Source organism: Pinus tabuliformis, chromosome 7 (assembly GCF_031772625.1).
Source record: "Pinus tabuliformis cultivar Carrire ecotype Pingquan chromosome 7, CPIR1, whole genome shotgun sequence".
NCBI lineage: Eukaryota > Viridiplantae > Streptophyta > Pinopsida > Pinales > Pinaceae > Pinus > Pinus tabuliformis.
Genome location: NC_142293.1, coordinates 526,669,617 through 526,813,795, shown reverse-complemented (window position 1 = coordinate 526,813,795; position 144,179 = coordinate 526,669,617).

Genomic DNA, 144,179 nt, shown 5'->3' with positions numbered 1-144,179 from the left:
TGCATGTCTTTGGATGTGCAATTGTTTTTATGCCCCTAGCCATATTCCTGATATTTTCCAGCATAAAGTAGGGAAAGTTTATCAGTTGTCGATGCTGAAGGTGGTTTAGAAATGACAAGTAGTAATTGAATATGATTGTTGCCCTTCCCTCACAGGTGATATACTTATTGAGGTAAAGGGTGACATCGGCCCATGGCTGGGGAAGTGACAACCTGTCACTCCCCCTTCCTTTCTTCACCAACTGTTCCTCCCCTTGGAGAAAATCCTCCTTCAAGGAGGGGTCATTAACTTTCTTGTTAAACCACCTTTTTCCCTCTATTGGTAATTCCACCACTTGGGAAATTACCCATTTTGTAACCTCCAACTTTAATCACTTGTCCTCCATTTGATTCCTCTCTAAACTCTTCACGAACTCCATAGAAATTACCCCGTTTGATCCTTCGGGGTAGTTTTCCAAAGCCTCTATTGACCTTTGTTCATGTCGAATTGCTGCTCCACCCATTGCTACACAAATTGGATGTTGTTCTCCTCTCTCTTCTCCCCTTGAGAAGTTCCGAAGTGGTCGGCACAATACTCAGCTGTTTCAACCCTGCAACTGTTCTCCTCCACTTCTCTCTGAGAACTCTGAATGGGGATGCAATGCTCCAGCAGTGGGTAAATGGTAGGGTGACGTAGGCAAGAATTTAAAATTAGGATTTGCAATCATGATTCGTACTGCGCAATAATGTTTCCTTATTAATGCTAAGTTATGGGAGGTCTAGTTGGAGGTACAATTCCCTTTTTTGGCATGATCGATCATTAAATGACAATGCTTACAAGATCATCATGCTTTGGTTGCGGTTTTTAAATACTCACAAGTCATGTCATCATCTAATTCATCTCCCCCTAGCTTAAATGTGACAACCAACCTCAGCCGTCAAAATGGATATCGTGTTAGATTTCCATAATTACCGAATAAAGGAGAATAATTATATTACCATTTTATGACATACCTAGTGTGACGTGGGGAGAAGATGTTGGTGGCGAGGTGCACGAATTTAATTCTGACGGTTAAGGAAACTGCTTACTGAATCATGGTGATTCACGTTGTGTGTCACAATAAATAATTTACTTGGATTATTTCTAGAATTCATCGGATCTTACAGATGTAACAACCAAGACGACTGTTATGTATTATCGATTTCCACAAAAAGATAAAAGCAAAGAAAAAAAGTCGCATAACAACATTATTGTAGAATATGCTTGAAATAACAAATTTTGTTCCGAAGTGTGTAACAACTGCCATAGAGTGGTTTTCAATTGCTATAGAAATTGTCTATTTGCACTCGAAAAAGGTTTTCACAGCTAGATTGTTTTATTTCCTTATTTACTATGTTTTTTTTTTTTTGGAAGGTGTAACAACCACCAACAAAGGTTGGTTTTCAGCTATTACACTTATTGAAAAAATATAATTTTGGTGGCAGAGGGGGTTTTCCCCTACTCCTATAATCTGAAGATCCAAATTCATGACAATGTTGAAAAATGAATCCCCTGAAGCAGGTTTATGATATAACCGAAGACGGTGCCCATTTGTAAGAAATGGTGTCCTCGCACTATCAATGGTAACTAAATTCACAGTCCCATTGTCAAATACTTCATCTACCTCATAGGGACCTAGCCATCTAGTGTAGAGCTTACCCTTGAAGTCCTTGAATCTTGAATCATATAAGAGAGCGCAGTCTCCTTTTTGGAACTTCTTCTTCTTGATGAACCTTTCATGCCACTTAGTTCTCTGCTACTGGATAATCTTTGTTTGCTGGATAATAGCTAGTCGTTTCTCCTCCAATTCATTGAGCTGGTTCAACCTTTGCTTTTGTGCTGTAGCCAGATCCAAATTTACCTGCAATGTTGTTCTCAATGTCTTGATTTCGAACTCAATAGGGAATAAGGGATTTTTACCATACACAAGTTTGTATGGTGAGAATCCCGTGGTATTCCTCCATGTAGTCCTGTATGCCCACAACACTTTTGGAAGTTTATCGGCCCAATTCCTTCGGTGATTGGCCATGGTCTTGGTAAGAATCCCCTCAATGACTTTGTTGGTGCTTTCCACTTGGCCATTCACTTGTGGATGATAAGGTGTTGTGATTCTATGATGGATTTTATATTTTTCAACCAACTTTTGGATCATATGGGATGTAAACTGGGGCCCTCCATCTATGACTATCTCCCTGGGTATACCAAAATGGACAAAGATGTCTTCAAACAAGAAGTCTAAAACAGCCTACTCCGTGGCTCTGGTTAGTGCTTTTGCCTCAACCCATTTTGTGACATAGTCAGTGCAGACCAAAATGTAGGATTTCTGTCTAGATGAAGGATTAATTGGTCCCACAAAATCCAAGGCCCATTTCTCAAAAGGTTCTAAGACAATTTGAGGCTGTAACGACATCTCATCTGATTGCAGTGGTTGGCCCATTCTTTGGCAACTATCACATCCTTTCATGAACTTCTTAGCATCCTGAAATATTGTTGGCCAATAATACCATGTCCAAAGGAATTTGTATCTTGTCTACTTTTCTGCGAAGTTCCCTCCACAAGGTTCCTCGTAACAAGAGTTAAGGATGTCAAAGATCTCATCTTCCCTAACACAACGTCTGATCTAGAAATCTGGTGCATTGTGATAGAGATTTCCATCTATCTAGGTATATGTAGCACTCTGCTGTATGATCTTTCTCTTCTCCTTGGAGGACAAATATTGTGGGAACTTCCTTGCAACAAGATAATTGGCTATATCTGCATACCATGGTGAGTAAGTAGAAATAGAAAAGAGATATTCATCAAGGAAAGAATCGTCAGTAGGAATGAAATTGTCATCAATGGTTAACCTAGAAAGGAAATCAACTTCTACATTGTCTTTTCCAGGTTTATTGACAATTGTGATATCAAATCCCTGTAACAACTATAACCAGTGTGTAATTTTACCATTGGTAATTGGCTTATTCATTTGGCAGAGTGGTCAATGTGTACAAATACTTGATACCCAATGATATAATGTCGAAATTTATTGATGGCGTGCACTACTGCTAAGAATTCCTTCTTGGTCACTGTGTAATTGAGCTCAGCCGGAGTCAAATTCTTGCTTATGTAGTAAATAGCATAAGGTTTCTTGTCCTCCATTTGGCCCAAACAACACCTACAACAATATCAGATGCATCTATAGCTATGTGAAATGGCAGTTCCCAATTAGGTCCACGTAAAACTGAAGCTACTGATACACAACATTTCAACTTCAAAAAGGCCTGCTCACACTTTCCTGTCCACAAAAATTTGACATCTTTCATGAGCAAAGAAAATAATGGCGATGCAATTTTTGAAATTTTTTCTATAAACCTTCTGTAATACCCTGCATGTCCCAAGAAACTACGTACCTCTTTTTTCGTCTTGGGAGGTGGAAATTTTTAGAATTACCTCTATTTTAGCAGGGTCTACCTTGATCCCATCAGTAGAAATGTAGTGTCCTAGCACGATCCCTTCAGTCATCATCATGTGACATTTTTTGGTGCTCAAAGAAACATTAGTCTGTACACAATGTTCCAACACTTTTTCTAAATTAGCTAATGCTATTTCAAAAGCATCACCATAAGGTGTAAAATTGTCCATGAATATTTCAAGGCAGTCATTCAACAAATCAGAAAAAATTCCTAGTATTTCCCTCTGAAAAGTTGTTGGCGCATTGCAGAGTCCAAAAGGGAGTACTTTGTATGCAAAAATTCCCTAAGGGCAAGTAAAGGTTGTTTTATCCTGATCCTCTAGGGAAATCTGTATCTGGTTGTAGCCACTAAACCCATCTAGAAATGATTTTTTTTTTTTTCCTAGAAAGGGTGTCAAGGACATGATCTATAAATGGTGAAGGAAAATGGTCCTTATGAGTGGCCTTATTGAGTTCTCAGTAATCCACAGACTCTCTACCTTCCATTCTTAGGAACAATGACAAGCAGGGACCCCACTGATTGTCAGATATCGAATAAATAAAGTTAGCACTCAGGAGTTTTTGTAATTCTTCCTTCACTGCCTCCTTCAACGCAGGGTTCATGCGGCACTACGGTTGCCTAATTGGTTTGCAACCATGTTTCAAATAAATGCGGTGAGTGCACAGGTTGGGATGAATCCCTTTAATATTCGTATAGTCTCATGAAAATGCCTTTTCGTATTTCTGTAACAGCTGCAACAATAGTTGGTTTTGGTCAATAGTCAAGTTGTGGTTATTGTTAAGAAAATTTCCTAGTTCTATTTCAATTAGACTGTTGTTAGTATTCAGAGTGGTTCTCATTTGTTCAAAATTTATATCTTCTACCTCCTCTTTCTCATTTGAATTTTCAATGGAAGTGACAAAAAGCAAGTTACTAATAAATCCATTAATGATATCATCTTTTGTCTGATCCTTCAAATACCGGGCTTTCCTCAGAGTGAGGAGTGGTAGGGAAAGATTCGATTCGGGCTCAAATTCATCCCACCAGGGATTATACAAATCCATATTTGGTTTTGGGGGGTAAAGATTAAGATTCTTTGTAGCCTGGCCATCTGAGATCACCATAGATCCAGATCTGCATCCTATAAATGCATCTACAGTGGCCAACCAAGGTCTCCCTAGGATCAAAGGATGTCCCCCCAAGTTGGATTTGGGCTGTAAGATAAGAAAGTCAGCTGGATACCTCTAGGAAGCTATTGTGATTACTATGTCTTCTAACACCCCCTCGGGTTTAACATGGGACCTGTCTGCTAATTCAAGTATAGTAGGAGTATGTCTAAGCCCATGTAGCCCTAGGGTGGTAAAGAGGTCCTTTGTCATCACATTAATGGTAGCCCCAAGATCGATCAATGTGTTAGTTATGGGCTGGTCATTAATGTAGACAGTAACCGTAGGGTTTCTTGGATCATTATACTTGGTTAGAAGAGGTTGAGAAGACATTAATTTGGACAATTTCCCCATCATGTGTATAGTAGCAGGGTCCTTAGGCTTCCTTCTAGGTTTCTTAATGCACAAATATCATACTGTTTTAGCATAAATAGGTACTTCTTTAAGAGCTTGTAGCAGAGGAATTCGTACGTGCAAATTTTGCAACTCCCTAAGAAAATCGGATTCGGGTTGTGAGGTCATTCCAGGCTCAGTTAATCTCTGAGGATATGGAGGATTCTGAGTTATAACAGTCGAGTCAGCTGCTACATGTGTATCAACCTTACCCAAGTTGGTTTTTACAGGAGTAACAATTCTTCTCGGGTTGGCTGTTACAGATGTAACAATTTTCTTTGTATCGACTATTACAGGTGTGACAACCGCCTCAGGATCTACTATACGTCCTCTGGAAGGTTCACATTACTCCTCGATAATGATAGGGGAGTTATTTGGTTTGATTACCTTACTCGACTGCAATTTAATTTCATTAAGTCCCACAAGAGTAATAAAGTAAGTCTGGAAGGTAGTCAGAGCCTCTATGCTCTTGGCTGCTTTATTATTCGGGTTAGGGTTAGGTTTCACAGGTAGTTGGGGTCACACAGGCGATGTAGGAATAGGAGTTTGGAAAGGGGGTAGTTGCAGTTATTGCTGCATTGGTAATCCAGGTGGAGTTGTATTCTGGGCATCCCCCCACCAGTTCTGATTCCAAGGGTATGGATGAGATGGAGGATATTGAACAGAAGGGGAGGGGGACCACTGGTTCCAAGGCGAATGAAACTTTTCTAGAGAAGGAGCAGAATATTGCCATGGATATTGTTGAGTGTCATATGCATTGTTCGACGAGTTAAAAGAAGAAAAATATTGGGACATACCTGGAGGTCGTGGCTGCCATGGTCTCTTAGGTGCGATGAAATAAGAGGACTGAACTTCTTCACTCGATTCTCTATGTACTGCTTTCAGTCTGGGAAGCTTCAGACATTGACCTATAGAATGTTCTAGCTCAAAATTATTGCACAAGCTGATGCTGTTAATTTCACTCTCCCTCAAGGGATGTTTCCTCCAGCAATTCAGACAGAACACAGTTGGAGGTGTATCAACTTCTCCTTATGTTTTCTTGATCTATGTTGTTGTTATTTGGGCAGATAGAGTACTGAGGATGTTGGTTTTGAAATTTTCGAATAAATTCCCAATCTCTACTATGGTTACTCCTCCACCTACAGATTTTTGTATTCGGGCAGAGGCATCTCAGATTGTGCTTCTTCCCTTAGAAGATCCTCTAGAGCATCTTAGACAGAGCTTTACAATCTCGGCAAATGGTTCTTGAGATATGTCCCCTTTTCCTAGTAGATTCAGGGTATCAAGTAAGTCATCCCTAGTTCCTCTTCTAAATATGGTCTTCAATATCTCATGATATAAATTACTGTGTTTAGACCTCTGCAAATTACAGTGGAACCACTCTACATAGTCCTCCAGGCTATCATCCTCCTTCTGTGTCATCCTGAATACTTCCTCTCTTAAGTCCCTGGTTCTGAAATAGTCTTAATACTTTGATAAGAATGTCTCCTTCATATCACTCCATGTTCGAATGGAAGCATAGCCTAACCACATGAACCATCTCAAGGCTGCTCCTTTTAAAGTAGCAGGAAATAATTTCAGTTTTTGAGCATCTGAGACATAGTCATAACTCCTGCATAAGACATCAAATTCAAATAAGAAGGTGTCTGGGTCTTCCATAGTCATCCCTTGAAAGGATGGTGAGGATGATAAAGGAATATTTTTCATGGGAGCCTCGCCTCTGATATCCCCAATTGGGAACTCAAAGGTGGTGATAGTAGTATATGTTTTAGCATTGTTGTCATTTTTGTCCCCCATTGTGAACTCTTCTAATCCTTGTTGTAACAAACGTTGTTCAAACTGTTCTTGTGATTATCTTGCAGGTGAATATGATGGCTTGGGTGACTTCAGGGCTAGCTATTTCACTGCACTACCTAAATCTGTATATTGATAAACCAATAGGTGCTCTCTTGTTTAAGGTTTTTGATGTCCTCCTTTAGCTTCCCCTTGTCCCTTGGTCCTAAAGTTCTAGCTACTAGCTTCCCCCTATTGTTCCTCAATTGGATGCTTAATCTTGGGAGTACTTTCACTAGCTTTAGAATGGTGTGGCCCCAAGATAGAGGAATCAAAGGTTTTATGTCCTTGTTATGGGAGTAACATCTTTTTGTGGCCCTGTTTTCCTTGCGTCCCTTTGAGAACTTGATTGTTCTTTTTCTACCTTTGAGATCATTTCTTGGAATAATGTTTTCCTTCCCAAATCTACACTCTTCCTTTCCTTTTTACGACCTGTTTTTCTTGTGACTAATTAGAGTGGGGGGTGATTTTGGTATTTCTATAATTCCTATAGTTTCACACATGGACCCTATGTGTATTGATTCACACCCTAAGTATCTCAATCTTCGACAGTAGTGAGCCCTCCTAGGGATGTTAGAGTGATGCGCAAGTCCTTACCTCTCGTCTTACCACCCAGCAATTGAAGAGCTAAAGACATGCTTAAAAAAGACACCAAAATGACAGAACCTAAGTGCTCTAGTATTCACAACGGTGAGCCCACCCAGGTATGTTAGAGCGATGCGTAGGTTCTTACCTCTCGTCTTACCTCCCAATGATTGTGGACTAGGAACACTCTATCATCAAACAAACAACTTGGCTAACTGTATCATCCACTGCCATCCCCGACAACAACGCACAAATGTAGTGTTGTTTTAATCAATCCTAATTGACCAAGACTGCAACCATTAATTGTCAACCCAGGGTAGGTCTTGCTGTTTCAATGGAGTTTGCACTATCTGTGCCAATACACTACAACCAAGAATGAAAAATAGAAAGAAACAGTAAAGAATTCCACTGAATCAATTACAAAAATTAAATCATTCATGCAGAAATTAAAACACTCCACATAAATGAAATCACACTTCACAATTACCAGAGCAAGGGCGCGCCACACATTAAACTAATGACTACACCAGCTGGTCAACTACCATTCTATTTAATCAAACCAGTGTAACAACATAATATAATCTGGAACTGAAGCAGATGTATTCTACAATTTATACAACAATAGTAGAAAACCATATAACAATAAAAGAAACAATAATATACAACTACTTCTACCGCTACAATCCCTGCTAAAGAGGAGGGCCCTTCCTCCCTAGTAGGGGCACATGAATAAACATGAGATTAGTTAAAGAATCAGATGAGGAACAGTAACAACATCACCGTAGTGCCTTCAATATTAAAAATAATTAAAAGTTACAAGATCAGAGTAACAATGATTTCTCTATGTCATCCCCGTACATGATAAATTGAGTTTCTTTTATAATTATTACATACCCAAAATCAGGAATATATCAGTCATGAGAATCTCACGATTCTCATGCCGATCATAAAAATAGAAATTGTTATAACCTGTTTCTAAATAAAAATTCTATTCAGATACATTGGTTAAGATCAAAAGCGTTTTGATCTGTTACTTCTAAATAAACAATCTATAACATCCAACAACGGTTGTGTGGAATAGTACCCATGACTTTGCCACCTATGGTACAACAACGTCCTATGGTCAAATGACAGTTTGGGATGTAACAACAATCACTAGGTAACAACATCCTTGGTGTGACAACAATAATATTTAACATCACGTGGTGTAACAACAACACCTGTAACAACATATAGGGTGTAACAACAATTTGCTCTACCCTGCTTTGAAACAGATCAGTGCAGCTTGTTCACTCCATAACCTCATCCCCACAAGAAACACCTGAAAAAGAAAAGAGGATCTAAAAGACTTCTCTAATTCTTGCCCCAGTTAGCCACAAAAAGGAATATTTATCATTATATTCAGCAAAACATGGCAAAATAACATGACAACGAAATAGGTTGTATAAATGAGAAAAAGGGTGATTAACATGTGAAGTTTCATTGGCCTAGAGGGAAAAATGATCAAAACTGAGGAAAGAAAGTGTAGGAAACAAGTATCAAAACCACACCCAACACAAATTTTAATTGGGATTGAATATTAGTAAGGGATACCTACAATTTGGAAGCAGTCATTACAATACTTGTCAATGTAGAATAGATCATCTATCTAATTTTCCTGTGCATGTCCATTTGATCTATAGGATGGACATCATTTGTATCAAACTCAAATGTAGTTTGCATGTAGTTTGCCTTAGATTTTGGGTGGAGTATCTGTGCCTGCAAGAATGCCATCTACATTCGTCCTTTCTTAGTGTCGAAGGCTGGCAAGAGCCTATGTTGTGTAGAGGAAGTTTGTTTATGAAATTGATCATAAGTGCTGACTTTGAGAAGCTCATTTCTACATTTTATTTCCTTAAAGTTGTCAAAGATACTTGTTTCCCTTTTCCCTTGGATTAATTATTATGTCTGAGTTGTATCTGGATTCTCTTGTGAGACTGAAGAGAATGGAGATCTTGTAAAGATGCTATCCCTTGCTAGAAACTGTGGAGTCTTGAGTACTATGGGAGCTTGCCCTACTCCTTCTTTTGAAATTTTCATTTTAGGATTTGTCCTTTCCTTCTTAGGGTACATTTTGAATTCTTTGGCTGAAACCTCTGTGAATGAAGCAGAGTCTTCTTCCCATGGCCTTTTCTCTGCTTTTTCCTGAGGTGTGGGAGTTTGTGAAGTAGCAGTAGACAACAACTGCTCCTCTTCCTCCTGTAGAGTATTTTGTTCACACTCATCTTGGTTCATGTATTTCTCAATTTCAGGCCTCTTAGTGTGAACATATGGAGTGGTTTTTTGTTCCACTCTTAGTTTAGAGATCATACCAAATGGGTCATATGACCAAGTGAATCTCAATGGAAAATTCATTTGTTTTGGAGGATATTTGCCTCCTCTCCTGTTGTTACAAATAAATGGTCCAATCTGAGCCTTTATCCTGAATTGTGATTTCTTATTAGTTGACACAAAATGGACCTCATCTGAGTATATCATTTTCTTGATGTATTCTAAAGCAAAAATCATCATTGGGAGATACCTGGGCAATTTATAAGGTGGCAACTTGCACCCATACACTCTTATTTCGGTGTAATTCTGGTATAAATACTAGCCACCTGTTCTGGCCTGCTCACTTAGGTATACAATCTTCTTAATTTCTGCATTGACCTTGGGTATTGTCTCACTGCTCAACAAACCTTTAGCTAGATGAATAAATTGATCAATAAAATATTTAAAGATGTGTTCTTATGAATTATTTATTGGTATGGAAGTCCAAAAAATGATTTAGTGTGGCTCTCCCTATTCATTTAGCTTTTGTACTACAAATGGGAACTTGTTTGCTTGAAAAAATAAAAACATATAAACAAGAATAGAGGCATATCTGAACATTCCTTCAGTTTGAATCTTAAGGAATTGTTCATGAATGTTGTCAGCAAGGAACTGGCTAAAATTGAAAATTACTGAGGGTTTTTCTTCAGTGGAGAAAATGGACAAAAAGCCTAAAGTAGGTTCATCTACCTGTTCATCCAAATAATACCCTAGCAAACATGAGAGTATAGAAATGATTTTTTTTAGCTTTGTCTGGAAAAATGGAGGAGGGATATGGTGGATTCTTTTTTGGGAGCTGGGCAACTTCAGGTAGGAAGATTTTAAAAATCTTGGATCTCTGAGAAAAGGTCAATTTTTGATACAATTCATTCGGGGCTTCCACTGAGAAAGGAATGGTGGAATCATTTTGAGGGATCTGCAATATTTGGTTAATTGACTGAGGGGTGATTATGAATATAATTTCACCATTGTGGGCCACAATGGCTCTCTGGTCTAGTTGGTAACAAGCTTGGAATTTGAGGACAAATTCAGGGAAGTGATGGGTTTGGGGAAACATGTATAGGGGTAAATTGGATTCCCAGAGGCCAATTTCATCACTCTGGTCAAGGAATATGTCTTTGAGCCAGCTGTGTAATTCAAATAAATCGAATTCACACTTCATCTCTGAGATTTTATATTCTATTTCAGCTAGGGGGATGTGATCAAGGTCAACTGGTGAGGGAACCATAATATTTTCACTATTGACATTTGTTTTTCTCTTGGGAGCCATACTGGGAATTCGAAGGAATTTGGAAAGGGTTGAAAGGTTATGCAATTTACCTAGGAAAAGGTTGTAAATAGAGGTTGGTGATGATAGGGAAGGTAGTGCTACGATGTCCTGGTTTCCTTCTCAGTATCGAGACAATTTGCCTGTATGAACTGAAATCGAGAATAAGCCAGAGAACATTCGCGGGATCAAATTGAGAAAAGGTGTAACAAGAATGGATGACAAGATATTTATGCTTAAGGAATACTCTGTTGAGGGTACAAGACCATTTGCGGGTTTAACAATAATTTAGCAAAGGGTTAAATGCATAATGGGTAGGGGAAACGATCAGACAGGTGTCGTGGATGGATTAACGGGGTAGGCACAGGGAACCATTTGCAGGAAGGAGCAGATTAAGCTATTTTCGGAGGGCAGGTGCGAAATAAAGCGGGAATGACATGTAAGGTGGGGTCAGGGAAGTGAAACCACCTTTTCGGACCCCCCTCTGATGATAAAGTTAGGAAGGGTGGGGGGGCCGAAATGCATTATGAACCGTCGATCACAATCATGATTTGACACATAGCATGGCTTGAGCTCGCCCTTTATCCGCTACACGACAAAACATATTGTTGTTTCTAACTTTTGTTTATAAGCGCCAAACTTAGGACAAAACTATATGGCTTTAAAACATTCACAATACCATTTTAATGCTTTTTCTAACTTTTGAAAGCAAGGCCTATCTTCTACCAACCAAGGGTGCATTTAAATGTGCAGACCCTTCTTATTTTCCTTTGAAGGAGAGATTAATCCTAATCTAAGTTCTAACCTACAACTTAAATTATTAATCCATCTTAAACAATTGGATCAATTTCTTCACCTATCTATCTAATTTTAACCAAGTTTAAACAGTTTGGTTAAATTATTCTCTATTCTAACAACAAAAATTGAAATGTGTTTGACCATGATTATATTGTATGATTCAAACAAAGATCTGTGATTGTGGAATTTGAATTTGCATCACTTTCACTCTTTTTTCTTTTCATGGGGTTCTTTTCATTTTTTTTCTTTTATTCTATTTTTCTTTTATATACCCTCTTTTCCTTTTTTATTTTTATTTTTTCTTTTTGGAAATCATTTGCAACATGCAATATTATTTACAATTTGATATATTGGAAGAAAATATCCAATCATAATTTTATCCTATGAATCATAGGACCCTAACACCTTCATCCCTATGTCAGAGGAAATGATTCGTTCAAAATTCCAAAAAAATTCATTTATTGATTTTGATTATGGGATCGACACGATTCTCCTTTCACTACCCTGGAGCAAAATTATACCTTGTTAGAGACAGGAGCCTTGATTGGACAAAGTGTCCACCTCCACGTTAAGGGTTCTAAGGACATGGAGGAAGGATATTTTTTCAAATTGAGGTGCCAACAGAGCTATTCTTCGAACAATTGGAGGGAAAGTATGAAGCATTCCTGAGATTACCTTTTTTACCTAACAGATTACCATCAACAAGTCCCCTAGGATCATCAAATTTTTTATTCCTTTATCCTTGGCGAGTTTTAGGTCTTTCCAAGCTTGGTTGTTTGTTTCCCATCCTAGGCCATAAGTAATAGTATATTCATTTTGTTCATCAAAACTATGTATTTCCCCTCCAACTCTTGCCACCCCTTATATATTAATTTAAAATATTAATAAATTATAATTTAAAATTAATTTATTAAAAATACAACACTATACAATAATAAAAAATAAACATTTATGATTCTTCCATTTAAATTATTCACAATCCATTCATACTCATAAAAGTGTAAAATTTTAGTTGTTATGGAACAAAAATAAATATTTTTTTATAATTTAAATTCTTATATATTTTTAAATATTTTTAATATTTTTAAATATAATAATTTAGATATATTCTATTAAATGGATTAAGAACTGATTCTTACATTTTAATTATTCACAATTCATGCTCATAAAAGTGTAAAATTAATTTTGGTTATAACGAAAGAAGTATAGATTTTTTTTGTTTAATTTATATATATTTTTAAAATATATCTAATATTTTTAAATATAATAATATGGATATATTATATTAAATTTATTAACAGAAAAATATTAAATTTATGAATGAAAGATTAAAAAATATTGTTTTTAAGAAGAATCTCAATCACCCACACAAATTTTTAATCAAGTAAATTTTATATATATTATCAAACAAATGACAAATTTTTTAATCAAATAAACTTTATATATATTATAAAACAAAAATGATAGTAAAACTATTAACTTTTCTATTTCACTGGTAAAATTTGGAGTGGTTTTATATATATTATAAAACAAAAATTATAGTAAAACTATTAACTTTTCTATTTCACTGGTAAAATTTGGAGTGGTTTTATATTATCTTTTTCAATTCAATAATGCAAGTTATAGAATTATAAAATTTAATTTGGAATTAGTTACAAAATTATAAATTTAATATGGAATTAGTTGTAGAATTATAAAATTTAATATGGAATTAGTTAGTAATAGCGTTATTTTATTTTATTTTGAATTAATTTTTTTATTATAAAGGGTTTTAAATTTGTTAAAAATAAAATAATATGTTATAAGTGATGAGGAGAGAGGATGTGAAGCATTGAGAGTTTATATATATTATAAGTATAAAAAAATTATAAAATAGAAAAGCATTTTTTTGTTGAAAAAATGTATTGGATTGGAGATTTAATAAAAGTATTTATGAATATCTAGTGAAATAGAAAGTATTTATTAGCATTTAATAAGGACATACTATTTCATATATTTCCAAACTATATAGTTAATATTATATAATGGAATGGTCTAATTAATAGAGGAAATGTCTTTTTCTAACCTAATTCTAGCAATACAATTTCTAGTATGATTGTGATTTCTTCTTGTTTAAAATGCACTTTTGAATGCATACATGGATTCAAAAACCACTAAGGCACTAGAACTTTACAGATTGAACAACTTAAATTTATGATTCTTTAGAACTTTACAGATTGAACAACTTAAATTTATGATTCTTAATTTCTTTTAAGGAAACAATGACATTTCCTTTTACAATGAACGAAACATTCTTTGTGATAATTTGTCGTGTGTCTATTTGAAATAAAACATCAAGAATTTTAATTTATTTATAAATGATTATTAAATGGATGGTGAGAATTTAATTTCCATAGAATATTCTAAAACATTCTTATTAATAATCACCAATACAAATTTGAGATTTATCTAAAAAATAATTGTCGACTTAGATATGTGATATTAATAATCTATAATATTAACTCATAATATTATAATAAAATCTATTTATAAATTAAAATTTTCGATACTAAAAATATATATATATCTATATATATATATTTTCAAATATTTTAACAATATTTAAAAAACAATTGTGATAATATTATAATATTATGATTTTTATTATAAAAAAAATGTATTCATTTTCATAAAAATTACTTTCTTTTAAGTATTACCACTCTTGTTTAAATCATTAAACATGCTGCACCCCTCATCGTCAACAACCACTAAAATGGATTATTATTATTGATATCTATATGTGAATATACTACAATTTAAAACCATAATTTAAGCATCTACACCCTTTGTAATTTGAGGATATGATTATTTTTTTTAAATTAAAAATTATTTATAATAAAATCTTTTAATAAAAATATAAAATTCAAATTCCCCCCGGCATTAAAGCATATACTTAAGCATAAACTGAATTGGATTCGTAACTTTCTAATTATTAAGAAAAATCCGCAAAGATTTAGGGAATAGAACATTTGATTTATATGGTTTTTGTGTTGTTCCTTTCGGTCCGAAATTATGTTCGGTATCATTTGTTTTATTAGGTTTTGTTTGCTTTTTAGAATTTTAGAATTTTATGTTTGCTTTTTATCTTGTTTTATGTTTTATATTTTCTTTAAAGTTCAAGTTTAGTTTTATTTTATTTTATTTTATTAATGTTTTAATAAAAGAATTCAAGATTAAGAATTATTATTTAAAAAAAAATACAATATCAAAATCATGAGACTAAAATCATTTTCTAACCCATAAAAGTTTAATTAATTAAAATGAGAACCCAAGTTTATAACTTTCATTAAAAGTGCAATAAATTATTTATCGCAGGTCAAATCAATCAAAGGGAGAAGAACTATTGAAAAGTAACATAGCTAGAGTTCAGCTCCAATTCGGAAACCTCAACAAACAAATATGTGATTTTAAATTTTTGTGGAAACATAATTTTTTATATACTCTTTTAATAAATAATTAATTCGATCATTTTTAAATATTATATTAAATTAAATTAAAATATTTTATTTTACTTATTTCACATTTTAAATGGAAACAATTGTTTTTATGATGTTAGGAGTATTACATATGACATATGTGTAGAGAGCGGAGGGAAGGGTTAAATAAGATGTGATTTTGAGTAAGATTTTAAACTATTTTTAAATGGTTAAAAATTTAATATTTTAGATGTAAGAGAATAGGTTAATAATTGAATACAATTTCAGGTAAATTAAGGTATTTAGAAAGATTAAATTTTTTTATCACATTTAAATTTTGGAGCTTATTAAGGATATTATAGTCTGTCGTCTTATGGTTACTCCATGGTCGTTATATTTTTTGTAAGGCATTTAAGTCTTTTTCTTAATTTCCAAACTGTTAAGTCACTTGCACACACATGCTTAGTCTCTGATGAGTTCATGAGCACACTTTCTTCATGCAAGCTTGAACATGCATAGAATAACTCATCTAGACAATACTTTTTCAATGATTAAATCATGTTGATAGTCAATCCACACTTTCATTGACAATCTCCCTCACTTTGATTGCAATTGTACTTTTATTACTATGAGTTTCCTCAACTATCGCTTTTGTGCACTTTCGCTTTCACAAGTGTCGCTTTCATATTCACAATTATCGCTTTTGCGTTTTTTTAACTTTAGGAAGTGTCATTTTCATGTTATCTTCACTCTGACATGCGTCTCTTTCAAGGTCATTCACATTTTGCAAGTGTTGTCTTATGTTTTCCTCATGTCGCGGGTGTCACTTTTATGATTTTCACTCCTGCATGTGTCACACCTTTGCACATCACCAAAGCTAGTTCTAGAACTCTCTTTTGCATTATATGGTCTTACACATCATTATAATATGTGCTAGACAAATTACTACAACTTAGCGCACCTTTTGGTCATAGTTGTCGTAACTTGTGTTCTAAGTGTCATAATGTGTCGTTTTAGTTGTCACACTTAGAAATAAGTGTCGCTTTGCTATAGTTTCAAGGTGTGATTTTTATTCATGAGTCCTATGTATTCTTCTAGCTTGTATTGATTGTTTTATGTGTGTGATGCAAGATTGAGTCATATCCAGACGCATTTTCCTCTTTTATTCTGTTGATCCCACACTTAGCCATTTCGTAGACCATCTTGGTCCTTTAGCCCAGTGCAAGTCGTGAAGCCTTTCTCCCTCTTACCGAGTGTGGATATAAACTTATCCATAGCCTTCAATGATGTAATCCTACTCCCAAATATTGGTGCAATAAGTTCCTCTCAAGGTTACCCTGAATCTGTTACACATTATGATCCTCCCAAGGGCAATCAATTGATCCTTGTTCTCATATTGATTCACTACACTATTTTTTGGTTACCTATGCCTTGCATGGAACATAGAGCATTACTAGCTAACAACATGGAAATCTTTCACCCTTTTGCAAAGACAGAACATGTAATGCAAAGATCCTCCTATCCACCGAGTGCAGTAAAAACCCTTCTAGGAAAAGTGGCTTTATCCCTATGGGCTCCCTCAATGAAAAACACACTCCAAATGGTCAAGCAACAACTATTGGTTCAAAACGTGCTGGCCTAGAATGAAAAGTGCATTAAAAAGAAAGAGTGATGCCTTGTTGAAGAAAATTATGCTTTCTTTCAAGCCTTCTCTTCCTTTAAGCACATGGCGCACTCTTAAAGGATGAAGCCTCACCCTTCCCCCTTCCCCAATGCGCTTTGCACCCAAGCCTTTCTTAAAATATTCCTCTAGAAAAAATGGTGTAGTTTGGAAGGATGAAGGAAGTGTCCTCTCTGCCTTTGACTAGTCAAACTGTGCTCTCCTAGGATTCTCCTTTCCCTTTGAGCGCGTAACGCAGTCTTGAAGTTTGAAAATTTCACCTTCCCTTTTTCCCAATGTGCTCATGCACCCTAAACCTTCCTTTGAGTGCATGGCATAGTAGGAAAGGCTGAATGATGTATCCCCTCACCCTTGACTGGTCAAACTATGATTTTAAGCCTTCCTCTCTTTTCTTTAAAGCGCATGGCATAACCTTGAAACATGAAGCCTTCCATCGTGTCCCTTCAGCTTCCCCCATTGCGTTGGACCAAGGAGAGCTCCTCTTCATAGTGCATGGTGCAGTAAAAAGGAACAGTGGAGCCTTCCTAAGCCAACGATGATTTTTATTGCACCCTCTTAATCAAGCCTTCTTATTTTAACCCTCTCACAAGCCTATCATGAAAAAATAATTCCATGAGCTAGGTAGTGATAGAATAGATGTTTTTAAGATGAATATTTCCTTGTTATGAATGGTTTTCATTAGCAAGAGTACTCTCCAAGAATGACAAGGTGATGATCAAGAGTGGATAGCAATGAGAAATCATGAAGAAACTCTTGGATGAAGAAGCACTAAGAGAGATATCATGAGGACATGAAGTAGATCATGGACCGAGACATGAAGAAGATATTTGATGATGAGTCAAAGGACTCTGATATTTATCAAAGACCCTTTGGAGGGTGAAAATGAGCAACAAATTGGATCATTCATAAATATGAAGCTTAGACGAGATCTACCATCAACAATGCAAGATGAAGCATTAAGGAAGACAACTTGGCATTTCCACATCATCATGAAGTCCATGTCATCATTTCCAATTTGTACCTTGTACAAGTGTCATCATAGTTGTCAATGTGTGTCCATGTGTCATGCCACATCATCATGTGGAATGTAATGATGTATGTTCAAAGAAAAGGAAAAATTGTAATGTGTGGATTTCCAAGAGTCATATGTGGAACATGAAAAGTTAATTAGTTATATATGGACAAAGTGTCTTTAGGAGAACTCCAAAAGTCACATAGGGAAGTCCAAAAGTCATTTATAAGTCCAAGAGTTTTTTAGAAGTCCAAAGGACTTAGTGGAAGTCCAAGAGTTATCAGGATATGAAAGATCATTCCTCTTATTATAAAAGCAACCTCATAACTCAAGGAGGAGGATTTTGGAGGCTTAAGCTTTGGAGAGCTAGTCTTGGCTTCTCTACTTGGCATAGGAGATAAAATTGTTCTTTAGAGAAGTAAGAAGTGACTTAATGTTCCACTACTAGAACTAGTGCCTCATCATTGTAACTGTGTACTTGGAACTTTCACCTTATAATTGAAATTCAATGAGCCAACACATTTTCATGCATGTATTGCAATTGTTTTAGGACTATTCTTGGGATGTTTATGATATATGTTGTGTTCATATGCACGAAGGAAATTAAACTATTTCAGTGGCCTCGATACTTATCTTGTTGAAGGTGTGTTGTATGTGGTTTAATGATCATTGTGTCAATGTGAACTATTTCAACTAAAGAATATTTCTTTGCTCGTGTGTCTCTCTTAGGTTAGTACTATTAATTCCTTCTAGAGGTTCACTTTTTTTCTCCCCCTCATGAAAGTTTCCTTTTATAATTGCAATTGGTTTTCACAATTTCAACTTGCTTTATTGTTCAAGGTTTATGTATATAATCTCTTATGTTACGAACCTTTTATTATGGTGGTCGAGCAGATACTCTGGCTTTGGCTTCTACTCCAAATGATGTGAGGTCTAATTGAGAATTCATAGTGGGGATACCGTCAAAACTTACATAGCGCCGGATCACATTGTCTAGCCAAGTGAAAAAGTGATAATCATCTACCCAAGAGTATCAAGCACTCTGCTAAATAATATTTCACTTTTCTCTAGGTGGAAGGTTATGCGAGAGTCTTCCAACAATAATATAATTAACAATATTTGCATACCATAACAAGTGAGTGGATATTGCAAAAAGATGCTCATCTAGAAAATAGTCCTCAATAGGTGAATTATCGATGTTGTTTGTAAGACTAAAAAGGAAGTCTGAAACAACATTATCCTTCGCACGTTTATCCACAATATTGATATCAAACTCTTGTAACAAAATAAACCACTTAGTAACTCTACCATTAATAATTATTTTATTCATAAGAAATTTGATGGAAGAGTGGTCAGTATGTATAAAAACCTGATATCTTGTAATATAACGCCATATTTTATTGATAGCATGTATAACAACAAGAGATTTTTTTTTCAGTTACCATATAATTTAGCTTTATGGGAGTCAAATTCCTTCTAATGTAAGAGAAGGCATATGGTTTCCATTCCTCTTGTTGTCCCAATACATCCCCAATAGCAATATTTGAGGCATTTGTAGAAATATGTAATGTTAAGGTCGAATCATTTCCTTGTAAGAGAGGAGCTTCAAACACACACTTTTTTAGACTTACAAAGGAATATTCACACTTATTAGATAATATAAACTCCTTATCTTTTGAAAGTAGCAGAAACAAAGGAGATGCAAGTTTAGAAATGTTTTCAATAAAATGATGGTAATAAACTACATGCCGTAGGAAGTTACATAACTCTTTTTAAGATTTTGGAGGGATAACTTTTAATATTACCTCAATTTTCGTTGGATCAAATTATATCCCTATATATGAAAGATAATATCCAAGTAAAACTCATTCATTTGTCATCATATGAAAATTTTCCATGCTTACGGCTAAATGAGCTTACCTATAATGTTCCAACAATTTCTTAATATTATCTAAAGATTTATCAAAGATATCACCATATGGTGTAATATCATCAATATAAATCTCAATGCATTCATTGAGAAAATATTGAGAAAATATGAGAAAATATTTTGATTGGGATAGATTTAGATTGATATTTAATGTTTTTCCAGGATCAATTTCAATTGGTATGCTCCTGTCATTTGGGACAATGTGTATTAATTCATTAACAAGATTATCTTGATAAGATTTTTTCATTATAGAGCTCAAGAGTTTGAATGTTGGGGGAGTCATAGTTGAGGGATCACTGATGGAACTACTAATAATATCATCCTCTACCTTATTCTTGAAGTACAGATCCATACCAATGGTGAGGAGTGGCTGAGTGCCATCCTCTTCTACGTCAAATTCAACCCATAAAGGGTTTTCATACTCCATACTTTATTTGGTAGGAGGATACAAGACAAGGTTCTTTGTGGTATTTCAATTAGAAATTGTCATATATCCTAACATACAACTGAAGAATGCATTAGCAATGACTAACCACAATCTACCTAGAATTAAGATGTGTCTTCCTAAGCAATTTTTGGGATGCAACACCAAGAATTCAATCAGATACTCCCAGGAGTCTACGAAAATAACAACATCCTCTAAGATTCTCTTTAGTTTTATTTTTGATCGATAAGCTAGTTAAAGAACGATGGGCATTGGCCTTCAATTGGTAAATCCAAGAAACTCAATTGTTTCTCTAGTCATCACATTTATTACAGTGCGTAGATCAATGAGTGAGTTCGGGATAGTTGTTTTTCCAATATAGAAAATCACTTTTGGGTTACTAGGGTCATCATATTTGGTAGGCAGGGTTTTTCTCTACACATGAATAGTGGGAGGGTCTTGGGGTTTCCCACCAAGCCGTTTAACACAAAGTTCCCAAGCTATCTTCACCTAAATCAGAACATTTCTAATTTCTTGTAACAATGGGATTTTGAGATATATATATTTTTAGCTCTTTCAAGAAATCAAACTTAGGTTTTGGAGTGGTCTTGGCTATGGCCAATTGCTCTGGATAAGGTAGATTTGGAGTAGTTTTAGGAGTAACAAAAACATCGAATGTTACAATAATTTCAATGCAAGTTTTATCAGTAACAATAACATCAACTAACAACAATTTCACTGTGTTGTTCCTCTAGTGTTTTCAAAATTACAAATTCTTCTCGAGGCGAGTTTCCTTATTTATGTTCTATAATGATAGGGGAAGTTCTTGAATTTACTACTTTTCCTGATCTCAAGAGTATATTATTACATTTAACGTGGGAGATGCAGTAAGTGGGGAAGACAAGAGCTTGAACTTGATGCACCACCTTATTTTTTGGGCTTGGTTTAGGTTGCATAGGTAGTTGGGATTATAGGGGAGGATTACTTGGTGGTGTATTCGATGGGAGTTGTAATTGTTGTTTCTATATAAGAAGTTGCATTAGTACATGGAACTATCTTAGAAAAGAGGTTCCACCATCCTTGGGGCAATGTGAATGTTTGACTCTAAGAAGAAGGTTGTTGTGGCCATGGTATAGGGTATTGGATTGGAGGAGGGATAAGAAACTACCATGGAATTATGGGATATTGTATTTGTTGCAGAACCTATTGAGAGTTATACATATTAGTCAGAGTATTAACAGAGGATAATGGGTCTATATTCATACCTATTGGTCAAGTTTTCCATGGATTTTTGGAGCCAATAAAATAGGTCGACTTAGTCTCCTCACCTGATTCCTTGAATATTTATTTCAACCCAGGCAATGATGGAAAATCGTTTGTTGAATGGACCTGCTCACAAATACAATAAACTTCCACATTATTAAGTGGCCACTCATAGAGGGGATGTTTCTTCCTACAATTGGAGCACAATATTACCAATACCTTTTCAAATTCATCTTGATTATGTTTAGCCTACAAAACATGCAATTGAGAATGCAAAGAGATAATACTATCAATTTTAAAATTTTCAAATAAATTACCGATCTCTACCCTCATCAGTTTTCCATTGGCTGATTTCTGTACTCTAGCAAAAGCATCTTGTGCTAAAGTTCTACTCCTTGATGACCCTCTCAAGTTCCTTAAGCAGAGGGTGACTATGCTATCATAGGGATCCTTTGATATGTATCACAAGTTCTCGTGATGTTAAACATATCCACAAAATCATCCCTCATTCCTCAGATCATAATTGTCTTTAAAATTCCTTTATCCAAATCATTATGCCCAGACCTCTGTAAATTGTATTGGAGGCATTTGATATAATATTCTCGGCTCTCATTCTCCTTTTAGGGCATTCTAAAAAGTTCCTCCCTTTGATATTTGGTCCTACAGTAATCTCGATATTTCTCTAGAAAAGGATTCTTCATGCCATCCCAGGAAGAAATAGTTTATTTTTTTTGGGAATTTGAGGTGTAATCATAATTCTAACACAAAATGTTGAATTCAAAGAGAAACATATCTAGATATTCATTGTTCATGCCATGAAAATTTAGGAGGGATGATAGAGGAATGTTCTCAATTGGAGCTTGTCCCAAAAGGTTCCCAATCAGGAATTAGAAAGTGGAAACAATATCATCTTCCATATAGTATTTCCACAAAATATAGGGTTTTTACAGAGCTTCTTCAAGAACTTTATGTCCACCAACATTTTTTCCTAGTTGCGAAGGGCCTTTTGATGGCTACTCAAGCTGCCTTACAACACTCCCTAAGTTTAGAATAAAGTTATCAAGGGGCTTATCTTTTTCTAGACTTAAGTATCGATGTTCCAAATTTTGTATGCTTGTATCCCCTTTCCTTTCTGACAAGTCATGGTATTCACCTTCTACTAATGTATACAATTCAAATATCCTTGGACTTGCTTATGAGAAAGTGGGTTCACGATATTCTTTCTCCAAAATGATTTCTCCCAAGAAAAATGACCCTTGAGATTCCGTCCTCTAAGAAATTATTCCAAAAGTGGATGATTTATGAGATCCTATTTTCTAAGAATTTACTCTTGGGGTGGGTGATTTTGCTTCTTCTTTCAAAATTATTTCCTAGATGAATGCCACATGTCATAAGTCTGGATTTCTCCTTCATCCTCGTGTCATTCTTCCTTCATATTTTTTATTCTTAGGGGCAACAAGTTTCTCTTTTTCTTTATTCATGCATCCTACATATCTTAATTTGCATTATAAGAAAATAATGTCAGTTGTGTCTTTTTGCATTTAGTAACCTCCTTGGAAATGGTGCCAAAATTCTAGGTAATTTTAGTGTATTGTTAAGAACAATACATCCACTTAACATAAATTATCAACAAAGGCAAGTTATTTTATTTCAAGACTATTGTGCATAGTATGTGCAGGAAATAATCATTAACTAACATTAACTACTTTCTAATATAGTTTTTCTTTGATACTTCCTCAACAAGAACAACACCCTCAATCAAATCCCAATGATGCTATGGATTATTCCACACTTGCAGAGATCAAAATCACACTTAACTCAATTCTAGAATCAAAACCTCACTGTTGAAAACCATACTTGCATGAAAAAAAACGCTTTTCACTTTTCTATAAATGTAAATCACTCTTTGCAGGAAATAAACAACACTCAGTCACTCTTGGAAAAAGGGAATAACACTTAGTTTCTCTTGCTGAAAGGAAATAACACTTGACACAACCAAATCATCACTTGAATAAATGAAGTAATTCAACACCAAAACCAATAAAAAATCATTCTCCAATTCCAACATAACTAATAGAGAAAATGATATGTTAGTATTATAACTGCATCAATAATGTCGGTCTAGAAACAATAAAGGATAACATTATTAAACTATATCAGTTATCTATAGTAACAATGCATAATATTAACCTATAACCATAATCAATATTAGGAATCGAGTAACAACAAATAATAATCATCAATATATAACAACAACTTACTCAACACTTTGTAACCATAACAAACCACAACAATTCATAGTAGCATCGCATAATAATAATAAAAATACAATTTGGTAAATATATATGATGACTATGATTGAGTAATAAGGACCTGTGTTCAAGACCTCCTACAAAATCTCATAAGTAACAACATAATTTACACTAATCACACAAAAAATAAGTAACAACATAATTTACACTAATCACACAGAAAATAAGTAACAACATAATTTACACTAATCACATAGAAAATAAGTAACAACAATTAACTTCAATTCCAAAAATATAATTCACAACCCACAAGCTAATGAAATAAACAAGTATGCTACTTTGTATAGTCACAACAATCCCTGCTAAAGAGGAGGGCCCTTCTTCCTTAGCAGAGAGTTGGAGGAAAATTTATAGCCTACAGGTTACACAAAAAGTCATAAAATGAGCCATGAACTTCTTAAGTCTTAAATCAGTGGTAAAAGAAAAAAATAGATGCATAGTCTGAGAGAAAATAATGCCAACCCCCTTATTGAGGTAGGTGATCCACTTTTATGGGGTTTCCCTTACATCGAATCTTGGAAATAAATCAAAATAGGAAGATTCTTGAAAATATTTCAATTCAATTTTTCTAAATAAAGATAACTGAGAGTTATTTAATAATTAATTACAACAAATTAAATAGAAATAAGGTTATTTCCGAAATGACTGTCTTAATTAGAAAATGACTAAAATGCTAGGGATCATAATCACCACGGAAAAATTGGCCATATCGTTTAAGAGAAACAGATCCCCTCTATCATAACAAACCATGTTGGACAGGTTAGATAACAATTTACATAATAGGAACCCAAAAAAACATTGTGAATTTAGAAATAATGACATGGAAAAATAATGAGATTTTGGTATGTAGGAATAACAACAAATTTGAATTCCAAAGTAACGACATAATAAGGTTCTAGAGTAACAACATCATGTCAGTATAGGGTAAAAACATCCTTAAAAACGATGGTGTAACAACATCCTGAAAATGGTGGAGTAACAACATCCTAAAAATGGTGGAGTAACAACATCCTAGACCAATTGGGTCATCTTGCAGACATTTTTCTTAGCATATTGTTAGTAGTAACACCCAAAATAACTATTCTCCTTTCAAATGAAAGAAAAACTTAGTGGATTAGAGTGACATAAATATTTGGAATACTTGAGTCAAAATATAGGACATTAGATAGAAAGGATATGGCTATTGAAGATAAAACAAACAAAAAGGTAAGGAAAAAGGTTGTAAAGATAAGCCAATTCTTGAACCCAACACAATGTTTGGAACTTGCACCCACACCATTAACAACGATCTACACACTAAGACCTTTCTAACTATGTGAAAATTAAAACGTTTGTTTGAAAGTTATGCCTCTTGCAAGTTGTTCAAATTTGTTGACCATAGTAGTATGAGTGGCCACATCAACCCCATTACTCACACGTTTTCAACTAGTCACTTGTGAACTTTCAAGAATATTCTAGAAATTCCAAAACTTTATCACTAATTAAGGGTTGAGGAATTCAAACCCTAGGCTTAGATGGTTATAAGGCTATGTTAATTATTGGGTTACTAAGATGAGAAGGGGTTCCATTGTTTAGCATTTTACTTATTCCAAGGTTGAGAAAAACATCTAGGATTGGTAGTTTTAGAGCATAACATAGGAGGAGGAGGATTCTACCACAACGTTTCAAGCCATAAAGTCAAAGGAAACTCCATAGTGAATCCCATTCCTTTGTATATGCATTTTGATAATTGAAGCAAAGAGAGAAGAGCATAGGCACCAACTTTTACCTAGATTTTCTCCCATATTGGGTTTCCCATGATAAACCTTTTGTTCATTTGTGTGGATGGCATGTACTTGTGCTCATTATTTCATTCACATATCTCAATTATTTCATAAAATTCAATCAAATCTAGCAATCAATTAATGTAGGTTCTAAGGAAAAATAGTTTGCATGGACCATTCTATTGGGATATTTGTGGTACTTTACAGATCACTTATGGGTGTCCAACCATCATTACATTAAAGAACATAAATGTTATCTCATTCCAATTGTGAGTATTCATTTATAATCATCCTACTCATGTTTTATTTCTTGAATAAAAATTCAAAGGAAAAGGACATAGGAGCATAATAGTAAAGTTATGCATGTGTTACATCTAGCATGGAGATGCAAGTGAGGCCTATCATCACTATATCCTAAAGTAGTTTTCCTAAAGCATCAATTTTAAAGCTAGTTGGTAAATGCATTAGAGATAGTTAGAAATCCATTTGAAAAGATAATTTTTTGAAGGTCCATTTCAATGCTAGTGGCATAAAAAGTAACATAACTAGGTAATGTGTGGTGGCATTTTGGGTCATGCAAACAAAAGCACTTTTGCCAGAGTTCGTATGGTTGGTGAACAATCATTATTGCAATAAGTTTTCCTATACTAAGCCACTATTATTATATAATCATACACATTAAGAATCCTTACATCTAGCTTGGAGATGTAGGAGATGCCTATATCCATGGTAATATATGGATGTTGTATGTCGTGCATCCCTGTCATAGATAGTATGCCTATCTATTCCTACCTAAAGCATGCTAGTATGCCCCTAGTATGCTACTAGCAAGTGACATAGTTCCACCAACTCTAAGGAAACTAACTCAACTATGAGGAAATTTAATTGGAAGTTTAGAAGGAGCTATCATCTAATATTCAATGAATTGAGATGTCTCAAAGCATATGAAGCAAAATTAATTTTTCCTTATAACAATTAATAGTCTTTATGGAATTTTCCTATCACTCTATCATCTTTGCTTTCTCTAGTCTAACGACCATTGCCTTCATGAGTCAATACATGGATTTAGTCAAGTATCTTTGTTCTTGTTTTTGTCTTTATTTCTAAGCCTATTAATGGATAAGGATAATGCCCTACTTAAGTTTTTTTCTTTTTAGTCGATTTAGGAGTTACACTATAATATGTAATTAAAAATATAACATGATGAATCATATCAATCAAAACACAACAACACAACAATATAAATTGACATGGTAACAAAAGTTCAGTCTGGAGTCAGATCAACATTAATTTGATTAAACGGAAAGGGTGTTGAAACTAAACTATCCACTGGTGGTAAGAAGATAAGCATAGGGGGGAGACAACGTTCTATAGTGTGAGAACTTAATTGTAAGATATTACAATTAGTGAACCAACGAAAATTTAAGTGCATCTTAATATATGCTACATTCATCTTACCAATTACAATCTTCTTTAAGTGCATCTTCATATATGCTATATGCTAGATTCATCTTACCAGTTATAACGAAACAATTTTCTTCCCCTTTGAACCTTTCTAGTTTACTCACATGATTTTTTTCGAGATGATCTTGTTAAAGAACTCGAAATGGTCTAACAAATGGCATTAATCATAGTTTAGGTGGAGAATTTTTTTTGGCAAAGACAAGGGTAAAGAGGAGTCATCATTGCACAAATTTAATAGAAAAAAATGTCAATTGCACTATGACTTAATGAGGGATTCGAAATCCCCCCACTTAGTCACTAGAGGTTCTCCCTCCAACCTAAGGGTTTCTATATGTCTCTCCCACCAATTCAATGCATGGCTCTCTAATTTCAGTCACGTGAATGAGATATTTTTCCATTCCTCAATTTGATGGATGATGAAATAAAATTCCAGTTGCTGCAACTAGTGCTTTAGATTTAGAGCGTCGATATCGCCATGGTACGACTTGATATCGATTTTTTCTTCCATTTTTAACATGGATTGATTCACGACACTCGAACTGTGTTGATCTTTTCTGGGTTCTTTCTTCGGTTGGTTCTCTGTGTCTTTCCAATCTCTTGATCCCCATTCTGATTTGTCCTCTACATTCAAACCCCCATCTTCTCCAAATATCCCCAGCTTATTTCTTAGGGCTGCCATGAGGAGGTTTACATTTTGGTTTATATCCGTGACATGTTGTTTGAGCCGCCAAAACCTCACCTCTACAGGATCACGAGGTTCATTTACAGATTCATCGACCATGATTAGGGTTTTATGATTTTCGACCCCGCCGAACTAGATCCCCTGCAAATATCCACAAATACCCAAAGAAACCTACTCTGATACCAAATGATCTGTAAACTGTCGTGCATATTCCAATGGGCAGTTCGTCACAACAGATTTGATAATAATATATTAAAATACTAAAATTTTACACTATTACAGTTTATTAAACTTTAAGATCTGTGTATTTAACTGTAATTAGTCCATGCATACGAATATAAATTATTCAAAAAAGTAGAGAACGAAAAAATAAGATCATACACACATAAGACACAAGATATGCTCTCTGGGAAACCCTTTCTAGAGAAAACCTAGACATTTAATAGAAAAAAAATGTCAATTTTTCCCGAGCTGTGATATCCATCTTTGTCTTTGTACGAGCATAGTCTACTAATTTCATTCTAAGTTTGTATTTTTAATAAATTTAAAAAATAGATTCCATCGGTTAGTAATTAATACTTTGGGTTTCTTTCATGATCCAAATTCGTGTCTTAACAATAATTTAAGTAATGCGTTCAAAATATTTATTTATAATTTTTTTCACATTCATTTTAATTTACAAAGTGTCAATAAGTTTTTAATAGGATTGTAACTTGTACGAAGAAGTTGTATGAAGAAGTATTTTGACATATAGATATACAAGGATTGTAATTTGTATGAAGAAGTATTTTGAAATATAGATATACACATCAATAATGAGATAGAAAGATAAAGAATATGATTATTGCTAGGGTTTTTATATCTCTAAATTTATAATTGTCAATCTAGAGTTCATAATATTTGAGTTACAAGGCATTATGGTTAAGATCTAAATTGATTATTTTATACTTTTTTAGTACGAAATTAAGTATCGAAAGACCAAACCCTGCTTCTAATTCAAAATCATTACACTAAAGTTTCTTGAAGTGAAGAAACCTATTATACTCTTTAATGTCACACATAATTCAAATTGCTAATTTATCTTTGATAACCACACAACTAATTAAAGATTCTTTTGGAAATAAACTTAACAACCATCATAAACTAAACTTTGTTCTATTCAAAAAGTGCCACACGGAACTAACCCCACAATCAAGCTAGAAATTGAAAAGTAAATTCAGCAATGCTATTAAACTCAAAATCATTTGCATAACTTAATAAATCTATTCAAAAATGAAATAAATGGCACACTGCTTCCTAATTCGCTACTCGAAATTGTTTGAGAAATAAAACAAATGGCACACTACCACTGTTTAAGCTCACGAAAATTTAAACATGTTGAACACAAACTACACAGACTTCTTATTAAAATTATAGATCCACAGATAATTGAGTTTTTTCGTTTAGATAAGAGAATTCATTCTAAAGACTATGAAAACTCATTCCTAAGAAATACGATCTAAGCTAAAGCTTGCTCTTCCAAACTTATCAATATTTGAGATCAACAGAGAAATCTATGAATTCAAACAATCCCTATGGAAATGATTTTCAAGCTCACACAATTCAAAATAAACATCTAACTAGTTATCTCTTGAACATAGCACTCAAATCTATGAAAGCTTTCAGATGTCATTCAATTACAATCCTAAGTAGAAAAATTCTAGAAATTGCAAAAAGAAATAGAGATTTTAAGTACAATTTCACTAAAGCTAACAAGAACACTTCCTATCTAACTAAAATTAATACATAACTTGGCTGAGGTCTATGGTGGGCCCTTGCCATGACCTGAGACAAGCTAATTTACTTCAATAAATCACATATTATAAGCACATGAATCCATGAATAAAAGCTCAGATCAATTATATATTAGAGCCCTCAATAAAACATAAGTCCAAGTGTTCCAAACTTAAAATAAAAACAAATTCATATGATGTTTTATAGTCACAATCTCCTTGCTACAATTTCATTCTGTGTAACCTCTCACAGTAATGTTGGGCCTTCTTAAAAAATTTATGGCTTGAAGATGGTTATAACGAAGTAACTCAAAAAAGTAAATACGGATGTGATCTAGGCTTATTGAGCTAGGCCAAATTCAAAAGATCACTTATCCATATAGTTTTTGCACTGAGTTAACTGTAACAGCCTCTTTAGGTTTGAATAAATTAACACCATGACCACGAACAAAAGAAGCCACCTTCGAGATGCCCGTCGGTTGATTGGTACCAAATCTGGACTAGAGTACTGACTAGAGTACGAAACTAAGTATTGAATGGTTGCTCGATATGTTCTTGAGATAGATGCTGGGTCACTGGTGATTTGTTAATGTATTCAAGTTTCCATCCTTATATTTAGGAACCCTATCGATAAATCAGTCAATAGTGAGTTAAGAAGTATAAACTCGTTTAACATCTACTTAGATTAACGAAAGGTATGTAAAAACAATATTTATTGTGATTCTTACCTCCATTTATAAACTAATGCAATTTAGCCAATATAGTGTGGTTTTTTGCTAGAATTCACTCTTCTTTCCATCTATCCCGCATTTACAAGTGAAAGATTTAGTTTCTTTCTATGGAATCTTACAATGTATTCTACTCCATCTTTGAACAAATGGTATTTTTTCTGATGTCTACGGAAGATAGATTTTATGTCATAGAGATGTGGGCTACCCAAAACTATACCACATATATTTAATGGCACAACATCAAGTTCCACTTCATATATGAAATTTGTAGTAATGGCGAATTTTAGTTTACACTTTCTAGTTACTTGAAATTGTGCATTGTAACACACCCATCCTAATGGATATGGTTTATGATGTGGAGTGGTTTCCAAGTTTAAACTTTTGAGAATGTTTTCAGAGATGAGATTGTCTTAAGAATCATTATAAAAAAGAGTATCAATTTTTCTATGTTTTGAGATTACCCTTGTGTGAAAAAGTTCTATCCTCTTCTTTCCATTTGGAGTTTCATTGTGTAAATTTGAAGTACTAGTGCTAGCAATGGATTCATTTCCTTTCATACCCATGGTTGTAATTTTAGTTTCATTACCTGAATCGGATCACAAATTCTGTTGAGTTGTTGCAACTGTATTTTTCTTTCCCTTGTTGTTGAATTTCTTTGGTTTCATCTCAGGATGAAAGTTCCAACAATGAGCTTCATTGTGAACCTCTTTGGAATAATGCTTGCATGTTATTTTCCCTTCTTCCTTCTTAATGGATGCATTTTTCTTTCCTTTCCATTTGAAACCCTTTTCTTTTACTTTGCCCTTAAATGGATTTTTACTACCCTCTTTTGGAGTATTCTTCCCTCTTGCCTCAAGATGAGTGGCTTGCACATATACCTAATCTAGATTATTTGGATTAAACATAAGGATAGTATGCCTAAGGATTATTGGGATTAAACCCCCTATATACTTCAACAACGTGTCTCGTGATTGCAAATCTACACCTAACATTAGAGACCTTTTTCTAAATTCTTGGGTGTAATCTTGCACATTTTGACCTTTAAGTTGTTTAAAGTTTTGCCAATTCATGATGCCTTTCTGCATATATGCTAGAGGGAAAAACTGTCTTTTAATTGTAGCAATGAAATTAGATCAAGAAATTGAGATCTTACCATGTTTTTTTTTATCTCTTCTTGTGTCTTGGCTTCCCACCATACTAGTGTTGCACCCTCCAGCATCAAGGAAGCTAGTTGAATCTTTATGTCATCATCTTGAAGGTTTTGAATTTTGCAATAGACCTCCAACTCACGAACTCAATTGTCAAGCTTCTCTACATTCACTTCACCATTATACATGGGCAATTCAAATTTAACATCAAGTTCTAATAGGGGTGTTTTACCAATTCCTTTTGAGGTATGTTGACGAGTATGTGTAAGGGTTGTATTAGTGGAAGAGGGTGATGGTTCCTATGAAGATGAAGATGAAGATGATGGTGGAGAGGGTGGAGGTTTACCTCCATTTCCATTACCTCCTCCTCCTAAAGAACCTTCTCATTTTTTAGGCTTGGATATTTCACCTTGCGGTCTTGTATTCCTCTCTTCATAAAGGACTTTCACCATCTCTTTCATGTCAAATAAATCCTTCCTAAAAATTTTCTCATCCACTATCATATTTGCAGGCTCTCCTTCATGTGACATGCTTACTGAAGCTTCAACTGCAATTTGAGGTAGAATGGGTGGTGGAGATTGTGGGAACCTTGCACTCCTTCTCCTTGACCCAACTTCAGGATCTTAAACGAGCTTTCCTTCTCCTCTCTTGAGCTTCAACCTTGTAAGAATTACATTTACTTGTAAATAGTTAAATCCTCCTTGTAGAAAGAAAACCAAGATCTCTGATACCAAACTTGATCTAAATGGGAAAATGAGTTTTTCGGTGCTAAATTCCTCTTCGGGATATGTTAAAGTGCTTATGGATTCATGAGTTTAATTGTAAGTTTAAACATGAGTTTTTGAATGTTTTATGTAAATTTCATGTATAAATTAACATAAACAAATGATTGAACAACAACTTATAATAGATATTAACATCACCAAAAAAGTATCACAGCAACACATGATGAAGGATTTCACCCCACTTGGGCTACGTCTCCTTGGTCCCGCTTCCAATGGGTTGGCCATATCTATTATGATCAAAAGTGGGAATACACTAGTTTACAATGCTCAAATAGCTTTGAAACCTATTCAAATGGCTCTAGAATGCCCAAAAATGCTTGTCTAGCCTCTTTCTGCTCCTGATTTGGTCAAAGACTAAAGAAGTTATGGCTTCCCCCAAGTCTTTATGCTAATTGCACCTTAATTTCCCCAAAATCCAGCACCATCCTAGAAATTTTCCTCCAATTCCGTTAACTGAGCATCAATTTTTCCTAATTCCAGATAAAATTGTCGGATGCATTAAATGTCTTATATAACCTAAAATCTGAAAATTTTGGACATGTGGGGGGCCATGTGCTCATGGCTAAGGCCAACAGCCTACCCCTGCCATACAGGTCCCCACTCTACTTTGTCATGGTCCCGTGGGCTGGTATGCGCCCAAGGGTTGGCCCTCGTGGCTGGCCCTTTCCCCGGAATGCGCCAAACTTAAACATTACATATGTGCCTACAATCATATATAATAACAACTAATGTATGGTGTGTTGGTAGGAGACTTGGAATTGTTGCTTGGAGGTTGCGGGTTCAACCCCCACCCGCTACTTCTCTGACCTTAACTTGATTTTTGATGGCGCTCGGGCTTCCATGTGGCATTCCCTAGCTGGGCCATGTGGTAGTTTGTGGTTGGCCACCAACCAACGAATGAAAATCATCTAAACTACACTAATAACATCATGCCACTTTGCACCACACCATTCGCCGGAGGTCAACAGTCACTTGCACAGTCACCCTGCCACATAGGCATGCCCAGGCAATGCCACATCAACAATATGGACTGCTCATTGGGATGTTTGCATTTGTTTTTTAAAAATTTGTCTGTTTAGGAAAAAGAACAGAACATGTTTCTAGGAGCATACAGAGTCCATTTCGTGTGAAACAAGTTTCACGGGATTCATGATGATGAGAACTATGCGGTCGTTCAGGTTCCACACCGATCCGATAACTTTTAATTTTGATAATTTTTTTTAGCATTTTATCATTCCTCCCCACTGGAAGCTTTTGGACCCCAAAATATCACTTTTAGTTGTTCAGCAGGTAAGGGTACAGTTCCCTCACCTTTACAATCTCGATCCATTTGGCCTTGGAAGGATTTGTTCCTTTGAGCCCCACACGAAGGTAATCCCCATTCCCTCATTTTGAAGACCTTGTTCTTCTGTCAAAAATGGTGTCTTGTTGTAGTTCATCAAGGTATTCAAGAGAAAAATCTTCAATGGAAGGAATTTGAACATTCTCTCCTTGATCTTCAATCATGGGAGGCTCATAGAACCTTAAATATTCCACATTAACAACAACATAAATTTTCATATATGAAGGCAAATCCAACCTGAAGGCATTGTCACCATTTTTTTGCAGAATCCTGAATGGACCATATCTAATTGGTTTCAGCTTTTTACATTCTCCTTGGAGCTTCTCTTTGCTAATGTGAAGCCAAACTTCATCACCAACTTGGGACTTTTGATCTACACAATGCTTGCCGTGCCTTGCTTTGTACTTTCCTTGGCTCTTTTCCAACTGTTATTGAACTCTTTGGTGTACCAATTGGATTTTTTCATTGAACCTTCTTGCTTTATCTATGTCACTATGACCATCAATAGAAACATCCTTTCCAAAAATAAAATCCAAAGGAGACTTAGGTAAGTATCCCAGACATGCTTCAAAAGGCAATGCTTGAATTGAAGAGTGCTTGGCCCAATTGTAAGCATGTTGAATGTAGTGAAAATGTTCATCCCACAACTTAGGATGCTTGTTGCAATAACCACGAAGAAGATGTATCACTGTTCTGTTCACCACCTCGGTTTGACCATCTATTTGTATATAAAATGTTGTACTCTTTTTCAATTTGGTGTCCATGAATCCCCACAATCTTGACCAAAATTTCCCAACAAATTGAGAATCTTTATCACTAATAATGGATGTGGGCAATCCAAAATGCACCCATACATTCTGAAAGAATAACTGAGCAGTTTGTTCAGCTGTAATTTTCTTTTTACATGGCATCAAAATACACATTTTTCTGAACCTATCCACAACTACATACAAATAATCATGACCTCTTTTTGACAATGGAAGACCTCCTACAAAATCCATAGAAACACTCTCCCATGGTTGTGAAGGTACCAGAAGTGGTGTGTACAATCCTAACTTCCTATTGCTAGTCTTATTGACTACACATAATGAACATCCTTTGGTAAAACATGACACACTTTCAAGCATATGAGGCCAATAACAATACCTCTGTAGATGTGCAACTATCTTACTCACGCCAAAATAGCTAGCAATAAGAGAAGTATGTGCTTCTCTTGTGATGTTGAATCTTTCTCCTTATGGAATACAAAGATTACCAAGATGGTTCAACAAGTTATCATGCAAATGATAATCCAATTCCTCTACTTGGTTACCTTGACTAAAGCTTGCATAAACATCCTGAAAGTCATTGTCTAATGCATACTGCTCAATATAACTTTCATTGATCAGGTGCTCAATATTTAGCTCCAAAATCAAAGTTCTCAGAATAAATTGAAACCTAAACGAATGTGTCCTTCTTGGTGAAATGATCCCAATGCAACTTGTTTCACTGAAAAACAATTTCATATGAGGAAGATACCATGTTCTGTTAGTTTTGCCAAACAATGGAATTAAAAAAAAAAAAATGTGCAGTCATTACATAATCAGCAATCCGTACTACTAATGTGGCAGGTGACTGGGCAAGGTCAAAGGTTAGTCAACACTCAATCAGAGTTTGACAAGTGTCATCATGTGGTTGGTTATCAGATGTGGTGATGTGGCATGTTTTTATTGGTTTAGAATGGACCAATGAGGAGGGGACGAGTGGCAAGCCTGAAGGCTGCCACATGTCCCTCCCCGAAGGTCGGACTGGTTTATCAGCGTGCAGTAAAATTTATGGCAGGTTGGTGGAGTCGAACATGTGACTTGCACCGAACAAACACAACGTATTGCCACTACATCATAGCACTGGATCTTAACCTACTACAGTTATCGCATGTATTTGTTGTGTAACAGTTTGAGGTTTGGGGGTTAGGAGTGAGCCAGCCCATGGGCCAACACCCTCCATGTGACCAGTTTCCATAACTGCAATCCAATAGTTAGCGGAACCAGTGGCCAACATAACTGTTCACACTTAATGCCATGACATGTGTCCACTTTGTGTAAACCGCATGCTAATGTTTTGCATTAACCACAAGGTGTATGAGTTAATCCATGTTTAAATGCTAATTAATCGTGCTTGAATGTTAATTAAACTGGAGTTTAATTCAATGGAATTTTGGCAGTCCCTCCAAATCTAGAGATTCCTCCAAAATTAGCAGGGCTAGCTAGACTTCCTCCAATTTTTAGTGGAGGTTTACTGGAAAAGACAATTTGACCATAACTAGAGCAAAATTCGACCAAATTGAGATCAAGAAAAGGTGTTCCTAGCTGATTTGGGAATTCTGAGCACATTGAAGCATGTTTTAGGAGTAGTAGAGCATTATAAACATCACTTTTTCCATTATTGAGCTAATACAAAGGCCCAAGCCATGGAAGCTGGACCAAGGAGATGTAGCCTAAGAGGGGTGAACTCCTTCATCAAAACACTATGTTAAGTGTTCAAATTGATGGTTTGTTGTACATTTTATTGTTGTTGTTCAACACTTGTTTTTCATGCTATTTTGATCATGAATTTAACATAAAACTTGAAAAATTTACTTGTTTTCAATCACAAACACCATAAGGGAACCTATGCACATGAAGCAATTGACAAGCATTTGTTTTTAAATCTGAAGTTGAAATTAGCACAACAAAACTAACATTCAATAACATATCAAGTTAGTATTAGAGCAAAGTTTATTTGCTTGATTGTTTGAGTTTTGTGCAAGTAGGGTTTTAATGGTTGCAAATTTGTGATGCTTACAAGGTTAAAGTTGCAGAGAGGAGAAGGGAAACTATTAGTTGCAACTCCTGAGGAGGTAATGCCCAAAAGAAGGAGAGCCACAAGGCCACAATCTCCACCCAAAGTTTCAATTCCAGCTGAACTTGAAACACCTCAAGTTTTTCCTTCAATTGATATTGAGGAGGTACAAGCAATACCAGAAGCTGAGCTTGAATCCAAAGCCTTCATGTCTGGAGCAAGAGAGACTGAAGGTCTTTCAAAAGGGGAAATATTCAAGAAATATTTCTATGACGTAACTGATATGGTTAGAGTCCTCTATGAAGAGAGGAATACTAGAATGGTTGGAGAGAGTTCTAAGCCTCCACATGGAGAGGGAATCTCAGGAGATAAAAGAATATGAAAAGAAGGATTCAAAGGGTAATGGAGAAAAGCCTCTTCCATCTCCACCATATTCATCATCTTCCTCGTCATATTCATCATCCTCAACATATCAAACAACATCATCTTCCACTTCCACCAAAAAAACTGTTCATACTCATTCCTAAACCCCAAAAGGAAAAACTCCCTTACTCAAATTGGACATTAAGTTTGAACTTCCCATGTACAATGGTGAGGTGAATGCAGAAAAGTTAGACAATTGGATTCGACAATTGGAGGTTTATTTCAGAATTCGAAACCTTCAAGAAGATGAAATAAAAATGTTGTTGGCTTCACTAAGGCTAGAAGGAGTAGCATTAGTCTTGTGGGAAGCAAAGACTCAAGAGGAAATGTGAATTCATGGTAAGATATCCATTTCTTGGGTTGAATTTGTTTCTGAAATTAAAAGACATTTTTATCCCTTAGCCTATATGCAAAAAGACATTATGATTTGGCAAAATTTTAGGCAACCGAAGGGCCAAACAGTTCAAGACTATACCCAAGAGTTTAGGAAGAAGGCTTTGTTGTTAGGAGTAAACTTGAATTCCCAAGATACATTGTTTAAATATATTGGAGGTTTACATTCCTACTTAAAACATACTATCCTTATGTTCAATCCAAGCAACTTGGATGAGGCATGTGTGCAAGCCACACACCTTGAGGCAAGAGGAAAGAACATTCAGGAAGAGGGTAGTAAGAAGAAGCCATTCAAGGATAAGGAGAAAGAGAAGGGAGGAAAATGGAAGGGAAAGAAGAATGCAAGTGTGAAGAAAGAAGGGGAGAAAACTATATGCTGACATTGTTCCAAAGTTGGGCATGATGAAACCCATTGTTGGAAATTACATCCCAAATTAATTCCTAAGAAACTAAACAATAAGGGAAAACAAAAGATGACCACTACCACACAACATGATCTTGGATCAGATTCTAGTGATGAGACCAAGATTTCAGCCATGGTTACAAAAGGAAAAGAAGCTATTGCAAGCACTAGTGGCTCACATAGTCATAACAACACTCCAAATGAAGAATCAAGAATAGAGTTGTTCCATGTAAGGGTAATTTCAAATCATACAAAGATTGATGCATTATTTGATAATGGGTCATAATCAAACTTAATTTCAGAAGACTTGGCAAAAAAGCATAACCTTGAAACTGTACCTCATCATAAGCCATATCCATTGTGTTGGATAGTCACTAATGCAAATTTATAGGCTACAAGGAAATGCTTATTCAAGTTTGCCATTACTCAAAAGTTCATTGATGAAGTTGAGTTAGATGTAGTTCCACTTGAAATATCAGGAATTATTTTGGGAAGTGCTTATTTGTATGATAGGAAATCAGTATTTTATGGCCATGAGAACAAATATTTGTTGCTCAAGAGTGGGGTGGAGTATGAGATCGCATCGCAAAAAGTTAAACATTTCTTTGGTTAATGCAGGGCAGATGAAGAGACTATTAAATGCAAGTAAAAATTTTGTGCTTCTCATGATCAAGAAAAAGAATGATATTGATTACGAATCTTTTGAAGGTTGTGATGAAAAATTAAAATTTGATTTGTTTGATGTGGTAAGCAAGCATGGCAATATGTTTCAGGAACCAAAGGGGTTACCTCCCAAGAGGAGAATTTAGCATGAGATATAGCTGTAGCAGGATGTTCCACTTCCAAACATTGGCATGTATCACATGTTGGTTATAGAGAGCATGGAAATCAAGAAGAAAATTCAAGAATTGTTGAACAAAGGTATTATATGCCCATCTACTTCGCCATGTGGTTGGCCCATTGTCTTGGTGCCAAAGAAGGACGAGACTTGGCACATGTGTGTCGATTTCCGGGCACTGAACAAAATAACGACAAAGAATCATTATCCACTCCCAATAATAGATGATTTTCTTCATCAGTTGAGGTGTGCAAAGTATTTCACTAAGTTATACTTACAAAGTGGTTATCATCAAGTTAGAATAGCTGAGGAGGACATTTGGAAAACCACATTTAAAACTAAACAAGAATTGTTTGAGAGGCTTGTTATGCCTTTCAGTGTTACAAATGCTCCAAATACTTTCATGAGAGTTATGAATGATGTATTGAGGCCATTTCTAGATGAATTTGTCATTTTTTACTGAGATGATATTCTCATATTCAGAAAATCCAGAGATGAACATGTCATGCATGTGAACAAAGTACTTGATATATTGAGAAAAGAACAATTGTTTTTAAGATGTCGAAGTGTGAATTTGGCAAGACTTCTTTAGTGTATTTGGGACACATTGTTGGAGGAGGTGAGCTGAAGACAGACCCCTCTAATGTTGAGGTCATTTTGAATTGGCCCAAGTCCAATATAGTTACAAAGGTAAGAAGCTTTCTAGGGGTAACACAATATTGGAGGAAATTTATTGCTAATTTTTCTTCCATTGCAGCTCCATTACATGCATTGACTAGTGTCAAGAAAGTATTTCACTAGGGAGATGTACAACATAAAGCATTTGATGCTTTAAAGAAAAAGATCAGTTCAACACCGGTATTGGCTCTTCTGGATCTTATACATCCATTTGAGATTCAAATAGATGCTAGTGATTATGCCATGGGAGCAGTTCTTATGCAGCATGGTAAGCCCATTTCATTTCATTCTGAAATTTTTAATGGAACTGTGACTAACTATCCCACTTATGACAAAGAACTTTATGCACTGGTACAAAGTGTCAAAAATTGAAAAAACTACTTGATGGGGAAAGAGACCATTATCCATACTGACCATCAACCATTGTAGTACTTACACTCACAGTCAAAGTTGTAGCAATCACGAAACTTCAGATGGATGGGTTTTTTGCAACATTTACATTTGGCTATCAAGAACAAAAAGGGAATCTACAATAAGGTAGTTGATATGCTTTCTAGGCCTATTTTAAATTCATCTATTTTACTCAAGAACAATTTTGTTTTACATGAAAGTTACATTGAGAAATATGCATATGATAATGACCTTCAAGATGTGTATGCAAGCTTGAGACAATGAAACAAAATTGAAGAGTTAGATTACCATGTACATAACAGTTTGTTGTATCACTTGGGCAAGTTATGTATTCCACAGGGAGAAAGAAACAATATCATAAGGGAGGTGCACACTTCATTGATTGCTAGACACTTTGGTGTAGGCAAGATAGCAGTGAATCTCCAAATGTATTGTTATTAGCCATGCATGTTTGATAATGTATCTCGTTTCATTAGAGCATGTTCTTTGTTTGCAACAAGTAAGCCTAGCAATAGGAAATAGGATTTTACACTCCACTTCAGTACCTTCATGTCCATGGGAGAGAATCTCAATGGATTTTGTAGGAGGTCTTGCATTGTGAAGGAAAGGTCATGATTACTTGTATATAGTTGTAGATAGGTTCAACAAGAAGTGTAATCTAACGCCATGTAAAAAGGAAATTACAGCTAAACAAACATCTCATCTTTTCTTTCATAACATTTGGGTTCATTTTGGTCTTCTTACTTCCATTGTAAGTGATCGAGATTCTCGATTTGTTGGGAATTTTTGGTCAAATTTGTGGGACATGATGGACACTAAGTTGAAGAAGAGTACAACCTTTCATCCACAAATAGATGGACAAACTGAGGTGGTCAACAGGACAATCTTTCATCTTCTTAAAGGATATTGCAGCAAACATCCCAAGTTGTGGGATGAACAGTTTCATTACATACAACATGCATACAACAGGGCAAAGCATTCTTCCACAAACACATCGCCATTTGAGGCGTGTTTTGGGTACCTGCCAAGATTGCCATTGGACTTCATATTTGAGAAATATGTTTCCATCGATGGTTATAACAACATTGATAAGGAAAGGAAGTTCATAGAGAAAATTTAGTTGATACATCACAAAATGTAGGAAGAGCTTGAAAGAAGTCAAAGCAACTACAAGGAAAGGCATGACAAACATCGTGTTGATCATAAATTTCAAGTTGGCGATGAAGTTTGGTTATATATTAGCAAAGAGAGAATTCAAGGGAAAGGTTAAAAACTTAAGCCAATCTGTTATGGTCCTTTTAAAATTCTAGAAAAGATTGGTAACAATGCATTTACGCTAGATTTGCCTCCTTATATGCAAATATACTATGTTGTTAATGTTGAGAATTTAAGATTGTTTGAGCCTCCTTTGATTGATGATCAAGGAGAGCATGTTCAACTACCATAAATAGATGATTTCTCACTAGAATATCTTGATGAGCTCCAGTAAGATCTCATACTTAACAAAAGAACCAGAAATTCAAAGAGAGGGAATGTCGAATACCTTATAGTGGGACTCAAGGGGCAAAAGACTTCTACGGCCAAATGGTTGTAGATCGAGAAGGTGAGGGAGTTGTACCATCACCTATTGAATAATTGATAGTATCTTTTGGGGTCCAAAAGGAATTCAGTAGGGAGGAATGATCAGGTGCTTAATATTTAGCTCAAAAATCAAAATTATAAAAAATGCTTGAAACCTAAATGACCGCTTCCGTCTCGACGAAATGATCCCAATGCAACTCTTTTCATTGAAAACTGAGTTCATATGAAGAAGATATCACATTCTATCCACCTTTCAAAACAATGGAATTTTTGAAAAAACATGTACAATCACTGCACAGTTAGCAGTCCGTACTACTGACATGGCAAGTGACTGGACAGGGTTAAAGGTGGGTCAATGCTCAATCAGAATTTGACAAGTGGCGTCTTGTGGCTGGTTATCAGATGTGGTGATGTGGCATGTTTTGATTAGTTTAGAATGGACCAATGAGTAAGGGACAAGTGGCAAGCTCGGAGGTCGCCATATGTCCCTCCCCATAGGTCAGACTAGGCTATTGGTGCACATTAAAATTTATGGCAGGTCGGTGGAGTCGAACCCGCGACTTGCACTGAACAAACACAACGTGTTGCCACTACACCACAACATTGGATCTTAACCTATTATGATTATCACATCTATTTTTTGTGTAACAGTTTGAGGTTTGCGGGTTAGGAGGGAGCCCGCCCATGGGCCAGCCCCCTCCATGTGACCAGTTTCCATAATCGCAAGCCAATAGTTAGTGGAAGTGGCGACCAACATAACCACTCAGATTTAATGCCCATGACATGTGTCCACTCCGCGTAAACTGCATGCTAACGGTTTGCATTAACCGCATTGTATTTGCACTAATCCATGGTTAACTGCTAATTATTTGCACTTAACAATTAATTAAACTAGAGTTTAATTCGGTGGACTTTTGGTGGTCCCTCCAAATCTGGGGATTCATAAAAAATTAGCAGGGCTAACTGGGGTTCCTCCAGTTTTAGTGGAGGTTTACTAGGAGAAAATAGTTTTGACCATAACTAGAGAAAAATTCAACCAAATTGAGATCAGGAAAAGGTGTTCCTCACTGATTTGGGCATTATGAGCACATTGAAGTAGGTTTCAGGATCAATAGATCATCACAAATATCAATTTTTCCATTATTGAGCTAATACAGAGGCCCAAGCCATGGAAGTTGGACCAAGGAGATGTAGCCCAGGAGGGGTGAAATCCTTCATCAAAACACTATGTTAAGTGTTCAAATTGATGGTTTGGTGTACAATTGATTGTTTTTGTTAAGAACTTGTTTTTCATGCTATTTTTATCATGAATTCAACATAAAACTTGGTAAATATACATGTTTTCAATCACAAATACCATAATGGAACCTATGCACATGAAGCAATTGACAAGCATTTGTTTTTAAATCTGAAGTTGAAATTAGCATAACAAAACTAACATTCAATAATAGATCATTCATGAAAAATAGAATTATGCTTGAGTAAAGTAGCTACACTAATAATAGGCCTAGAAAGCATATCGACAACTTTATTGTAGATATCTTTCTTATACCTTATCACCAAGTGGAATTGTTGAAGAAAACCCATCCATCAGAAGTGTCGTGATTGATGCAACTTAGACTGAGATTGCAAGTATTGCAATGAATGATGATCAGTGTGAATGATTGTTTCCTTACACATCAAGTAGTGTTTCCACTTTTTCACACTTTGCACCAATGCATACAATTCCTTGTCATATGTAGGATAATTAATCACTGCACCATTGAAAATTTCTTAATGAAAACAGACAGGCTTACCATGTTGCATGAGGACCGCACCCATGGTGTAGTCACTAGCATCAGTCTAGATCTCAAATGACTGTCTCAAGTCTGGAAGTGCAAGTACTGGGGTCAAACTGATCTTTTCCTTCAATGCATCAAAGGAATTTTGTTGTTTACCTCCCCACTTAAAAACCTTTTTCACACTAGTCAATGCATGCAAAGGAGCTGCTATAGAAGAAAAGTTAGCAATGAATTTCATCCAATATTGGGTTGCTCCCAAAAAACTTCTTACCTCAGTAACTATCTTGGGCCTTGGCCAATTCAAAATGACATCAACCTTGGAGGGATATATTTTCAACTCACCTCCTCCAACAATATGACCCAAGTAAACTAAAGAAGTTTTTCCAAACTCACACTTTGACATCTTTAAATACGACTATTCTTTCTTTAAGACATCAAGTAATTTTGTCACATGCATGACATGTTCATCACGAGATTTATTGAAAATTAAGATGTCATCTAAGTATACTATAACAAACTCATCAAGAAATGGCCTCAACAAATCATTCATCACATGCATGAAGGTAGCAGGATCATTACATAAACCAAAAGGCATAACTAGCCAGTCAAGAAAACCTTGTTTGTCTTGAATGTTTTCTTCCAAATGTCTTCTTTAGTAATTCTAATTTGATGGTAGCCACTCCTTAAGTCAAACTTAGTAAAATACTTTTCATCTTTCAATTGATCAAGTAAATCATCTATTCTAGGTAGTGGGTAATGGTTCTTTATTGTAATCTTTTTCAATGCACAAAAGTCCACGCACATGTGCCATGTTCCATCCTTCTTTGGCACCAAAACAATAGGTGACCCACATGGTGAAGAACTTGGCCTAATGATCCCTTTATCTGACAACTTGAATTTTATTTTTAATTTCTGCACTTTCCATAACTAACATCCTGTACATGCCAATGTTAGGAAGAGGACTATCTTGTTGCAATTGTATATCATGTCAGATTACTCTCTTTGGGGGCAATCCTTTTGGTTCCTAAAACATCTCATCATATTGGTTAACAACATCAACCATTTTAGATTTCAATCTTGAGTCACAACCTTGAAAATATTCATTATCAATATCATTCTTGGGTTTGATCATTAGAAGCACACAATTCTTGTTAGAATTCACTAGTCTTTTCATTTGTCTCACATTTACAAGTGAAAGATTTAGTTTCTTACCATGGGCTCTTACAATGTATTCTACTCCATCTTTGAACAAATGGTATTTGTTTTCATGTCTACAGAAGATAGCTTTTCTATCATAGAGATACGAGATTCCCAAAACTATACCTCATATGTCTAATGGCACAACATCAAGTTCCACTTCATCTATGAATTTTGCAGTAATGGCGAATTTTAGTCTACACTTTCTAGTTACTTGCAATTGTGCATTGTCACACACTCATCCTAACAGATATGGTTTATGATGTGGAATGGTTTCCAAGTTTAAAATTTTGACGATGTTTTCTGAGATAATATTGGCTTGAGAGCCACTATTAAAAAGAGTATCAATTTTGCTATGTTTTGATATTACCCTTATGTGAAAAAGTTTTATCCTCTTCTTTTCATTTGGAGTTTCATTGTGTAAATTTGAAGTACGAGTGCTAGCAATGGATTCTTTTCCTTTCATACCCATGGCTGTAATTTTAGTTTCAGCACCCGAATCGGATCCCAAATCCTATTGAGTGGTTGCAGTTGTCGTTTGTTTTCCCTTGTTGTTGAATTTCTTTGGTTTCATCTCAAGATGAAGCTTCCAACAATGAGCTTCATTCTGATCCTCTTTGGAACAATGCTTGCATTCTATTTTCTCTCCTTCCTTCTTAATGGATGCAATTTTCTTTCCGTTCCCTTTGAAACCCTTTTCTTTTCCTTTACCCTTAAATGGCTTTTTACTACCCTCTTCCGAAATGTTCTTCCCTCTTGCCTCAAGATGAGTGGCTTGCACACAAAGCTCATCTAGATTATTGGGATTAAACATAAGGATAGTATGCCTAAGGTAACTATGTAAACCCCTTATATACTTCAGCAATGTGTCTTGTGATTGCAAATCTACACCTAACATTAGAGACCTTTTTCTAAATTCTTGGGTGTAATCTTGCACATTTTGACCTTTAAATTGTCTAAAGTTCTGCCAATTCATGATGGATTTCTACATATATGCTAAAGGGTAAAACTGTCTTTTAATTGTAGCAATGAAATTAGACCAAGAAATTGAGATTGTACTGTGTTTTTTAATCTCTTCTTGTGTCTTGGATTCCCACCATACTAGTGCTGCACCCTCCAGCCTCAAGGAAGATAGATGAGTCTTTATGTCATCATCTTGAAGGTTTTGAATTTTGCAATAGACCTCCAACTAACGAACCCAATTGTCAAGCTTCTCTGCATTCACTTCACCATTATACATGGGCAGTTCAAATTTAACATCAAGTTTTAACAGGGTTGCTTTATCATTTCCTTTTGAGGTATGTTGATGAGTATGAGTAAGGGTTGTATTCATGGAAGAGGGTGAAGATAAAGATGAAGATGATGGTGGAGAGGGTGGAGGTTTACCTCCATTTCCATTACCTCCTCCTCCTAAAGAACCTTCTCCTTTTGGAGGCTTGGAGATTTCACCCATTATTCTTGTATTCCTCTCTTCATAGAGGACTGTAACCATCTCTGTCATGTCAATGAAATCCTTCCTAAAAAAATTCTCATCCTCTGTCATATTTGCAGGCTCTCCTTCATGTGACATGCTTATTGAAGCTTCAAATGAAATTAGAGGTATAACTAGTGGTGGAGATTGTGGCAACCTGGCACTCCTTCTTCTTGACCCAGCTTCAGGACCTTCAACAAGCTTTCCTTCTCCTATCTTGAGCTTCAACCTTGTAAGCATCACATTCACTTGCAAATGGTTAAATCCTCCTTGCACAAAGAAAACCAATATCTCTAATACCAAACATGATCTGAATGGAAAAATTAGTTTTGTTGTGCTAAATTCCTCTTCTAGATATGTTAATGTGCTTAAGGATTCATGAGGTTAATTGCAAGTTTAAACATGAGTTTTTGAATGTTTTAATGTAAATTTCATGTACAAATTAACATAAATAAATGACAGAACAAGAGCATCTAACACACATGAACATCACCAAAACAGTATCACAATAGCACATGATGAAGGAGTTCACCTTGCCTAGGCTACATCTCCTTCGTCCATCTTCCAATGGCTTAGCCCTCTCTATTATGCTCAAAAGTGTGAATACATTAGTTTACAATGCTTAGATAGGTCTAAAACCTATTCCAATGACTCCAGAATGTTTGTCTAACCTCTTTATGCTCCTGATTTGGTCAAAAACTGAAGAAGTTATGGCTTTCGCCAAGTCTTTCTGCTAATCGCACCTCAATTTCACCAAAATCCGGCACCATCCTACAAATTCTCCTCCAATTCCGCTAACTGAGCTCTGATTTTGCCTAATTCTGGGTGAAGTTTTTAGACACATTAAATGTCCTTTAAGGCCTAAAATCTAAAAATTTTGGAAATGTGGGGGGCCACGTGCCCGAGGCTAAGGCCAATGGTCATCCCTCGCCGGTCGGACCCCCACTCTGCTCCACTGTGGTCCCGTGGGGTGGCACATGCCCAAGGGCTAGCCCCCATGGCTGGCCCTTTCCCCAAAATCTTCCAAACTTAAACATTAAATATGTGCCAACAACCATATACAATAAGAACTAATGTATGATGTGTTGGTAGGAGGCATGGACTTGTTGCTTGGAGGTCATGGGTTCGACCCTTGCCCGCTATTGCTTGGACCTTAACTCGATTTCTGGTGGCCCTTGGGCTGCCACATGGTGGCCCCTCGCTGGGCCATATGGCAGCCTATAGCTGGCCACCAACCAACCAATGAAACTCGTCCAAATTGCACCAATAACATCGTGCCACTTGGCACCATACCCTTTGTTGGGTGCTAAAAGGTGTCTTTTAAAACTCCTAATTGCCTCACATTAATTATCAACCTGGGTAAGTCTTTTTATTCCAAGAGTGTATACAATATGTGCAAGCTATAAATCTAGAGAGTAATGTGTTAAAATAAGTATTTAAATTCAATACAAGCGTAAACGGATGCAATCATAAATCTCAAGCTTGTAACTTTAAAGGAAATAATTCATCTAAGCATCATGACTCTATCTCAAACAAAACTGTAATTCAATCTTAATCAACCAAATTCAAATGACAATCAACCGAGAGCAGCGTAGCATTAATTGAGCTCTTTCAGTTGGGCTTAAACTACTGGATAAAAGAAAAGCATTTAATCAATCACGCTCTATTAACCAGAAATGATTCACTGATAACTAATTAAATCCATGATATGAATTAAATAAAACCAACTAAGATTGCACATTAATGAAATGAATACCAGAAATCCAAATTAACGAAAATAAATCAACTTCGAAACTGTAAAGCATAAAAACTTGCAGGAAACGGAAAATGCATAAAACAAGGAACAATAGTAAGTTCCACCAGAGACCGGGCCCTAGCTACCAGCGAACACTGCTTAGCTATTTCAGAATATCCGAATGAACAACAACGCAAGTTGTATATTAATCATCAAAGTCATTGGTCATTACAACACGATATTGTTCTTCAGAATCACCCTTCTATAAATTAAAATTACAATCCAAGTAAAAGATGAGAGATCCCTCTTCAATCTTCCCTTTTATAGTCAAAAGGAAAATGATAAATGTGATCCCTCGAGATCAGGTGATCCTGAGGGATTCACAACTAAATGCTATCTTCAGATAATTCTTCTATCTCGCACTGATCTTCTTGAATCGTTCCTTGGTTTGACCGCACACGATGCGTCTCATTTTCCTTGATTAGCTTTTGCTGTTCCGACTTTGGAATAGCAGTTGTTCCTTCTGTTGTTTTTTCTACATAAAAAGTAATGAGAGTTAGTTTGGTTGGTCAAATCATATCAAGAGTAGTTTTATTTATTCCTTATCAAAATCCAATCAATATGTTATTATATCATGGAACTAAATGGATAAGAATGGAGGAAAAAGACAATAATCATGAGTAAATACTTACCTATTGCAAGGCTCAACATACTCCCCTGCTTACCTTTTTTCATGTTTTCATGACAAATAAATAGCTCCTATGCAATGTAGTTAAGGAGTAGGATGGAGAAAAGGTTTCTTTATTAGGCCTGAAACTGTTATTTTGTGCCGAATTTGCAAAGGTTGTCTGTTCGTGTCCTTCAGGTAACTCATAGTCAAACCGATACCCTTCAGGAGGATACCAAATAATGGGACATCTAAATCGACATCCCAACCAATAAGGCCCTTCCCTTAGAATAAGATTGTTGTATGTGATTAACCATCTTGCAGCAGCTTTGAAGTTCCCATAATTAAATGGTTCTCTTTCCTTAACACTGTTAGTTGAGACCGTCCATCTCATTTTGGATGCAGTCAGGGATATTTCCTGGATGGAGAGGAAATATGTTGTTCCTTTCTATACAATTTCCTTATGTATGGGCCCTAAAATTTGAATCACGCCTTCTTGTGTCATCAGCCTTTTATGTTTAGCAAACAGTTGCAAAGGGTGAGTAGGCTCACTCCTTACCTAGAGATCTAACCCGTGTTCCTGTCTTTGGAATGAATTATACGCTTTAAACCACTTAAGTTGATTAACTACAAAAGAGATAAATCCTAGAATTGAATATCTCCAACAAAATGGCTAGGGTTCTTATCCACTTCTTCTTCTAATATGAAATTATGCAGATAGAATTCACAAAGAAGCCTTTGGAATTTTGCCCCATGTTCCTTGCAACAACTTATAAAATCTTTAGTTGTCTTTAATTCAATTGGCTTGCCAGCTCTTACAGCTTTAATTTTTAACAATAAGTACCGTTCTAATAAGAATAGGGCATAATTTATGGCCGGAGACGTACATCTCAAGACATCTGAATATAGCGAGCAAATGGTGTCTATCTGATTCTTGGCTCTATCTAGCTTGGTCTTCACCTTCTTTAGTTTTTATTCTTCCTGTCTAAATCTGTCAAAAGTCCCATTCTCAGTTATGGTTAATTCCCTAATCTGTTTCTACAACTCTTGCTATTTTTGCAGAGGGACTATCTCTTGTTCACATCGTTCTAGAGCGAGCTGGGCTTGCATCAGTTATTCCTATAGCTTTAGGAGAATAGGGTCTTTGCTTGACAAGATATCCTTGGCTTGTTCTTCTTTCTGAGTGCCTGTGCTATGAGAGGATATTTCCTTGGTCTGTACTTCCTTATTGTGGGAGGGCCAACCCTCCATCTGAATGGCTACATCCACTAAGTCTGCATGTAAATTTGCATGGGTGGCTATTGTTTGAGTAGGAATGAGTTCGGTTTGGGTCTCTATTGACCTACCCTTGCATATTTCCATTTGTGTAGCCACAGAGATTACCTCAGGAGTAGTGTTTCTGGCTTTGCCGTTTGCAATTTCTTTAATATTTCGACGTAGCCTTTTAACTATCTTTTGAAGCTTTTGATATTTTTGTCTCAGCTTCTTTAGTTTTGCTCGGGCTACTCACCTCTTTCGAGGAGCATCTTTTACACTAATAGGCTTGTCAATAGCTTCTATATCTAAAGATTCCTGTTGTTTATCATGGTTGTGTTCCAGTAGAAATGTGTCACCAGACTAGTTGTTTGATTCATGAGTAACTTCTGTGTCTGCTTCCTTTTCCTGGTCTGTAGCTTCTGAAGAAGGTAGACTTTTTGTATGCCCAGAATCTTCTAGGGATTGAGCTTCCATTAGGTTAGGATCAAGTGATCCTCCAGGCTACATGTATGAATTTATATTTTCTAGGACCTGAGCCATCCCTATCTCAGAATCCTATAGAATATCATTTTGGGGGCTCATGGTTGATGTTTGAGGAGGTTCTTCTTCATTTTCCAGTTCATCAACAAAGTTTTGTGCCCTTTCTTACTCTAAGTCTGGTCTATCCTCTTCGTCATGTTCTTGTTTTGAATTGGCCTCTTCCCTTAGTTCTGATTCTGAATTGGCCTCTTCCCCGGGTTTTGATTCTAAATGACATCCTTCCCCTTGTTCAAGTTCTTCCTCTGGTTCTGACTCAGAGTCCTGTATACTAATTGGTCTGGATGGTTCCGCAGGTTGTTCGGCGCTATCTTGTGGATTCACAGACATTATCTGGGCTAGATATAACCTTTCAGACTGCCTGCACTTATGGGGTTCAATGTTTGAGCGGGTAGTCCTTTTCTTTTTCGGAACAGGGCTCTGTTGGCTTATCTCCAAAATTGCAAGATTTTGGATTACAAGGTTTTGAGTAATCTCCAGGGGTGCTATGAGACTATCCCAAGTTAAATTTTATTGAACAAGGTTATGGGTAACAATTCGTCTAATCAATCCATGGTGGCTAACTATGGTTTTCGGGTGCGTAGCCCGTCTTATTCTATCGTCGGTATCATGCAACAATGAAATCAAGAAAGATGGTAGATTAATAGTGATCTTTAGTTTTAAAACAACTAAAAGTTTGAGTTGTCATGGTCTTACCACATCTCATCATCCATCGTAGGTAATGTACCTCTGAACAACACTTGCCAACTCACACCATGGTTCTTCTAGAGAAGATGGTTGTATGCCCTTGCCTTTCTTGGTTAATTCCTCATCTGCATCTCTGAAAATGTCCATCGTGTCTTGCAACATTACGTGTTTTTTTGGCCATGTATTTCCTTCCTCTAGCAGCCCAGATACTTCAGCTATTACAGCGTCTGATACGATGATTCTTCTACCTCTCACTAGGGATTGCCCATTTTGCAGATGTTGTAGGAATTCAATAGCGATCTCCTCACTAAGGGGCTGAAATCTTGTGAAGTATGATATCCACCCTGCACGGACCAGAATTTCCTTGGCTCTATCGTAGACTTCCAACACTAAAGGTTCTGAGGTCACTATCTTACAATCCATAATGCTTGAGTTCTTCCTACTATTGCAAAGGATTAGTGCAGTGGAGAAAACACAGCAACAGACATCAACAGAGAGATAGAACAACAAGTAAATTGTAACAGCTAAGTTTTCCAATATTAAACAGTATTTCTATGAGAATTCATTAATTTGAGGACTATTATTTTTCCACATACCGCGTGATCATAGAGTACCATATCAACCTATGAAATCCAATAAAACAGTTATAACACATGCATGAGTGTAATGAAGGTCCCCTCCCTCCTTCAAGATGAGAGGTCACCTACGACTGAATGGATGGGGGAATGTTGTTTTGATGGCAACGTACAAGGGTGAAAGATACAACATTAATATGGGACAAAGTACGTATATTAATGAGAGGACTGTAAAAGGTATGGATATAATGAAAGTGAGGTTTGTAATGATGGTTATTTATAAGAGACAAGATGCTTTGGTTGATGATAGGTTATGCGGTAAGGAAAAAGGACAACAATATGCAAGAAAAGATGCTTTGTTGATGATATTCTGGCTGAAAATGATATGATTGATTAAAAACATTAACTCATGCATAAAGGTTCAAGGTAGGGAGAAATTAAGGAAATAATTCTTCTGATAAAAAGAAAAGTTAGAAGAGGGTATTATAATAATTATTGATGAAAATAGAACTTCAATACCATAAGCAGAGCTTCTGTTGTCATCAGGCGTTCAAAGCCTCGACAGAGTTGCTTTTTAACCCATATGAGCCAGGATCCTCAATTTATAGTTTGGAGAATTCCATTGTTGTTTCTACATAAGAGATTAGCGTGCTGGCATGGTAACCAGATGACCACACTGCCATTCACTGGGAAGTAGCAAAAGTGATCAGGCTGGCTCGTGATGAGACCTCCTATTCCAAGGACATTTTAGCCATCCATTAGATCATAACCCTGGTGTGGTGGCCATAGTGGGAATGTCACATTGCTATATCCTTATGAACATGCTAGGTTGGCTCTTAATGAGACCTCCTATCCTTTATTCGTAGGCAAAATTTGTTGTTATTACACATTTTTATAATAAATATAGGGAGGCTCAGTAGTCCTTAAGAGCAGGGATGGTGGAAGAAGTTGAACATATCAAAAGAAAAAAATATACCCATAATCTCACTTATAATAGACAGAGAGGATTATAATTAGGAGGGGTGGAACCAACATGGTAAAGATGATCAATCAGTATCATATACAACAGAAATCAATACAGTAAAGTAATATATAAATAATTGTGTCCCTCCCCTTTTTTAAAAAAAGAAAAGAAATCTATCATCAAGACGTTGTCTTGTTAAAGATCATAACGTTAAGGGAATTCACCTACTTTAATAGAATCCATAATTCTTGTCCTCATAAAAGTATTGTACTTCATGCCATGAAAGGGAATTAGAAAAATGGGGCTGAGATGAGCTAGGAATAATCCTACAAGTGTTGTTCAACATCACAATAATGCAAGGAAAAAGGGTGTTGTTTAAAAAAACACATGACTTCAAGAAGCAAAAATATTGTTCCAAAGAAGGAACAACAAGAAATAGTTCTGCTAGAGAAGATGCTTGTATGCCCTTGCCTTTCTTGGTTAATTCCTTGTTTGCATCTCTGAAAATGTCCACTGCGTCTTGCAACATTACGTGTTTTTTTGGTCATTTAGTTTCTTCCACCGGCAACTCAGATACTTCAGCTATTACAACGTCTGATACTGTGATTCTTCTACATCTCACCAGGGATTGCCATTCTGCAGATGTTATAGAAATTCAATAGCGATTTCCTCACTGGGGGGCTAAAATATTGTGAAGTAATAATGATATCCCCCCTGCACAGACCAGAAATTCCCTAGCTCTGTCGGAGACTTCCAGCACTAAAGGTTCTCAACGCAATGTATTACCACCCATAATGCTTGAGTTCTTCCTACTATTGCAAAGGATTAGTGCAGTGGAGAAAACACAACAACAGACATCAACAAAGAGATAGAACAACAAGTAAGTTGTAACAACTAAGTTTTCTAATATTAAACGATATTTCTATGAGAATTAATTAATTTGAGGACTATTATTTTGCCACATGCCGCGTGATCATAGAGTACCATATCAACCTATGAAATCCAATAAAACAGTTATAATGCATGCATGAGTGTAATGAAGGTCCCCTCCCTCCTTCAAGATGAGAGTTCTCCTACAACCGAATGGACGGGGGAACGCTGTTCTGACAGCAACGACACCAAAATGTTGGGTGCTAAAAGGTGTCTTTTAAAACTCCTAATTGCCTCACATTAATTATCAACCTGGGTAAGTATTTTTATTCCAAGAGTGTACACAATATGTGCAAGCTATAAATCTAGAGAGTAATGCTTTAAAATAAGTATTTAAATTCAATACAAGAGTAAATGGATGTAATCATAAATCTCAAGCTTGTAACTTTAAAGGAAATAATTCATCTAAGCATCATGACTCTATCTCAAACAAAACCGTAATTCAATCTTAATCAACCAAATTCAAATGACAATCAACCGAGAGCACTGTAGCATTAACTGAGCTCTTTCAGCTGGGCTTAAACTACTGGATAAAAGAAAAGCATTTAATCAATCACGCTTTATTAACCAGAAATGATTTTTTCATTGATAACTAATTCAATCCACGATATGAATTAAATAAAACCAACTAAGATTGCGCATTAATGAAATGAATACCAGAAATCCGAATTAACAAAAATAAATCAACTTTGAAACTGTAAAGCAGAATAAACTTGCAGGAAACGAAAAATACATAAAACAAGGAACAATAGTAAGTTCCACCAGAGACTGGGCCCTAGCCACCAACAAACACTGCTTAGCTATTTCAGAGTATCTGAATGAACAACAACGCGAGTTGTATATTAATCATCAAAGTCATTGATCATTACAATACGATCTTGTTCTTCGGAATCACCCTTCTATAAATTAAAATTACAATCCAAGTAAAAGACTAGAGATCCCTCTTTAGTCTTCCCTTTTATAGTCAAAAGGAAAAAGATAAATGTGATCCCTCGGGATTAGGAGATCCTAAGGGATTCACAACTAAATGCTATCTTCATACAATTCTTCTATCTCGTGCTGATCTTCTTGACTCATTCCTTGGTTCAACCACACATGACACATCTCATTTTCCTCGATTAGCTTTTGCTGTTCCGACTTTGGAACAACAGTTGTTCCTTCTGCTGTTTTTCCATAAAAAGTAATGAGAGTTAGTTTGGTCGGTCAAATCATATCAAGAGCAGTTTTATTCATTCCTGATCAAAATCCTATCAATATGTTATTATATCATGGCACAAACTAGATAAGAAAGGAGGAAAAAGACAATAATCATGAGTAAATACATACCTATTGCAAGGCTCAACACCCTTCACCGAAGGTCAACAGTCACTTGCACAATTATCCCGCCATGTAGGCATGTTGAGTCAATGCCATGTCAGCAGTACGGATTGCTGACCGGGCTCTCTGCATTTTTTTTTTTAAATTCGCCTATTCAGGAAAACAAACATAACATGTTTCTTGGAGCATACAGAGTCCATTTCATGTGAAAAATGTTGTGTTGGATTCAGGATGACGAGCACTACACGGTCATTCATGTTCCACACCGATTTGACAACTTTGAATTTTGAGAAAATTTTTGAGCACCTGATCACATCTTGTCTAATTTCATCATGTTCATTCAGCTGAAGCACTCTCTATTTCTGAGCTTGATTTGAATCCATCCCATGTTGAGCAATAGTTTGAAATGTCTTCACTTGAAATTCGATGGGGAGCAACACCTACTTCCCATATACCAACTCATAGGGAGTATATCTTGTCACATTTCACCATGTTATTCAGTAAGCCCATAGTGCTTCTGGAAACTTATTGGCCCAGTATCCATGGTGCAACTGAATTGTTTTGGTAAGAATGGACTCCAAGACTTTGTTAGTAGATTCTACCTATCCATTTGCCTAAGGGTGGTATGGGGTAGACTTTCGATGCTTAATTTGGTATTGTTTAGTAATAGCCTTTACTAGTTTGGAAGTAAATTGAGTCCCCTAATCGGTGACAATTTCTCTAGGTACCCCAAACTGAGTAAATATATCTTCAAAAAGGAAATCTACAACAGACTTCTTAGTGATAGAATATAAAGCCTTAGCTTCCACCCACTTTGTCACATAATCAATACAGACTAATATATACCTCTTCTTTATGGCCCTACAAAATCTAATGACCAATTTTTAAAAGGTTCTATTGATACCTGAGTTTGAAGAGGCATCTCATCACTTGGAATAGGTCTTCCCATCCTTTGACAAGCATCACAACTAGAGACAAACTTCTTGGAATCATTGAAAAGAGTGGGCCAATAATAACATGCATGTAGGATCTTATAAGCTATCATTTTATCTAAAAAATTCCCACCACAGGGTTCACTATGGAAAGCTCTCAATACATCATACATTTCATCTTCTCGTACACACCTCCTCATAATTAGATTTGGTCCAATGTGGTACAGGTCCTTCTATCTAACAATAGTTGGCACTTAGCTACACAATATTACGTTTCCCCGCGGTGGATAGATTTTGTGGCAACTTGGCATCAACAAAACAAGGAGTATGAGTAGAAACAGAAAATAGATTCTCGTAAGGAAAGTCATCTGGAACTGGAGCAATGTCATGTGAAACATTCATTCTGGAAAAGAAATCTACAACTGAATTGTCTCATTCGAGCCTATCAATCACAGTAATATTAAATTCCTCAAGTAGAAGTAACCATGTAGTAATTCTTGCATTTGTAATTGGTTTATTCATAAGGAATCTAATGGTTGAATGATCAATATGGATAAAATTTTTGTAGCTAGTAATATAGTGCGTAAATTTGTTGATATCATAGATTACTGCTATTAATTCTTTTTCAGTAACAATGTAATTTAATTATGTATGTGAGAGATTTTTTTCTCACAAAATAAATAACATATGGAATATGATTCTCCCTTCGTCCTATCACAACCCCAAGGGTCGTATCTGATGCATTCATGCAAATATGAAAAGTGAGAGATCAATTCGGCCCTCTCAACACTGGAGCAATTGACAATCTGTCCTTTACCACCTAAAAAGAATTTTTAGAATCAGTATCCCATAAAAAATAACATCTTTAGCTAGCGACTTAAACATAGGTGCACCAATTTTAGTAAAATTTTCAATAAATGTCCTATAGTACCTTGCATGTTCCAAAAAAGTTCTTACCTCTTTTTGCAATGTGGGGACTGAAATTTGTGAAATTATCTCAATTTTTGCAGAGTCCACTTTTATCCCTGTTTGTGGCACTTTGTGTCCCATAACAATCCCCTCAATTTGCATCATTTGGCATTTCTCATTACTGAGAGCTAAATGAGTTTCTTGACAAAGAATAAGTAATTCTCCAAGTTTTCTAAAGCGTGATGGAAATAATTTCCATATATTGTGAAGTCATCCATATAGACTTCCACACAGTCATGTATAAGGTCAGCAAAAATAGCTAGAACAACCCTCTGAAAAGTAGTTGGAGCATTACACAAGCCAAATGGGAGAACTCTGTAAGCATAGGTACCCCAAGGGTAGGTAAAAGTAGTCTTCTCTTGGTCTTATGGGGCTATTTGGATATGATTGTAACCACTATACCCATCTAAGAAGGAGAAATACTTTCTCCCTGATAAAGTATCAAGCACCTGGTCAATAAAAGGAAGAGGGAAATAGTCCCTCAAAGTGGCTTTGTTTAGCTCCCTATAATCAATACAAATTCTCCATTTCCCATTTTTCTTAGGAACCACCACTAAAGGAGATATCCATTTACTGTCAGAGATGGGATATATAAAATTTGCACTCAAAAGTTTTTGCAGTTCATCTTTGACAATTTCTTTGAGGGTTGGATTCATTCGTCTTTATGGTTGTCTTACAAGCCTGATTTCTTCATTAGTATAAATGTGATGTATGCAGGTGTTGGGATGAATTCCTTTCATATCTAAATAATCCCAAGCAAATGCCCCAAACTGTTTTTGATCATTTATACTACTTGATGTCTTTGTTCTATACTTAAATCTATACCAATATATACTGTTTTTCCATAGATGATTTCAATATGTTGGACACTTGGTTATCAGTTTTCCTCTGGGGCCACAATGGTGAATTATGCAAACATAACATGATAACAAGTTTCATGAAATTTATTGCTAAAAACATGATGGTAACCACTAAAAGAAATAAGATATTCAATACAACTTATATCAGATAAAAATTGTTGCGAAACATGTTCCTCGGATTGTTCTTGAAGTCCTCTTGATTGTTATAAAGTTAGCAAAGGAATCATGCATTCTTCTTCCCCATAAATATTTTCCAACCAAAGAAGCACTTCACTAGCTAATTGGGCAGGTGGAAAGATAATCAATCTTTGAATTTGAGACCCATTAGAGATAGTCATTTCCCCAGTTTTGCACCCAATGAAAACATCAACAGTAGCTAGCCAAGGTCAGCCTAGGACTATTGGGTGTCTTGGTTTGGTAGTTTTTGGAGAAATTACTATGAAATCAATCAGATATTCCCAAGAATCTACTATTACCACCACATCTTCTAGGACTCCAATAGGTTTGACGATGGAATTATCTGCTAATTCCAACACAATAGGTGTGGGTTTTATCTCTTTTAGTTGCAACAACATCATAGTATCAACAATCATTGCATTGATGGCTTCCCCCAGATCTACAAGAGTATTAGGAAGAAAATTTTCATTAATCCCTATGGTTACCACTGGGTTCCCTAGATCATCATATTTTGGTGGTAATCTAGATATCATTTCTGACATTTGGTTGATTACTTTGATAGTCTGATTATTGTTTTTATTCCTTCCTGGTTTCTTAATGCAAAGATCCCTAATAATCTTAGTGTAAATAGGAATGTCTTTAATATCTTGTAGTAAATGGATCTTTATAGAAACATTTCTTAGCGCATATTCCAAATCATATTCTATGGGTGTCTCAATTTTCTTTACAAGTAATATTTAAGGAAAAGTAGGTGATGAGTCTCAGTATTGCAACAAGAATGCCGCAACTCTCGAGGCTACCGAATTTAATTATCAACCCAGGGTTCGTACAAACTTAAGAGGTATCAGCACTATATGTGCAGCATACAATGTGTCATTCCTTCGTTGTCATGATTCAATGGAGTGCATGTACTGAAATCAAATCCTAAACTAATTGCATAAAATGAACTGCTCAAAATGGAAACGCTAACCTCTTGCAAGAAATAAATAAGGAAATAAACATATTCTAATTGCATTAATATCGTGAACTAAATGTAAAAGAAATCTAACTAAACCCTATTTATTGCATGTGATGATTTAAACTAACTGAGCATGGAATCTGATCTAGGGAGTATTAATTGTTGTATGCATGTGCTAATTAAGAAATAAAAAGAACTATTTTTCTTTATCTTTTCATTTTATAAATGTAAATGCTAATCTTTCCTTGTTCTTTGGTAGGGGAGACTGGTGTGGAGGAAGAGTGGTAAAATGGTTTTGATGGCTTGGAGGTTAAGTAGAGACATAATCCTAGCTAAAATGATGATTTTTCTCAATTCGGGTTCAAAACAGGCCACTACATGATTACCTACAGGATGTCTATAGGATGTACTACTTCCTATAGGATCCCCTGTTTTATTAGAAGAACAGGGTGAAAGCTTGGGAAGTGGTCTCGAAGGTGGAATGGAGATTGGGAAAGGTATATAATGGAAGAATAAGGTATGGAGGTGGTGGAAAATAACCAGAACTCAAGCAAGGGCTTCAAGATGGGTGAATTTGCTCAATGGAGATGGTAATTTTTGGTTATAAAACAAGAATTCGGATTGAGATTTTAGTGGATTTTTGCGACATGGGTGGATGAGGCTTAGATGAGGCGAACGAGATGAGGTTTCCCTATAATGTAGAATCTCCCGCAACAACACACATTATTTCCTGCATCTATCCACAAATTCATCTATACATGGGAAAGATTTATTAAATAACGGAAAATTACTAGTCTAAAATCCAGAAATTCGAGAACTAGTGAGCTAGTAAATCTATCAAATGCCTAAACTAATAAAGTGAAAATCTAATGGGGTAATTTTTTTTATTAAATAGAATGTTTTTGTGATATAATGCAAGTGGAACCAACTCAATTGAAGCTCGTTATTATTCTCTAAAAAATAACAGAAATTTACTGTTCTTTGCCACAAAGGAGTTCCAAAAATCTAGATTTGGGAATAAGAAAACTAATCCAAGTAGCTCAATGATCACTATGACCTTCCAAAGCTTTTCCAAGGATGAAATTATGCTTTTGATCCTGCAAAAGAACTTACATCAACCATTTAACCCAATCCTACAACAAGAAATCATTAATACTAAATGCAGAAATAGAAAGAAACAAGAACAAGAGATGCATGTGAATAAGAAATGAAAATAATAAAAACAAATGATACAAAAGGGCTCTGAGGCTCCTTGTATGGCCAAACCCAAGGAAACTCAGAGACCTATGGAGGAGAAAAATATTTAGAAGCTGAACATGAAACCAAACTTCATTATTTTCATCAATACAATTACATCCTTGCAAGAAAATACAATGGAGCTGCAAAAATACGAGTTATCTCCATAAGAAGCCTAATCAAAATCGCCCCGAGACGAAAATTTGACTTGGTACTTATCCAAAATGATTAGGAATCATTCGCCATGTAAAGAGGAAGATTTTCCCACCAAAATCCCTTGATTAGTGGATCTGGTTCCTAATACTAGGAATCTGCATTAAGTGACAGGGAACACATTCCTAGATTTTCTCAACCATTGGAGTTCAACAATATGTGCCATAATTCCATAATATCTTGTTGATTTATTATTTAATATTGATTCTCCTGTAGTAGGGAGAAAGTTCCTAAATTATCTCCTCCTCCAAATCTTCATAATTTGCCCAATATTCTCACAATATTCCACAAAAATAAATAATATTATGCACAAATATGCAATTATTCATAATCCTTCCTAATGAACATATTAAAGTTAAAAATACATTATCTAATGCAAAGAGAGAGGATTAATGTGCTGAAGGATGGTCAGATGGGCCTTAATTTATGTTTAATTTAGAGGCATGGGCCTTAATTTATGTCTAATTTAGAGGCCCATCATACCCCCTGTTGAAAGTGTTGCTCATCCTTTGAGCAAATTAGTGACCTCATTGTGCCTCATTCATGGCCTTGGTGGCCTCTCTCTTGTGCACTCCTCAATCCTTTCTTTTAAGAATATTGGATGTAAGTTCTGCAAGGACAAGCCCAAAAATATATTTATGCATAAAAAAATCATTGTTTCTTGACACCGTTATCTTGCCTCTTCCCCTTATTCAAGATGGGTTCTTGAATATTTTTTATTTTAGCAAGGTATTCCACATCCTTATCAACCTTATGCTACCTTGTTCCACCATTTGGACACCTTTGAAACCTTCAAAACATCTTTTAGGGCTTGGACAAAAGCTAGAAAGAGATTAGAGACCTCTTGGAAGACTCTTTTCATCACTGTAGTTTGACTTTTGTTTTGATGGTGAATGCCTAATTTCCTTTTGTTGCCTTCTTCTTCTCTCTTGTGTCTTAGATGATTGCCTAATGGCCTTGGAGTTCTATGTTTTGATTAGGTATCTCTTAGTCCCTGCCATTTTGGGGTTTAGCATAATTTGTTCATTTCTTCCTTCTTGTAGTAGCATTCTGCTTTCCTGTAGCAGTCATTCCTCCTCTTTGAGGGTCTTCTTACTGTATGAGAGTGATGAAAAATGATGAAGAGGGCTTGGATGATGATGCTAGGGATTAGAGGGAGTAGTGTAGGTTTGTGAAAACGGAGAGGATTCAATGTTTGTTTTTTCAAGAAATTTTAGGGTGAGACAGAGTGTAGGGTTTGTTCTTGAAATTATGAAATGGGATGCATGAATCATGGATAGATAGTGGATATGAAGTACATGGAGGGTTTAGAGTGTTGTGGTGACTTGACCTTTGCAAAAATTGCTTCTTTTAACTGTTGTCCCCATTCCTTGAAATCATCACCCTTCATAATTTGACTTTTCCACATTGCATGAGTGAATGAGTGAGCTGAAATTAACTAGTTGAAGGTGGCTAAGACTGCTGACCCATCCTTAGCTTATAAAACCTCATCTCTCATGCATTGATAACCAATCTATAACTAGAATATTCTCAAGAGAAGATGTCAAGAATATTGCATACTTGTACCTACCTGATGGTTGTTGGAGAGACATCCATGTCGCTACTGAGTTGATGTTGTTGTGCTACTAATGACTCAGGTACATCTTCTTGACTGCTTTTTTCATTTTTTTATCTCATTTTGTTGCTGGGTTGTCTTCTTGTTGATGTGAAGGTGTTGGGGGACCTATATCAGCCTTCTCTAAATAATACCTGCCATTTTGACCTATTTATCCTGTTGGGTTGTGTTATATTCTTTCCATGACTGGCCCACGTAGTTAACTGGGGGTTATAGGGCGGGAGGTCTCAAGGGATTTGAGGGGTACCTGTAACCTCACTCTATGGGGTCCGAGGCAACGCCCCGGAAAATTTTGGTTTTGGACCCTATGTTAGGTTGGGTGGACCCACCTATGGTTTTATGCATGATTTTCACACATGGTTTTGGAAGCGATGGTTTTTGGTCCATGGTTTTGGATGCGATGGTTTTTCAGTCCATGGTATTGGATGCTTCGGCATGTATAAATATGTATTTTCACATTGAAAGGAATATAATGAAAAATCAAGCTGGTAGTCCCGGTTTTGGGATCCAAGGGAAATCTCTATGTATATGTGTTTTATGTGTTATGCTCTCACATTGTTTATTTTATGTGTTTTAGAATTCGTATGCAGGTAATTTATGTACGAGGTTAAAACTTACATTTGGTATCAAAGCTAGGCTTGGCTTCAAGGGGACACCTTTGTTGCTGAGGGGTTTCGCTTGGGCTTATGGTAGACCCTGTTCAATGGGAGATCTGCGAGATCAATTCTATTGGTGAAAGAAGATGGTGAGCAGTGGAAAGATAGAGATCAAGAAATTTAATGGTCAGAGTTTTGAGTTGTGGAAACTCAAGATAGAGGATCTGTTGGTGGATAAAGATCAGTGGATTGCGGTAGATTCGGGTACTAAACCAAAAGGAGTGTTCGATGAAGAATGGAAAAAGTTGGATCGGAAGGCAAAGAGCACAATACGATTGTGTGTCTCAGATTTAGTATTGCTGAATGTATCAGGGGAAGCTATGACGAATGATTTGTGGGACAAGTTAGGGACTTTGTACCAATCTAAGTCTCTGGTGAAAAAATCGTTCCTGCGGAAAAAGCTATATGACCTGAGGATGAAAGATGGAGACTCGGTGATGGAGCATCTAAATGCATTTAATACTGTGGTAAGTCAGTTAGCATCTGTTGATATTAAAATTTCAGATGAAGATAAGTGCATCAGTTTACTGTGTTATCTACCACATTTATGGGATAGTTTGGTTATTGCAATAGGTAGCAATGCAATTGCCTTGCATTTTGATGAAATAGTCTCATCCTTGTTGATGGAGGAGATGAGACAGAAAAATATGGAGAGCCAGAATGGTGATGCCTTGTTTGTACGAGGATAGTCCTAGAACAGAAACAAAAATAAGTCATCGAGTGGGAGATTTAAATCTAGAGGGAGATCTAAATCTCTAGGAAAACCTATAAAGGTGGTGTGCTGGAAATGTGGAAAGGAAGGCCACTACAAAAGGGACTGTAAATCTAAAGCTCCCGACAAAGGAAAGGTATCTGATGAGGCTCCTTCTGTACAGGCAAAAACGACCTCAGATGAAGGTGGGGATGTGTACTTGGCTTCTTCAAGTACACATGTAGATCATGAGGCATGGTTGATTGACTCAGGTGCATCCTTTCACTTTACTCCCCATAGATAGTGGTTCTGCGAGTATGAGAAATATGATGGTGGTGATGTCTTCTTGGGGGATGATAGGAAGGCTAGAATCATTGGTTGCAGAAAATTAAAGTTGAAGCTACAAGGTGGAAGGGTTAGAACACTTTCGAGTGTTCTGTATATTCCTGCATTAGCTAGAAATCTAATTTCTGTAAGAAAGCTGGATGATGCGGGTGTACAAACAGTGTTCAAGAAGGATACCTGCAAAATGATTCGGGGAGAACTAGTATTGATGTGGGGAGTTTGGATTGGAACTTTGTACAAGCTGCAAGGTAACACTATTATTGATGGGTGCAACACTTCTGTGGTTCCTGAAAATGGAGCAGAAAATCCAGTGGTCTCTAGAGAGAAGACTATGTTGTGGCATCAAAGGCTTGGACATATTGGACAGAAGGGCTTTCGAATACTTCATGGTAAAGGTATGAGTAATAACTCTTTGTATTTTGATTTCTGTGAGAATTGTGTATATGGTAAGTAGAATCGGGTGAGTTTCCCCTCTGGTGGTAAGAAGGTGAAACATATATTAGAGCTTGTGCACAGTGATGTGTTTGGACCTGCTAAGTCTATGTACTATGTATCATTTATAGATGACTTCTCAAGGAATACATGGATATATTTCCTTAAGAAGAGATCTGAAGTCTTTGACAGGTTTAAAGAATTTAAGGCTCTAGTGGAAAACCAGACAGAGAAGAAAATAAAGGTGCTAAGGACAGATAACGATGGAGAGTTTTGCAGTAAGGAATTTGAAGAATTCTGTAAAAAGCGTGGTATAGCACAACAGAAGACTACTCCATATACACCTCAGCAAAATGGAGTTGCAGAAAGAATGAACAAGACATTGATGGAAAGGGCAAGAAGCATGCTCAGTGGTGCCGGGTTAGGACAGGAATTCTGGGCAGAGGCAGTGGAGACAGCATGTTACCTAGTCAACAAATCACCTTCATCAGCATTGGAGGATAAAACTCCACAAGAGGTATGGATTGGTAAGAAACCCTCTCTTTCACACTTGAGGGTATTTGGATGTGATGCATATGTACATGTTCCAAAGGAGAAATGAACCAAGTTGGATAGTAAATCTAAAAAGTGCATCTTTATTGGGTATAAGGATGATTTAAAGGGTTATAAGCTTTGGAACCTAGTAACAAGGAAGGTTGTGTACAGCCGAGATGTGGTGTTCAGATAGTTGAAATATGTTATTAAACATGAAGTCCAACCAAAGGAACCTGAGAAGATAGAGTTTGAGGTAAAGGAGGAAGAATCAGACTCTATAGCAGAGGAGGAATCAGAAGATGAAGAGCCACAAACTCTGGGTGTGAGAAGATCAGTTAGAGAAAGAAGACAACCAGAAACTTATAGTCCATCTGATTTCTATTCAAATTTTGCTTTATCTATTACTGATGATGATCCCAGAATTGTGAAGGAAGCAGTAGATTCAGAGGATGGAAAACTCTGGAAAGAGGCCATGGTTGATGAAATGGAATCTTTGCACAAATATGAGGCTTGGGATTTGGTGGAGTTGCCAGCTGGAAGGAAACCCATTGGCATCAAATGGGTGTTCAAGAAGAAGACAAATGTAGAAGGAAAGGTGGAGAAATATAAAACTCGATTGGTAGCAAAAGGTTATTCTCAGGTGCCAGGAATTGATTTTGGTGATATTTTTTCTCCTGTTCCCAAGGTAACTTCTATTAGATTAATTTTATCTGTTGCTGCTGCTTTTGATTTTGAGGTAGAATAGATGGATGTGAAAACAACATTTCTTCACAGGGATCTAGAAGAGGAAATCTACGTGAAGCAACCTTAAGGCTTTGCGATGAAGGGTAAGAAAGAACTGGTATGCAAGTTAAAGAAGTCTCTGTATGGGTTAAAACAGTCACCAAGGATGTGGTATCAAAAATTTGTTACATTTATACGGGGACTTGGCTTCCCCAGAAGCAAAGCAGATCACTGTGTGTATTTTAAATTAATTAATGATCGTGTAATTTATTTGGTCTTGTATGTGGATGATATGTTGCTAGTTGGAAATGATAAAGAAATTATCCAGGATTTGAAGATCCAATTGTCCTCCAAATTCGACATGAAAAATATTGGTGCTGCAAACTATATTTTGGGCATGGAAATTAAAAGAGATCGGGTAAAGAGGAAGCTCTGGTTAAACCAGAGGAAGTATGTCGAGACAATATTGCAGAGATTTAATATGTAGGATAGTAAATTGGTGAAGGTTCCTATTCTTGTAGGTGTAAAGTTATCTGTTGAACTGTGTCCCAAGACATAAGAAGAGGAAGAGGACATGTCCCGTGTTCCATATGCAAGTGCAGTCGGTAGCTTTATGTATGCAATGGTCTGTACTGGACCAAATATTGCACATGCAGTGGCAGTATTGAGCAGGTTTATGTCAAAACCGAGAAAGGAGCATTGGACAGCAGTGAAGAGGGTTTTTAGGTATTTGCGTGGCACTAGTGATTATGGTTTGTGCTACCAAGGAAGACTAGGATTGGACAGAGTGTTGGATATTCATGGCTTTGTTGATGCAGACTGGGCTGGAGATCTAGATCAAAGAAGATCTACAAGTGGGTATGTGTTTAACCTATTTGGAGGTGCAGGCAGTTGGATGAGTAAGAAACAATCTGTAGTGGCACTATCAACTATAGAGGCACTATACATGACAGCCACTCATGCAAGCAAGGAAGTAGTTTGGTTGCAGAGATTGTGTTCAAGTATGGGGTTAGTACAGGGAGCTATAAGGATAGACTGTGATAGCCAAAGTGTAATTTTCTTGGCAAAGAACCCTGCATATCATTCAAAGACAAAGCACATTGATGTTCAATATCAATTTTTGAGAGATATGATAGAAGACAAAAAGGTGTTGCTGGTAAAGGTGGACACTTTGAAGAATACTACAGATGCATTGACAAATCTGTGAGCTCTGAGAATTTCTTGGTGTAGAGAAACAATGGGTGTTGCAAGGCTGGATAAATAACTAAGCTCTCTTGTGGCCCCCTGTGGAAAGAAAAAAACAAGTGGGAGAATGTTGGGTTGTGTTATATTCTTTCCATGACTAGCCCACGTAGTTAACTAGGGGTTAGAGGGGGAGAGGTCTTAGGGGGTTTGAAGAGTGGGGTTCCAGGGCAGCGCCCCAGAAAATTTTGGTTTGGACCTTATGTTAGGTTGGGCAGACCCACCTATGGTTTTGTGCATGATTTTCACACATGCTTTTGGATGCGATGATTTTTGGTCCATGGTTTTGGATGCGATGGTTTTTCGGTCCATGGTATTGGATGCTTCGGCATGTATAGATATGTATTTTAACATTGAAAGGAATATAATGAAAAATCAAGCTGGTAGTCTCGGTTTTGGGATCCAGGGGAAAATCTCAGTATATATGTGTTTTATGTGTTATGCTCTCGCATTGTTTATTTTATGTGTTTTAGAATTCGTATGCAGGTAATTTTTGTACGGGGTTAAAACCCACATATCCATCATATTGCCTATTTTAGCTTCTTCTCGGCCTTCCTGTAGAGATCATGTAGTAATTTAGGACAACCTCTTGTAACAGACTTGTTTTGTCCATATCTCCGAAATGGTAGAATAGATTGACCTGAAATTTTCTCAGCATGTTGTCATCATCATTATGCACATCCCCACAAAAAATATTGGCCAATGGATGCATGAATCTCGAGAAAAAATAAAAATGGTTGAAGGTGATGGAGGCCAATTTCTTGGAAATTGTGCACTGTAATTTTCTATTGGGCATATTACCATCATGCATATGCATCTCCCCATGGAACATCTTTTTAAATGAATGCACAGACATTGAGAAAATTAAAAAATGGTTGTAGGTGATGGAGGATGATTTCTCGAAAACTGTGCACTGTAATTTGCTAAAATTTCTTGAGCATGTTACTATCATATATATGCATCTCCCCCTGAAATAGCTTGGCAAATGGATGCATGGTTTTCCAGATATGGCAAAAATAGTTTTCTGATCTATGTATTTCTATTTCCTGTAATAAAACAGAGCATTCCTGTAGTTTTTTAGGACAACAAGGAAAATGAGTGGTAGAAGCTTGGAAATGATACGTGGATGGTGGAAATAGATGAGGGTGATGGATTGGCATGGCCTTGGTCATATTGTAGTATTTGAGAAAAGGAGGAGAAAGTCAAATTTGACTTCTTTTGAATAGGTTTGGCCTAATTTTTTCTTTTGTTTGGTGCTAACTTGTTTTTGTTGTTTGCAGATGTTGGAGAGCAACTACATTCATCAGAGAGATACATGGAGCAAAGATTTCTTAATTTTCTTTTCTTTTTTATAGGCTTACTAGCCGCCTCAATGAGGTTTTCAACTAGTAGGTTTGCCTAGGCACCTCAAAGGCAGTTTTCACCTAGTATCTTTTCTTTTTTCTCTTTTTTTTTTCTAACCTATTGACTACCTCATGGAGGTTTTCAATCAATGAACCAATCTTAGGCACTTGAAAGGAGGTTTTCATCTGAGATTTAACTTTTTTTCTCTTATTTTCATTTTTTTTTTACCCTACTCTACTTGAAAAACAAAATCACTTTCAAGTATAATAATACTGCCAATGGAGCCATGTGCACATCAAGATGATAGACAAAAGGATGTGTAGGATTGCAATATATGATTTGACATGTACTTGGATTTCAGAGACCAAATGATTTGACTTTGAAATGATCAAGCATAGTTGAAGAAGAGAGTGGTGCTCCATCTTGTTGATTTTCTAGAACCAAACCTCAATATAACTTTGATGCCCTTGGTTTTCTTGCTTATTTGGATCATCTTGGATGTCTTCTTCTTCCATGACCTTCAAATCATCCTCTTTTTGCTGATTGTTGTCTTGAACACATGGAGGATTTGATGGTAACCATGAGGGAGATTTCTCAATCTCTGATTTTGATGTATCCTCTTCATTAGGTGTAGCCCATGATTCTTTGATCTTCTCCTTTAAATCTTCTTTCTCTGCATGTTGTCCTTCAATTGCATCAAGAGAATATTTTTTTTTTAATATTCTTCCTGAGATGAGATGCATACCATTGAGATTAAAAGGAGATATGTTAGGCCCCTATACTACTAGTGTAACCCATTATTGTTATTAGTGCAACCCCCTTATTGTATTATTGTGCCCATATAGTCCCCATGTTCTTATTATTATGCCCCATAGAAGCCCAATATTGTTATTGTTGTGCCCATACAATAGTATTGTTATGTAGGCTCTGATTGTATATGGACCCCTTAGACTCCTATATATAGAAAGGCGGTCTTGTCATTTGGATCATCAAAGAATTATTCATTTGTGTAATGTAAAGAAGTTTTCTCCCTCGAAGAGGCTAATTTTGAATTCGTTGATCTATCTTTTCTATCTTTTTGTGAGCTTGTTTCATAACATTTGGTATCATAGCTTTTGATTCTAGGGTTTCGCTGCTCTAAATAGATCATTGTGGAATTTTCTCTATAACTTTTTTGCTACGAAGTTTTAGAAGCTAAAAAAAAAACCCATTTTAACCAAAGTCATTCTGAAGATTGGGTCTAAATTTCAGATCTTATATCGCTATATTTTCAGATATATGATTTGAGAAAGTTAGGGTTTGTGCAAGCCCCGGAATTCCATCGCAAACAAGGCATCATGGAATTTTCGCTATAATGTCTTTTATACAAAGATTCAGTCTCTGAAATTAAAACCCATTTGAGAAACAATCTTACTCAATCTCAGGCCTGAATTTCAAATCTTTTCTTGCTATATTTTCGTATATATGATCCAAGGAAGTTAGGGTTTTTGCAGGCTCCCGACTTACATCCCAAACAGATGACCTTCGGAAAATCACCATAACCTTCTCTCTAAGTATCAGATTAAAATTTTGTAAGAAGTTAAAGAAATAGAACAGACTGTAGTTTTATGTGCATCATTTTCAGGTTTGAGGGTTGAAATAGTGACACATGGAACTTCGTACAAGTTCGCTCTACTGAAAAACTGTATACTTAGGTCATGCTTGGAGATTGGGCATAAGGCTTTCTTGGAGAATCCAATTTCGATCAGACTAGTGGCGTTGGAAAGAGGTCTCAGAGGGTTACCACAGTTTTTAATTTCAAAACTTGGAGATCCTAAATTACAGAGTCACAGTCGTTTCAAGATCGAGCTCCTAAAATCAAGAAAATGTGATATGAGGAAGTTTGATGGCAAGGATCCAATAAATTGGATACTATAGATGGAGCAATATTTTGACCTACATGATGTACAACTGCTACAAAAGATACGTATTGCATCTTTGTATTTATAATCAAATCAATTTTTTTGGTATAAAGGGCTTTGTTCTTGTAAAACACTTGTCACTTGGTCAATTTTCATAGAGGAAATGATAGCACATTATGAGGATAAAAAGAGCAACGACTTCTTTAGCCAATTGATAGATCTCAAACAAAATGGTTCAATGGAAGAGCATAATGAAGACTTCCAAAAATTGAATATAAGGGTAAATGATATTCCAGAGAAGCAAATGATTGATGTTTTCATAGAGACTTTAAAGGATAACATTCAACATGAGGTTCGTCTTTGGGAACTTGATTCATTGGAGAATGCATTCAGGTTGGCAAGAAAAATGGAAAGTGGAATTATGGAAACAAGGAATCCTACCACTCACAACTATAAATATGGGAGTGTTTTTTCTTCTATCCTTCCACAACCTACAAGGTTTACACCACAAAAATTGGAAGAAAAAATAGGAAAAGGGCTTTGTTACATTTGTGATAGAAAATACACTAAAGGTCATAAGTGTGTTGAGAAAAATTATTTACATAGATTATGAATAGGAGGAAGAAAATGATCAAGAAACATCAAAAGAAGATAATATACACCAGGAACCAACCCCATAGAAATAAGAAATGAATCTGATCATATCTTGTAAAGCATTAAAAAGAATTACCACTCCTTAAATTCTCAAGATAGAAGGACATATTAAAAAGAAAAAGTTTCAAGAAGTGAAAGATCACATCGAGCATCAAGAAATGAATCTGACCATATCTTGTAATGCATTGGCAGGAATTACCACTCCTTAAACTCTCAAGATAGCAGGACATATCAAGAAGGAAAAGGTTCAAGTAGTGAAAGATCACATCGAGCACCAACAACAAGTTCTCCAACTTTTAAAGGATAACCCCACTTTAGCGAAGAATAGAATGAAACAACAAACAGATCAACATTGCAATGAAAGAAGTTTTGATGTAGGTGACTAGGTATTTCTATGACTACAACGATACAAAAAAATGTCCCTCAAGCAAGCTAAGAAGGATAACAAATTATCACCAAAGTATTATGGTCTGTACAAGGTGTTACAAAGGATTGGTACTATGGCATACAAATTGGAGCTTCTTGCATCTTCCCGAGTGCACCCATTTTTCCATGTTTCATGATTAAAGAAGGTTATAGGTGAGAAGATCCCATTTCAAACAATATTGCCAGAACTTGACGAGGAAGGAAAATTCATATTGGAACTAGAAATAGTCACAAAAACAAGAAATCAACAGCTAGGGAATCAATCAATTTTAGAGTATCTCATCAAGTGGAAGAAATTACCCGCTGAAGATTCCACATGGGAGGATGAGAATTTTATACAGAAGCATCCAAAACTACTCAAGCCTTGAGGAAAACACTTTTTGAAGGAGAGGGGCATGCTAGGCCCCTATACTACTAGTGTAACCCATTATTGTTTTTAGTGCAACCCCCTTATTGTATTATTGTGCCCATATAGTCCCCACGTTGTTATTATTATGCCCCATAGAATACCACTATTGGTATTGTTGTGCCCCTAAAATATTATTTTTATGTAGGCTTTGATTGTATTGGGACCTTTTAGACTCCTATATATAGAAATGAGGTCTTGTCATTTGGATCATCCAAGAATTATTCATTTGTGTAATGTAAAGGAGGTTGGCCCCTTGAAGAGGTTGATTTCTAAGTCATTGATCTATCTTTTCTATCTTTTTGTGAGTTAGTTTCATAACAAGATATTTGGAATTGTTGTACCTCAACATTGTAAGTGGGCTGAGCTACTTCATTGTGTGGGTTTGGAAATGGTGGTATAGGTAGTTGAGTGGGAGTGGATATTTGAGATGGATGTGGTTGGGGTTGTGGTTGTGGTGGAGGTGAATGGTAGGGATAACATGGAGTTGGGTATGGAGGATATTGAGGAAACTATTGAGGATATTGTGGATGGCTCCCATAAGTTCCTTGCAAACCTTGTTTCCAATATTGGTTTTGTGGTTGAGATGGCCAATGTTGCCAAGGAAAGGGTGTGTTCCAATTACTTTCAAGTGGATATGCATAACCTTGAAATTGTGAACTAGGATCTTGCATCATACTAGGTTGACTAGGCTGCCATGGTCCTCTTGGAGTTACATAACATAGCTACTTTGGTGATTGACTTGCTCCATTATCCTCTTGGTAAACTTCCTTCAACCTTGGTAATGATGGACAATATTTAACATTATGTGATATTGCATGGACAACACAAATATCAACATCTTCTTTTTCTTCATCTTTCATTCTTAGCATTTCTACTTTTTCACTTAGATCGCTAAGAATTTTAGTTTTAAAGTTATCAAACAAATTTCCAAGTTTAGCTTTACTTACCGATATTGATGTTGATCGGCTTGCTCTTGTCCTTCCTCTTGATATGTGTTTGCATATTTCACAAATTTCTTCAAATGATAGTTGGTATACATCACCTCCACTCATGAGATCAAGGAGATCAATCCACTCATCCCTAATTGTTCTAAGTAAGAGGGTTTTTAGTCTGTCAGTTCCTAAATGATTTAATTTTTCCCTCTTAACATTATACATGAACCTCTCTATTAGATCCTCTAGACTCTCATATTCTCTTTGATTCATTCTAAAGATTTATTCTTTAAGATCATGATCTTTATATTTATTAGAAATATATTTTGCATATCATGTCATGCTCTTATTGAATTAGTCCCTAAACTCATGAACCATTTAAGAGATCTATCCTTCAATGTTGCTAGAAACAATCTTAGTTTTTGAGTTTTTAATAAGTAACCATAATATCTACAAACAATTTCAAATTCAAAGAGAAAGGTTTCCAGATCCTCTGACCTTATACCATGAAATTTTGGAAGAAAAGATGGAGGGATGTTCTTCATGTGCACACTACCATCAGTATATTGAATGGGAAATCTAAGAGAATCTTCCTCATTGTCATCATCTCCATCTATTTCTTCTACATTCTTTGCCATATTCTTCTTATACCTGTAAAAGTGAATGGTGATGTGGCTCTTACTGTACCACGTGATCAAATGCAAGGGTGGGTTGGTGTTGGAGATTTTTTGTTTTTATTATTGAATGAAAACACTAATGCAATGCACTTTTCTATTTTTGAAATGAAATATTCATAATGCAATTATTTATTGTTTTTGAAAAAACTAAAAATAAATGAATCAACTAGGGAAGAAAAAAAATGCATACTTTGACACCTCCCTGGCGATGGCGCCAAAAAGTGATGAGCCTTGGTATTGTAACAACAATGTTGCAATTCCCAATGCTACCAACTTTAACTATCAACCAAGGGTTCGTACAAACTTAAGAGGTATTAGCACTATATGTGAAACATAAAATGTGTCCTTCCCTTGCTGTCATGATGTAATAGAGTGCATGTACTGAAATCAAATCCTAAACTGATTGCAGAAAATGAACTGCTCAAAATGGAAACCCTAACCTATTGCAAGAAATAAAATACAAGGAAAGAAACATATACTAATTGCATAAAGATCATGAACTAAATGTAAAATAAACCTAAATTAATCCTATTTATCACATGTGATGATTGAAACAAACTGAGCATGGAATTTGATCTAGGGAGTATTAACTGTTGCGTGCATGTGCTAATTAAGAAATAATAAGAACTATTTTTTTTTATCTTTTCATTTTATAAATGTAAATGCTAATCTTTCCTTATTCTTTGGTAGGGGAGAGAGGTGTGGAGGAAGAGGGGTAAAATGGTTTTGATGGCTTGGAGGTCAAGTAGAGGCCTAATCCCAGCTTCAATGATGATTTTTCTCAATTTGGGCTCAGAGCAGGCTGTTACAGGATTTCCTACAAGATGTCTACGGGATGTACTAGTTCCTACAGGATCCCCTCTTTCATTATAAGAACATGGTGAAAGCTTGGGAAGTGGTCTAGAAGGTGGAATTGAGCTTTGGAAAGGTGGATAATGGAAGAATAAGGCATGGAGGTGGTGGACACTACCTAGAACTCAAGCAATGGCTTTAAGATGGGTGGATTTGCTCAATGGAAATGACAATTTTTTCTTATAAAACAAGAACGAAATTTTAGTGGATTTTGGCGATATGGGTGGATGAGGCTTGGATGAGGCGAACGCGATGAGTTCTCCCTGAAATGTAGAAGCTCCTACAAAAACACACATTATTCTCTGCATCTATCCACAAATTCATCTATACATGGGAAATATTTATTAGATAATGAAAAATTACTAGTCTAAAATCCAGAAATTCGAGAATTAGTGAGTTGGTAAATCTATCAAATGCCTAACCTAATCAAGTGAAAATGTAATGGGATAAATTTTATTATTAAATAGAATATTTTTTTGATCTAATGCAAGTGGAACCAACTCGATTGAAGCTCATTAGCATGCTTTAAAAAATAGCATAAATTTATTGTTCTTTGCGACAAAGGAGTTCCAGAAATCTAGATTTGAGAATGAGAAAACTAATCCAAGTGGCTCAATTATCACTATGACCTCCCAAAGATTTTCCAAGGCTTAAATGATGCTTGTGATCCTACAAAAGAACTTACGTCAACCATTTAACCCAATCCTACAACAAGAAATCATTAATACTAAATGCAAAAATAGAAAGAAACAAGAACAAGAGACACATGTGAATAAGAAGTGAAAAGCATAAAAACAAATAATACAAAAGGGCTTTGAGGCTCCTGGGATGGTCAAGCCCAAGTAAACTCAGAGACCTATGGAGGAGAAGAATATTTAGAAGCTGAACATGGCACTAATCTTCATTATTTTCATTAATACAATTACATCCCTATAAGAAAATACAATGGAGCTGCAAAAATACGAGTTCTCTCCACAAGAAGACTAATCAAAATCCCCCCAAAGAGGAAAATTCGACTTGGTACTTATACAAAATTTTTAGGAATCATTCCCCATGAAAGGAGGAAACTTTCCCCACCAAAATCCCTTGATTAGTGGATCTGGTTCCCAATACTAGGAATCTGCATTAAATGGCATGGAACACATTCCTAGATTTTCTCAATCATTGGAGTTCCACAATATGTTCCATAATTCCATAATATATTTTTGATTTTTGATTTAATATTGATCCTCCTATAGTAGGAAGAAAGTCCCTAAATTATCTCCTCCTCCAAATCTTCATAATCTGCCCAATATTCTTACAATATTCCACAAAATTAAATAATATTAGGCACAAATATGAAATTACTCATAAACCTACCTAATGAACATATTAAAGTTAAAAATACATTATCTAATACAAAAAGAGAGGTTTAATGTGCTAAAGGATGGCCAGATGGGCCTTAATTTATGTTTAATTTAGAGGCATGGGCCTTACTTTATGTTTAATTTAGAGGCCCATTAGTAGACTCCTTGGGTTCCAAGAGCTTTTGTGATTAATTTACTACACAATTCTTTTCATTTTCCATTTGTTCCATTGATTTGTCTTCGGATGCTACATGGGGATCCTCCTCTTGTATAACTACTGTAGATTTATTTTTGTTATGGTTTTCCCAGATTTTAGTTGAATTTCATTTATGGGAAAAGAAGTGATAACATAAGTGGGAAAATGTTGATGTTCGATGTTTTTCACAGGTTGAGGAGGTCTATTATTAGGATTAGATATAGGTTGTGTAGGTAGATGTGTTGGTCGAGGAGGATTAAATGATTGTTGCATCTTTTGTGAAGATGGGTTGGCATTTTGAGGTAGGGGTAAAGGTTGTGGTTGTTGCAATGGAGGCGGTAATGGGAATGGAGATTGGTGGGGTAAGGTGGGATATAAACTTGCTAAAATTGAGGCATATTGGGTGCATAAGGCATATAAGGTGGATATTGTGGTTGATAATGGCGGTACAAAGGTTTCTGAGCTTGTGAATGAAAGGAATTCCCGTAAGGATTCCCTTTACATCCCTAGCTGCATGGTGAATTTTGGGGTGGCTGAGTAGGCCATGGAGAATACGATGCATGAGAATTCCATGTTTGATACTGGGGGAAAACCTGAATGTTAGGATCTTAGTAAGGGTTATTATTTGGTGTCCTCCATGATGGTTTCCAAGATGATTGGGGAAGCTCACTTGTTTCAACCCCTCCCTTATAAATAGTTTGTAATCCTTGTAGAGAACGACATTATTTAGTAGGGTGTTCATGGGTGAAAACTCCACAAACTTCCATCACATTTATGGGGCATTCCATCTCATCGTGTTTTATTCTGCATTTAGGACAGAAAATGGCTAAAGCAGCCCTCTCTTCCTCTTGTTTCCTCTTAATTTTCAGAGTATCCAATTGATCACTAATAGTATTTAGGATATCTATTTTAAAATTTTCTAAGATGTTCCCTAGTTCAGTTCGAGTGACCCCACCCTACACCAGTTTAGAATTCCTAGACAAATAATCCCTTGGACTGTCCTAAATCATTTTTCCTACCTTAGCTTATCTTCTAGAATAAGTTCTATAGGGTTCAACAATTTCAACAAAAGTTTTCTTATAATTATCACCAGAACTCAAAATATTTAATATTTCAATGCATTCTTTCCTTAACCCTTTCAGAAAAGCGGTCCTAAAGGTTCTTTCATCAAGATTACCAATTCGTGATTTTTGGTAATTATAAATAAATCTTTCGAGGTATTCTTCCAAACTCTTGTATTGCATCTGCTGCATTCTAAAAATATCATTAATATCTCCACTTTTATAGTAATCTTGATATTTCTTAAGAAAGAAAGACTTCATGTCATCCCATGAATAGATAGTATGTTCTCCCAAACTCATAAACCACCTCAGGGTTGAATATTTAGGGTAGCAGGCAATAGTTTGAGCTTATGTTCATCATCATGATAATTATAACTTCTGAAATGAATATCAAACTCAAATAGAAAATAATTAGGGTCTTCAGAGGACGTACCATTGAAAAAGTGTAAGAGATGTCAAAGGAATGCTTTTCATAGTAATGTTTGTGGTGACATCCAGAATTGGAAATCCAAATGTAGTCTCTGACTCTTCCTCATTCTCCTTAGGTCCCCTTCTTGGCCCATCTCTTTGGTCATTATTCCCACCAAGTAAAGTATTGATTCTATCATTATCCCCACCATTGGTCCCACCATTGTTTCTGCCATTGTTTCTATCATTGTTTATGTTCTCCTCACCTCCTCCTCTGTTAGCCATCCTTGCAATAGGTCTAGAAGTAAGCTCTAGTATGGTATTCAAACTGGGTTGGGTTTGATATACCCAAGCCCCAAATCTTTTCTAGGTCCTTCTACTACTGATTCTACTTGTCATACTACCACAACTTATGTTCCTACAACAACTCCTAATATGGTATTTTCTTGTTGTAGTATGTCTTGAAGTTGTATTGTGCCCTCTAGATGTGATGTTTTCTTTTCTGAGGTCACTTTTGTTGCAGATATTTCTCCCTCCCCTTTGATACCTATGTAATGGTCAACATGGTTGATTGGGGGAGTTTTGTAGGACCACATAATTTTGAAAGTGATTTTGTACTTTGGATAAATCTCCCCTTACTATCTCTAGGTCTACCTCTACTTTTTCGCATAAGAAAGAGAAAGTACTACAAAGATTTACTAAAGGAAATCATACTTTGGAGAAACCCCACAATAATGGATGTAGGGCTCTTCACTCACATCTCACCATACACTCTCTGCCCTCTAATTTCCCTGCAAAATCCTTATCACACACATAAATCTATTAAAAAAAATTGTTACCTGTACCATTTGCAACTCCCCGCCAACGATGCCAAAAATGTTAGGGTTTTTATAAGTCATTTTAATCCCCTAAGTTTAGAATTTCCAATCTGGAGTTCGTAATCTTTGAGTTACAAGGAATTATGGTTCAGATATAAATTGACTATGCTATACTTGCTTAGTACGAAATTAATTACAGAAAGACCAAACTCTGCTTCTAATTCAAAATCATTACACTAAAGTTTCTTGAAGCAAAGAAACCTATTATACTCTTCAATGTCACATATAATTCAAATTTCTAATTTATCTTTGATAACCACACAACTAATTAAAGATTCTTTTGGAAATAAACTTAACAATCATCATAAATTAAACTATGTTCTACTCAAAAATCTCCATGTGGAACTAACCTGAGGGTCAAGCTAGAAATTGAAAAGTAAACTCAAAAATGCTATTAAACTAAAAAACATTCACACAACTTGATAAATCTATTCTAAATTGACTAAGAAATGATATAAATGGCACACTTCTTCCTAATTCTCTATTCAAAATTGTTTGAGAAATAAAATAAATGACACGCTGCTACTACTTAACCTCACGAAAATTTAAGCATGCTGAACATCAACTACAAAGACTTCTTATTAAAATTATAAATCCACAGACAATCGAGTTATTTCTTTTAGATTAGAGAATTCATTCTAAAGACTATGAAAACTCATTCCTCAGAAATCCAATCTAAGCTTAAGCTTGCTCTTTCAAACTTATCAATATTTGAGATCAATAGAGAAACCTACGAATTCAAATAATCCCTATGGAAATGATTTGCAAACTCACACAATTTAGAACAAGAATCTAACCAATTATCTCTTGAACATAGCATTCAGATCTATGAAATATTTCAAATATCATTCAATTACATTCCTAAGTACAAAAATTATGGAAATTGCAAAAGGAAACAGAGATTTTAAGTACAGTTTCGCTAAAGCTAACAAGGACACTTCCTATCTAACTGGAATGAATACAGAACTTGGACGTGGTCTATGGTGAGCCCTTTCCACAACTTGAGACAAGCTAATTTACCTCAATAACTCACAGATTATAAGCACATGAATCCACAAATATAAAAGTCGAGATCGATTATATATTAAAGCCTTCAATAAAACATAAGTCCAAGCATTCCAAACTTAAAATAAAAACAGAGTCATATGATGTTTTATAGTCACAATCTCCTTGCTACAGTTTCATTTTGTGTAACCTCTCACACTAATGTTGGGCCTTCTTAAAGCTTTTGCGGCCTGAAGATGGTTACAACAAAGTAAATCAGAAAAGTAAATATGGGTGTGATCTAGGCTTAATTGAGCTAAGCAAAATTCCAAATATCACTCATCCATTTCATATCTGCATTGATCCATCTGTAACACTATCTTTAGGTTTGAAGAATTTAACACCATGACCACGAATAGAAGAAGCCACCTTCAAGATTCCCATCAGTTGATTGGTACCAAATCTAGAGTAGAGTACTGAATAGACTACGAAAATAAGTACTGAATGGCTACTCAATATGTTCTTGAGCTGGATGTTAGGTCACTGTTGACCTATCAATGTATTCAAGTTGCCATCCTTATATTTAGGAACCCTATCAATAAATTAGTCAATAGTGAGTCAAGAAGTATAAACTCATTTAACATCTACTTAAATTAACCAAATATATGTAAAGAAAGTCTTTATTGTGATTTTATAAACTAACGAAGTTTAGCCAATATAGAGTGGTTTCTAGGTATCAAAAAGGGTAAAATAGGGTGGGTTATAATGGAAATAGTAGAATAGGGTGTCAAAAGGATAACAAAATTAGGGCCCAACAAGCATCTTACAAATTGGGTTTAGTTAGGTGGTTGAGACAAATGTCTCTATCCTCCCCATTTTGTTCAATTCCTACATGTGACAAGTTAAGCTCATAATGAGTATTTCTTCTATTGGCTTTGGGCCTTGTTGTCTCAACATTCTGTAAAGTACTGAAGCATGTATATTCCTCATATGGACTATAAAGATATGTCTCATGGTAAAAGAAAAGGAAAATGGGTATCCAAATATTAATAGAAAACACGGCAAGATATTTTGTAATTCTATATTTTCTTTTCTTTTCAAATTTTGAAGTTCATTATTTCCCATTCAGTGGCCACAATCACCACATAGATGGTGTCAAATTTAACCAGACCAATCTAAGTTGTGATGTGATACGAATATATCAAGTTAATTCTTTCTAAAATGATGTTGAATGCTATAAATTGAATTAATACTAAGAAAATGTGACACAATTATTTAAGTTTTAATATGATAATAATCTAATTTCAATTATATGGAAGAAGTCTAACATGACAAGAAAAACACAATTAAATTAATTTAATGTAAATATGCTACAAAATTCTTAATACATTTTTTTTTAAATACCTGTCTTATTGTTGTTATTATTATTATTATTATTATTTGAAAGACAAATCATTGTTTTATCTAGTGAACAATGTTCCACTAACAGAATGAGCAATGGGCCCTATTATGTTAGAATGGCCATTGTGTTAGAATGCTTTGTTGAAGATGTATCCTTCACAACATTGTCTAATACATGAAAATATTTATTGCACATACTTAAGTTTGAAACACTTTTCTTATATTAATAACCAAGAGTGTTGGTCATAACTTAACTTGTTTTTTCACTAATAAATTCAGATTTCATGAAAACAAGGTCTACACAATGCTTTATTATCACTACTTTATGTAGTTTGGTTAACATACCAATTGGCACCTATAATGTGTGTGTGTCCTTTCTATATATATTTAAATAAACAATTATCATACACTTAGATTCTAGTGATACTATATTTGATGTGTGTGAGACATAATCTAATCTATCATTATACGTTGTTTTGGGTACATAATATAAATAACATAATTGTATTTTTAAAGCTATTTTTGTATTACAATAGATAAGATTTACATCAATTTAGAAAAAATATTGTTTTTGGTGTGCCATCTTGGAAACTAGATTAGAGGTAATAAAGTAGAAAGTTAATAACTTACAAATTTAGAGGATAAACCATGAAAAACAGAGACCAAAACCATTTGTTACCCTATTTAGGGGGATACCAACAATGAGGAAGGGGGGAAGGAAGAAAAAAATAAATGGATGAACATAGAGAGTGGATCATAACCATTTTTAGCAAATAGATTAGTCGATATGCAGATATGTGAGGGCATGGAAACAAAGATTCGAGGAAGGAGTTGTTCGATGACATTCAGGGAGATTTTGAGTCTCCATATTTTGGTGATTTTGAGAGAGGAGGATCCATAAAGGAGCTTAGTAATAAGGGAAATAACAAGATGGGAATTACCTTCAAGGATTAGGTGAGAGAAATTATGAGTGGAGGCAATTCTCAACCCTATTTCAAGAGCTTTGAGTTTCGATGCATTATCACTATTGTGGTTAATGTAACTGAAATATAACTAAATAATGTTTCCTATTTCTAAGTGAAATATTATTTTGTAGCCTATAGGACCATGGTTTCCCTCAGAGGCACCGTTGGAGTTTAGTTTGATAAAATTAAGAGGATGGGAAGACTAGTGCAAGGAGGAGGAAGGAGTAGATGATGGGGGAGATGGGAGTTGGGTAGGGGAAGAGGGAAAACTCAGAACAACAAGGATATGCACCTTAGAGTTTTGGACTTTCCAGTCAAAGGCAGAACAATTGGAGATAAATATGGCTTCTTTGAGATTACAAAAAAATGTGTTCCAAAGAGAGATGGTGGAGTCCTTAGAGTTGTGAAATATATATTGATTTTTTTTTCTTTTAGAGAATCTATAGGGTTGTAGAAATTATGGTGTAGAATTGTAACTTCTCATGAAATTTTAATCTAAATCACAAGGCACAATCCTACTCTATCACTCAGTGAAATTCAATTCACAATTTAGAACACCAATCACAGACATGTAATAAGAAACAACACACATGCACAATATGTTTCTAGGGGAAAACAATCTGCTAAAAACCCCTCATGCATGATTACATTAATATGATGAATAGAGATGTATTACAATTGCATGCTCAATCTGAGCTCAACTCACAAGTGAATAACCTATCTCTCCACTCATTGAGAAGCTCTGACCCATAATTAATCAATTTTTTCCTCAGCTTGAGCCCCTATTTCCTTGTGCAAGTCCTAAGGAAATTAGGAACCTACTATTTAAAATTTCCTCCAAAATGTTTGTGCAATTCCCAAGGTTGATCTTCTAACTATATGCAACACCTGTACACTCAAGACTAGTCTACAAATGATGTTGCATTGCCTTCAAATCTCCACCACAACTAGGGAACTTGAATTCTCTGCATGCACTAGCTATTTTGGGATGATTGATCAGTTAACTAGATGATCACTGAGTTAGACTATTGTCCCACTGCACAACTAATCTTGCACTAGGTCCCCCAATAATTAGAACTAGTTTAATTGAAAACAACTTGAAATAAATGACCTTGATTGCTACAAATTAGCAATCACACATGCTTAACTAAACTCCAACTCCTCTAACTTGAATTTACTGAGCTAATTGGGTGACGAGATCCATGTCACACAATTTAACTGCATCCAAGTTGTCTGTTGATGTGGAAATTCGATTTTCTCAATTTTACCAAGGAAAAATCAAATCGAGACTTTCTTGCTGCATTTTTCAACAAGGACAAAGCTAGGTGCAAGAACCCAATTTCTATTGAGAATGGAATTACATAATGTGGAAAGTGGCCAATTACTGATAAAGTTTAGGGGGCAAGTCTCCAGTTGAAAAGGTTATCTAAATAGATTGAAGAATTAGTTCAAAAGATCCTAGACTAGAGGACAAGAGTGGAAAAGATGTTCACAATTTTCTTCACTAGCTTAGCATAAGAAATAGAGTGAGGGACTAACATAACCCATGGAGAGAAGTTTATCCCAAGTTAATGTTTTTCTATGGAGGAGAAGCCAGAGAAAATAAGTTATCTTTAGTTAAAGCTTCTTATGCTAGATTTTAGACCATACTAGCTAATTTAGAGTATGACTATGATTCGTTGCAAGGAAGTAAGCTTCTTTGATAGGTAAATAACCCTATGGCCAATATCCCTAACGAAGTTTGTTTGGATCTTCAGAAAAGTGGATTTTCGATATAGAAAAGTTTCCTTGAACTGTTCAATAGGTTGGGATGATAAGGGGATGTACTAGGAGGAGGGGGGTTTCCATCGATGATAATTGATCTTTGGGGAGACATTTTCCAAGTAATCAGACACAATAATTTTTCTTTGAGATTGAATAGCATAACGTATACCTTGAAGATGCTTCTGGGAATTTTTTTTGGGAAATTGCTCCAAGAATCATCACAAAAGCAAGTAGTTTGTCTATCGTTGACTTCCCCAAAACAATTTTTTTGTACTGAATATTTTCTTACAAGCTAGATTCTAGATAGATGAGCCCGGTGGAAAGATAACTGTGTGGATGTGTTGTTCATTAAGATTTTGGTTCTTGTGTTTACTGGTCCATATTTTATTTCATATGTCAACATAACCAAATTTATAGAATGAAGAAATTGAATTTTAAATTTGAATTGACTTGCTATATATATATATATAGAGAGAGAGAGAGAGAGAGAGAATTTTTACATGTTTCAAAAATATTTATGATATATGTATTTATTTAAGTTAATAATGAAAATAAATATTTGTGTAGTTTTTCTTACTTTATACAATAATAATTATGTTAATATGAATGCTATTTTTTCCCAATTGTAAATATAATTTTAATTTTTATGAAATTTATCTTTTTCTTTGTAATTTGAAATTTGGAAACAACAACTTTGAATGACTTATGATTGTATTGCAATTAAGGGTTCTCGATGCTTAGCCTCACATATAATGCCCTTGGAGGCCTTTTACCACTATTGATAGGTAAAGTTGAGAGACATCTTCCTCACAGCTATGAACCCAATATATAATTCAACACACTAAATTTGTGCATCCTTACTTCAACATCCTATGGATGCACATTTTAATGATATGTAAGTGTCCACCCTAGTAATATGTACAATCCTATCCTAGTGGCCTAACAAAGAGCATAATTTATATCATGTATCATTATACCTAAATACCAATAACATAATGCATTATAAAATAAATAATCAACAATAATTACAAAATCTCATTACTTTTCACCATTAAATAGATATTTTAATAAATAATTTAAAAATTTATACTAAAAATTATAAACTTTCTCAAATCTCATTAATTTTATTTATTTATTATTATTTTCTTTTACAGGTGGGAAAGCCTATCATAACTTAGTTGTCAAACCAGTAGTGAGGACAACCATCTCTAGCGGTTATCCATGAATGTAGGTTGACTTATCACTGTTATTCAAGGAAAACCACGCTACTTGGAATAACCCACTGGTGGTCTGTAAGACAAGCTCTTAACCAAGCAAAAACAATTTTAAGACATACTCCAAGCATGAAATCTCATTAAATTTTAAAATAACAACTATTTTTTAACCAATATTTTATTCTTAAATATCAAAATTCCTCTATATGACTATTTTATACTAACATTTTTTAACTTTTATAAGGAATGTAAACAGTTTTATGAAAATACTAAACACTAAATACTTTCTTTAGGCATTTTGTACTTACTTTCTTTAACACCTTCTTTTATATGAAATCTAAACACTTTATTTCCTTAAAGCCATGTAATGTTGTTTCACTCGTAAATCAATGTACTTTTTGCCCCTGTTAACCTTCAATGCCATATAATACCTTGCCACGTCATCAATGCACCTTCCTCCCCATGTGCAACCACTATTGAATCCAACTCTAACACCTAAGTACATGCTCTAACACCTAAGTACATGTCACCATCTCCAAAAATAAGTATACCTATGATTCCACATGCCAGCTCACTTATGGTTTATCACAATTTTATTATATTATCTTCTTATATATAAAACAAGATAATAGATTAATTATATTAGATTCGATATGAGATTAGATTTTATCAACTTGATTAGGACTTTAAATTTACAAGTACCAAACATGATATTTTCAAGTACTTTCACAATGTTGAAAGAGTAAGTGTCATTCTTTTATTATGAAGAAAGGCTGGTCGTTGTCATTAAAATTACCTTATTTAACCTAGAGCTCTCATTTAAATCATTAAATATGCTCTACTTGCCATATGGTTAAAATACTAAAATGATTTTTAATTATTCATATCTACATAGGACCATTTAGTTTTATAATGTAACCTTGTACACATTTTGTAATTTGATTCGTTAATTTGAGAATATGATTATTTTTAATTATGATCAAATCATTTAATAAAGATATAAAATTATAATTCCTCTTTACATTAAATCATATATTTAAGCATAAATCTGTACTTTATTAATGCTAAACTGAATTGGATTCGTAACTTTCCACATATTAAGAAAAATCCTAAAAGATTTGGGGTACAAAACATTATATTTATTTGGTTGAAGTGAAGTTCCTTTCTATCAAAAATTAGGTCAGATATCATTGATTTTATTGGGTTAACAAGCTCCTTTCAGACTCGACAATATATAATTGTAAGGTCACTAGCGTCAGGATTTTGGAATTTTATGTTTCATTCTTATCCTCTTTCATATTCCATATAGTTTTATTTAAAGATTTTGTTTCATTTTATTAAAGATCCAACATTTTGGAGTTTTATGTTTTCATTCTTATCTGATTTTATATTTTATATGAAGTTTGAGTTTTATTGTAAAGTTGTTTTTTTTTTTAATAATAAAAAAAAGAAAATAATTTAAAACATTGCATTTTAATTATTAAGGGTATTATCTACGATAAAGGTAATTGGAGAGTTTGAATTTTTTTTTTATGATGGAAATATATTCAACGTCATCAAAAGCCTTTGAGACACTCAAAATCCTAAAGTTTAATATTTCTAACCCAGATATTCAAAAAGAATTGCCAAAATTTTTCATAATCTTGCCAAAATTTCTGAACTATTTTTTAATTTTTTTTAGACTACATAATTATTAAATATTAACCTTTAAAAAATAAAAAATTCTTAATACACACCAAAATCAAAATCATAATAGTAAAACTATATTTTAATATATAAAATTTTAAATAATTAAAATAACCAATCACATAAATTTAATTAAAATTAATACACACCAAAATCATAATAATAAAGCCATATTTTAATATATAAAATTTTAAATAATTAAAATAACCAATCACATAAATTTAATTAAAATTACACTAAAAGTGATGTGTCATAGGTTAATCAATGAACGGAGAATAACTATAAGAAAGTTTCATAGTTCAATTAAGTTCAAATTTGCAAACATGGCACAACAAACAAATACGATTTTTTTCGTAGTTTTTTTTTTTTTTTTTTCTTTCTAATACAATTTTTTATAAATTATATTAATTAATTTGATATTTCAAAATATTAATATTAAATTAAATCTCATACTAAAAATAAGCTTTATTGTTACTAAAGAAGCCATAAAACTAAGAAATATGTGAGGAAGCCTTGTGGTATTATATGGGCCTTTCTGTGTCCTCACTAAAGAGCACTAGAGGGAGAGACTTCTAAGGGACTAAGAAGTAAAAAATGAAGTCTTCTTGTATTGTGAGAGGTAGGTAATGTGGATACCTGCAGTTGTTCTATTTTTTGCAAAACTTGGCAATGAAAGTTAGCTTGATTGAATTTCTTGTAGATTAAACTCATAATCATTATTCCTACTTCACCTTGGTGGTATAATAGCTTGGATAGGGGGTGGAATTATATAGTGAACCAACTACAATTGGGTGAAAATCTCTGAGTCTATTCAGTTTTATTGATCGCCTTTGTTGTATTTAGGTAAGCTTCTATTTATGTCTTTGTTAATTCTTTACATTATTCTGGTTATAAATTTTGAATATGTTATGGGTAAACAAATGGAAATTTGTTAAGTACTTTGAGTTATTGAATCTGCAAAATTTAATGTATTTTTTAGAAGTAATGCATACTATATAAATTTACATTTCCTTCCTTGTATTTTCTATGGACTAGAAGAAATGCAATAAGGGTTTCCATTACATTATCCTAGGCTTCTTTCCATGTGATTTGATGATAACACTTTTTGAAAGATGGTTTTGAACCCTCTTTTTGTTAAAACACATTATCTCGTGGCTTGTTCTTGTCATTTTTGTGATACTTTGTTGATTCCTTTGTACTTGATTTCATGGTTTATTTGACACGGATCCTTCTCTATAGAAAATGTAACCAAAATTTATTGCAATGAAAAACTTAAAAACCCTATTCATATGATTACTTGTGACTATGATTGGGACCAAGCATATAAGCATAAAATGACTAAGAAAAATTAACTCTGTTAATTCAAGGATTGAGGCTTTGGCCCTAGCCCCTAGTTCCATGGGCTAAAAAGAGGGCTATGAACAAGATCTAGTGATGAAAGGAGCTAAAGTGTAGAAGTAGGAAAATAAAGTATGTTCTTGTTATTTGGAAATATGGATTACTAGACATCCATGAATTCTTTGTTAAAACATATGATAAGAATCATGGGATGATCAAGATATTCAGATACCCAAAATATATGAGCACCTATAACTTTATTAAAATGTTGTTCAAGGATGGTAGATAACTCAGATGGGTGAAACCACGAAGCAGAGGAATCATGTCTATGGTAACCCTAACATAAGAGTTAAATAGGGTATCTAGAAATCTATAAATTCTCTCAATCCTTATATGAGACAAAAAATCAAATACCTGGATCTAGATGATAACAAGGTAGAACACATGGGGGAATACATGGAGCCATATAAGAAAGATCTTAGGATTTACAAGTAACCTAAGATATGACATGGAAAGTGGTGTGTCACTACTAATGTGTCATAGAGGGTAGGTTTGGATGGTGTGTCATGTTGATGTGGCAAGCTAACATATCACTGAGGTGCAAGGAAGATAACATTGTGATTAATGTCGTCGCTTGCATGGCATGTGATATGGAGTCTGGTTATCTAGAAATTTGAAACATTGTAAAAATGAACTCTTTATGTTTTTTTAGATTTGGATGTTCTGGATATTTGAAAGTCTTGATATTCAATAATTTGACCACATTGACAGAGTTAAGTTGGCACTAATAATGTTCAGGTGGAAGTTAGTTGGTTGTAGTTGCCATGGTCCAAAAAATTCCAGTGAAAATGGGATCTCTGTCACTTACAATAATCTTTGGGTTTCCATGTAGCTTTTGAATTGTTTCCATAAATGCAGTAACAACAATACTGGCTTTAAATGGATGAGATAATGCACAAAAGTGTGCATACTTGGTAAGTCTATCAACTAACACCATGATGACACTCTTTCCTTCAGGCTTGGGTAAACCTGTGATAAATTCCATTGAAATCTCCTCCCAACATTGAATTGGAATGGATAAAGGTTGTAACAGACCCAAGGTCTTAATTGTCTCAACTTTATTTTGTTGGCAAACCAAACATTCTGCCACAAACTTTTGAATATAAGATTTAAGGCCATCCCAAAAAAAATTCTTCTTAACCCTATGGTAACTTTTTTAAAATCCTGAATGCCCTCCTAAGGGAGAGGTGTGCAATTACAAAAGAACCTTTTGTTTGAGTTGGTAATTCTTACAAAGATATAATGATCTTTGTACCATAATGAATCATTTTTACAGCTAAATGTATCATATGTACTAGGATCTTGCTGCAAATTTTGAATGAGTGCCCATGCTTCTTCATCATTGTTCCATTCATACCTTGCTTCATTTATCCAATCTAGTTGGATGATAGAAATGACACAAATCAATGCTTTCACATCCTCATCCTTTCTTGAGAGTGCATCTACTACAACATTTTCCTTCCCTTTTTTGTAGATGATTTCAAAGTCATAACCCAACATCTTTGTAATCCATTTTTGCTGCTCTTCTGAAGATAATATTTGTTCTAAAAAGTATTTAAGACTATCATGATCTGTTTTTACCTTGAAGTGTCTTCCCATTAGGTAAAGTCTCCATTTCTTAAGTGCATGTAGTATTCCCAACATTTCCTTCTCATAAATAGCTTTGTGTAAATACTTTCCTTTGATTGGACGACTTTCAAAAGCAATGTGTCTTCCTTCTTTCATTAAAACAACACCAATTCCATTTCCTGAGGAATCACATTCCACAATAAAGGTTTTTGTGAAGTCTAGCATAGCTAAGACCGGTGCTTGGCACATTGCCTCTTTAAGATGTTCAAAGGCATTTATTTCTTCTACAGTCCAAGAAAAGGCATCCTTATTCAGTAATGTTGTTAGAGGTGCTTCTTTTTCCCATAATTCTTAACAAACTTGTGATAATACCCTGTCAACCTAAGAAATCCTCACAGATGCTTTATGGATGTGGGGATTTTCCATTCCTTAATGGATTTAATTTTGCTAGGGTCTACCTTAACACCTTCATGAGATACAATATGACCCAGATATTCCACCTCTTGTACTCCAAAGAAACATTTGGAGGTTTTTGGATATAATTGTTTCTCCTCTAATAGTTTGAGCACCCTATCAACATGTTGAACATGATCCTTCAAAGACTTGTTGTCGATTAGTATATCATCAAAAATACTAACACAAATTTTCTAAGGAAGGGTTTGAAAATGGAATTCATCAAACCTTGAAATGTAGAAGGTGCATTGGTAAGGCCAAAAGGCATGACCAAAAAACATAATGACCCTCATGAGTTCTAAATGTTGTTTTCAGAATGTCTTCAGTATTCATTCTGATTTGATGATATCCTGGAGGAAGATCCAACTTGCTGAAGTAAACTGCTCCATGTAATTCATCCAATAATTCATCAATGACAGGAATGGGAAATTTATCTTTAATAGCGAGCTTGTTGAGCTCCCTATAATCCAAACACATGCACCATGATCCATATTTCTTGTGCACCAATACTACTGGAGCAGAGAAAGACCTTTGACTAGGTTGAATTATACCAGCATCTAGCATTTCTGCAACCATACATTCAATTTCACTCTTTTGGGCATAAGGATATATGTAGGGCCTGATGTTTGGAAGAACACTTCCTGGAATCAAATGAATAGCATGATCATGATCACAAATAGGTGGGAGGCCTTTGGGAGTCTCAAACACCTTGGAATGATTATCCAAGACTTTTTGGAGATCTTGAGAAATAGATGATTTCAATGTGGGAACCTCTAGTGAACATAATTGTGAAATTAATCCCCATTGTTATTTCTTTAGAAGCTTCATGATGCTGTTAGAGCTGGTTATCTTTCCCGATTTCCCTGTGATACCCCTTAATTCAACTTCCTTTCCTTCCGAAAAAAATTCAAGAAATGTTCTTGAAAATTAAAAGCTATCGTTCTCAAATATTGTAGCCATTAGACTCCTAGTACAACATCAACACCACCCACTGGAATAGAAAGAATGACTATTCAATACATATTATCCCATGGATAGCTTGATATTATGGCACTTTCCAGAGAAATTTATGGTTCCTACATTTGCTACCATCACTTGACACTCTGGTGCTGGATATAGGAAGCAATTCAGTTCCTTAGCTATATTACAATGAATAAAATTATGGGTACTACCTGAATCAATCAACACTATTACATTTTTCTTCTCGATATGTCCTTTTATCTTGAGTTTGAGGAGTGGTATTTCCTGCCAATGCATTACGAGCTATGGTCGAATTCATTTCTTCTTTCTCTAGGGTTGATTCCTGGTGTATATCATCTTCTTTTGATGTTTCTTGTTCCTTTTCTTCCTCCTCTTCACAATCTTTGTAAAATAATTTCTTCTCAGCACACATATGACCTTTAGTGTATTTTCTATCACAACTGTAACAAATACCTTTTGTTATTTTTTCTTCCAATTGTTGTGGTGTCAACCTTGTATGTTGTGGAAGGCTAGGGGAAAAAATACTTCCATCTTTATACTTGTGAGTGGTAGGCCTCCTTGTTGCCATAATTTTGCTTTCAAATTTTCTTGCCAACCTAAATGCCTTCTCCAATGAATCAGGTTCCCAAAGGCGAATCTCATGTTGGATGTTATCCTTTAAAGTCCCTATGAACAAATCAATCATATTCTCCTCTGGAATATCATTTAGCCTTATATTAAATTTTTGGAAGTCCTCAATGTGCTCCACAATTGACCCCTTTTGTTTGAGATTTATCAATTGGCTAAAGAAGGTGTTTCTCTTTGTATCCTTATAATGTGCTATCATTTCCTCCGTAAAAATTGACCAAGTCACAATTTGTTTACAAGAGCAAAGCCATCTGTACCATACAAATTGATTGGTTCCAAATATAAAGTTTCAATGTGTAACTTTTGTGTGTTTTTCACATTATGGAGATCAAAATATTATTCCATCTGTATTATCCATGTTATGTGATCCTTGCCATCAAACTTCCTCATATCTACCTTTGGAACGTGGTGGGCCTTTGTTCCAATGTTAGAGTCTATGAAATAAATATTAACATCTCTTTTGCTCTCATCATGAGTTTCCTTTACTACCTTTCCACCATTAGGAAGCCTTTCTTGTAGCAACTTTGTCAAACCTTCCTTCAAACCTTCCATGTCTTTCTTCAAATCTTCAATGTTGTCTTTAGGAGCACATGGATGGATTAGAAAAGCTTGGAAAACTTGTATGGACTATGTGGACTTGGATGAATTGGGAAGACTTAGGCTAACTTGAGTCAACTTGGGATGACTTGGGACAACTTGGGATGACTTGGGAAAATTTGGTTGCACCACTAGGTGTGTTTGTTGGATGTCGATAGTAAGTGGACAAATCACTAAAAGGAATCAAGTTGATGGATGACACTTTGATTCACCTTAGAATGAAGGGTTTAGCAAGTGTAACGAAATTTTTATATAAAATGAGGATGCCTCAAAAGTGCTACGGAAAGAAATGTTTGGTCATAAACCAAGAGTGTCAAGGATATCTATGATTTATGCTAATTCTAGTGTTCAACATTGTAGAGAGAATTTCACTAACCGAATGAGAAGAAAATATGACCTATATGAGGGAAACTTATTGTTACTTTATGGGTTAGATTGTGCAGGTCTATGTGGCAGTTGGAAGAAGGATACATTTTTCTAGATTCATTATACGTCTACAATGTAGTCATAGGTAGGAGGTTGAAACTCCCTTGTTATAAATTTTTAGCATTCTTCATAAAATATATTTAAGGCACCTTCTATGTAATGTCACCTATACATGTGGCTTGTGGACCCTTTCTTATTGTTGGATGTTACCATTCCTTGGTTTTCTTGTATTCACTAAGCTTTGAAATGATGACTAAGTGTTAAAGTAATGTTGGGATGTTTTAAAAGTTGTGCTTAGACATGTCCCTACTATTGAATGAATTTTGTTGAATAGGATTATTTGCATTTGATAGAATGTATCTTAAGGAAATGCTATGGGTAGACCAAGTGGAAATGCATAGTTTGGTTGTAGTAGGTGTAGGCTAGTCAAACCCTTGTAATTGAGGCAAGGTAATGATGCATGATGTTAGATACTAAAATAGACTTTAGAGAAACTTAAGTTTGCAAATAAAAATTAAAGTAAACTATAGGTCCATGGTAAGATATTTCAGTGCTATTCACCACTATCACTACTATGAAAACCAATCTTCATTGGAAGGAACTTGACGCAAAGAAATGGGCTTTGGGATGAGTTGCTAGATAATCATAAAAGTGGCTTGAATATTAGAAATTGAAAACTTAGTTCTTTGGTATACCAAGAAACTAAGATAGTGTATTCATACAAATCTTGAAGACTTTAGGATCTCTTCACCATGAATTGGAAGGAAGTAGTAGGATTCAATAGCATGTTCAACTTGTGGACAAGAGTAGGGTTAAGGTAGCAAGGTAGAATTGAGTATTTTAGACTTACGGTAAACCCTTTGGCCATGCCTATTCATAACTTGGATGACATATAATAAGAGTCATGGAAGATGAAGATGGAAGCTATGGCCATGAACTTAGAACATTGGGATCATGAGATACATCACTTATACCAGGCACATCTGGTGAAGTCAGAGTAGACTAGCACATGGGTTGGAAAGTTGTAGAATTTGGTAAACCAAGTAGAGACTTAGTCACTACCCCACTTGGGATAGTTTAGGATAATGGATTCTTGAGATCACAACAACGTTGTAACAAGGAAGTATCCAAAATTGCCTAATTATAGAGATACAAATGTTTTTTGTTTCCTTTGTTACAAGAATATTTTTTCAATGGATTTTCCTTTCAAGAACAAGTTGGAAGAAGTTAGAATGCAACCATTTTTGAAGGAAATTCTAATAGGTTTAGGAGTAGAGAATGTAATAGACTTTAAAGAAAACATTCAAGGTTACGGGTGCCTTGAAATTAGTTTTAAGCAAGTTTGGGGCATGGAGGTAAGAACAATAATTTGTTAAGGAAAATCCTATAGTGGATATTGGGTAGAGTAGAGTTGTCATCATTGGAGGTGGCCTTAGTAGCCACATACCATATTTATTTCATTAATCAAAGACACACATGGATCATTGTTTAGGAGTAGGTAGTAGAGCCTAAGACATTTGTAAAGGTCCCAATTTTAGTGAAAGAGTAGATAAAGAAGGAGTCTTTTTTTAGAAGGATGAAAATCACAATGATAACAGGACATCCTCTTCTCCACATCAATGTTGGGTTAGTTAATTTTTTTTTCAAGTAGTAGGATAATGGGCAAGAAGGCACTAGTGCATAAGTACCTTGAAAAATTTGTTGAGTTGTAGGACACAACTTGATAGATTTGAGGAGGTGAAGACCTTGCCTTGTGCAACAATTATGACAATGCCAAAGCAATGGATGCTTGCTTAGAGGGGTAGTGTATTTTATTCCTAAGTGGATATATGGAGATAATGAAGGAGTCAAGGAAGGACAATGTGCATTTGACTTAAATGGTTAGATAGGAAACAAGATGAAGTTGATAAGGAAGATGTTTTCCAACCATATTAAATGGAGACTTAGGATGAGTTAGAGTGATCATTGGGTAGTTTAAGGATTCTTTCTAGGATGATATAGAGATCATGATAGATAGAACATTGGTTGGAGATGAAAATTTTTTGGTGTGGACATGCCTCTTTTAATCAAGAGCTATGGAAATTTTTTGGTTGACTCATCCCAATTAAGAGACTTTGGACAAACTATGGGAGTGTTTGAGGGAAGTGGCTATAATGGCCACCTACCTCCCTATTTTTTCCTATAGAATTAACATGATTCATTGCTTAGGAGTTAGAAGTGGAACTTAATTGAACTAAGGAAAGGTGTGAATTTCAATGAAGAAGTTGGAGTGTTGAGTTCCAGGAAGTGACTTAATAGTGTTGGACACAGATTGTCATTAATGTCAATATGGAAATATTTGAGGAGCAAATGGAGCCAAGAGGAGTAGAACAGAGACATGAGGAACAAAGTACAGGAGAAAACTAAGCAAACAAAGGATGCAGACAGCCATCATAGCAACAGAGGAACAAGTAGAGATATAAGGAAGCAGATACAGCCATTAGAGGAGCAATGGGTGCATTTATATTATCGGGAGCTATCGAGCCACAAAAGAGTTATATGCATGCAAAAACAGGCGGAGGAGCATATATTATATATATGGGTGCTTTTACACTATCGGAGGCACAAAACAATATATATATGCATGCATTTAAACACTATCGGGAGCACATATCATATATATGCCACAATCTCATGTATTGGCGGCTAAATCATATATATGCATGATTTTACACTATTGGGAAGCAAAAAGGCAGAAAGACTGAGTATAGGCAAATACACTATCGGAGGCAGAAAGCGGACTTGAAACATAATACAGGGGAGCGGTGAGTCATATCGGGTCCGACACCTAATATCACATCGTTATAATGAAGTGGTATGTGTTAACGTTGAGCCCTGAACCCTTGCAACTTGTGATTGTCGATGTATATTGCATCGGCACTTCGGGAGCAGAGCTACTATGTGTCAAGCGGTCCATTGTGATTGCTAATAGCGATTTGCAACGTCGCATTGGACCTCCGCCAAGGACAACTCCCGACTACGATGCATATCCACGTGGACCCACCATACATTGCAATATGACTTGATCTGTCATCGCATCCGTCACATATCAAATATATTATGAAGCCTCACCACACTAAAGCGCCGATTGCGATAAAATTGTGGAGGAGTGGATCCGATACAGGTTAGGTGTGGGTGTAATATTACCTGAAGTATGCCCTTTAGTCTTCTTGATTCTTTTTCTCATATTCTTTGTGTAATGAAATCTTTGGCTTGCGCGAGGTGTTTTAGGCCGAAAGGCTTACGATAGCTATTCCAATGGTTCAAGAGGTTGAACATCAGTTAAATGGAGTGATTCATGGTGATAGTGATTGCGATTGGGACACAACATCTCCGTTAAATTGAAAAAACCCTGTGTATGTCCATAATGATTGACAAATGAACGTTGTTACGGTGTAACATGTTACAATGATTTCTTTGAGTTTTCCTTGGACTTCTCTTATGAAGTTACGTGTCCATGGAGTATCAGTGAACTCAAATAGCTCAGAGGAAGCCACAGCGGTTGTGGAGAGAAGCCAAAAGATCAAGTGAGGTATAGGAATCTATAGAGATGGAGGACGAAGCCAAAGAGGTAGTGGAAAGTGGAAATGATCAGTCAGAGGTGTATGAAACACATAAAAACAAGAAAACAAGGGGAAGTATTGTTGATGAATACATAATCTGTAAGAGAGGAAGCCAAAGAACATGCAAGAGATAGGAGAGACCAGAGAAGCAGGAGAACTGGAGAAAGGTAGAAGCTCAACAGTGTTGGGTTCAAAAAACTGCAGCAAAACAATTGATACCAGGTTTGGGTTGGAGCCCAAGAGGTTGGAGCCTCTGAACTAAGCAGGATTGAAATCCTTGGGAGTTGGTGCTCCTAAGTGCAAAACTATTGCAAGACAGAGTTGGTGCTCTAGAGGTTGGAGCCTCATTGAAGTCCAAGTTGGAGCTTGGCAACTAATTGCAACCAGTTATATATATATATATATATATATATATATATATATATATATCTATATATCTATATAGATATATCTATATATCTATATAGATATATATATATATATATATATATATATATATATATATATATATATATATATATATATATATATATATATATATATATATATATATATATATATATATATATATATATATATATATATATATATATATATTGTATTTATTTCATTGCACTGTTTTTGTGTTAATAAAAGCATTAATTCCAGCTATCTGTTTCTGTGTTTCATATATATATATATATATGCTTTTGGTAACAACAAGAACAAAAAAAAAAAAATATTGATTCACCCCTCCTCTCAATATTTCCAACAATTGGTATCAGAGCAAGCTTCTTCATACTAGCTTAATAGCTTGAAGAAGGATCCGCAACCATGAAGAGAAATCATGAAGCATCAAGAAGACCTCCTCTGTTTGATGGCACTAACTTGGGTTTCTGGAGAAAAAGAATGACCTACTACTTTATGTCCCTTGGACCTAAAGTCTGGCATTTTGTTCAAAATGAATACCATATGCCTACCACTCTTCCAACAGATCAAGACGAGAAGAAAGCCTACATTACAAATGAAAAGGCCTTGAACTCCATCATTAGTGGAATCACTGATTCCGAGTTTACAAAAGTCATGCACTGTATCTCTGCCAAAGAAATGTGGGAGAAGCTAGTTGGCTTATACAATGGAGGCTCAAAAGTCAAGAAGGAAAAGCTTCAAACTCACAGAAGACAATTTGAAAGTCTGAGGATGGGAGATGAAGAAGATATTGTAGCATACCTCCTCCAAGTAGCTGAAGTGGTCAACTCCCTTAAAGGATTGGACGAAAAAATTGAAGAAAGTACCATTTTTCAAAAGGTATTAAGATCTCTTCCAGACAGATTTGACTCCAAAATAAGCGCCATAGAAGAAGAAAATAATTTAGATACACTCAAGATGGATGAACTCCATGGAATCCTCACTGCCTATGAGATGAGGAAAGGTGGCCCAAGCTCCAAAGATGTAGCATTCAAGGCTTCAAAGTCAAAGAAGGGGAAAAAAAGGAATGACTGTAGTGATGAGTCCGATGTGGAATCCGAATTGGCTCAATTTGTACGAAGCTGAAGAAAGGATCTAAGCTTAAAGGCAAGTACCATTTTATCTGTTTTAAATGTGGAAAAATAGGTCATTATGCAGCAAAATGTCCTCATAAACATGATAGTGATGATGAAGGAAATTCTAAAAGAATTGCACACAAAAAGAAAGTGTTCAATAAGAAGAACTTCTTATCTAAGCGAGATGAGTCTGATGAGGATGAGTTTATGGTCATCAAAAAGAAATAGATGGGGAAAGTGACCATGATGAAAGCCAAGAAACATTATTCATGGTATTCACAAATGATGATGACTCAGGGCTGGAAGGAAATGTAGATGAACTGTTAATAAATGCCATTGAAGAAAATGAGAAACTACGGAATAAAATCATTTCTCTCAAAGTGAAAAATGAGGAAACAAGAAGGAGAGAAGATCTCTTGGAAGCAAAGCTAAAAGAAAAAGAAGAGACTTGTGTAGAACGTGAAGTCGAAATAGTGTCTCTAAGAAAGGAGTTGGAGCAAATTAAAAAGAGCTGTAAAAGCTCTCAAATACTTGAGACTATTCTAAAAAGTCAAAAACCTCAACATGACAAGTCTGGAATAGGTTTCAAAGGAAAATCCTCAAGCACTAAGAATAGTGTGAAAAGCTATGCCAATGCACTCTCCTACAATCCAAAAGAAGAAAAAGTATGTTATCAAAAGCGCATTCCAAATCCAAAGAATGAAGAGAGAATTACTCCAAAGAAGAATGTGGAGTCGAATCATGGATACTAGAGCAAATATAAACCTGTATTCCACCAAGGGACCATCTCAAATTCAAAGAATGAGGCAGGAGTAATTCCCAGGAAGGAAGTCAACTCAAACCGTAGCTGCTTCAATAGGTACAAACCCATCTTTCTTGGACACTGTTTTCACTGTAAAAACTTTGGTCATCAAGCCAGACATTGCATGGCTCGCAGAAGTGAAATGCCAAAGCTAAAGGATCGAATAATCAATTCATATGCCCCCAAAAGGCAGGGACAAATCAAAACCTGCAATTCATTTGATCCCTTCACCAAATTTGATCTGATTTGCTCATTCTGCTACAATAATGGACACTATGAAAAAGACTGCCCACTCAAAGGAAGAAAGACAAGTAGTAAGAATTCCAACATGGATAAATGCGGCCTAGCTCTATATGCTCAAAATAATGGAAATCACTAGTTTGTGGATAGTGGGTGCTCCAGACACATGACATGAGACAAAAGGAAGTTTGTCTCATTGAGCAAAAAAGAAGGGAATGTGTCCTTTGGAAGTGGATTTGGCAAAATTGCAGGAAAAGGAATTGTTACTCTGATCAATGTAAAAGGAAAAGCTCAAGATGCTCTGCTAGTAGACGGGCTCAAACACAATCTCCTGAGTGTCGGCCAAATCCGTGATCAAGGACATAAGGTTGTCTTTAGCACCAAAGACTGTGAAATAAGGAACTCTTCCTCAGGGGAACTTGTGGAAAAAGGGGTTAGAACACCAGACAACATTTACATTCTGAACAAGATTCAAGAAAATAAATGCTACCTGAGTCAGACAGATGAAATTTGGCTGTGGTACAAGCGACTTGGACATACAAGCTTCGAAAATCTAATCAATATAAGCAAGATTAGAGCTGTACGAGACATCCCAAGGCTGTTCAAAACAAAATCAAGGAGTATGTGGTCCATGTCAACATGGAAAGAAAACCAGAACCAACCACAAGACAAAGGAGCTCTCTACATCGAAGCCCTTAGAGATCATCCATGCTGATTTTTGTGGACCAACTAGAAATCAGGCACTCCAAGGAGAAAGGTACTTTGTGTTATTTGTTGATGATTATATTAGAATGATGTGGATATATTTTATAAAGTATAAATCTGAAACTTTTGAGTGTTTTAAGAATATAAAAGCCCTTGTAGAAAATGAAAAAGATTCAAAAATTAAGTGCCTCAGAATAGACAGAGGGGGAGAATTCACATCAAACGAGTTTAGTGAGTTCTGTAATATTCATGGAATTAAAAGGGAGTTCTCTACTGCCAGAACACCTTAGCAAAATAGGGTAGTTGAAAGAAGAAACCGAACAGTCCAAGAAATGGAAAGAATAATGTTATTAGCAGCAGACTTGCAGCAAAAATTCTAGAGAGAAGTAGTAGGGACAACTGTCTATACATTGAATCGAACTCAATTAAGACCAAACTGTGAAAAAACTCCTTATGAGTTATGGAAAGGAAGACCTGCTTCAGTGAAGTACTTCAAGATCTTTGGAAGCAAGTGCTTCATAAAAATCAATGATGGCTCACCAAGAAAGTTTGATTCTCAGGTTGATGAAGGGATATTTCTTGGATACTCTACACGGAGTAAGGCTTACAAGTGCTACAATTTTCGACTGAAGAAAATAGTGGAAAGCATTGATGTAAAGGTTGATGAAGACCTTCCAGAAAAAGAAATTGAAGAACATGAAGATGATCTTCTCATTAAAGAAGAAGAACTTGAAGAAGAAGATATAGATGAGGAAGAAGAAGAAGAGGAGAAAGAACCACCTCATACCCCTTCAAAGATGAAGTTTATCTAGAAATATCATCTAGAAGAGAAGATTATTGGCGATAGAGATGAAGGGATGCAAACCCGAAGAAGGGTGACTATTACACCAAAGAGAAACATTATTGCTCTGCTATTTGTTATGCTCCTATACCAATAGGTGTCATATTTCATGATTGACTTGATGAGCTATGAATATGTTCATACCTTTCCTTGTTGCAAAGGTTTTCCATATAGTCAAAAAAATAATTTTTTTTTTAAAAATGTAAAGAGGGTATACCCTAAAAGAAAAATCAAAGGGTAAAAAGAATAAAATGGTCAAAAAAGTGAAGAAAATTGAACCCCACCAAAAGAAAGACCAAGGAAAGTGTGCAAGTCTAAACACCACTACTTTTTACTCTTATGTAATAATCAAATTGTGTGCAACTTGTAACTTATGCCACAATTGGTGAACAGTCAAATGGTTTAAGCTTGGCTAGTTCATATTTGAATTTCATGTTTTAGAAGTAGAGAATAAAATCTAACCAAACTGTTTAATCTTGGTATATAAGTAGATAGGTAGAGTGAATAAAAGGAGCTCAACAGTTTAATCTAAGCCCTTGGATGTAATAAGGTTAGACTTAGATAGATTTATATATGTAAAAGAAAAAGTGTGATAAGGGTTTGCCAATGCAAGTGCACCCTAATAAAGAAGAAAAAATGTTAGGCTAAAGTAGGTAGGGTAGGTAGATGGTGTTGTAGAATTACTTGTGATGGATAATGTCTCTAAATGTGTTAATTTTCACTTTTATCACAAGTGCAAGGCATACATTTCACTTGAGGCAGTTCAAGCAAAACAAGGTCAAATAATTAACTTCCCTTCACATTTTTCCCTAAAGATTTCACTAATTCCCCCTGAAGTATTAAAGTCTTTGAAAATTAAAGGGGTTCAGAGCATTTCTCTGACTTTTGGAGGGACCAGACCCTCGGCCCAATGATTCAAAAAGCCTAAGTACTTAAAATTATCCATAAACCATTCATTTGACTTCAAGAACTCATTTCCTAAGTAAATTCCTACTTTACTTAGGAAAATACATAATATCACCTAAAAAACCCCTTTTCCACTTTAGCCTAAGTTTAAATGTAAATCTCTAATGTTTACTTAGCGCTCATTCTCATTTTTATGTCATATTAACTTTTAACACATATTATATAAATCCCGCCTTATTTTACCCTTTCCCGTAATATGTAAATATACATAAAAAGACCCCAAAATCTTATATAATCCTGCCCCGGTTAAATATAACCATAAATACATGTCAAAAGGATTAATTGGAATTAATTAACCCTCAAGGTTAATTAAGAACCACCCCCCGACCAATCGCATTGACCCCGATATGATTAAAATATTGTTAAATATATCGGGCCCGCCACAGGTAAAATCCCGCCGTACCTCACTTCTCGTCCACCGCACGATCGCTCCCCCATCATCCGATGGTCATCACTGATATCGCTCCCCCATCATCCGATGGTCGTCGCTGATATTGCTCCCCCTTGGTGTTCGCGCTTTAACGCGCGATCACCAGGCGGTTTTCCACCCGTACCTCTGCCACGCATCGTGCATTCGATGTGATCGCTCGCCCTCCGCCCAAAACCACTTAACTCCAAAAGTGGTGCGATCCCGTACCGCTTACCGCCCCTCCATAAAATGACAAAACATCATTTCCCTGCTTACGTCATACGCTCGATAAATAAAAACCTGCCAACCTTGACTTAAATAAAACAAACAAACATCATTTTCACTGTTATACGCTGCAAATGTGTTCCCATGCAAAACATCGTTCAAGTCAACTGTTCGAGCTTACAGACTGCCACCTGATCAAAAAAGCTTGCAGAAACTCAGCCTGGAACCTGTCATTCAACCCGTCATTGCACTGACCATTTCCTTGATACAGGTATTTATCCAATTTTCACTGAAACCCTGTAATTTTGGTTTTCTACTGAAAATTCTACAAGAAAGGGCCAAATTCAGTTCTAGTCCAGTCTGTGTTTACCATAAAAGTTTCCAAACCTGCTATTTGACCTATTTTCTCATAGAAAACCCAAATTCCATTCCTGAATCCACAAGAACCAGAGATGGAGACCCCTATAGCTCTGAATGTCACACCCATAAATGCCCCTCACAAAGATTTAGATTATTTGCCCCTGGCCGATAAAGATTTTCAAATAAAAGACTTATCTGGTCGCGAAAACCACCTCAAGATCTTTTGCCAAGCCAGAGACAACTATCTTAATGGCTCTGACATCTTAGGACTGTGGGATTCCAACCTTCCCATGTACTTCCTCCCCTCAGTCCATGTTTTCCCATATATCATTCATCACTATTGTGCTAATTATGACCCTAATCAAAGAGCAGTCCTGTCCCCAAGTTAAGAAGTTCTTTTTCCCATAACTACTTAGTCCATCAATGAAATGTTGCAATTCCATTCCAGTCATGCTCTCACTCCCCTCTCTATGGGATACTTACTTGAAAGAGCTCCCCAATTGTCTCAAGCAGAACTTACTCGCATCTGTCAGATGTTCATGGACCCTAAACATCAGCCTAAAGGCCCACCTCCTTATCTACAGGTTCTCTTTACAGATACGGGAAGAATTATTATTGATATGATAGCCTCAATCATGAGATTCAACTCCAGAGAATATGTTGATGAAATAACTTTGGTATTATTGTCTATTTTTACTCCTAGACAGCCCCCTGCTGTTAAATATGATTATGCCTCTTATATTGCCAACAAAATTCATGACCAATTTATAAGACTGGACAACGAAGGAGTCTTCAAATACACTACTTTCATCTATCATCATCTATTGTATTATTAGTCAGATAGCTTCCCTTTCCATGTCAAGAAACTTGATACTAGAGGCAATCCAAGATCTATCATTTTTTGGAGCCCCATTTTCCATAGGTCCATTGAAACCCCTTACACCTACAATGAGTTCATTGACCTATTTTTCCATCCAACAACCACTTTACTGACAGGAGTTTCTCCTCCTAGGATAAATGGTGATATGAAGAAAATCCTCCAGCTCTCTAAGCAGTACAGGATAGGTGACTGGTACCTATATAAGAATCACACAGAAATCAGAATCTATGGATGTGAACTCTGCCCTTTCAAGCTGCCAAAATATGTTCCAATGAGACTCTTTGCATTGGAATATTTCAGACAAATGATAAATGCAGACCTAATCCATTTTTGTAATGCTAAGAAGAAAGCTCAGCTTAGAATCAAGAACCAGCTAGGCCCTTTTGTCTGCAACACTAGGGAAGCATGGAAAGAAGCAAATTTTTTTTTAGAAGAGCAACTTAAGTTACAAAAGAGTTTTGAGTGGAAACCATATGATCCTAATAGTTTTATATGTGATAGGAGAATGAAGAACAGGTTGTCCCCATATATTCACCATAGAATTCCAGAAATTGAAAAATATGCAAATATGGATGACTGGAGGGAAGGTACCCTAGTAGAGCATGATAGTGAATAGGTCAATTTTGAGAAGGTTATGAGGGATCTTGAGGAAACACTTGACTTGGATTCTTTTGGGCAAGTATCATTTAAATTATCTCAGAGGTCAGGAGTTGGTGCCTCTAGTGCTAGAACCTCTCAGCAACCTTCATAGGAAACAAGTATACCAGCTACAGGGTCATCAAAGGGCAAGGAATTAGACACCACCTTTCAACACGCTGAAGAACCTACAATGTCCAAGCAGCCTGAAACTTCCAGAGAGCAAGCTCAAATACAGACTCCTCCCACTCAGGTCAATATAGGAAAACCTCCAATTCTGCAAACTCCTTTAAATGGAGAAAGAAACAAAAAGAGAGACAGGGGAAAAACTACCCTTGCTAGTGAACCATTAGGATAGCTTGGAACAAAGAGACAGAGATTAAATCCCGTTTCAGAGGAGGAATTTGTAGGAGAAAATATAGATAGTCAGAGGGAAGAAAGAGTGGAAAGCCAGCAAACTTTCCCAACAGGAGGAACATCCACTAGCTCTTAGAGGCAGGAGCTAGAAAGGTAGAAAAGCATAGAGATATCTTCTTCCAAGCCACCAGGGACTGATGCCTTAGACATCAAGAAAACATTCACAGAAATAAAAGCCAGGAATGATCCATTGAGGATGCAGGTTTATAACAGATATTTGAAGATGGCTCCTACAAATCAATAGAGATTGATGTCAGCTTATGACATCAAAGAAGGCAAGATGATAATGAGCTATTTCAAGCCCAAGGTGCAGCAGCCTACATCAGCAACAGATTATCTCAGAACAAACCTTGAAGTCATGGAAAAGGATATTCATCCTTTGGATCAAATTGAGTTGCATAAGCAAACAGGAGAAATGATTTACTCAACCTTGACTGGCAAGGCAATGATGGCCCACAGGTTACAAAATTCTTTGGACAACACTACTGCTCAACTACACTTGGAAAAGGCCTCCTCTCAAGCCAAAGATAACAGAATAAAGTCTTTGGAAGAAATAATTATTGGATTGGGACATGATCCCAAAGATGTGAAAGGTGTAGAAGCACTAATCAAAAAGAAAGATGAAGATATTGCTGCCCTAAGGAAGCAACTAAAACTGCCACCTTCAAGGCACCCACAGACTGATGAGGTTATAAATAAAAAATTTGAAGAAGAAATGATGGATTTGCTCTTAAAGCTTAATGAAAGACTGAATGATACTGAACAAGCACTTGAAAAGGCATTGAAGGACAAGCAGGGAGAGTCGACCTCCCAGCCTCCCAATGTAATCCTAGTAGTATCAACAACAATCCCATCAACTCTTGGAGTAGCATTGGCACCAAATATTCCAGCAATCACAGCAGAGGCAGTCATAGGTACAACAACAACAGGAACAGCACAGGGCAACAATGCTAATTTGAGCACAGAAGAGCTGATAAAGGCAATGGAAGACCTGAAAATACAAGTTTCAGAAATAAATAAGCTGAAGGAGCAATATTCCAAAATGGAACGAAGTTATGATCTCTCAAAGGTAAATGTTGCAGAAAAAACAAGAGAGATTAAAATGTTAGAAAACAAAATAAAATCATTGGAGAAGGATCTTACATTTGACAAGCCTCTAACAGAAATCAAGAGAATTCTTTGGACCAACATCACTCAATCCATAAATGATGTTTGGCCATCCATCCAAGTAATCTATGAACAGATTGATCTAGTGAAAGCAGCACAGGGAGAAATTCAAAAGAAAAAATCTCTATTAGGACAAATGCCTAAACAAGCCAACTGGCTCATACATTTTTTGAATAACAGAAATAAGGAACAACTGGAAGAACTTGGCATCTCAGACAGGACAGACACTATTTTGGAAATCAAAAGGGTGCTAACCAAGAAAACTTTGATGCAGAATTTAGAGAGAAGATGTCAAGATATGCAGGTGGAAATTAATTCTTTTATGGAGAAGTTCACTATTTTGCAGAATAAAGGGCTACCAAGTCCTTTGGTGATTAATGACAGATTAATGAAGCATATAGATTATGTAGACAAATTGAATAAGTATGTTGGCAATCAAGCTAGTTCATCAACAAGTGCATCAGGAATAAAAGCACTCCCCACAGGCCGAGTTCTCTATGACAGCTTAGAGAACTTATTCTATGTTGAGCATGAGATAAAGCACTTGTTCCCAATCCAACCTACCTTTTTCAGATATACAGAAACTGATGAGACCCTGAGGAAACTTCAGAAACACAGATTGCCAGAACAAAAATGGTGGGAAGACATGTTGGAAATTTTGTAAATTTATCCTTAGTAAAAGGTAAATTTTGATTTTTACTACAGTCAATGAAGATAAAGAGGATGAAAAGAGATCAACAGGTAAAGTGTATCAGTAGGAAGATCAAAACAAAGCAGCCAGCACATAATTACACCAAGGACAGCAAGAGGCCAAATCATAGGGCCTAACTCTAGCACATTCTCAGAAATAGGGACAACAAACCATTCGGTTGCCTTATCTGTCATCTACGAGGTCTTCTAGCCCTATTTTCTTGAAGGATATGATTAGTCACCCCAATTTATATCTCACTTTGTTATGAGATATTTCATTGTAAAAAGTTTTGTATAAATACCCCCTCAATTGGAGTATTGAGGGTGGATTCTTAGACATTGTTGTAATATTGACTATTTTGGAATAAAGTGTTGTTGGACCAACTTTTGTATGGCTTGCTGGATAAAGAATTGAAGCAAAGGACTTTTCACAGATTTCTTGAAGCAAACACCGGATCAATAAGTCCTCTATACCTTATGTTTTAAAGTTTTCCTTGTTTATTATATCATCCATGTTTCACATCTGAATGATAAACAAAAAAGATTAATTCAGAATATGCTTGATTGCACTCTGTTTTCAATCGTTATTATTCTCCATGTTTTCTTTTGAATTAGGATAAACAGTGAAATCTTAATTGCTCCTGTTTTCTAGTTCTTTCATTTTGATTATTTATTAAAGAATACTTAACTGCTCTTTAGTAGTAATCATTCAAGTTCCCTCTTTAAATATGTTGAAGGATTCTTAACTGCCCTTCACCCATTTTAAACCCATTCCATTTATCCCAAGTCTTTATTTGTTCCTTGTTTGACCATCTTGCCCTGTGAAACCATCTTTTGTTAAGAAACCAAGTCTAGTTAAGCCATCTTCTTTGACTCCATTAGCCCAATGGCCTAAGCTACTCAGTTTTACCCCTCTGTTATTGAATCTCACCACCCAAACTCAAACAAAACTCCTAAACTTCATAACTAGCCTAATATCTTTCAAAGAGAGAGCCCTCTTTAGGTACATATTGGCTAGATTCTGTACCTAAAAGTTGGTTTGTGGTTACCTCGGACCCCTTTCCTCTTCCCAACAACTTCAAGGAAAATCTGAGTGATAACACTATCTATGATAGAACCAGAAACATTTGCAGAAGCAAGTAAGGATCCTCATTGGGTAAAAGCCATGGAAGAAGAAATGTCCCAAATTGAGAAGAACAAGACATGGGAGCTGGTACCTCATCCAAAGGAAAAAAACATAATAGGAACCAAATGGGTGTTCAAAAATAAAATGAATGAGGAAGGACAAGTTATCAGAAACAAGGCAAGGTTTGTCTGCAAAGGCTATTCACAAATTGAAGGAATTGACTTTGAAGAGACCTTTGCACCAGTAGCCCGTACGGAAGCTATCATGATGTTCTTGGCATTTCCTTGCTCAAAAGGATTCAAAATCTATCAAATGGACGTGAAATCAGCATTTCTAAATAGGGAACTCAAGGAAGAAGTCTACATGGAGCAGCCAGAAGGGTTTGATCTAACAGAAGGAAAGGACTTAGTCTGTAAGTTGAAAAATGCTTTATATGGGTTGAAACAAGCTCCTAGAGCTTGCTATGCAAGATTGGATCACTATCTACAACAACAAGGCTTCAAAAAGGAGTGGCTGGAAGTAATCTATACATAAAGACAGATGAAGGTAAGTTACTAGTTACTCTTGTGTATGTCGATGATCTGATTTTTGCTAGCAATAATGATGAAATGGGCCATGAATTTTCTCAAAACATGTCAAAAGAGTTTGAGATGTCAATGATAGGAGAGTTGTCTCACTTCCTTAGACTTCAAGTATCTCAAATCAGAGCAGGATTGTGTATATCTCAAGCCAAATATCTAAAAGACATGCTAAAAAGATATGGAATGGAGGACTGTGCACCCATGAGCACACCTATGACCACAAACTACAAATTGAGCAAATATGATGACTCCCTCTAGTAGATGCAACTCATTACAAGTCAATAATTGGAGCCCTTCTATACTTAATAGCTACAATACCAAACATAATGTAGATAGTAGGAATGGTGGGAAGATTTCAATTGACTCCCAAACAATCCCATTTATTAGCTGTAAAAAGAATTCTTAGATATCTGAAAGGAACTCATGATTTCGTTCTTTGGTACCGAAGGAGCTCAACATTGACTGTAACCGCATACACCGATGCTGATTGGGCTGGAAGTATAGATGATCGGAAAAGTACTAGTGGAAATTCATTCTTCCTAGGAGACTGTTTAGTATCTTGGCTCAGCAAAAAACAGTCATCCATATCATTATCCACAGCCGAAGCCAAGTATATTGCTGTAACAGACTATTGTACTCAGATACTATGGATGGAGGAAGCTCTAAAAGATGTCAACATATGTACAAATCAACCGATTGCCATCTATTGTGACAACACAAGTGCTATCAGTCTCAACAAAAATCTAGTGATGCACTCAAGGACCAAACACATACCAATCAAGTATCATTTCCTCCGTGAGCATGTAGCTGAACAAAACATTGTCATGGAATATATCAGTACTAAGGAGCAAATAGTTGATATTTGCACAAAATCTCTTCCTCAAGAAGCATTCGAACATCTACGTCAAAAGATGGGGGTTATCTCTTTATCATCACTCAAGTTCATTCATAAAGATGCAGTAGGACAGGGGGAGCAGTTTGACAGGGGGAGTTCGTATGCATTCCTTCGCCATTGATGACAAAGGGGGAGAGCAGAAAAATATTGCCATCAATAACAAAGGGGGAGATTGTTGGACATAGATTGTCATTGATGTCAATATGGCAATATTTGAGGAGTAGATGGAGCCAAGAGGAGCAGAACAGAGGCATGAGGAACAAAGTACAGGAGCAAACAAAGCAAATAGAGGACACAAATAGCCATCTGAGCAATAGAGGAACAAGTAGAGCTATAAGGAAGCAAAAAGAGCCATTAGAGGAGCAATGGGTGCATTTATATTATCGGGAGCTATCTGGCGACAAAAGAGTTATATGCATGCAAAAACAGGCGAAGGAGCATATATTATATATATGTGTGCTTTTACACTATCAGAGGCACAAAACAATATATATATATATATATATATAATATGCATATATCGCACATAACATTCGCATATACGCTAAACACTATCGGGAGCACATAACATTCGGTGGCCATATACGCTAAAGGAATACACTATCGGGAGCACATATCATATATATGCCACAACCTCATGTATCGGTGGCTAAATCATATATATGCATGCTTTTACACTATCGAGAAGTAGAAAAGGTAGAAAGACTGAGTTTAGGCAAATACACTATCAGAGGCGGAGAGCGGACTTGAAACTTAATACACGGGAGCCGTGAGTCATATTATGTCCGGCACCTAATATTGCATCACTATAATGAAGTGGTCTGCATTAACGTCGAGCCCTGAACCATTGCGACTTGCGATTGCCGATGTTATTTCATCAACACTTCAGGAGCGGAGCTACTATGTGTCAAGCGGTCCATTGTGATCGCCGATAGTGATTTGCGACGTCACATCGGACCTCTACCAAGGACAACTCCCGATTGCGATGCATATCCATGTGGACCCACCGCACATTGCAATATGACTTACTCTATCGTCGCATCCGTCACATATTGCATATATTATGAAACCTTGCCACACTAAAGCGTCGATTGCACTAAAACTGTGGAGGAGTAGATCCGATATCGGTTAGGTGCGGGTGTAATATTTCTTGAAGTTTGCCGTTTAGTCTTCTTGACTGTTTTTCTCATATTCTCTATGTAATGAAATATTTGGCTTGCGCGGGGTGCTTTATGCCAAAAGGATTACGATAGCTATTCCGATGGTTTGGGAGGTTGAACATTAGTTAAATGGAGTGATTCATGGTGATAGTGATTGCGATTGGGACACAACATCTCCATTAAACTAAAAAAACCCTATGTATGTCCATAATGATTGAAAAATGAATGCTATTATGGTGTAACATGTTACAATGATTTCTTTGAGTTTTTGTTGGACTTCTCTTATGAAGTTACGTGTCCATGGAGTATCAGTGAACTTGAACGGCTTAGAGGAAGCCACAATGATTGCAGAGGGAAGTCGAAAGATCAAGTGAGGCAGAGGAATCTACATCGATGGAGGAGGAAGCCAAAGAGGCAGTGGAAAGTGGAAACGATTAGTCAGAGGTGTATGAAACACATAAAAATAGAAAAACAAGGGTAATTACTATTGATGAATGCATAATCTATAAGAGAGGAAGTCGAAGAACAGGCAAGAGACAGGAGAGACTAGAGAAGCAGGAGAACTGGAGAAAGGCAGAAGCTCAGCAGTGCAGAAAGCTGCAACAAAACAATTGATACCAGGTTTGGGTTGGAGCCTCCGAACTAAATAGATTGAAATCCTTGGGAGTTGGTGCTCCTAAGTGTAGAACTATTGCAACATAGAGTTGGTGCTCTAGAGGTTGGAGCCTCACTGAAGTCCAAGTTGGAGCTTGGCAACTAATTGCAACCAATTATATATATATATATATATATATATATATATATATATATATATATATATATATATATATATATATATATATATATATATTGTATTTATTTCATTGCACAGTTTTTGTGTTAATAAAAGCATTAATTCCAACTATCTTTTTTTGTGTTTCATATATATATATATATATATATTTTCTTTTGGTAACAACAAGAACAACAAAAAAAAGAAATTGTGATTCACCCCCCCCTCAGTATTTCCAACAAATAGTTTGGAAGCAAAGGTGGTGATGTTGCTTTGGTTCAATATAGTTTTATAGGTAGATCAAAGTGCAAAAGGAAGTGACTATCTTCGACATGAGGAAGTACATTCTTGTGAAGTGGTGTTGGAGACATCTAGTTGACAACCGTCATGGGAGAGCTCAATTTACCCAAGCATAGAAGAATGTGTCAATATTATTGATGCATTAGTATGTTTGGATGGTGCAACACTTGGATAGTTTGACGATGAAGGTTGGATTGCAATATTGATAAAGAGTTACAATAATGTTGGACTTAGATTGCAACATCAATAGGAGGTAGTAATAGAAAGAAAGACATCCAAGAGATATTGTTGGGTAAAGTTGGAAAAAAGCACTTATTTAAAGGAAGAAATGGATAATGGGTAGTTGCATAAAACTTCAGGGACAAACAATGTAGAGAACTTGAAGGAGGTAATTGTGGATGTATGCATGATTTGTAGAAGATTTAGACGATAGTAGGTTTTTGAGGATGTTACAAGGGGTGGAAAAAATTTCAATGGTGGAGGATGTAAGGCCCAATATTGGAATGGCTTTGGGCTCCTCTATTGCGTGATCACCTTGGTGGTTGTTAATTGGTCGTTAGATAAACATGATGAAAATTTGATGGCTAGAAGAGTTAATCTTGTACTGCATTGGCCCATTGATAAGGTACAAATTGAATAAGTGAAATTCCCTTGCTCATCAAGTAGGCACATCAAAGAATTTGGTAGCTCACATTAGTTGGTCAAACCAAGATAAATTTTGAAGGGAACTTAATAGGGGAAGGTAAAGTGGGTTTCCACAGGAAGCCTCATCCATAGATATGCAATATTTATGATAAACAATATTGGCATAGAAAGCTTGACTAGCTTAGGCAATTGGATTATAGATATACCAAAGGAGTTGAATGACCCACACTTACAAGTTACAATGAATGATAAAAGTGCATTTGATCGTAGGTATCCATAGAGAACAATCATGGGAGACACTCTTTCTGTCCACATCCAATGGGAGCATTTCCACCAAATGCACTTAAGCACATTGTTAGGTGCACTTAGGCACAATTGAGTAGTCTAGGATTGACTTGGGAATAATCAGGAAAACTTAAACATACTTAGTCACAATTGAGTAGACTTAAACAAAATTGGCTACAATTAGGTGGACTTGGACACTTTAGACAAAATCAAATTATCATGGGCACAATTGGATAGTTTTGGCAGATTCAAGTGGACTTGGATGACTTGAGTGAACATGAATAAATTAGGTGGAGTTAGACGACTTGGGTGAACAGGGACATATTGAGTGGACTTGGATAGAATAGGTGGACTAGGTAGAATTGAATGGACAAATAGACTTGGGTAGACATAGGTGGACTTAGGATGAATTAGGCAGACTTGGGAAGACTTGGGTGCATCATAGAGCATTCTTATTAGACATGGATGATTGATGTACAAGTCACCAAAGGGAAGCAAGTTGACAAATGACATTTAGGTCCATCTTGGAACGAGGGGCTTGCAAGTGCAAGGAAAATATCAAGTAAAAAGAGGATGCCTCAAAAGTGTAGAGAAGGAAGTGATTGAAAATTCACCAAGAGTGTAAAGGAGCTCTATGATTTATCCTAGATTCATTGTTACCCACAAAAGGGTGAATTACATTTGCTGAGTAAGAGGACAAAGAAGAAGAAGACAAAGACATGACCTACAGGATGTAGGTCTGTGATTAAGAGCATGTGTTTCCTCCTAAAATGTCACAGGTTCAAAACCATAGGGGGTAGAGTATGTATGCCTTGATAGACTTAGCAGTGAAATCACTGTGTGGAGGTGGGTCCCTTGTCCCACAAACAAGGGAGTCTTATACACCAATTTAGTGTCTAGCTTGAATGTGACCTTAAAATTGGATAATAATAATAATAATTGTACAATTTTATAAAGAAATAGGCAAAAAGATATATACCTTAGATTCATCATACATTTACAATAATGTTGTAGGTAAGAAGTTATGACTCCCTTATTGTATGTTTGTGATATATTTCATATAATAAAATTATGGCCCCACTTTGGGTGTTGCCTACACATGTACATTATGTATTCTTTACGATTGTGAGATATTACTAATTCTTGCTTTGTTTTATATTGATTATATATTAATATATTGCTTAACTGTCAAAAAATTTTAAATGCACAATTTAATGTTTACCCACTATTTAATCGACATGTTGTAACTTAAAGTAAAGTTATAGACCAACATTATGATTATCATATGAAATTATTATATATAAAATAAATAATATATTAAATTCGATTAGATATAATATGATATGAGATTAGATATCTATCAAATTAAATTAAGACTTTAAATTTACAATATGAAACACGATATTTGAAAGTACTTTCACAGGGTCGAAAGAGTAATTTTCATTTTTATTATGAAGTGATGGTCGTTCTCGTAAAAATTACTTTCATTTAACCATTACAACTTTCATTTAAATCATTAATGACTAATCACTAAAATGAATGAATATTTTTATTTTTTGAATTTCGTCCATAGATTTTTATTAATAATAAAAAAAATTACAAAGATAAAATTTTATGTCCACATTGTTGGTTGAGAAAACTTTTGAGATAATCTGTTCACATTTTTATATGGATAATTATTGGTCAAGCCTTTCGAATTTCAATTTCCATCTAGGTTCATCATCAAGACCAGGATGAACCTAAATTGAAGTTCGAAACGCGTCGATCAATAATTCTCCATGTAATTTTCCAAAAAATCTTAATTATCATATCACGAATCACAAAAACATCCAATCTATATATATAGTGTCCTCTGCAAAATGGAGGAGGAAACAAACTTCCACTTATTCTTCAAATGCTCGGTCTCTCAACAAATCTGGTATGAACTTGCTCTGTTTCTTTCCTTTCCGCATCTTAACTTCATCTCTGTTGATGCAGCTTTTGCCTGATGGGGACGACAAGAGGTTGTTCTTCGTCCGATCCTTCCTATCACTATATGGTGCCTTTTGAAGTGGAGGAACCTCAAAATTTTCAAGGATTCTACTATCTCCTCCAAATATGTTCTCTCTCTTTTTTCTACACTCTATCTACCAATATGCTGAATGGTGCTGTATGTTTTGTCTTTCTATGTTTCCTTTTTGTTCTTTTGATACTTGACCGTCCGATGGCGATCTCTTATAAATCCTTTGGCTATCTGTTTCATGATATGCTTTATACTCTATCTCCAAGAGTATTTCTATATGCAGATCTATCTGAATATTTTGTATATATTCCCTCAATATAATATAAATGATTTTCTTTCTAGAAAAATATATACATATATATTTAATTAAAAATAATTTATACATCTTTTAATAAAATATAAAATTCAAATTCCCTTTACGTTAAAACATATATTTAAGCATAAATTTATACTTTATTAATCCTAAACTGATTTGGATGGGTAACTTTCCACATATTAAGAAAAATCCTCAAATATTTAGGGTAGAGAACATTACTTTATATGGTTGTTGTGTTGTTCCTTTCTCTCCATAGAATATTATGTTAAAATTATGTTAGGTAGTCCACGGCCATTCTTGTCTGTCTTAACTATATCATATTATGGTGTCATTAGCTCCAACATGTTGGAATTTTATGTTCTCATTCTTATCCACTTCCATATCGGATTGAGTTTTATTTTAAAGATTTTGTTTTATTTTATTAATATTTATTTTGATTATTTTTTATTCAACAACTCTTTTCTTTCTCAACTATATATAATTATAATGTCATTAGCTCCAACATTTGTTTTCTTTGGGTTAAACAACTCCTTTCTATCATATTTAATTGTAGTGTCATTAGCTCCAACATTTTGGAATTTTATGCCACCATTCTTATCCACTTTCCTATGATATTGAGTTTTATTTTAAAGATTTTGTTTCATGTTTATTTAGATCAAACATTTTGGATTTTTATGTTTTCATTACGTGAAGTTTGGGTTTTATTTTAAAGATTTTGTTTTATTCTATTAAAAAATTATTTAGATTATCTTTTGGTTTAAGCAACTCCTTTCTATTTCAACTATATATCATTGTAACCTTATTAGCTCCAACATTTTGGAAGATTTTGGAAGTTTTTTGTTGCCATTTATATCTAATTTCATATCAGATTGAGTTTTATTTTAAAGAATTTAGTTCATTTATTAATTTTTATTTAGAATAAACATTTTGGATTTTTATGTTTTCATTCTTATCTGAATTTTATATTTTATGTGAAGTTTGAGCTTTATTTTAAAGATTTTGTTTTATTTTATTAATGTTTATTTTGATTATTTGATATATTGAACATTATTCTGGAATGATAAAAGAAATTAGTTTAAGATTTTATTTTTGAAATAGCGATTATATATTCAAATTATTAAAACACATTTAAATGAAAAAATATAAAAAAATATATACATGGGCGTATATGTGGAGAATGTAGCTATTTCTCAATGTTGTTAGTCTGTCTTCCCGCTTGACAACATTATGAAATCACTTTTAAGTTAGAATTGAGATATTATTCTATGTCTAGTTTTGCAAAGAAATGATGGAGGAGTGTGAACCTCCCTTGTTGGATTTAACATCATATAAAGGTTAGAAGTCTGCTAAAATTAGTCCCGTAGGTACCTGATATGAATGTCAAGAAATATGGGAAATTAGGAGGAGGTTCATCACATGTACTGGAGGAAATGATACTTGGGTAAGGGGCATTCGGTGACTACTTGCTGAAGCAATGTTAAAAACATGGGAATAAGATCACTTCTAGGTAGGATAACTGAATCATGAAGGTATACATACTCATGGGCCTTAATTAGTTATGTGTTTGTTTCATGGCATGGTCGTTTCTTTGCACCATTTAATTGCTACCTTGCTTGTGAGGTCTCTAATCACTGAGCTTTTTCATCCAAGAGACTCTTAGTGGCTAAGGTCCAAGGCTAGGGGAGCCTCTAGCTAGTGGTATTGCTATGCTCCTCTCAACTCTTTTGTATTTTCTCGGTCGTGAAAGAGATGGGACATGTTTGGGGTGTTTTCACTAGGTGGTTTCTTGATTCTTAGTATAGGATGACAAAAGGTTTGGGGAAAGCCAAAGGAGGGAGTAAGCAAGATATCATGTGTATGAAAGAAGAGCCTCCTCCTCCACTCATCCTACTATCCCTATTGGGTTATTGGAGAGGCTTGGGAGCTAGGAAAGCATTTCTACAACTAATGTTCAGGGGAAGCTCAAAGACAAATGAAGGAATTGGAGAAAAGGGTCAAGGAAAAGAGAAAGAAATTATTATAGGACCAGATCTTGAAAGAGGTGAAGGGTTGGGTCTTTGACCCAATGTATTTCTATACAAGGGAAATTAAATTCTTTAAGATGGATAAGAGCTATTTTCTAATTAAGACTATAGTGGATTAGACCTTAGAAAAGACATAATTAACACAAGAAGAAACCCTACACACACTTAGGATTATGGAAACAAAGTTTGAAGTAATGTGTAAAGGGGTCTTTGGCATTGGGTTCTTAGTAGAAGTAGTAACAAAGGGATAAATATACTAGCCACAGGATGAAGAAGCAAGTGGCACACTGACCAACCCCATCAACCTTGAGGTGGAGGACCAACTCCAAGGACCAAAGTGGGAATGAACTGAATAAACAAAGAAAGATGAAGAGGATAAGGAAGAGGAACAACTCCAATGACCCCTTATTTAATAGCCTAGATAGGGAACTATTATATTTTTCATAGTAATTATCAAGATAGGTAGGTAAATACAGGCAAATAATTTTCTCTTCTACAAACCCTTTTTGAATTTTGTTTTACTAGTCCACACCCAATGATGATTAGACTATTAAATATTAAACTACAAATTTACTAATTGGCATGATCATTAAATGCCCTATTTTTGCCCCTTTTACTCTCTCGTTTCACCAAATTTTGGCCCCCTTACCTAGCATTTCCTTTATCTTTTTGACATAATCATGAAGAATTGTGTTAATTTCTAAAACATTTAAAGAGATGATAGGTAATAATTATTTCTAAGTCAATTTCTCTTGTTTTTATGTATTTTCTAAGTATCATGATCATTTAAAAGGCACTAACCAAAGTATATGTAGTTCCTGCACTCAATGTTGATCTTGCACCCGAGTCAAAGAATGTGTGGATTGCTTTATTATTCAAATTTTCCACAGAGGCCAGTGGTTATATTTATTCAAGATTATTTTGGATTCATATGACAGCCAAAGGCACACTTCTCTCCCACTATCAGTAACAAGCCGAGAAGAAGGGATCATTTACTAAAATAGTCTCTTTTGTACCAGATTCGATCCCCTTCTTTTGGTCGTGGATCTATCAGATCTCTATCGATGGAAAATAATTGTGATTTGACTTTTCATCCATTTTGTAATAGATTGGCTTGTTTAGAGTTATGTTTGAAATGTAAAAATGTATATAAGCTATTCTATGGCCCTGAGCCAAGCTATCATACCTTGGAAAAGGAGATGCTGCTAGTTTGATAAGGTGTTGCTCCTAGACTAGATCTAGACTTTGCCTCCTAATGTAATAGACTGATTTGATTTAATATAAAGGCTTTTGTTGCCAGGTTTCTTTTCTTATTCCTTGTGTATTTTATGATTATCTCGGCTCTGTAACTTGAGTTTTTTAAATGAGGGTGCAAGCTAGAATGGTAGGGCCCACCATATTATCTCAGCATCCCTCTAGTTGTGTATCTTTTGTGTGGTTTTGCTGATCTTTTATTTGGTGTGTATTTCATCATAATAGTGGTGTGTTAACAATAAGATTTCTTTGTTTTTTTGACAGAACTGTGGATGCCTCTTTTACACTCTTCTTTCTCCATATATGCATGGCACTTTGATTGGTGATTGATTAAGTATTCAGATTTGGAAGGTTCTAGGTTAAAATTGTAAGATTATTTTCAAACACTGAATTTATTTAACTACATGATTAAAGGAAGTACTATATGATGAGCATCAGTATTGCAACAAGAATGCTGCAACTACCAAGGCTATCGAATTTAATTATCAACCTGGGGTTCGTACAAACTTAGGAGGTATTGACATTATATGTGTAGCATTCAATGTGTCATTCCTTTGTTGTCATTATGTAATGGAGTGCATGTGTTGAAATCAAATCCTAAACTAATTGTAGAAAATGAACTGCTCGAAATGTAAATCCTAACCTATTGCAAGAAATAAAGTACAAGGAAAGAAACATATTCTAATTGCATAAAGATCATGAACTAAATGTAAAAGAAACCCAACTTAACGCTATTTATCACATGTGAATATTTAAACTAACTAAGCATGGAATCTGATCTAGAGAGTGCTAACTGCTATGTGCATGAATAAATATAAAATAACTTTTTCCTTTTTGTCTTTTTACTTGAAAAATGTAGATGCTAATCTTGCTTGGTTCTTTGGCAGGGGAGACAGGTGTGGAGGAAAGGGACTATAATGGTTCAGATGGCTTGGAGGGAAAGTAGGGGTCTAATCCTAGCTTCTAGTGATGATTTTTCTCAATTTGGGATCAAAACAGGCCACTACAGGTTTTCCTACATGATGTTTATAGGAAGTACTAGTTCCTACAGGATGTCTACATGATCCCTTGTTCTATTACAAAAAGAAAGCTGAAATCTTAGGAAGTGGTCTAAAAGGTGGAATGGAGCTTGGGAAAGGTGGATAATGGAATAATAAGGCATGGAGGTGGTGGATACTACCCAGAACTTAAGCAATGGCTTCAAGATGGGTTGATTTTCTCAATGGAAATGACAATTTCCGCTTATAAAACAAGAATTTGGAGTGAGAATTTAGTGGAATTTGGCAACATGGGTGGATGAGGCGAATGAGGTGAGGTCTCACTGCAACAACATACATTATTGTCAACATCTATCCACAAATTTATCTATACATGGGAAAGATTTATTAAATAACGGAAAATTACTAGTATAAAAATCAGAAATTAGAGAACTAGTGAGCTAGTAAATCTATCAAATTCCCAGCCTAATAAAGTGAAAATGAAATAGGGTAATTTTTTTTGATCTAATGCAAGTGGAATCAACTTGATTGAAGGTCATTAGTAGGCTCTAAAAAATAGCAGAACATTACTAGTCTAAAATCCAAAATTTCGAGAACTAGTAAGCTAGTAAATCTATCAATTCCTAACCTAATCAACTGAAAATGAAATGGGGTATTTTTTTATTAAATAGAATGTTTTTTTGATCCAATGCAAGTGGAATGAACTTGTTTGAATCTCGCTAGCATGCTCTAAAAAATAGCAGAAATTTATTGTTCTTTGCCACAAAGGAGTTCCAGAAATCTAGATTTGGGAATAAGAAAACTAATCCAAGTAGCTCAATGATTAATATGACCTTCCAAATATTTTCCAAGGATGAAATGATGCTTTTGATCCTGAAAAATAACTTACATCAACCATTTAACCCAATCCTACAACAAGGAATAATTAATAATCAATGCAAAAATAGAAAGAAATAAAAACAAGAGATGCATATGAATAAGAAGTGAAAAGAAGGAAATAAAATGATACAAAAGTGATCTGAGGCTCTTGGGATGGCCAAGACCAAGGAAAATCAAATACCTATGGAGGAGAATAAGATTTAGAAGCTAAACATGACACCAATATTCATTATTTTCATCAATACAAGTACATCCTTGCAAGAAAATACAATGCAATTGCAAAAATATGAGTTCTTTCCACAAGAAGACTAATAAAAATCTCTCTCCTAGAGGAAAATTTGACTTGGTAATTATACAAAATGATTATGAATCATTCCCCATGAAAGGAGGAACCTTTACCTACCAAAATCCCTTGATTAGTGGATTTGGTTCCCAATACTAGGAATCTACATTAAATGGCAGGGAACACATTCCTAGATTTTCTCAATCATTGGAGTTCCACAATTTGTGCCATAATTACATAATATATTGTTGATATATTATTTAATATTGATCCTCCTGTAGTAGGGAGAAAGTCCCTAAATTATCTCCTCCTCCAAATCTTCATAATCTGCCCAATATTCTGATAATATTCCACAAAAATAAATAATATTAGGCACAAATATGCAATTATTCATAAACCTTCATAATGAATATATTAAAGTTAAAAATACATTATCTAATGTAAAAGGAGAGGTTTAATGTGTTGAAGGATGGTCATAGGCCTTAATTTATGTTTAATTTAGAGGCATGGACCTTAATTTATGTCTAATTTAGAGGCTTATCACTATATTGTAATGATACCCTGCTATGAATGAAAATATGATTTGGGTTGTGTTGCAGTGAGATCTGCAAGGAGATATTTCTCCATGATCTCATTCCTAATTGAGAGCACCAGAAAACAAAATATAATGACTAATGCAATATAAAAATGGCCCCAAAATCCAAATGGTCATGCATGCAACAAGAAATTAGATCTATGCTATAGATAAGAGATCACACTTGGAATCCTTGCATGTCGGGGAAGGGTTTTGAGTTCGATTTAGATATTGCACTCCACTTGCGAGATACAACACATTTGCACCAGATCTCTATCCCTGCACACAAGCACAACTAAACAAGGAAAATAGTTGATCTTCCTCGAAAGATCATTAGATCAAAAGCAATAGATATGATCATATAATATACTAAACACAAATTCAAGTAAGGAATGCAACACAAACTTTTATTAACCATATAAATGGAACTATATCAAATGTATACCATCAACACAAAGAAGATCCTCTCCTCCAACTTGCAGTATGGCCCCGTCTCCCAAGGCAGCAGAGCTCTCACACTATATTTTTTGACACCTCCCCTTTCACCCCCTTGGTGAGATTATAAAGGCTCATTCCATCCTCCAGGAGAATGTATCTAGACACCTAGGGGATTGAGAAGTTAGGAAACTTCTACAACAATGGACCCTTGGCCAACTTAGACACAAGTGGGTCAAGTTGATCTCATTGGGAATGGAAAAATCTAGAAACCTTTTTTACAATTAATGGATTTTTCTCAATTTTGTCAATTATGAAATAAATATTATCTCATAATTATAATATTTTGGAAAAATAGTTATGAGAAATTGCTCAATTATGTAATTTCGCCCTTTTGTGATGGGATAAATCTCACATAAGTAAAATAAAAGGTGAAAGGGGATGCATTTAAGCCAATCACTAAGGTAAGTTGATATTGGGTTTCTCTCACTATAATGGAGTGGAAAATAGGGTTATAACAGATGCCCCCTAATGCATGGGGTCAGAAGAGAAACTGATGGCAGAAATGCATTATAATAATACTCAATGCTAAAAAGGGGAGGAAGGAGCCAAGACTACGAAGCTGCATTAGAGGAACTCAAGTGCTGAAGTCTCATCTATGCTTGATAACATCCCCAAGGCGGGCATACCCATGCTTGGTCATAAAAAGATACAGAGCATGGTTGCCAAAAAATACACTGTGGATCCATAAAATGAAATGCTAGAACTTGGCCATGAGGACATACATAGTGGATTGATGTGACTTAACAGATAGATCATAGCCACTAACAAATATAATCATGGGTTTATGTCACAGTATACATCAATAGGATTATGGACACATGACAGACAAAGAAGTGTCTCAAGATAACCCTCAAAGTACACATAAGAGTGAGATGTCCCTAACCCAAGGTCTTCGACATAACCTAGATGGTACGAATCTACACCATGCGAATAGATGAGCTGAAGTCGAGCATGGTAGAAACTGCCTAATTACTAGCCACTAAGGTAAACTAGTAACAGATGTGAGTGAATACACCAATGAGGAAAATGGACCCCAAGGTACCTAGTACAGTCCACTAAGTGTGACTAGATGAGCTGATGTCGAACACTAGTGAAATCGATCAATTAGGATCCAATGATGAAAACCCACTATCGTGAAGAAGCCTACCACTGAGGTCTACAAGCTCCAAGGTACTACTGGTTCTTAGATCAAGCTCCTGGATAATGAGTTGAATTCGACCGGAGAATATTTTTCGAAGGAGGGCCCTAATGTCTCCCCCATCATTCAACACGAAACATAGCAGGATGATGTGATGAATGGATGAAGTCATGAAGTGATGAATTACAATTGACACAAGGATGGCCAACTCAAAAAGGTTAACATACTACTGTAGATGGCTGACACAGGTTGAGACTTCCCTTGAACACATAGTGCCATGACACGAGTGAATTGGCAGTATGACTAATGAGCACAAGGTGATATCATGAAAAGATGCAGGTCGTATCAAAGCACGCTCCATATGACTAGAAGAGTAACTAGTTGGAGGAGTAAAGAGACTCATATGGATGGTACGGCACCTATGCAAGCTAAAACCCAACAGTAAGATAATGGGAAATACAGGTGTTATGTTCAAGGGTGACATAACTAACACTGCCATTTTGATGACTAATGGAAAAATATGTTCCCCCCCTTCTTCTTTTTATAAGTTCCTTTTTCGTAAATTTGTCCCCTGATCCTGAAAAAGAGATAACAGTATACAAGGGGGAACCTCCTAGCCAAAGTAGACTAGGGACTTTTTTGTAACTAGTCTATCCCAGTCTGGAAAAGGGTTAAAATTATACTGGGTAGACGAGACTTCAAGTACTTTAACGAGCGTGAAGTAGACAAGTTCACTCGAAAATCTTTTCTAAATTAAGGAGTTTGAAAAGATCTTAAAGAAAACTCCTCTTAGAGGAATGAGTGGTATAGAGGGTAGAAATTGGTTCTGGTAATGTTGGAATTTCTCATGACATAATGAGGATAAGAGGCTAGCTAATATGACCACTCATTGCAGCAGTTCCTCCAAGAAAGGGTAAACACCAAGTGAAAGTGGGTGGTAGGCCAAGTAGATGATGATGATGGAAGAGAGAAACCAAGGCTCATCGTGAAGAAGTAGGTTGATAAAAAATGGCAATCACGAGGGATAAAAGTGGTGGAATCCTCTAGGGGTAAAAATAAAAATATGACAAAGAAGAGGACATGAGGCTCAAATTCTAGGTCATGGCAGGTCAAAAGGAGGAATTCCAAGGATTAAAAAATGACTACATGGACACCATCTCGGCAAAAAGGTGCTAACTAGGGTATCCATGATTAGGTAAGCTCTACCTCCAAGCTACACCATGCATAAAGGAGAGTGGCTAAAGTCATAACTTGACGGGGTTGGACCTAAGGCATAACGATGGCACTAATGGTCAAAATGCAATAGTTATGGTGATATATGACCTACCCCTCTATTCCAGGAAGAGGAAACATACCTCAGGCCCAATGGATGTCGCAATAGAAACACCACTGTATCCTGTAAAAATCGTCCAGAAAGACTGGACCCATGGTTGAATCTCATAATGAAATAAATAAACACGGAGGAGGTAAAAACAAGATCATGTGTTTTTTCATTTTTTTTATTTTTTTATTTTATTTTGGGTTTTGGCATAAATAAGACATGAAAAATAGTCACATCTCACACCAAAAAAAAAGAGATAAAGGATCACACTCCTGTGTACAATATGTACAAGCATGACTAAGTCCAATAGGTCATGCTAAAGTGTGCCCATAGGCAGACACAGGCCAAGGGTTTCTATACGCAAACTCATGGAGGGTGTGGGGACGATATGGCTCACCAATCTAGAGCCATGCCAAAGGAAATAAAACTACCCAATATGAAAATGTTGACCATGCCAGGGACATTCTAACATAGTTTCACTTTCAAAATTAACCCGAGGACATAAGGGAGGATCAAGACATAAAGGAGGTATGAGATGCTCATCAACAGGTGGAAATTAAGTGGCAATTCATTGGCAAGTTCGGTAGTAGAATCCCAAGACTTGACTTGGTCCATGGGTGGCAAGTCCAAGGAAGACTGAGGAGATGCCCCCTGAGTCGATTCAAGATTTAAAGTGCTAGGCTCCACTTCCACATCGGGGAGATTAGAGGCATGAAGAGGTGTAACCTCCCTAAGATTATCAATCTGTGAATCCATGACCTCCAAGTTGACTAGTCAGGAGGGTTCATCATCAAGGGAGTCATGTGGAACAAACGGAGGGGCAACCCGTGCGGGCAAAGGAACCTAATCATATTCCATATTTCGATGGAGTTTCTGACCAGTGTCAGGAGGTACTAACGGGATTGCTGGAGAGGCAATCTCTTCTACAAGAGGTGGTAGAGTATTCTCACTAGCTTGATTAACTTCCATAATATCAGGTGATACCACCCAAGGATTAGGAGGTCTATGGGGTCCACAAGTGTTGGAAGAGATCATATGCATAGGAGATTTTAAATATGAGGAAGGAATGTGAGGTGGAGGGAGTTGAGGGAAAACCCCATAAGAGATGAAATTTTGAAGAGCCCAACTCTGACACTTTGGAGTTGACCAGAGTGGTCTCCTAGGAGTGGTATAGAATTTCCAGTGGTGGAAATATGAGCATATGGCACATGAAAGTTAAGTTGTTCTATAGTAACAATATCACCTTCATGAGGAAATTAAAGTAAGCAAAAGACAAACAAGATGACTGTTATCATTGCATAAAACCAAATACGTCCAAGGAGTAGGTTGTAATCTAATGTGGCATCGACAAGCTCGAAATCAACATGGATAGTTTTTCCCTCCTGACTCGATGGAAATTTTTTGATGAACTCTCTTTGGAACAAAGTTTTGTCCATCAAAATCTTGGAGAATCGTGTTGGACGTGGCGAGTGTCGAAGAGCCTATAGCCTTCCAACATGATGCTGACATGACACATGTGGAAGATTCTTCATCCACCAAAGTGCAATGAATATTCTTATGGGAAGCACACACGATGATTTGGAAAGAAATCTGGCGGGAAAGGAAAGGAGTGACTTTATCGATGTTAAAAGTGATGAGACTAGAGTCAGATAGGTCAACTCCAGCAATGGTAGACAACAAGGCTTTGCACTGCTGAGGACAACTTTGTAATACCCCCAAGGCAGACATGGTACAAGTAGTCTAGGCAAGATCTTCAACAATACTGTAGTGCTGAGCAACCCTAGTAGAAGGATTGTGCGTTGTCTTCCAAAGAATACCCTTGGGAGGGCGATAGATGGGTTCCACAGAATTATCTATAGTGAGAGGTCCAGTGGAGGGTAGTGGAGTTGATGAGTCCTTAGATGGGGGACTCGACTTAGGAACATCATAAGACTTGGCTCAGGTGGTCACATTAACATCTTCCTTGTACATGAAGATGGATGAATTATGAGAAGATGAACCTTCACTACCCCCTTGCTGAGGGCGAGAAGGTTGAGAAACCACCTGTTGTTGGGGTTGTACAGGGAATGGATGGGTTAAAACACCAGGCTGTTGAGTAGACGGAGGTGAAAGAAGCCAATGGACCTCATCCTTTTGAGGGAATTCGTGAGTAAGATGGTCACCTTGAAAAATTTTACAAGGGAACTTAACATTATGGTGATGTTCACTAGTGCACCCTCCTTGACTCTAAGGGTTGGGTTGAGACTCCTGAGCATTTTGATTCTTCAGTTTATTTCTCTTATTATTCTTCTTACCACCATATTTTTTATTTTTCTTCGGTTGAGTGGACTTCACCATGAGAACATTAGTGGATGGCTCAGGAGCAGGTTCTTTAGTAGAGCCAGATGCACTTGCTAGGGCTTGAGATGTAATAAACAATTTCCCAAGTTGGGAAACAAGTTGGCTCATGGAATTGGAAATAGAACCATTCATACCATCGGCATGTGTGCTAGGAACATGTTTTGGAGGGTCAACGAATAGTCTAGGGGTGTTAGGCAGCACTTCAGAATGTGTACCAGACTGTGAATAGATAAGATCCAACTGTTGGGTAGCTAAAATAGCTTGTTCCTTAGTAAATCTTGAAACATAGACACATCCTTGGCAATATGAGGTCAGAGAGATCGAATGAACCATTGATGTAACATCCCATTAGGTAACTTGGTTCTCACCAACCTCTTGCGATGGTGCCACTCATGATTATGATCAGAAATTAACGTGGCATCATCTTGCGTGAAATTGGACAAGAAGTCAGAATCGATATTGTACTGAGTAGGTAACTGGAAGTGTGTCAAGAAAGCTTGAGCAAGGGAGGCAAAGTCATCATAGGATGTGATATCTAACTCAATGTACCACTTTGCGGCCTGCCTAGTCAACGTACATTGGAATAAGTGAAGTTTAACATAATCATCCATTAAAGAATTAGATGAACACCACAAATGATAAGTGGTAAAGTGCGTTGGTGGATTCTCCATAGGCTTTCCTTCAAACTTGGGAATATTGGACGGTAATTTGGTAGGAATAGGTGGCCACTAAGGATCATGATGTATGGGATCATTAGTCAGTTTTGCCAAATCTGGTAAATCGAGATAAGATAAGAAAGGATTTTGGAGATGACTAAATGGGTCATAGGAGGGAGAGGCCTGTGACCAACCATGTGGTCCCCCCATATGAGGAGTGGAAAGATGCACCTACTGGTGAAGAAAAGGGTTCACCCCGGCATAGGACTGTTGTGGGATAGCATGACTAGTAAATGGAGGTTGCCCCCCAGGGTAAGTACCGCCAGAGAGAAAAGGACCCCCAAAAGCATGGTTGTTGATGGGGTTGTACCCAAGTATAGGAAAAGGACCACTCTATGTAGTAGGACCAACATAAGGATGATACCCTGTGTGAGAAATAGAATTGGCAATAGGGTTGCCCCCAGGTAAATTAGCCCCCCCAGTAAAAGTACTGGTAGGTGGCACCCCTCCAAAAAGTGAATTGTACCAAGCCTGTGACATACTAGAAGTGGCGTTGCCCCCAGGCTGACCAAGGACAATGGATGATCCTCCCCACATATTATTGTATGTAACCACCCGTAACTGAGTGACAGGAACAATTGGTTGGCCAAAATGCGGGGTAAAGATTCCTGAACCTACCGGTTGACTAGGCTGGGGTGCCATAGTTGGCATAGGATATGGTGTGGGAATGGAAACACTTGAGAAATTTGCAGGAGTCATAGAAGAAACTGGTGGAATGCCCCAAGAAGAAGTAAGAGGTGTGGATGGAGGAGTGGGTATAGCCACACTAAGAAATGTAAATGATGTCATGGCAGCTGATATTGGTGATGCAGAAGGTAAGGACATCTTAGACTTCACCATAGGGTAAAGTACAGACAAAGGAATGTGAATGTAGGCAGGTGTGGAACTGTCAGGGTTCAACTGCAATAACTTAGGTCCCAATGGATTAATCAAAGGTGGGTTGGCAAGAGTGTCAGAGTCATCTACCAAAGTTTCAATAAAAACCAAATAAGTACCAGAAGGACCAGGTATAGAATCCATGAGAATGTGGTGGTCTATGTCTTGAGCACTGATGGGTACTCTCCGTGCAAGGGTATGAAGTCCACCTTGTTCAAGAGTCAAACCGTGAATATGATGTGATGGTTGATGAACAAATTCAGCCAAGGTGGTAACTTATTATTTGAGTACAATTATGTTAGTACAAACAACCTAAGGCTAAAACTACTGACTCAGACCAAACAACACACACTAGAAACATCCTAGAAGATAGCACATGCAAACCAAAATACGAAGAAGCTCGCGCTAGAACAGTCATACTACAGACCTGCTTCCCAACCCTTTTATTTGTGAACTTGGTGCAAGTTCTGTTATTAGGCGTGGGGCACCCTCTGAGAGGACTAAGAGAGTATGACTAATATCTGTCCCAGGTATAGAGAAGACGAACCCGACCCTGCACCTGTGTATAAGCCCTAAGAAGATAGGCCACTATGGTCACCACGTACAATAACATGACCTGGGGGATAGTTGCAGGATAGATCCACAAGCAAGGGTAGGAAACTTAACCCCAAAAGGAGCTAAGACCGAAAACCCCTTGAGAGTTGCCTCCCAAGTGGTCTTGAAGTGATAATGACATTGTTTGTATGAATGGAGATTCCACTATATCATGCCACTCAAAACTAAGCGAAAGGGGTTGTGTCAATTTGCCTAGCCCAAGTGTGACCTCGTGCTTGACCCTTTTGTGAGGAGGGCTTCCCAGACCACACTACTGCAAATGGATTTAACTCCCTACCACAAGCTGCTAAGTTAATTTTGTAGTCTTGGAGCAGTTAAATCACACTCCTATCTCCAAGACCCTAGCCTAAGCTAGTGTTGGTGTACTACCAGTGAAAATAAAAGACGAATCTAGTTAATTTTATTATCGTGTTGATTTTAGTGGTTGTTGTTTACACAAGTGGGATGCGGCGTGAAACTAAGATGGTGTGAATGACTCTTAGTTAGTCACCCTAATGCATCTATATGTGATTTTTCGATTTTCAATTCGATGAATACTAACTACAGGAGGGTAAGAGCCTTCTAACACACCAATTCCTATTATGATGCACCTCTTCACTAAATTTTATTAAATGCAAATTATCCCAAATTTTATGAATTAATGACCCAAAAAAAACTAGAAAGGCAAACCAAAACAATCCGAAAAGAAACCAAATGAATAAAACTCCCAAGCAAGAACATAAAGAACTCTAGAAGTGTCACAACTAGGAAAAACAAAGCCCAATCAAAGAAACACACTGAAAGAAATCAAATCAAAAGCCAAAAGTGAAAAAAGGGGGGGAAATGTCATCAAGCTAGGGTTGTAGTACAATGGCTCAACAAAGGCCAATGTTCTACAAAGGTCAAAACCAGACCCTAGAGATAGGAAGGCCTAAAAAAGATCATATGAGAGTGATACAAAGCAATGAAAACACACTCAAAAGAACTTTCCTAGATGACAGCTGCACAACCAATCACAACATCACGAATTGTGACGAAAACAAACAAGAGAGAGAATAGGTGACTTAAAAACAAGCGACCAAGCCAAACAAAGGTAACAAAAGACCAAAGTGGGATATCAAAGAGATCTAAGTAGTTACCAAAAGTAGCCAAATAGATCTGAAACAAAGATCTAGAGATGAGAACACTAGTCCTCAACCAAAGCACACAAAGAATTCTTCAAGAGAAACCTTCAAGAACACAAGCAATGGATGATTTCAACCACTAAATAAGAAATGGATAAGATATAATAGGGATTAGCAGTGATAATAAAAAAAAAAAAATAGATCCAACAAAATGTAGCAAGTTTTGAAGAAAACACTTGAAAAATCAAGAAAATAAGTTGAAAGAAAACCCAAAAATTGGGAAAAACTGATAGAAAACAAGATGATTTTTCAATCAGCCATATCTTCCTCATACAGACTCTATTTCATGTGTGTGTGTGTGTGTTTTTTTTTAGGTAAAAAATTAAGAATAGTGAAGATCTGTAGTTATCTTCACTTAATTCTATATAGAAATGAACATAAATAAATAGAAAAAAATGGCCACATGTGAGGGCAGAAGAAGCACAAACTGCCCAATTTTCAATTGGTCGTAACTTCCTCATACGGAGTCCGTTCCCAATGATTTTTTTTTTTTTTTTTTCTTTTGGGGTAAAAATCGGAGAGGAATTCATATTTATGTCTATTTAAATCAAATTATGTACATAAAATTCCAGAATTTGATTTCAATTCTCGGATCCATTATTCTCTCATACTAAATACAAGAATAAAACTCTAGATCTCAGATCTACTTAGATCTGGAGCAAGTAAAATCAAAGGAGATAAAAATGGATCCAAAAGAGTACATAGAACTCAATTTGAACAAGAGAAAACTAGAAAACATAAAAAATAAGAGGAGATCTCAAACAAAGAGGGCAAAATAAAAATTCTCTCATTGAAAGCGCCAATTTTGTTGTAGATAGATCTGCAAGGAGATATTTCTCCATGATCTCATGCCCAATTGAGAGCACCAGAAAACAAAATATAATGGCTAATGTGATCTAATAATGGCCCCTCAATCCAAATCGTCATGCATGCAACAAGCAATCAGATCTATGCTACAGATAAGAGATCACATGTGGAATCCTTGCATGTCGGGGAAGGGTTTTGAGTTCGATGTAGATCTTGTGCTCCACTTGAGGGATCCAACACATCTGCACCAGATCTCTATCCCTGCACACAAGCACAACTAAAAAAGGAAAATAGTTGATCTTCCTCGAAAGATCGTTAGATAAAAAACAATAGATACGATCATATAATATACTGAACACAAATTCAAGTAAGGAAGGGAACACATTTTTTTATTAACCATATAAATGGAACTATATCAAATGTATACCATCAACATAAAGAAGATCCTCTCCTCCAACTTGCAGTATGGCCTCCTTTCCCATGGCATCAGAGCTCTCGCACTATATTTTTTGACACCTCCCCTTTGACCCCCTTGGTGAGATTATAAAGGCTCATTCCATCCTCCAGGAGTATGTATCTAGACATCTAGGGGATTGAGAAGTTAGGAAAATTCTACAATAATGGACCCTTAGCCAACCCAAACACAAGTGGGTCAAGTTGATCTCATTGGGAATGGAAAAATCTAGAAACCTTTTTCACAATTAATGGCTTTTTCTCAATTATCTCAATTATGAAATAAATATTGTCTCATAATTATAATATTTTGTCAAAATAATTATGAGAAATTGCTCACTTATGTAATTTAACCCTTTTATAATGGAATAAATCTCACATAAGTAAAATGAAAGGTGAAAGGGGATGCATTTAAGCCAAACACTAAGGTAATTTGATATTGGGTTTCTCTCACTATAATGGACTGGAAAATAGGGTTATAACAGGTTGTTTCATTATCATATTGGTTACCTTGGGAATTTGATCTCATTATAGATCTGCTACAATGTTATGTGTTACTAAGGTATCTCTGAGTGAGATCGAGATTTGTAACCCTTCAGCCAATATTGGCTTCAAAGTGAGGAGATAACTTCAAATCTAAGATCCCCTGTCACTATATTCGGTCCAAGAACCTTTGAAAACTATACTATTGTGTTGTAACTCAAGGTTGTGAGGAGTATAACAAGATTCTTAGGATCTTTAAATGAGTTGATACCCTGTTATATCTAACTAGTGTTGAGACTCTAACTTATAACTATTTGAATCTTGATAATGGTAATCAAACCCTAATTACTAAAGCACTGAATACAAGACTTAAGACTGTTGCTTGAGCTTACTACAACTTGATGATATTCTTTGGTTTGTGGTGGATTGGTAGAAAATAGAGCAAGTGTACTTGACTTTGCAAGGTTGTGTGACTTTGAGTCTTAACTTTTGAAATATTTGTTGACCCTAGGGTGGAAGTTTCAACAAACCCTACAAACCCTCTGTTACTATATAAATATATTACCTATGAGCTTGAGAAAATTTATTGTTTGGATTGCGATTAGGGTTTATCAACTATGTAAAAATTCTTTCAAAATTTTAGATTAATTTGACAATTCTATTGGTGCTAAGACTTGATCCATACTTACCCAATCTAAAGCTTGCTATAACATTAATAACCCTAGTTACTCAAAAACTAGAAAGTAAATTGGAATTGTTACATAAGACAATTGTAAGCCATAATATTATTTGGTACATGATTGATTCATACACAACATGGTATGATTATTTAGTTCGATTTGGTTATTAAATCGATTAATGATTTCATCTTTGATCACTATATATGAATTAATATAAGCACTTGAATATTTGAACTGTGATCCATATTTTTGAGATCCTCCATTCGTGATGATTGATACGCAATGATTGAAGGAATAGGAATTGAAAGAAGGAGATTGTTACTAGTGATATTGTTTGACATTTTTTCTTGTTTTGACATAGGATACTTTGTTGTTAGTGTCTCTTTTGTATGAGTCTGGTCACTGCAGATTCCAGTTTCTTAAGTTGGTGTGAAGAGATCACTTGTTGAAGTGTGTTTTAAGGTTTGGGAAAACAACAGTTTGGAGTGAGGTTGATTTTGCACACAATGGTTTCTTTTGTAGTTGATACACCTAATTTCATTGATAACATTGAAGGAAAATTTGAGTCACACTTATAGTTTCTTGTTTACACATAGAGTGGAGTGATTTTGATTCTTTTTCTTGCACAAAAAATTGAGAGGAAAGAGGATTTAGTGCAAGAACTTTGATAGAGGTTTAGTTTGAGATTCAAAGTTCCATTTGATATTGGAAGCCTTTGGATTGTTTGAGTTTATTTGTTTGAGATCTTTTATATTGATAAAACAATCCTTTTGATTGATTTTCATAGTGAGTTCAGGAGTCATTTACTAGTTTGAAGGTTGAATGGTAGTTTAGGGTTTTTTTTAATAAACTGTTAAGTGTTTATAGGGTTTTGATCAAGAGTTGACAAATAAGTGCAGGAACTTTAGATGGTAATGAAGAATATACTATAAGTAGGGATTTAAATTATAGAAACCTGGAGTCTCTTCAAAAATTTCTTGAGATGCATCTCGAAGTGTATAAACATTCGGTTGATAATTAATTCATGGATCATTAATACATCTAATACTACAACCAATATTTTTATGTTGTTGCACGGAGGTGCTAAGGAGAGATTCTGGTAAATTTTCGATTGAATTTTGCCCTACATTAGAGGGGAGTTCTATGTTATTTTTACAGTGGGTGTGCTTCTATTTCTTTTTATTAGAGGGATACTTTGGTATTGTTAGGATTTCTATAGATGTGAATTTTTTTTGCTACATCATTGTATTGAATTTGAGTTATTGTAATTGAAAAAACATTTTCACAGTTTTTCATTTGGTTTTTTTATTGTATTTTATTTTTTCTTCAATATGCATGACTAAGAGAGGTAGAGGTCCAAAGATTAGGAAGGGTAAAGATAGAATTGATAATTTGGAAAATTATGTTTCTCATGTTGGAATTGCTACAAGTAACAACTCCAGGTATACATAGACAAATGAGGTTGATACTTTGCATTTGGACTCTGGAAACAATACTTCAAGAGTCCCTTAATGAACATGGGAAACGAGAAAAACTTTTGCAACTAATTCTCCCTCTATCGTTAAGTCTAGTCAACCTTCACACAACACGGGGCACAATCTACTTGGAGGAAGAGATATGGAAGATCATGAAGATTGCACTAGCGAGGGAGTTGGAGAAAAAAATGTGCAAAATGATCCATAGGGAGAATTCACTTTTAGATTTCCATTTGTGGACCCCAATGCTATTGTGCAAATGTGATCGAGAAGGGATATTGTAAGTCAAGTTAGAATATTACGATATGTTGACGACTGGTGTAGGAGAATTCAGCCCAAGGAAAATTATTGTAAATAGTAGACATAGGGGGTCATGCATTTTAGGAATTAGTTTCCTAAGTTCCAAGTCAAAGTAATATTTATGCCTTTAAGTGTGATTTTATTAGAAATGGGAGAATATGTAAATGCTCTCAAAACAAATAAATGAGAACATGAGTAGTTTCATGATCCTAGGAACAAGGGAGAGCTTTTAAGCATAAAAGGGAGAATAGATGTGGACCATTGAGAAAAACAGGGGGCTTTTCTGTTTTAAAATAGAGAAAAGATGGAGTGGATAAAGTCTACCATATATGTACATATGTAGTGAGCTTTAGGGCTTTAGTGAGTGATTTTTGATCCAATCTAATGGTTCCATATAAATATGTAATCCTACAGGTAGAAAACAGGAGGCCAACAATAGTAGAATCAGGCCTATACGTGTGTGTGTTTGTGCGAGACCGAGGAGTCTCGGATGTAATCTGTTTTTTACATTAATATATGCAAGATTATTTCCTCTTTTTGTCATGATGCTTAAGAAGTAATTTATGTGTGAATTACTTGTGAATTCATTGGCTCTGCTGTAGGTTGCAGATAGAATTCTGAAGGACATAGAGGAGCAGAGATTATTTAGACAAATCATAGAGGGATCATTGAATCCAAGTGAAAGGCAAAGTTTCTTGGAGAGGAGTTGCAAAGCAAGAATTTGCTAAGGAATCCATCGCAGAGAAAGCTGGACAATGGAAGCAGAAGGCATAGTTTGAATGACGTTGCAGGGAAGAATATGATTGGAGAAATTGTATTGATCCATTTGAGGGGCCAAGTGTTACTTTGAAGTAACAGTAATTAGAGGAGCAATCAAAGAGAGGCTCTGAAGGAAGAGTCGCAGTGGATAGTGAAGGAGGAAGAACCCTATGTGTTATAGACATATTTGGGCACTGCAACCCCAATCACATATGTCCATAAACCAAGGGCTTCTAAGTCCCTAAAAGTGTTGTTTCATACCCTAAAGGAGGAAGGTTAGCTGATTACATCATCTCCCAGAAGTTCTCCATGAAAAACCACTTAGAACGGGTCAAAGCAGGACCATACAAACTGCCCAGTGCTAAGGGTGCGATGCATCTCACCTGCCACATGCAAAAAGTGTGATGCATATTGGAAAGCCCTTCTATAGGGTGTGATGAGTGAGAGTAGACAAATGGCACAAGCAGTTTGCTAGGTGGAGACCTTGAGAATCTTCTAGAAGCTGCTCATTTGACACTTGCCTGCCTGAATTTGCCCAAGGATGAGTAAGAGATCATGAAATCTCCAAGTGGAACCAAGAACTATCAGAGAGATGACATTAATCAAAATCCCAGAAGCTGACTCACCCCCCTAAAAATATCTATATATGGATCCCTCATCCCAGAGATCCAGAGGTTGGAATTTGGTAATTTGCAAAGAAGTGCTGTTGGTTTCTCTTTGAAGACATTGTTGGGTGATCTTGCTTTGTATGAGGTGAAGAGGGCTTTCAAGCTGGGAGGATGGCACTAACTCAGACCAAGTGGTTGTAATCCTCTCTTCTACTACTTTTATAAATAAAGCTATTTGAGTTTTCCTCCATATTCTTGTGTATCTCTGAATATTGTGTTGATATATGCATTTGTATGGTCAATATATATCTGATCCTATATTGTTACAGTGATAGATCTCTATGCTTTGATGGTATTATATTGCTGTGATTCTACAGGTGTTCTTTGAAGCGAGACAAGTAAGGAAGTAGTGGCGAGATTATGTCAAAGGGGAAAGGAAACAAGCAAGGAGCCAAGTGAAAGACTGAGGTTGGTACACTCTGCTTCTTTCTCATCTACCTCTTGTAAAGGAAAATACAAGTAACTTTAGTTTGTTTGTTTCTAAGATAGCTACCCGTCTTAGTGGGACTAGCAGTTCTGAATAGACACTATTTTTCCTGGTAAAAAAATGGCAACTCCACTGGGGATGAATTAGTTTGATTGCTTGTCTCTATTTGTTTGATTCATAAACCATAGACGAAGCCTGAAGTTAAGCCAGCTAGCCTTCAAACTGCATTTGCTATGCAAATACAAAGTAGATCAACGCTACTTCAGTCAATCTCCGGTTTTGTTTATGAACTGAACAATTGGCTTACAAACATCCTAAGTGCCTTAGAGGTAGCTCAAGTAACCTCATTAGATCAGCCCCTATACTTTTTATTTATTGACTATCATTAGCTCGGCCTAAATCCCTGAACTAAGCTGCAAAACTATGACCAAAAACCAAGTTAAAGTCTCGTCCCTAGACCATCACACCTTCCCTTCTTGGAAATCTAGATGCATCGCACCTCCCGTGTACAGTAGGTGAGATGCATCCATGTTTCCCTGTGTTACAGGTGTGATGATCAGATAAGACTATTTCTGCCTCCAGATTTTGGTTTTTTCTTCACTATCTTCAGCTTTATTCAGGAGTTTTGTTGTCTGTGATCAGTAGACCACTGTTGAAACCCCCTTCCTTTGCATCATCCAACCTCCATTGTGCAAAGATTTGTGAATTTTTTTGTGTATTTTTCGCCATTCACAGTTCTCATTTACAAAATAGTAGCTTAATCGAACTATCGTCTTTTAATTTGAAAGTGTCGCAAGTGTCGTTTTCAGTCAAGGAAAAGAATCCTCCTCTTTTTGATAGTTGATTACATTGTTACTCTTGTATTTGATCTGAATTAATAGTATTTAAAGTGTCGAAAGCAGCTTTCAATTCAAAATCGTAAAGTGTCATCTTGTCTCCCTTTCGTTTTTTGAAAATAAAATCGTTAGTACTGTCGCTTTGAAAGAAGATATAATTCAGATTTGTACCCAACATTCTTTTTGTCATTCACACATTAAGAACATGGAAAACAAATACATGCATGTGCATTTGCATTTAGACTGCTTGTTGATTTTGATTTGGGACAGTGCATCTAGTGTGTGCTCTCTACTCTATGTTGAAAGGATTTCATTTCTCTTTCCATAGTAGCTAGGATTTTCATTGCAAAAAGAAGAGTAAATGATTGTTTATCATCTTAGATTGCATATTTAAGAGTTGTATATCTACATCACATGGTGAACCTTAAAGGAAAACTTCTTAAGAAAGATCAATTGTAAAATAAATTCAATGAACATAAAAATGCTTTGGAACCTAACGCACAACATCTAGAAGTCTAGGCTAGAGACGTATTCCGGCGTCGTAAAGCCTGGTAATTGTCGCTTTCATCGTAGGTTGGGTGATTCCTCCTCTTTGAGATGACAAGTGCCAGTACAGACTTGTGCTCCCACGTACTGTCGAGTATATATTGGGAGACCACAATAGGATACATCCTTTATCATTAGGAAGCCGTGTCTGCTGCCCTATCGATCGCAATGCACTGAACACAACATTCAGGAAAATTGACTGCCGTACTGTAAAAAATATTATGCAGTTTTGCGATTGGTTTGGTAATCCCTCTGTCTAGATTTCCAGAGTAGTCTCTTTCGTTCCTTTTCAAACTCCTTAAAGGAAAAGGTCCATCTGAGCACTTGTCACTTCAGGCTCATTAAAAATCGAAGGCGACTAGAGTCATCTTTATCTTTTTCTCGACTCTTAAAAATTGAAAAAGCAAGTTGTGTCAAAGCGTATAAAATTTATTTTAATCGGAATAACATCACTGTTCCCTTGTTGATCTTAGGTTGCGAAAATGGAGTCCACCAACCAAGGATTTCCCCTTGGGGGGAATCCTAGTCCTTTCTCCTCTTGGGGAGATGTTGGTGCACCTCATATGGCGACATTGTCCCTTCCAACACTGACAATTGGCCTATCGGTATGGATTTTCTTGACCTCTATTGTTCAAAGCACTGTGATTCCTGAGCAATCAAATCAGCCACTAGATGATATGAGAGTTACCCCCCAACCTTCTACTTCGTTTGTTTCTCCCTCTCCTTCTTCCTCTTCACTTGGTGATGATAGTAAAACTAAAAACCAAGTAACTGAGAAGAAGAATAAAGGGAAGGAGGAGAAGAAGAAGGAGCCAATGGCAAAAAGGGGAAACCGTGCATCATCTAACAAAAATCCACACACTACACCATCCAGACCTAAATCTCCATGTGTCATTTGCAAAGGGGACCACTGTCATTGAGATTGTCCTTGCATCCCACAGATCTTAAGGGACTGGTCTCCCTGCTTGCACAATCCAATGTCGTCAACCTCTGACAATCATGTTGAGAGTACATCGTCAACTAGTGAAAACGAAGTCATCAGATAGAAAGGAAAATCTAAATTTCCTTACAGACTGTGTGAAGGCGATCATGCCCTCCACCGTTGTCCCTTCCTGGATGAAGCTAAAAGAGTCTTGGATAACCGTCTTGCATCACCGTAGCAACTCCCTCCTGGATACAAGAAACTCTTGCTGAGTCCATTGCTAGTTGAAAATCCAACTGACGCACCTTTGTTGTCAGTTGAAGCACCTATCATTGAAGATGAACCCTTGAATCCACATTGGACCAAAGTCAATAGGTCGAGATGGCAGTCGACCCCATCTTGTCTTCAGAGGATTTACCTTTAGATGATACAGTCACCAAAGAGAATGAGAATGACACCATTCAAATTCTTTTTGTAAACATAGACTCCGATGAACATGGGGGCAATTTACCCATTCCTTCACCGCAGGAAGGAAGTTCGTCAGAGATGTATCTGGCCATTTATTTGGTCCCACCTCCAAGCAACCTAGTTGTCTCCTTCGATTGGAATCTACTAGGCAGACCCTGTTTACCATCTAATGTACCATTCCGAATCATAGTGAAAACTTACAGAATGGTGATGGTTGGTACCATCATAGATGAAGGGCTTCTGTGAGTATCCTTTCCTCAACTACTTGGAAAGTGCTTGGTTCGCCATCGCTTTTTCCTGAGATGCAAAATCTGATAGGCTTCGGCAAAGGAACCAGTTGACCATTAGGGATCCTTCCAAATTTTCCTATAAATTTGAGAAGGAAAACTGTTTATCTGAACGTAATGGTAGTCCAAGGACCTTTAGATTACAATTTACTCCTTCGGCATGACTACATTTATAGCATGGGAGCTATTGTTTCCTCACTCTTTTGAGTGATGTGTTTTCCGCATGAAGGAAGAGTGGTCCAGCTCGTAGACCAGCTTTCATTCCCCGGTTCACACATAGCTAATAGTCAAATGCCATCCCTAATAGGTCTTTTTGTGAAAGGAATGTCTCATTAATCTCCAGTCCGTCCACCTGATGAACGCGAGTGATTCGGTGGTTGTGACTAAAACCCAGGGGGCATGCACCCTGGTCTACTTCGGCAGAAAAACTTCAGGTATAGGGTAGGTTTCCGCGAAGGATATATGACTGGTTTGACACACCCGTTCATTTGGGAAAATGGGATTAGACTAGAATAGGATACTCCATCAGAAGGTATGCCTTCCCCGACAGAGCAAGTATTTTGTCTGCAAATTGAAGGGTAACCTGGGAAAATCCACTTCGCTATACTTGGGGGCATGCAAAGATTTTTGGGTGAAAGTGAAAAGCGACCATTTATTTTCATAGTTTATAGATTCTTAACCCTTTAAACTCGTAGGATTGGTTGTTCCTAGCTTACATAATAAAAGGAGTCAGAGCATAATTTCGAATGGTGCAAGCTCCCTAAAAAATGAACCTATCGATGAGACATCCTTATTATATGACTGGCACGAGCAGTTTTACGCGAAGTTCAAGCTCGTTAAAAATTAAACCTAGCAATGAGCATATGTTCCACCAGAGTTTAAGCTCATTAAAAAATGAACCCACCTCTGGTAAATAACCATTACGAACGCATTATCATCAGCTTTTGAGCCTTGGTCGTGTTCTTACTATCACCTCCACTCTGTTTTAGCCGATCATTCACCTCCATTTGATTGTTTACCCCTTTTGAGGAACAGCTGTGACGAGTGATTCTGTTAGCCATCTTCTTAACACTGCCATGATTGGAAAGTTCCAACCCTCACCTAGAACCAACTACTACCCGAAATATCACTCGTTCCTAAAAAATGAGTCTCCTTTAAGCTCTTTTCATCTGACTCGTAAAATATGAAAAGATTGCCGAGCAATTGGCCTCTCCAGCTTGTTAAATGGATTGGAAGTGCCATCCCTCCTCTAGATTTTAATCTTTTTGGACCTAAGGGATTATTGCACAAAAAGATCGAGCATTTGTATTGTTCGGCTCATTAAAACTATTGAAAAGTCATCCCTTTTGCATTGTTTTATTCTTTTTCGGACTTAAGGGATTATACTATGAAAAAGGAATATTGAAGTTTCCTTTCCGTCTCTTTTCAAACTCTCTAAAATTAAAAAGGACCGAGTTATCCTTGTCATTAAACTCATTAAAACAATAGCGAAAAACTTGTCCATTCAGACAAGAGCGAGTTTCACTGTCGCTAGGCTCATTAAAACATAGCGACGGGTTTGCCCGAAGGGAAAATTATAGAACAAGCATATGTTATCCTCCTCAAGCTTGAAAAAAATAAAGAGGTACTGGTCAGAAATGACTAGGTAAAATTGGGAAGAAAACTTGAAGAAACTTTATTGGTAGCAAGTCGCTTTTGAACATGACACTTTCACTCCATCACCATGATTGAGTCAGGTTGGGTTATTCCGTTCATCGGTCATATCACCATTGGTCCACCGTACCATCCACTTTTGGGCTTAATGCTACCAATCCATTTCAGTGTTGCCGATATGTTCAAGAGAAGTCGCTTAGAGAATTCACCTCCCCAGCTTGTGTCTCATCTGCTACAATACCTTCACGCTTCATTCTTTCATGACCGCCACCTTGAACCTTGTATCATCAGATCGTTTTCACCTCTACAAAATCATTTTCTCCATTCCGTGTCGTAGATGTGGGATCCATTAATGCCCTCCTCCGACAGGTCACTTCTTGTCGACATCAGCTCATTATCCAAGAAGCCGACCTAGGGACAACCCTTTCAGTACTTTGAAGCTTGCATACCTTAATGGCAAGTATCTCACTTCCGGTGACAGGTTTACATTAATGGCCTTCGACCGAGAGATTTTGCGTGGTGTTCGACATCGACTCATCTATTCACACCACGTGAATTGTACTGCAGTACCTTGAGGGTCATCATCATCATCAGTGATTCCTCTCGCGCCTGTTAACAACTTACATCATTGGCTGGTAATCAGGCAATGTCCTTCCATGTTTGACATCAGAACATCTTTTCAGATGGATCGACTTGTACTTTCGGGCGAAGATTGAACGAGTTTTGAAGACCCTAGATCTAGTTTCATCCATCCGGGCTGTGATATATTCAGGAAAATAAACACATCAAATGTACATCATTGTTGCACAGATAATCATCCAAACTAAGGGATGATGGCTCTACCAGAATCATCAGTCTGCACACAGACGGTTGTCTGTCCTATGTACATGAAAATGAATTTATCAAGCTAAGCATGGGAATTCCCACCTCAGCTAGATCATGAAAATATTATGAAGATAATGTATTTTATTGTATCTTATTACAGGTCACCTTCCAGTTCGAAAAACCTCGGATCCTCATTATAAAGCATTTCACCCGATATCAAAAGATTTACGACCTCATGCTTTAGGGGGCAACTGTTATAGACATATTTGGGCGCTACAACCCCAATCACATATTTCCATAAACCAAAAGCTTCTAAGTCCCTAAAAGTGTTGTTTCATACCCTAAAGGAGCAAGGTCAGTTGATTACATCATCTCCCAGAAGTTCTCCATGAAAAACCACTAAGAACTGGTCAAAGCAGGACCATACAGACTACCCAGTGCTAAGGGTGCAATGCATCTCACCTACCACATGCAAAAAGTGTGATGCATACTGGAAAGCCCTTCTATAGGGTGCGATGAGCGAGAGCAGACAAATGGCACAAGCAGTTTGCTAGGTGGAGACCCTGAGAATCTTCTAGAAGCTACTCATTTGACACTTGCCTCCTTGAATTCACCCATGGATGAGTAAGAGATCATGAAATCTCCAAGTGGAACCAAGAACTATCAGAGAGATGACACTAATCAAAATCCCAGAAGCTGACTCACCCCCCTGCAAATATCTATATATGGATCCCTCATCCCAGAGATCCAGAGGTTGGAATTTGGTAATTTGAAAAGAAGTGCTATTGGTTTCTCTTTGAAGACATTGTTGGGTGATCTTGCTTTGTATGAAGTGAAGAGGGCTTTCAAGCTGGGAGGATGGCACTGACTCAAAACAAGTGGTTGTAATCCTCTCTTCTACTACTTTTATCAATAAAGCTATTTGAGTTTTCCTCCGTATTCTTGTGTATCTCTAAATATTGTGTTGATATATGCATTGTATGGTCAATATATATTTGATCCTATATTGTTTAAGTGATATATCTCTATGCTTTGATGGTATTATGTTGCTGTGATTCTATAGGTGTTCTTTGAAGTGGGACAAGCAAGGAAGTAGTGGTGAGATTCTGTCAAAGGGGAAAGGAAACAAGCAAGGAGCCAAGCAAAAGAGTGAGGTTCGTACTCTCTGCTTCTTTCTCATCTATCTCTTGTAAAGGAAAATACAAGTAACTTTAGTTTGTTTGTTTCTAAGATAGCTACCCGTCTTAGTGGGACTAGCAGTTCTGAATAGACACTAGTTTTCCCCGTAACACTGTGAAAACCCAAAAGAGCTGCATAAATCATTAGAAAGGCATAAATTCTAAGTAAAGGGATGAGTGGAGAACTAAAGGATTGACACTCAACAGCCATTGGATCTTCAAGATCAATGGCTATGATTGGATCGCTAAATCACAATCGGAATGAGCCTTTGAAAGTTTGCAAGGAATGACAGTGATTAATTGTGGACCGTTGGATCATGGCCAGATCAACGGTCATGATTAAATCACTTATCAGTGATCAGAGGCGCCAAAGGTCAGCAGTTTAGTGCATATGTGATATCACTGATAGCGATATGGGCAATCGACGTTGGCTATATATCGGTGAAAGGAGGTCGGGCTATCGTAGGGTGCGAAGGCAACGTAGAGGAGGCAGACCCAACGACGATATGAACGGGAATATATAATATTTAAAATCTGTAAGGAACGGATTTCCTTTGTGTTCCTATATGTTTGATATTTCGATAGTTTATATAGCGTGACCTTTTATAATGCGAAAGTATGTGTTACATGACCCGATAGTCATATTGGAGTCGGAAGAGGGGTAATAGTGTGTATATATGACCATTGAACATGCGATGGATAATTGCGATGACGTTTTAGCCTTGAGGTCTGTGCTAAGGTTGTAATAAAGTGGATTTGTGTGGAATAAAGCAAAAGTTTGTATCAGAGTAGAATTGAGGTCAAAGCATAATTACTATCAGAGCAGAAATAAAGCGGGGAAGATTTCTGCAAAAATAAATTTGCACACAGGAAAACGTAATGTGCCGAATGATAAAGACTACAATGGGAGATTGTAGCAGTTCTAGTAGAGGCTTGGCGTAAGCAGGAACATATGATTCCTTGAAGGAAAATAAGATTGCTTAATGAAAGTTTTGAATGAAAGAGGACTTGGAAACCAACCAGAGGATAAGCCATTCGAAGTGCAGAAGAATGGGTGAAAGAAGATCATGCTAAGATCTTGAAGGAGAGGTAATATATTATGTTTTAAATTAAGAATGTGTGTTTTTACACTAATGCACAGGTGACAGCAAGAGAAGCTGTGAGAGAAGAACCAGGTGAGTTCTTGAAGACAGAGTAAGGAGAATACTCTGAAGGAGAAGTGGCAGTGAACCTGAAGAATCCAACAAGAGATTGGATAGAGAGGACAACTGAAGTGTTCTCAAGAGAGAGTGAGAGATTGTAGAAGCCTAGAAGGAGCCAAGGTGTTGCTCAAGAGAAGGTTCCAGACAGAGGACCTATGCTTACCAAAAGACTAAGTGAGGAGAGTATAGTGAGGTAAGATTGTAGCCAGGAGGACTAGCTGTTGCAGAGGCTTGTTGCAAAGGAGCTCATGAAGAAACAAGAGAAGAAGATGACTACTGATAGTCATAGTAGAGGTTTAGAGAGAGGCCACAACAGAGGATATAAGAAAGAGGATGCCAAAACAAATGGCAAGAGGATGAGTCAAGAAGAAATTGACAAAGAGGTCGCTGAATTACAAGAACAACTCAATGCATTAAGGAGAATGCTTGAGGAAAGCCAGAGATTAGGTTGGGTCTTGAGGAAGAAGCCAGTAGAATGGCATGAGATGTAGAGAAGGCTGCAGCAAAAGAAAGTAAAGTGGCTGAAGGAAAAACTCAAGGAAGTTGAGTTAGAAATGGAAGAGTCCATTTGTGAACTAGAACAAGGAGAATTTCTGGGAGAAAGTGAAGATGAAGACTTGAAGACTGAAAATTCAAGCGAGACCAAAAGGTCTGATGATTTTAAATCTGACAATTTGTGTATGTTTGTAGGTGAAGGAAATTTGCTAATATTATCATGAAGAAGGAAGAAGACTAGTAGAATCAAAATTTTGTTATGGAAAAAGATGAGATAGATAGATCTCATATACAGCTGGAGAAAGATATTAAGCAACCAATTGAAGGGCTTGAAGAGATTGAAGAAGAGACAATCACAAAATTTCTAAATCATATGAATGATTTAGAACAACAAGGAGATATGATGGCTGAACCATCAAGTGAGACCATAGGGTCATATATTTTTAAAACTGAGAGTTTGTGTATGATGGCAGATATTGCAGGAGAAAAGCAGCGATTTGAGAATATCTTTAGAGAAGATAAATAGCAACGGACTGAAGACAAACTTGAGGAAGAGACTATGGTCACTGGAAACATAGTAAAGGATCATCAATTCACTATGATGATAGACACAGTGGAGATAGCCATGGAAATTGTTGAGATAGATAGTAGGGAAGCTAGACATCTATTGAAAGATGTTAAGAAGGAAGAAGTCTATGCAAAAGACTTAGGAAAGGGAGAAATAACACTAACAAAGAAGTGTTTTGAAGAGGATGGACAGTCTTTTGAAGATGTCGATAGTCTGGAGGAGTACTCTAAGAGAACAAAGTATGATGAAGAAGACCTCTTGAATGAGGGAAGTAGTGATTTACTACAGTAGAAAGACCTTGAGAGTACAAGGGTTGAAGGAAGACAGTATTTTAATACTGTAACACAGCATGTGAAGGATGAAGCTGGAAGAAGAGAGCATTGTGATGAAGTGCTTGCTAAGTGTGAAGAGGAAATTAAACTACTAGAGAAATTGATGAGAGAACCTGACAATAGAACAGAAGTTGCAGTAACAATTTCTGAAGAAGAAGATGTGTCTCAAGTAGCCATGGAGACAAGAATATGCAATAATTTGTTTGCAGGTTCATTAAAAAACATGAATGAGTATGAGTATGTGATCAGAGAGATTGAACAGAGATTGTTTGAAGATGGTAAAGAGGTAGTAGGAATCAGACAATTTCAAAGTGAAGATAACCAGTAGTAGGTTAAAGGAGGAGAAGTTCACTACTGTGAACCCAAGCAGGAAGAAATAATTGGAATAGATGGTGTGGAAGAGAGACTAATGGAAAGTCTCATGAATTCTGCTGAGAATTTGAATTAGCATATTGATGTACTGATAGAGGAGAAGGAGAAAACATGTAGCAAACTAAATTGTTGCCAAAGCAAGATAAGGCACAACAACCTTATGTTTTTAATTTTAACAAGTGTTTTGTGAATGCAGGTTTTGTTGCGAATGCTGGTGGAGATTTGGCACAAGTAAATAGCTAAAAAAAGGTGAAAGAAGAGAATTCTGTGGAAGAAATCAATCCATGGAATGGAGAAATTAGTTTGCTGAAAAAAATACTGGACAATCATGATTTAATCATGAAAGAGGGTAAGGATGATAGGGAGGCAACAAGTAAAGCAAGAGCAAGTAAACCAAATAATGAAGCAAGTAAAAGAAAAGTGAGCATATAAGATAGCAATAGTAACCTGAAACAAAGAGAAGAAGACAAAAGTAAGAAGAAAAACATAGACCAACCCAAAGATATGCTAGACATAGAAACTGAAGAAATATGGCAGCAGATGATGAAGCAATTCAAATGGAGGAAAATGGTAACAACAGTAAGCAAGATCAATCAGAAGTTGAACCTAATTGTCAGGAAGAAGAAAATGAAGCAAAGGAAAACAAAAGTAGAACAACAGCAAAGGTACAAGGCGTTTGGATAGTTACCAAACAAAGTGTGGGATCCAGGAAGACAAAGACCAGAAGACACTTGATCAGGAGATCATGAACATTTTCTACTTTGGGAGTTTGATGCAGGAGCATTCAACCCAAGGAAAATCATTGTAAATAGTAGACATAGGGGGTCATGCATTTTAGGAATTATTTTCCTAAGTTCCAAGTCAAAGTAATATTTAGGCCTTTAAGTGTGATTTTATTAGAAATGGGAGAATATGTAAATGCTCTCAAAACAAATAAATGACAACATAAGTAGTTCCATGATCCTAGGAACAAGGGAGAGCTTTTAGGCATAAAAGGGAGAATAGATGCGGACCCTTGAGCAAAACAGGGGGCTTTTCTGTTTTAAAACATAGAAAAGATGGAGCGGATAAAGTTTGCCATATATGTACATATGTAGCGAGCTTTAGGGCTTTAGTGAGTGATTTTCAATCCGATCCAATGGTTCCATATAAATATGTAAGCCTACGGGCAGAAAATAGGAGGCGACCAATATTAGAATTGGGCCTGTACGTGTGTGT